Source organism: Natator depressus, chromosome 7 (genome assembly GCF_965152275.1).
Source record: "Natator depressus isolate rNatDep1 chromosome 7, rNatDep2.hap1, whole genome shotgun sequence".
Lineage (NCBI taxonomy): Eukaryota > Metazoa > Chordata > Testudines > Cheloniidae > Natator > Natator depressus.
In genome coordinates, this window is record NC_134240.1 from 29,593,299 (window position 1) to 29,702,872 (window position 109,574).

Below are 109,574 nucleotides of genomic sequence, written 5' to 3' on the forward strand. Positions count from 1 at the left end.
AGCCCCACTGCTGTTGACAACAATTAACACCTTCCGGCACAACACCGCTGTCATTTCTGCTCTGCCCAGCCTCCAGGTGGAGTTTGAGACATTGAAACCCTGTGTGACTGAGCTCCTGGACAGAAAGAGAAGAAATGAAAATGGTGGGAGTGAGACAGACAGTGCCCTGGCATGGGTGGAAATAGGGGGGCTCTGGTGTGAGGGGAAGGGGGAGCTGACAGACCACTTGGCGGGGGGGAGAAGAATGGGGGCCCCTGGTATGGGGGAAGGGGGACAGACAGACCCCTTGGCAGGAGCGGGAGAATGGGGGCCCCTGGTATGGGGGAAGGAGGTGCTGTCAGAGCCCATGCTGGGGGGGGAAGAATGGGGGTCCCTGGTTTGGGGGAAGGAGGAGCTGACAGAGCCCATGCGGGGGCGGGAAAGAATGGGGGGCCCTGGTATGGAGGAAGGGGGAGCTGACAGAGCCCACGCGGGGGTGGGGAAGAATGGGGGCCCCTGGTATGGGGGAAGGGGGAGCTGTCAGAGCCCATGCCGGGGGGAAGGGGGGCCCCTGGTATGGAGGAAGGGGGAGCAGACAGCCCCTGGCAAGGAGGAGCTTGGGGGAAGGGCAGGGAGCCCCTGAACGAGAGGGGGATGGAGGATGGCACCCAGGCAGCTGGGGATGGGGGAAGGAGGGATGCCAGGAGCCCTGGTGGGGGCGATGAGCTCGGCCAACACCCGCTGTGAAGGGGGTGCCCTGGCGGTTTTCACTGTGGTTTTCCCCCAAGGCGCTGCGACTGGCTCTGCCTGTGACTGGACACTGAGGCTCTGCGCCCAGCTCCCCGGTCTGTGGCGGCCTGCACAATGCCACAGCCTCAGGGAGGGGCCTGGCACCTGAGGGCAGAACCCAGTGGGAGGGAAATCAGGCCCATCCGGCGGGGCAGGCAGAGGCCGGACACTGGTGCCCCCTGCTGCTGCTGCTTAGCACCTCACAGGAGGCAGCTCCCTGCACTGAGTGGGGCACTGGCCTGGAGTCCAGCAGAACGCAAGGCTTTTGGGGGGAAGTAGGGCTCCGGGGGGGCAGGGGGGTGAGGAGGAGCATGGGGATGGGGGAGGCAGCCAGGACTGGAGAGATGGGTCCCACTGACTGCAGGGAGTTGGCACAGGCTGTGGGGCCAGGTCCCCCTTGCCTGAGCGCTGCCCCCCCTTTGGAGACAGACAAGTCATGAATCATTGGCTGACTCCTAGCCGAAGGGCCCTGAGTCATCACTCCGCTGTCCTAGAGCCCAGCCCCAGACATGAGTTCAGAGTGGTCCTCTTGGGTATCCCAGTGCTCCCAGGACAGGGACTCTCATGCTCCCCATGTGCCCCATTACCCCGTCCCTGGGGCCCTTCTAATCCACACCGTGCCCTACAGTGGCCCTGTTGGGAACCCTGGGGCCCATCTGGGGGACACCTCCTTAGGTGCTGAGCTCTCTGAGGGCTAGGCCAGGCCCCCAGCCTCCTTCTCGGGATAAGGAACTATTTGGAGTCAGATCCTTTCCCTCTGGGGTGTATCTGAACACTTCTAGCACCGGGCTGAGGAGTCTCTTGTGAGTACTGCGGGGCTTGGCACAAGATGGGGTTACTGCCAGAAGGCTGGCTGAAGGCCTCAGCCCCTGCCAAGCCATGCCAGATGGATTCTAGGGTTGCCAGTGTGGACTTGGCTCACGACCAATCGATCCATCCTCTTCGCTCCACAGATGACGGTAAGGTCCTGCTGGGCCACGCGGCCTCTTGCACTTTTGTGACGCCGCCTGCCAAACTGCATCTGCACTGCAGGCTAGCGCAGCTGGGGACAGCCCGCAGCCCAGACTGATGGGAGCACTCCCACCAAGGGCTCCTTCCTCTCCCAACTGGGGACGCACCCGGCTGCAGTGTGGGTAGGAGTGCCCTTCGTCCCAGCCCTTCTGACAGGAACTATATTGCTGGAGGCATCTGTGCTGGGTGGAGGAGCCCACCTGGACCATCAGGTAGTGCAAGGCAAGAAGAAAAGGATGACTTGTGGCACCTTAGAGACTAACCAATTTATTTGAGCATAAGCTTTCGTGAGCTGAAGAGTTGCTCTGCTGGAACCCAGAGCAGGGCACAATGACCTCCAGACCAGTCATTCCAACCAGTCCGTTCCCATCACCACAGACAATATGACCACACTATAAACGAGCAGGGGGAGAGAGCTCCTCTCTTTCCCGTCCCTTTGGTCACAACAGATGTCGATCCACCCACCCCGTGGCTTCCCAGAGTACTAGGACACAGCAAACAGGACAGTGCACTAATTCTCCTATTGGCACCCAGGTGGCCGAGGCAATAGTGGTTCCTAGATCCTCTTGGTTTGTCCACTTGTCATCCCATCCCATTCCCTCTGCTGCCAGGACTCCTATCACAGAACAAGAGAAGGGCTCATTCCCCTGAGCTGTCCTCCCTCCACCCGACCACTTGGTTCTTGGCCGGGTGTTGGAGCTAGAAAGAATAGGCAGTGTACAAACAGGGACACAAACTCTCTTGCTCAGCAGTAGAAAGGACTGCATAAGAATGGGCCACACTGGGTCAGACCAATGGTCCATCTAGCCCTGTTTCCTGTCCCTGATAAGGGCCAGAGCCAGATGTGTCGGTGGGAATGAAAAGAACAGGGCAATTATCAAGTGATCCATCCCCAGTCACCTAGTCCCAGCTTCTGGCAAACAGAGGGTTAGAGATGCCCAGGTGATGGGGCTGTGTCCCTGACCTTCTTGGCTAATAGCCACTGATGGACCTATCCTCCATGAACTTACCTATTTCTTTTTTTATCCTTTTGGCCTTCACAATATCCCCTGGCAATGAGTTTCACAGGCTGATTCCACGGGGAAAGTGGGCAGCTCTGAGTGGAAAGGCTCTGTGGCTTGGTGGGATCAGCTCGAGCTTGTACTGGGGCAGTCTCAGATAGCTGACAGGCTGGACTCTGTATGACTGCTGAAGAACTCGGGTCTCGGACGCTGCTCTCTCAGGGTGCCCTGGGCAGCGATCAGTGCCCCCCAGCCCCATGTAGACATTTTGTTGGTATTCTCCCACCATACCAACTCCCCATTTCCCTAAGAGCATTTCCACCTGGAGTAGAACCTGCCCCAGTCTGGGACCTCAGTGCAGTGTGACCAGGTCTGATGAGATCATTCTTTGAACCATGCACTTACCCAGGAAAGCCCCCTGTCCTGCAGCGATAACATCAGCAGGAACAGTGGGGGAACTAGGGGCTCTTACAACTGACCCTCCTTATACAGTTTTGTTCCCAGACAAGGACTCGCTCAGGCTGCACCCTAAGCTCATACCCAGAATTGTGTCTGAATGCCATCTAACTCACGCCATCCATTCAACCAGGTGTCACACGAGGGCCTACCCCTTTAAGGCCCAGGAGGCCTTGGGCTAGTCAGCCCTGTTCAGTTAGCTGCAGCCTGCTGGGTGTGAGACTTAAAAGGAAGGAAGCCCACCAGAGCAGAGTGGAACACAAGGCAGGTACCGGATGCGGCGGGGAAGGTGTCTGGGTGTGGCTGCTTGGGGAGGACCCCAGGAGGGGCTGTGGGGGTGGATGGGAAGCATGGCTGGCCTGGAAACTGAGCACAGTAGGTGGGCAGAAGTGTATATGAGTTCGAAGAAAGAGAACAGATCCCTTGGAAAGGAAGGACTGGGTCCAGTTGGGAACTGGGGTAAAGGTGCATGGGATGGGGGGGTGTTTTGGATGTTGATTCCCAGGACAGGGTGGATGTCTGTTAATGAGTTAGCTGGAGGGCCACATCACTGCAGCATGTCATCCCTATGGCTGGAGTAGGCTGAAGATTGTTGTGGGGAAACTGAGGCAGAGTGTGCTGCCATGCAGGCCCTTGCTGTGAGGGGCTGTTCTGCGGTGGTGAGTCATGTAATGCTGTGTGGTATCTGAAATGTCATGCTAACGGGTGAGGCCAACTTACACAAGTCATGAGTTTGGAGACCTTTAGCCTTTTCCCTCCAGACACAAAACCAGGTGGCCCTCCCTGAGCCGGTCTGTCTCGTTGGCTGGGGGAATGGCAGGTGCTGTGGTCTGAGCTGTATCTGACATGTTTTGAGGCTGCCACACAAAATGCCCCAAGCACGCTTACAGCTCATTTGACAAGGGCTCAAGGTGTCCTTTGTGGGCCACCTGAGGAGCATTTCTGGAGCTGAGCCACCACAAGGGGCAATATCCATACCCTTCCCGGGTACTGCAGACTGGGCAGGTGATTCTCCAGTGGGTGGCAGGCAGGGCTCGGAGCTCCTGCCAGAACCAGAAGCCTGCTTGGGAGGCCCCTGGAATGTAGCATGCATCGGGACTAGCACTGGAGGAAGACAAGGCAGTTTTCTGCAATGGCAGGGATTCTTTGCAGTGTGTTGGCCTTGTGTCTGTTCCACATCCTGCCCCCCTTCCCCTCTGCTGTGGAGCCCGCTGTCTGCTCTGGGAGCCCTGGCGGTGAAGGCACTGGTCCACTCCACCTCCTGTGGCCTTGAAACGGGGCATAGGGTAGTTGGGGTGCAGGCATGGACCAGAGGGGCACTCTTGGGGGGCCTGTGGCACAGGGGCACCTCTAGTGGAATACGCCCAGGGCAGCACGTCTCAAAAGCCCACAGCTGCTGTCCAAGGAAGGAACCTTTCTATGGCTTTCCTAAGGTCCTGGGGTAGGTACACCAGTGTAAGAGCCAGTCAGCGCACACACACGTGGTCCGGCTGGAGCATTCCTGGTCTCGTTTCAGCACTAGGATACTTCCTGCCCCAGGTGAGGATGCAGCTGTACCAGGATACAGGCTAGCTGTACACAAGGGGAATAAGATAAGTGGGGTTAAAGCACCTTTATCCTGGGATAACAGGATCCACCTGAGGGGCTGTCCTGGGATAACTGTATCAATACAAAATCAACCTCTGTGTGTGCCCCCACCCCCAACATTGTTCGACTGAGGAAATCCACCTAAAGGAGTCCTGGCGTGGTTTGGTTTCAGAAAGACATGGTCATAGTCTGTGCCCCTGAGCCAGCCAGCCAGTCCCCTGCCCTGGGGCTGGATTGGAGCTGGTGTCCCCATGAAGGAAAAGGCCCGTATCTCATTCCCTGCCCTCCTGAGCCAGCCGGTGGGACCCGGCACCCAAAAGACAGTAATTGAAATGTATGTTCAGTTGATTCAATGATGAAGTTGAGTCGAGGTGCAGTGCTGCGATCACGCCTGCAGGGGGCAACACCACTCCATCCCTATCCTTAAACTGGGATTGTAACCCAGTTATGAATTTGGAGTGTTGTGGGGACAGCTCGGGTCTAGGACATCAAGGGCTGTGGGCTGGGATTGAGGGGCTCTGGCGGAGCTGAGGGGGGGAGCCCAGGGCTGGGATTGAGGGGCTCTGGCGGAGCTGAGGGGGGGAGCCCAGGGCTGGGATTGAGGGGCTCTGGCGGAGCTGAAGGGGGGAGCCCAGGGCTGGGATTGAGGGGCTCTAGCAGAACTGAGGGGGGAGCCCAGGGCCGGTACAGCAAGAGGCAGTGGGTCAGGATGAGAGCGGGGGAGCCCAGGGCTGGGATACAGAGGGGCTACAAGCTGGGATGGAAGCGCATCAGCAGAGCTGTGTGCATTGGGCCAGGCTGCAGGATCTTTGGCAGGACCGGCTACAGCAGCTGACGCCCCGTGACTGGCCCAGTTCTATCCCTGGGCACTGACCCTTGTCCCCGTCCCACCCACCCTCGTGCTCCGGCCCCAATTCCCTGCCCTTGCGTCAGTCTGTCCATGGGCCAGCAGGGCTGGGAGCAGCTGGGGCTGCTGTGAGCTCATGTGGGGTGTGAGAGAGTGTGGAGCTCTTCCCCACCCCTGATTGCTGCACTCACCCTGCACCGCGGGGCCTTTCCCCTCTGGCACCAGCTTCCAGCTGGCCCAAGCTGGGTGTGAGGAGGGGAGGGCTGGCTGGCTCAGGGGGGTGAAAAATGGCACAAGGGGCCTTTCCCATCTAGTTCATTTGCCCCATAATAGCTAAATTTGCCAGGTCACAGCCTCGTCCCTAGCAAGGCAGGATCTACCCTCCACAGGGGCAGTAGCCACCCTCGTGCCTCCTGGAGGGGGTCCTGCATGGCTAGGGAGTGGGGAGAGTGTGACTGAGGATTGGGGAGGGCTGTCGGGGGGGTTTCTCTGAGCACGTGAGACTAGGGCACGTTAGGTGGAGGGAAGGCTGCTTTTGGGGGTTCCTGCAGAGCAGGGAGGGGGCACATTAGATTGGGGGAGGGACTATGAGTGTTAGGGGGTCTTCTGTGTGGTTAGGGATGTGGGGTTCCTGCAGGTGTGCTGGGGGTTGGGAGATGAGAGCGGCATGGGGGGGGGCAGGTTTCCTGCCAGTGGGGTATGTGGGCTGTGGGGGAAGATGCTCTGTGTATGTTTCTCCCCCACCAGGCTATGGGGAGGGGTGGGTGTTCTGGTGAGTGGGAGCTGTGTGGGAGAGAAGCTCTGTGTGTGTGTGTCCCCCACCCCACCGTTGGGCTGTGTGGGGGACGTGCTCTGTGTCCCCCCACCTCACCCCACCCCCCAGCTGTTGGGCTCTGGGTCTGCTCCAGGCTAAGCCAGCACCGCCCAGGCCCAGGAGACGCTGCGTGAACCCCGAGGCCCTGCCCTGCATGGCAGCCCGAGGGGGGGGGGAATGAGCTCATCCAAGGGGGGCTTGGAACAGCACATGCTCTTTGTTCTATCCTGTCCTGGAGCAGGGGGGCAGCACACAAACGGACCCTGCCGGAGGGGAGGGGGGACTATGGCCCTGAGACACCCCCACTCCACGGAGGGAAATTAATGTCCCTGCTCCCGGCCAGGCTCTCACTCAAAGCAGAGACAGGCCCAGGTGTCATCTGAGTGGACGAGCTCAAAGTTAAATTGTGGGAGTGGGGTGGGGACTCAGTATGGGGGGCTCCCCCCTAGTAATCAGCACTGATTCTCGTGCCTCAGTACAGTGCTGGGGGCTGATGCGCTGCAGGGACTGTGGATTGTGCAGGTATCCCTCTTCTGGCTCTGAGATGCAGCTGCCTCTGGGGTGGGGCATAGGGGTTTTTATAGAAGGATCCCTCGCCCAGCCCTGAGACATAGCCGCCTCTCGGGTGGGGCATGGGGGCTGTTTATAGAGGGAGCCAGGGGGGACCGGAGTGAGGTCTGACAGGGAGTTGGGGAGGCTGGGGGGGTCAGAATTGCCCCCCAGTTCATCCTGCTCTCAGTGCCCCCCATTGGGCTCTGAGTTGCTCCCCACACACACCCTCATTCTTCCTTTAGAGGGAATAGCTGGTATCTTCCCCTGTAAGCCCCATCAAAGGACCCCAGCCCCCTCTGGGCCACAGGAGGAAGATTTTGGCCCCCCCCCCATCTCTGTCAGTGGCAGCATCCATCTGGGAGTTGCAGGAATGTGCCACGCGGCCAGGTTTTATTCTCACGCTCCCCACTTTGGTGTTAATTCCTATAGGCAGGATGCTTCTCCCAACCCTCGGTCCCACCACAATTTTGACCCCACCCAGGATTCAGCCCCCTACATCTGTGGGGAACGGGACACAGGGCCTTTCCCTCTACGGGGGCGGGGCGAGCTGTTGGGGGCAGGATGGAAGGACTGTCTGGCTTGGGCCTGTAGGATTTATTGGGGGAGGGGGTCTCCATTCCTGTCTCTGCTGGATCCCCCCTCTGTTTCAGCAAGCTCCTGGCAGCCCAGATGCTGGGTCCCACCCTGCCCGTGTGGGAGGAGGAATCTTGGGGTTGTGTCAGTGTCGCTGTGGGTCACTCAAGGACGGAGAGGAACGGCCGGAAGCCGCCACGCTGTCCCTTCCTGTCTGTGACCCCCTGCCCACCCCTGAGCTATATTTATTCACCCTGGGAAGAGGTTGCTTGCTTTCCTTTCCTGGTGGGGCCACATTCCCCAGGAACTCAGGCCCTAGGGGGCTGGGAATCCAGCCTGGACCACGCTCTCCCAGCCGCTAAGCAGGGTCTGTCCCACACTGCACAGGGATGAGGGGCCAAACCATTGGATTGCAGGAAGGAAGCAACGGGGCCTAGTACTTCATGGGAACCACGACTCCTGGGTTCTGTGTCCTGGCTTCGGGAGGGGAGTGGGTCCAGTGGTTAGAGCTGGGGGCTGCAAGTCAGGACTCCGGGGTTCCATTCCCTGCTCTATGATATTAGACCCTATTCCTCTCCCAGACAGCTCTGAAGGGGTCCATATGGAGGGGAGTGCCAGCTAGTGGCACCCAGTGTGTTCTGGGGGGCACTGACCCAGCTTGGGTTAGAGGAGGGGAGCTCCAGGTCCAACAAAGCCTGGCACACGATCCCATTCTCGCTCTCACTGCCCCCCCCAATGGGCGCTCCAGCTGCTGAGCAGATCCAGATGTTGTTGTGGGTCCAGCCGGCCTGTGTCGGGTGGGGTGGGTGTGAGCAGGGAACGCGTGAGCCCATCACATTCCTGCTGTGATGACTCACTTTCCCTGGGGTGCTGGGGTGTCCTGAACCACCTCTCCCCTTAACACTCCACCCCTCCTAGAGCTGGGTTAGAACCCAGGAGTCCGGGCCGGGTCTGGTTCTGTGCAGGAGAGGTGCTGGTTCTGTGCAGGAGAGGCAAGGCTGCGAGTGCCCCTCAGCCCGTCAGCATGGTGAGCGTGGCAGCGTGTGTGAGTGTGACGAGCTACAGGCATGGAGGTGATGTTTAATGCACTGTTTGCTTGCTCGTACACACCCGTGCACACACGCACACCAACATGTACACAGAGCCGCTCACCTATACGCACTCTCACCTGCACTAGCCTGTCCAGTGCACTAGGTGTGGGGCACACACCATGTCTCTCGCACACCTACCCCTTGAGGGCTGGGAGCAGGTCTCTGGGCTACAATCCCCCAGGCCTGGAGGTGCTGGGACAGCTGAGCAGAACCAGGTCTGGGTCATACAAGAAAAGGCCATTTTCAACACACACACCTATCCTCCAGGTCTACCTGGCTCCCAGGGGGACCTGATGAGATGAGTTTCCCACAGGTCTCACCAGGGGTGCTGGAACAATGAGTCTAGTGGGGGTGCTGAGAGCCATTGAACACAACTGTAAACCCTGGATAGGATGGAAACCGCTTCAAGCCAGGGGGGTGCAGCAACCCTAGTTCCAGCACCTATGGGTCTCACCTGTAGCCACTCATAGGCCCCCCTGCCCCACCACACTGCCCGGCCCCAGGGGGGGAAATTGGAGTCAGCACCCCAAGTGGGAAAAGCCCCCGATCCCATTCCCCGTCCTCTGGGAGCCAGCCAGTCTCCCCACACACACACACACCCTGGGGTCAGATGGGAGCTGGCACCCCCTGGAGGGGAAAGGCCCCAATGTCCCATGCAAAGCTTGGCCCTGCTCTCCCATCCCATCCTTTGGCTCTTTGCTCAGATACTTTCCTGGTGACGTGCGGGTCCTGGCCTGGCTCCTCCCAGACTGTCAAGCCTCAAATATTCCCCACTCCACCCCCCCCACCCGGAGATAGACAAGGGGGGGCTTCCCCAGGGCCTCCTTCTTCCTTTGACCACCACAGCTGCATCCCTCCCCCAGAGAAGGGACAGAGACAGGACAGAGGCAGGGCTGGGCTGCTGGGCTGGAGTGAGGGGCAATGCCAGGGAGCTGGGAGTCAGGGCTCCTGGGTTCTATTCCAGCTCGGTTGGGCGACCCCCTGTGAGTAGTATGTGGACAGTGCGGCGGTGGGGCGAGCCGTTGGGGGACAGGATGGATGCGCAGCTGCTGGGCTCTGGGGCAGCAGTGGGGGCACAGTGCCACATGGCATTCCTGTCCCCCTCTGGCTGCTGATGGTTCCACCAGGCACTGGAGCGGGTCCCTTAGGGCTGAGACGGGAAATGGGTTTAGCAGGGAATGGGCCTGGCTCCTTGCAGAGTCAGGGCTTGGGCTCGACCCCCAGCTCTGCTGGTGCCCGGCAGTCCCAACCGCCAGCCCCCTGTTATCCCAGCCTGGGGCTCCCCCACAGTTCTGCTGCCCCTCAGATATCCCACCATGACACGTGGGCTGATCTCTGCCCACGCTCTTGAGAGACCCTACAAAAACAAAGCCTGATGGAGGGCTAGTGAAAGCGTCCTTGGCTTTGAGCTGAGGGGGTTAAACGCAGTTGAACGGGACGGTACAAAGTGGGAGCTGGCAGCGTGCCCGGCCCTTCCCAGCCTCACTTTGTGCTTCTCTTCCCCCCCCCACAGTCAGCCCCCATCTCCCCTCCACACATACTGTCACCACCACCACCCCCCAGGACCCACTGCCCCATCCCTCCCCCATAACTGGTAATTTGCAGTCCCTATGATGGGAGGGGGCTGGACACGCATTAATTCCCCTCACCCTAATGAGGCAGCGCCTGCTCCTGCCCCACCAGCGATCCTGTCACTGAGCCATGGCTGAGACACAGGATAGCCCCTCCCTGAGCCAGAGGGAACCCAGGAGTCCTGGCTCTCAGACCTCCCCCTTCTAACGCACTAGACCCCACTCCCCTCCCGGAGCTGGGGATAAGGGAGGGGAGGGTAGAGCTGGGGTCGCTCAGCTTCCCTTCTGTTGTGTCCAGGGTCCGTTTTCACACTCACCCCCACATACCCTCACAGGCATGAACCAGCCCCTGATTCTCTCCCTCCCACATCCCTCCTCCTGTCACAGCCGCCCGCTGGCTAGCCAAACTCTGACCAGCATGCGTGTCCCTCGCACACTCAGCTGGGTGCATAGGCACTAACCCCCTGCACACTCAAAAGGCACTGAAACACACACACACAGACATTCCCTTGCACCTGGGTATGCACACTCACACTGCACTGGCACACACACATACTCCCCCTGCATCTGCCTGTGCACACTGACACACAACACTGGCACACACAGGCACACTCCCCCACACTCACACTGCACTGGCACACACTCCCCCACACCTGGCTGTGCACACTCACACCAAACCAGCCTGCTTTTCCCTTCAGGCTCACACACAGAACCAGCACACATGCACACACCCACCCTCTGAACTCACAAACACACACTCACCCTGCATGCTACCCTGGCAGTGGGGCTGAGCTGGGTCAAGAGTAATGGGCACACAAAGGCTCCTGTACCCCCATACTCAGACAGACCCGGGGACTCAGACTCCCCCAGCTGTGCTGATGACGCTCAATCGCAACCCACCACCCCCTGCTATCCCCACTCTGGGATCCTGTAAGATGAGCCTGTGCCTCCCCCATATCTCCGCTCTGTGGGGGAGGTGGCAGGAAGCTTGTGGGGAGGTGGGGCTGTAGCTCCAGCCAAGACAAACAGACTGTCTGGGCTGCTCCTCTGCAGAAGCCTGAGGCCTGGGCCTGGCTGATTTCCAGGGACCGTCCATCCTGTGGCACAGGGATGGGCCAGGCTGCCCTACCTGGGTCTCTGCCTCAGGTGGGCAGCCCAGGGCTGGGGTGGCAGGGGGCTGTGGGTCAGGAGTGAGGGGCACCAGCAGAGCTGGGGGAGGTAGGACTGCGAGAGCAGGGGCCTGTGGGTCGGGATTGAGGGGCACTTGCCAAGCTGGGGGAGAGATCAGGGCTGGGATAGCCGGGGGCTGCAGGTCAGGAGTGAGGGGCATTGGCAGAGCTGGGGGTGGGGAGTGTTCCCCAGTTCCTCTGTGCCTCATTCTGGCTCCTGCTGCTGAGCCATGGCTGGGACTCACTGGGTGGTCCCGGCACTTCCTTTCCCAGCCCCACTTCAGCTCTGCCCCCTGCCCGACCTGGATCACTGCTCCCCCCCGCACACTGCTGGGACAGACCTCCCTGGTGGGTCCATGCAGTGGGGGAGAGGTATGGGGGGGCTGCAGGCTGGCTTATTGCACCCCACGGCCAGGGGTCACGAGTGACTTGGGGGGAGCCAGGACACATGTTCAGAACGAGTCCTTGGGGGCCACATGGGTCCTCAGGCTTCTGCACTTGTGTGAGATCCCTGCATGGGCACAGTCGTGGCCCTGCTCTTCCTGATATGCCCACCCGCCCGCACGGCATCCGCCCGGCCCCTCGTGCTCACGACGCACCCGCCCGCACGGCGTCCGCCTGGCCCCTCGTGCTCACGACGCACCCGCCCGCACAGCGTCCGCCTGGCTCCTCGTGCTCACAATGAGGCCATCCGCCCACATGGGTGTCTGCCTGGCTGCCGAGCAAGCGCCTCCCCACCACAGTGAACAGGGACAGAACCCCTTTAAACCCCCCACTGGTAAAGGACACCCCATCCCCCAAGAGCAGAGCACCGGTATGGTTCACTCTCTGCAAGTGCTTGGGGGGGAATCATTGGGGGTCTCTGTGGGGGAAAGATTTGGGGTCACCACAGAGGGGATGGCAAGGATTAGGGGCAATGGGCTGTGGGGAACTGTGGGGTGTATGGGGGGCTGGGCTGGGGGATTATAAGGAGCCATAGGAGGGAGTATCAAGGAATGGGGGCCTGTACTGGAGAAGGGCAGTGCCGTGGGGGTGGCCTTGCCACGGGGGGCCATGGTGTTGGAGGGTGGGGGGCCCTGGGGGCAGGTATTGGGGCTGTGCTGGGGGAATGGCGGGGGTGGGGTGGGGGTGTCATGGTCGATGGGGGAGGCAGGGGACTGTAGGAGTAGATAGTGGGGCTGTGCCAGGCCAGTGGGGGGGCTGTGCTGTGGGGGAGGCTGGGGGGGGCTTTGGGACAATGGGGGGCCATGCTACAGGGGGTGAGGGGAGCCAGGCCGAGGAGGGGTCCCTGTCCCAAGCACACAGCCCCATCTGCTCTTCATTAGGCCCCACAGAGCTGAGATTCTTCTGGCTTCTCCGCCCGTCTGGCTCTAATTAACCCTTCTCAACACTCCCCCCTCTCCCCGGCACATTCCTGTCCATCTCGGGGGGGACGGGGACGGGGACACAGGGAACTGGGGGAAAAGGGGCAGACACAGTATGTTGGGGTTCAACCTGCCTGCCCCCAAATACACCCCCCCCCCATAAACATGCAGAGTCAGCCCTGCCCCCACCCCACAACTCTGCTTCTGCCAGTGCCCCCTAGTCCTGACCCACAGCCCCCCTGCTATCCCAGGCCTGGGTCTGTCCAACACGCAGGCTGTGTCAGGAGGGGGTAGGTGTGTGTGGGGGTGTCTTCCAGGTGCTGTGTTGTCAGCACCTGAAGGCTGCAAACCCCCTTAGCTGACCATAGCTGGGGGATGCCGGCTCCCCCCAGCAGGGCCCAGGGCCTGCGCAGCTCCCTGATCCAGCCAGCAGGGGGCAGGGTGAGCACACACTTGCACTAACAGTTGCACAGACACACATCGTGTGCACACCGCCTAGCTTGCTCACTGTCACATTGATAGCGTTTGCTCAGCCCCGACCCAGGGAAATCTATGGGGAGAACATCAGCGGGGGATGGGGGGGGAAAGGGTGCATGAGCGCATGCACATCTCAGGGGTGAGGGTGTTCACATTGGTGTGTGTACGTGTGTCAGTGTGCAAGTGTGCTTGCACCAATGTGTGTGTGCATGTGCATGTCTTGAGGGGGTAATGCATGTGTCTCTGTGTGTGTGTGTGCTCACACTGGTGTGTGCTTGTCATTCTGTGTGTGTGTGCGCTCGCACCAGCATGTGCGCACATGTGTCTTCAGGGTGGTGTGCACGTGTCTCTGGGTGTGTGCAGGCGCCTGTCTCTGGGTGGGGGTGTGCATGTTGGTATATGTGCATGTGAGTGTGTCTGGGGGGGTCAGTGCGCATAAATGTCTCTGGGTCTCTGGGCACGTGGGGGGGGCTAGAGTTCAATTGGGCACAGACATTGGGAAACTCAATCAGTTGAAGGAGCCAAAATATCCTTCCCTTCCCTCTGCCCCCTTCCTCTCCCGGCCCCCCATGCCTCCCAGCCCCCCCTCCCATTCTCCCTCCCCAAGGTGCCTGGGGGCCATTGTTTGCCAAGTGTTTGCGTCAGGCCAGAGTCTGTTTCCAGTTTGTGCTAACAGGCCGGGCGGCTCTGGGGCAGAGAGCCCAGGAAACCTTCCCCCAACCGGCTGGGGTGGGGGGCTCCCTGGGCCCCCGCAGTATTAACCCTTCACTGCATGGTGGGCTGGGGGCAAGGAAGCCCAGGCCTGGGATAGCAAAAGGCTGTCGGTCAGGACATACAGGCAGGCACTGGCAGAGTGGGAGGGGGGAGCCCAGGGCTGGGATAACAGGGCATATTTCCCTGCGTAAGAAGCTGTAGAACATGTCATCCATAGCCAGACTCAGTTTAAAATATTTACTAATGGTTTGTACACATTGTATACAGAGAAATCACTTCCCTGTCTCTGAGATGCAGCCACCTTTGGGGTGGCGCACGGGGGGCTGTTTACACAGGGACTCCTCACCTGGCACTGAGATGAAGCCACTGCTGGGGCTGAGCATGGGGTAGGGATCTCTCACCCAGCGCAGAGATGCAGCCACCTCTGGAGTGGGGCGCAACAACTGGGATTGCAGGATAGTTTAGGGCAGGAAGTGAGCCTCTACTTCTTCTCACAGCCTCCTGGAGGTCTCCCATCCACAGACCTGCCCCAGCTTAGTGTAAGAGCTGAAGACAGCCCAGCTTACAATGGAACAGGGGGATGGGCTGCTCCTGGCTTTAGTGAAGGGTTAAGGCGGGGAGCCATGTCCCACCCCGCCCCAGTGGGACACAGACTCTGGGGGGCCATTGCTCGCTTGGTGGGAAAGTCCCCAGAGGTGGGGGGAGTTGGTACAGGGAGCTTCCTGCCACCAGGAGCTTTAATTACACTCTAATTACAGAGGCAACAGCAGACACAAACATCCTTGCCTGCTCCCAGGGAGACCCAGGAGTACTGCCCCTCCCCCCCACACACACTCTAGCCTACCAGCCCCCACTTCCCTCCCAGGGCTGGGATAGACCCAGGAGTCCTGGACGGCCAGAGGGCCAAGTGTGGGGCTCAGTAGCCTAATACCCCACAGATTTCTCACATGATGCCCATTCCAAAGTTTCCATCATGGAGTCAGGGGTTGACTCAGTAAAACTGTCTGGGAATAGAACCCAGGAGTCCTGACTCCCAGCCCCCCCACCCCAGTAAAGCTGTCCAGCTGCAGGCAGTGTGGGCTCCACCCCTTTATTGTGAGAGCAACACACGTTAAGAATGGAACAGCATCTGGGGAGTCCCTGAACCTCCACGCCCCCAGAGGGCCCCCACATTCTCTCCCCGAGACCTCCCCAACCCCCATTCTGAGCCCCCCATGACTCCCCTTCCTTCCCCTAGCTCCAGGCCCCCACTTCCCACCCTTCTTGGCTCCATGACCCCTAGTTCCAGAGGTCTCTCAAGTCCTGCGGGCACTTCTCCATCCCTGTCAGTTTCTCCTAGCTTTTCTGGGGTGGGGGTAGCCGTGGGTCTCATCAGGGGTTCCCCACAATCAGCTGGGGCCCCCAGAGCAGTGGGGGTGGCTCCTGTGTCCGTTTGGCAGAAGTCCATGGAGCAAGATAAGGAGGAACCCAGCCCTGGAGATGAGTGGGGGCCCATGTCCCAGCCAGGGTGCAGGGGATCCATGTCTCTGCCCTGGATCGTGGGGCCCAGTCCTAGTTCTAGTGCCAGCCCTGGGGTGGGGGTGATTCCATCTCCGGGATGGCCACTGCGCAATTCCAGGGGACCAGCTGATGGAGGCAGGACAGTTTTGGGGGGACCATGCTCCAGCTGGAGAGTTGGGAAATAAATGGGGGGTCCATGTCCCAGCTGGGGGCTAAGGGGTGGCTCCAGGGTCCCAGCTGGGGGAGGGTGATGGGGTGGCTCTGGACTCCGTGCTCCAGTTGGGGTGTCCATGTCCCAGCCAGGGGGCAGGGTGGCTGCAGGGCCCTTGCTCCAGCCAGGGCATCGGCCTCCATGTCCCAGCCCGGGGCTATGGGGTGGCTCCAGGGTCTCAGCTGGGGAAGGGTGCAGGCCAGTCCTGGCATCCCAGCCAGGGGGTCTCGTCTCCCAGCTGGGAGTGGGGGGAGGCATCCTGGTCCCTTTGTATTCTGGGCCCCCCCCAGTCTCAGACGCTGGTCCGGCAGGTGGCCGGGTGGGCCCCTGCAGGGGGGTGCGGGGGCTCCTTGCCCCCCGCACTGGTGACCCAGCGGTAGCACTGCGTGACGCTGCGGCTCTTGGCCCTGGCACCGCAGCGGGTGCAGTACACGATGCCCAATGCCACCATGATCACCAGGAAGACGCAGAGGGGCACCAACAGTGCCACCAACAGCCACCGGTCATCCCGCTTCCTTCGTGCCCGCTCCCCGCCTGGAGAGGTGCCGGGGTCCTCTGAAGGAGGCAGCGGAGCCCTGGCCCTGTCTGCCGCAGGGTCCCCCTCCCCCATGCTGTAGGGTGAGGCAGGAGCACCAGGGGACCTTGGAGATCTGGGGCTTGGGGGGCTGGTGCTGGGGGTTGGGGGGCCAATTGTGGGAGTGATAGCGGGGCTCGTGTGAGGAGCTGGGGGGCCATCGGTGGGCTCTGGGCGGGCAGTGGATGTGGGAGGGATCAGGGTGGTGGTGCTGGGGATTGGGGGGCCAGTGGTGAGGTCTGAGGGAGTAGTGGTTGTGGAAGGGATTGGGGGGCTGGTGGTGGTTGCTGGGGGGGCAGTGAAGGGGCGAGGGGCTGAGTGGCCGGTGCTGGGGTGCGGGGCTGCAGGAGAGAGACCGGGGTGGGAAGCAGTGGGGTCGGAGAACTCCTGGGTCAGGCTGAACGGCTCGTCCGTCCCCAAAACCTGCAGCACCTCCGCCCCCCACTCCTGCTGGTCCCTGAAGCGCGGGTAGAAGCTCTGCTGCCTGGTGGCCAGCGCGGGGGGCTCTGCCAGGGGGGCACAGCTGATGCCGTCAGCCTCCAGCTCGTAGCCCTCGGTGCAGTAGCACTCGAAGCCGCCCACGTAGTTGACGCACATCTGCTGGCAGACGCCGGGGATCTGGCACTCGTCGTTGTCGACGCAGTGCTGGGGCGCCTCCTCGGCCGGGCTGAAGCCCAGGTGGCACAAGCACAGGTAGGAGCCCTCGGTGTTCTCGCACTGGTGCTCGCACGGGGCAGTGCCGCATTCATCCCGGTCGGCGCAGCCCCCGGCCCCATCCTCCTCGTAGCCCAGCTGGCAGCGGCACTGGAAGCCGCCGGGGAAGTTGTCACACAGCTGCTCACACGGGCCCGTGGCACACTCGTCCGTGTCCTCGCACGCACGCCCGTCGCTGGCCAGCGTGTAGCCCACGGGGCACAAGCACCGGTACCCTCCGGCCTCTCCTGGCACACACTCAAACTGGCAGGGGTGGTTCTGGCAGCCATCGGCTGGGGCGCAGGAGTGCCCGTCGGGCAGCAAGGTGTGGCCGGCGTGGCACTCGCAGGAGTAGCTGGGACCCTCGTCCACGCACAGCTGCTGGCAGCCCCCATTGTCACCCTCGCACCAGTCCCCCTGCTCCTCCCCGCACAGGGGCTCCTCCTTGGACCAGCCCACGGCGCCGTCATCCTGCTGCATGCACAGCACCGAGACAGGGGCTGCGTTGCCACAGGCCACGGACGCCACCGTGCCGAAGGGGATGTGGCTCAGGGCGCTGCTGACCCGGCCGAAGGGCGTCGTGTAGCTCACGGGCCCCGTCTCCTCCGTGGCCAGCCCGTGGCACATGCCGGCGAAGCCGAAGTGGCACAGGAAGCCGTCCACGGGCAGGGTGCACGAACCCTCCAGCCACTGGAAATTCTCCTGCACGGCCGGGCCATAGCTCAGCACCACACAGCGCGAGGCTGAGCAAGCAGCACCCCCGGCCGGCTCGGCCCGCGCCCAGTTGGTGTAGAGCGTGTCTTGGTCGCCGGTGGTCCAGGTGAAACCACGCAGTGGGCGCTGCGGGAAGCACTGGCGCGGCTGGCGCTGCAGCCCGATCCAGAAGAGCCGCTGCTGCCCTGTACCCGGGCCCGTGGCCTGCAGCAGCTCCGCCACCTGGGCGGCCTCCTCGTGGCGCTTGAGTGTGGCCAGGTTCCCGCCGCGCTCCCGGCAGCTCCGCCAGGACTCCAGGAAGCTGCGGCGTTGGAAGAAGACAACGTAGCAGCCCTCGGGGCCGCAGGCAGCCTCGAGCCCCGGCCAGGCAGCCTCGGGCCCCGGCCAGGCACCCCGCACTGGCCCCACCAGCCCAGTCAAGAGCAGCCAGAGACACAGCATCGTCCTGGCGCCCACGGCTGCCTGCTCGGCTCTGTGCCTCGGCACGGAGCCCCTGCCCTTCTCTTCCCCTCGGCGGGGAGGGGCAGGATGGGACAGTGCACGCCCCTGCCCTTGTAAGGCAGAGAATTGGTCCCAGGCCCAGGGAGAGGGGGAGACAAACTGGGAGGGGCAGCTGTGGGGATCCTGGACAGCCTGACCCAGAGGATGGAGGCAGGGTATGTGTGTGTGTGAGACCTTCTCTTGCTTGCGGCTGGATGAGAAATGCAGACCCCACTCCTTTCCGAGAGCTGGGATAGATCCCCGGAGTCCTGGCTCCTAGCCCTCCTGCTCTGACCACTAGATACTGCTCCTCTCCTAGAGCTGGGATAGATCCCCAGAGTCCTGTCTCCCAGCCCTCCTGCTCTAACCACTAGACATACCACTCCCCTCCTAGGGCTGGGGCTAGAACCCAGGAGTCCAGACTCCCTGTCACACCACCCTACTTTCCTCTAGTAATTGCTGAAAGAGACAGACAGTGAATCTGCAGAGAATGGGTGTGTACAGTGACCATATGCTGCGGCTCACACTGACACACACATACAAAGACACATGCATATGCACACACAACACACTCACACACACTCTGCATACACTGCTACATCCCCCTCGCCCACCCCAGTCCCAGACCTAGTTCAGCCCTTTGTTCCGGAAACCTGGAGGCTGGAACACTGGGTTGGAATTTGGCTCCTCACTCCCCCCCCCCCCCGCCCCCATGCCCTGCTGGGAGCGGGAAGAGGCTCACCGTGCGTTCCTCCCGCCATCCCCTCCAGGACCTCATGATGCTCAGGACGATTCCCACGGGGAGCTGAGACCCACAACAGGGCGCTGGGCCCAGATTGGGGGAAGTCAGTGTGCACGTGGGTGTGCATGCACAGGAGAGTGAGTGCACACAAAGGTGCGCATTGCATGGGAGGGCAGGAGAGCGTGGGGGGGACGACATAGAGGGACCAGAATTGTTCCTCGCCCTCACTTTCCCACACATGTGTGAGTACCCCCATGTGCAGCTTAGTTTGACGTGCATGCACATGTGCACACTTGTGTGTGCAGGTTGCACACACACAAGCTCTCCTGTGCAAGCTCAGTTTCTTCTGCATTCTAACTGTCCCCTGAAAGCATACCCGCGTGTGCACACACATTCCTGGGCATGCACATCCATCTGTACACACACCCTCCCATGCATACATTTTCCTGGGCATGCACACCCCTGTGCATACATACACTCCTGTTCATGCACGTGTTCCTTACTTCGTCATTCACACACTGGTGTGATCATCATCCCATTGCACACCTGCGCAGACTCACTCACGCATCCTCCCATGCTGCCACACACCCATGCCACCACATTGTCTTAGAGGCTCCCACCCTCACCAATGTGTATGCATAGTTGCACTGCCATGCATGTGCCTGCACACCTGAGGATTTGCACATGTGCATTCACTTGTGGGCACACCCCTGGGCATATTTGCACAGGTGCTTCCCATGCACTCCTACCTGCTCACCCTGTCTACTAAGCCAACTGGCAGTCCCTAGGGGACCCCATTCCTGGGGAGGCCGAGGCCAGCAGTACAGGTTCGCAAGGCTCTGGAGCGCCCCCCCATGGCCAGGCGAGGGGAGACAGGGAAGGGTCCGAGCTCTGCGATCCAGGAATCTCGGGCTGCAGCCCCGACTAGGGGGGGCAGGGATCCCAGCTGTCTCTGCTGTGAACTAGGGGTGTGTGTGTGTGTGTGTGTGCGCGCGTGTTAGGCGGGCTTTGTGGCGGGTGTGTGTTGTACATCTCCGGGGGGGGTTGTGTGTTTCGGTGTGTGTGGTGTGAGCCGAGGGGGAGGGCACAATGGGCCCAGCCGCAGGGGCTGGCGGGGGGAGGGGAGCCGGGGGCGGGGGCTGCAGGTCGGATGGAGGCGCAGCGCGGAAATGCATGGAATTCCTTGCGTGTGGGAACCAGGAGGGGAGAGGGGGGCGGCCGGCCGTGCGGCCTTTCCCCGCTAGGGGGCGCCAGCTCTGCTCTCCTCCAGCCCCCGCTGGGGGCAATGGCTGGCTCAGGGAAGTGGGGAGTGGGACACAGGGCTCCCCCCGCAGGCACACGGGCTCCGATCCAGCGCCCGTTCAGGGCCCCTCCGAGAGGTGAGTTTTCTGTCTCAGCCTGCTCCCTGTTGGGGCAGGAGCCCCCGCCCCATAGGTAGTAAGTAACCACACCCCGTGCCAGCGGCCCCACAGGGATCCCCACGGCGGGGGTGAGGGTACCCCAGGCATACGCTATGGGAGCTCTTCCGCCCCCTTTCCCCTCGTTCTACTCAACGCCCCCCCGGTTTCTGCTTGGTTGTTTTAAGAGACTGCAAGAAACACTGGCTTGTGGCTGATGGAGCTGGGCCCCCCTGGATCTGCTTGGGGCTGGGGGAGACACTGACCCCTAGACCCCGCCAGGTATTCACCCCCCACCCTCCGATCAGACCGATGAACCCATCCCGCCCCGCACCCCCCCCCCCCTTCCGGCTGCAATGGGCCCATTCAGCCGGGTATCCCTGTGGGAAGGGAGGGATGGGGGTCAGGGAGCCAGCCCCTCCCTCGTTTTCATCCCCTTTCTGGAGTCTCTCAGGCGGGGGGGAAGGCTCTGTACTGGGGGGGGGGGGGCTGATTCTGCCCTGGGTCCTGGTTGCAGGCTCGGGTGGGCGGGGAGAGGAGCTCCCCAGTTAAGGGGCCTCTAGGCTGGGATATAGGGATCCTAGCGCAGTGATGTGGGTTGAGCACCACCTGGTGGCAATGGGAGGAACTGAGAGCCAGGGCTCCTGGCTTAGCTCTGAGAGGAGAGTGGTGTCTAACGGTCAGAGCATAGGCGATGCTGGCAAACTTTGCACGCAGTGAGTGACTCGATTTACCCCAGGCCAGGCAGGGAAATGCACGTGTGAATCACTCCCATGTAGTTAGTCTTGAAGACCTGTGCTGCCTCCTGGCAGCCTGGGGCTGACACTGCCCAAGCCCTATGGTCTGTAAGGGCAGGCAGAATTCCTAGTTAGCAACAAGGATTATTCTTGGCATTTGTCCCGATGGCCTTGCCCCCCCAGGACCTCACAGCCCCTGATAGACCCCAGGGACCTGAGCCACAGCGCCAGCTGTGGGGGACAGGACAGGTAATGTTGATATTGGCCCTTTACACAAAGGGCCACAGTGGGGGTTGGGTGAGTATTCCCCACTCCCTTCCCCTAGCTGGGGATAGACCCCAGGAGTCCTTGCTCCCAGCTCCTGTGCTCTAACCAACAGACCCCACCCAGAGCTGGGGATAGACTCCAGGAGTCTATTTACACACATGCCATTCCCACCTTCATCACAGCGGCCCTGTGTGTAGTGCAGGGCTGGGGAGAGCTGAGGTCCCCTGGGCCGGGAAACAATCATGGCGGGCTCAGAGTTCCAGACCTGGACATGGTCTCGTGCCCCACGCCTGGCAGCCCTAGGGACTGTGTCATCACAGCTCCCCCCAGCCCAGAGCATCTCCCGTTACGTGTATGGAGGGAACAGGGGAGCCACCCCAAGGCCTGACTCCTGCCCTTAAGGATGGGAGCAGATCCCCCAGGGAGGCCAGATTCAGCGCTCACGGTTACATGGCTGCTTGGCCCCACTAGGAGCTGGGCTGGGACCCCCCTCCAAGTCAATCCACTCACAGGACACAGAACAGGGACCAGCACCCTTTCCATAGAGGGGAAAGGCCCCATATCTCACTCCCCTGAGCCAGCCTGTGGTTGAACCAGAGCTGGGACATACACTTCTTCTCAGCCCTCCCTCCCCAGCAGAGACAGGAGACAGAGAGACACTAAGAAGCAAAAACAATTTAAAAATCAGGGTAAAAAACCCATTTACAGGTTTCTGTGTGTGCGGGGGTGATTTTCCTCCACCATGTTCAATACAGAGAATGCGTCGCTTGGGAATCCTGCCCCAGGCCCAGCAAACATTCCCCCATGTCTGCACCCCAGCATTGCAGTGTGGAGAGAGGGGGGCATGGAAAGAAGTTCTCCCACCCCACCAATGCAATCAGGCTCCTGCAAAGCTTGTGAATAACCCTTTAAGGCCAGCCATGTGCTTGGGAAAGGGTGGGGCTAGTTGGGGCCCCACCCCAATCCAGTTTGTTGTGTCATTGATCCCTTTATTCCTCCCCTCAAATTTCCTCCCCAACGCCCCCCTTATTTGCTTCCCAAGGGCCAATCCCACAGGGATGGGGGGCCCCAGCTAGCCCCTCCCTCTGGTCCCTACAGCACATTCCCCACGGTGTTAGCCAGACTTGGGGGTGGGGGACTCCCCAGCCTCATTGACCCCTCCCCAGCAGGGGCATCTCCCTGAGATCCAGCCCGAAACAGCCTTGTCTGAACCCCACCCGCTCCTGCCTCTAGCAGGCTGCTGCAGGGGCCCACTTGGCCCCTAGGGGGAAGGGAGACATCACTGATGTGGCCAGGGCAGAGCCCAGGGATTGGGATGGAGAGTGCCCTGGGCCTATGAGAGAGGCACACCCTCCCTCTCCCCACCCCACCCAGACGCAACCCCCTGGCACTATGATTATTCTCCCCCACCCCCAGAAAAAAGGTTCCCAAAAGAAGCCCTGTGATTGGTCAGCCTGCGAGAAAGGCAGAATCAAGGTGATACTGACAGGGAGGAAAGGGTTAATGAAGAGATGGGGCAGCTGAGCTAGTGGGGAGGGGGTGAGACAGGGTGTCCCTATCTCACAGTGACCCCCAGCTTCTCCAGGATGCGGGTCCCCTTTTCCAGGTACTCGGCTCGCTGCAGCCAGAAGGTATCCTTGTCCTTCATGATGTCGGCCAACACGGCACCCCCCAGGAACACCATGTGCTTCCGCCGAGGTGGGTCCTCGATCCGGATCTTGAATTTCTGCAGGGGGAGAGAAGACCATTTATTAAAAACGGGATCCCCAGGATTCAAACCCAGAGCCAGGAGAAGAGGCTCCGCCCCCTCGGCTATGGGACGAGTGGGACTGGTCTCAGTCACAGGGTCAATGGGATCAGGATTTCACCCCTGGATTTTAAGGCCAGAAGGCCTGTTCTGAACCCCTGCATCACCCCTGGGCAAATCCCCCTCACATGGCAGGGGCCTCCTTGGCCCCACACGCAGGTCAGCTGCAATGGATTGTGGGTGGCACTGGGGAGCTGAGCTGGCCTGTCCCACCCAGGGAGGGGACTGTAGGCCCCAGGCCCATTGCAACGGAGCTAGGGTCCAGTGGGGCAGTGCCCATGCACCCCACATGGTGCCCACTCACCGACAGCTTCTCCACGTCGCCCTTGAGCACCCGCTCCAGGTAGAGCTGTTTGATCTCACGCTCCAGCCGAGAGGGCAGGCCCGGGTACATGGTGGAGCCACCTGACAGCACAATGTGCTTGTAGAACTCTGCCCTGGGGAGAGGGATGGAGTGAGACAGACAACACCCCATGGGAGGGGTCCTCGGGGCTCAGCCCCACTGCACCCCTAGGATCCCCACTCGCTCTCCCAACCCCCCAGCTCCCCACTCAACCCCCAAACAACTTCCGCCAGGATCCCCCCAAACAGGCTTACCCCAGTGATTGCCTCCACTCACCTCCCAACACCCTAGGATCTCCCCAGCAACCCCCCTCCAATCGGCCCCCTGGAATCCACCAACAACCTCCCAATCCCCAATAATTCCATCACCTCCCCTACTAGTTCTCACACACACAAAAAATCCCCACCAATGGTCTTGCCTCCTAGGCCTGCAGGCCCCCCCTGCCTGCAGCCCAGTGTCGGGAGAGGGGGCTCCAGGCTCCACCTCCCACCCCCTTGCTCACCTGGTGTCGATATCAGCTGCCTGGATGGTGTTGAAGAGCAGCTCAGCCACACCCACACCCTCCACATTGATGAGGTGGGGCTGGAATAGGGCCTCGGGCGCCTCAAACCGCTCACCCCCCACCTTGATCACACGCCCGTCAGGCAGCTGTGGGGAGCAGAGGGAGAGGCTGTCAGCAACACTGCCTGAGTCTGCAGAGAGCCTGAGCTGATTGCTCCAAGGGGGAGAATCACCCCAGGCATCCTAATGGGGTGTTAACTCCCAGCCCCACTGTGCTAAGGTCCCCACCATCCCAGCAAGGGTCTCTCAATGGGGCAGGAGTGACCCACCCATCCACCAAGCAGAGACACACCCCCAGCCGCTCCCTCACCATGTAGGACTCCACCAGCACTGTGGTCTCCTGAGCCAGCTTCTGCTCCTGCTCAATGTTGTACCCCACATAGCAGAGCTTCTCCTTCATCATCCGCACCGTCTCGAAATCCGCAGAGTGGTTAAAGGCGTAACCCCGCAGCAACAGGAGCTGCCAGGAGGGGGAGACAGAGTCATGGGGGGAACCTGCAGTACCTGCAGCTGCCAGGAGGGGGAGACTATAGTAACAGGAGCTGCTGGGGCCCCTCCCATAGAGGTCCCGCCCCTCCCTCTGGCCTCCTGTGAGGATCTGGGGAAGGAATGGGTATGATCTAGGCACTCCGAGTGGGAGCAGGAACTGGCTGCCTGGCTCCTTCCCACGCGGGATGCTCCCTTCGAGGTGCAGCCTTTCGCCTGCCTGACGCCCTGTTCGCCCCCCCGGTGGGCGGAGAGTCCGAAGGCTGGTGGCAAAGGAGGAGGCTGGACGGTTATAAAGGGGAAGATCTGAGCTCTTGGGAGGTTTGGGCCATTTTCGACAGAGTAGCCTTGAGGCAGGGGCCCTGCCTGAGCCCAGCTGGGTGGAGGCCTCCCCAGGGAAGGGGAGCTAGCGGCAGGCGCTGCAGGCAGGAGGTCGGGGCTGCAGGATCTGAGCTTGCTCTGCTGCGTGGGATGAGGTCAAAGGGCAGCAAGTGAGTCTCGGGGCGGGGTCCAGGTGCGATATCTGCTTCACAGCTGCCGTGGGGCTCCAGGGGGAGCCGAGCTGGACCCAGAAAGCTCACACCTTGGGACAGGGGCTGGATCCATTTAGGTTCCGGGAGGCTTAAGACATCCAGGGACCCTGGGGCGTGAATTCCCCTCACAGCAGTCCGACGGGCGGCTAGCAAATCTATGACGCACCCTCACCCGGCTCTCACCTTGATGAGGTAGCGGGTGATGTCCCGTCCCGCGATGTCCAACCGCCGGGTGAGGTGGGGCAGGGAGAAGCCCTCGTAGACAGGGCAGATGTGGGTCACACCGTCCCCAGAATCCACCACCACCCCAGTCAGCAGGCCTGAAATGGGAGGGGGAGGTTACTGTGCTGAGAGGCAATACGCCCATCTACCCTGGTATCCCACCTCCAAAGGCACCAGGACTGGCCACGTCAGGAAAGGTGACAATGGCCCCTTTGTGGCGAAACAGGAAATAACATGCCCAGAGGGGACGTCTCCCCTGCCCGTCCTCCCAAAGCAGGGCTCCCCTGGTCATTCCCTGCACTTCCCTCCCCAAACCCTGCTCCCCTCTCAGCCTCCAGGACATCCAGTGGCAGTGAGTTCCCCAGGCCAGCGCCCTGGGTGACCGGTTCACTCACCTGCCATACAGCAGGATAGACTTCACCACGGTAACACGTTCCCCTGCATTCCCTCTCCTGCCCCTGACTCTGCCCTCGCCTCTCCTCCCTCCAGACCTCTCGCACCCTCCCCCTCTGGCCCTCCCATACCTCACCTGCTCCGCCCCTTCCATCCCCCTTCAGGCCCCCACCCCCACTCCGGCCCCAGCGCCCCCTCACCCTGGGCGTAGAGAGTCAGCACGGCCTGGATGGCGATATACACGCCTTCGAACTGGTACGTCTCGAACATCACCTGCGGGGAGAGAAAAAACCATGGGCACAGCCCTGCCGCTGCCCTTCAGCCCCAACCTCCTGTCCCTGCTATCCCAGCCCTGGGCTCCCCCCCGGCCCGATGTCCCTCAAGCTCTGCCAGTGCCCCTCAATCCTGTCTCACAGCCGCACCCCCCCCCAGCCCTCCTGGGCTGTGCTGATGCCCCTCAATCCCGCCCCGCAGCCCCCTCCCCGCCGGGCTGTGCTGATGCCCCTCAATCCCGCCCCGCAGCCCCCTCCCCGCCGGGCTGTGCTGATGCCCCTCAATCCCGCCCCGCAGCCCCCTCCCCGCCAGGCTGTGCTGATGCCCCTCAATCCCGCCCCGCAGCCCCCTCCCCGCCGGGCTGTGCTGATGCCCCTCAATCCCGCCCCGCAGCCCCCTCCCCGCCAGGCTGTGCTGATGCCCCTCAGTCCTGCCCCGCAGCCCCCTCCCCGCCGGGCTGTGCTGATGCCCCTCAATCCCGCCCCGCAGCCCCCTCCCCGCCGGGCTGTGCTGATGCCCCTCAATCCCACCCCGCAGCCCCCTCCCCCGCCGGGCTGTGCTGATGCCCCTCAGTCCTGCCCCGCAGCCCCCTCCCCCGCCTGGGCTGTGCTGATGCCCCTCAATCCCGCCCCGCACCCCCTCCCCCGCCGGGCTGTGCTGATGCCCCTCAATCCCGCCCCGCAGCCCCCTCCCCGCCGGGCTGTGCTGATGCCCCTCAGTCCTGCCCCGCAGCCCCCTCCCCGCCGGGCTGTGCTGATGCCCCTCAGTCCTGCCCCGCAGCCCCCTCCCCGCCGGGCTGTGCTGATGCCCCTCAATCCCGCCCCGCACCCCCTCCCCCTCCCGTGCTGATGCCCCTCAGTCCCACAGCCCAGCCTGACCTCGATGATCTTCTCGCGGTTCTTGGTGGGGTTCATGGGGGGCTCGGTGAGCAGGATCTTACAGCTGCGGGGGTCGACGTTGAGTTTCTCGGGCCCGAAGGTGTAGTCCCACAGGTACTTCATGTCGTCCCAGTTGCGCACGATGCCGTTCTCCATGGGGTAGTTCACCTCCAGCATGGAGCGCAGCTCGCTGGCCTCATCCCCTACCATCAGGTCCTGGGGCGGCGGTGGGGAGGGAGGAGATTTGAGACACCAGCACTTTGGCTAAGCCACCACGGGAGGCCAGGGCCCCTCTGCCCCAGATCCCTAAGGAGCCCCTCCCCCCAAGGGAAGGCTCCCCTTCAAAGCCCCCCTCCCCTTACCTGACCCCTGTGGGACATGCCCCCCCTGCCAGAGCCTGACCTTGATCTCGATGTTGCCCACGCGAGCGGTGGAGCGGATGATGGGGCGCCCGACCAGTGCGGGGAAGATGTGCTCAGGGAAGTTGGAGCCGGCAAAGCCGCACTTAACGAACTGGGGAGACAGAGAGAGGGAAATGAACCAGATGACAACCCCTCCGAGTCTCCACCCACCCAGCCACACAGGATCTCCCCAAGCTGGGGGGAGATCTGCCCCATTCCTCCCTCCAGCTGGCTTAGGGGCACCGGGGAGACATGCTGGGGCCACTTGGCTACTCCTGTTACCCTCACAACACCTAGAGGGACCCAGTTACCTTTGTTCTGAGGTGGGGGGGATCCCAGGCTAGCTGGGCCCACCAGGATGATTGGGGGTGAGGAGCAGAAGGATACCAGGCTGGGTGGTCACTGGAAGTATCACCCTTTAAATCCCTACAGAATTTCTCCCCTCAGCCCCAAATCCTCTTGGCCCAGCCCTGAGCCACAGACACCCCTGCCCCGGGGAGGGGAAGGAGCCAAATTGCTGCAAAGAACTGTGTCCAATGCCCCCTGGGCTGGCCTGACCCTCCCTATCTGCACACCAAGCGCTAGCAGGAGGTGCTACATGTATACAGGGTCACAAGCCCCACCTCCCTCCCCAGCCATGGAGGGAAGTAGCCCTGGGCGCAGAGTCTAGAGGAAGTGACACTTCTGCTTTTGTAGACACTCACCACTCCCTCGCTCCCCGCCTCTCCTCTCCACTCCCCCGCCATGGAAAGGGAGAGGCTCCATCGGTACCCTCATGCAGGGAGATGTGGACACCCTGCTATTAGGAATATTAGGGTAGTGCCTAGAGGCCCTGTAAAGCAGCGGTTCTCAACCAGGGGTCCAGGGCCCCCTGGGGGGCCGTGAGCAGGTTTCAGGGGGTCTGCCAAGCAGAGCCAGCATTAGACTCGCTAGGGCCCAGGGCAAAAAGCCGAAGCCCTGCTGCATGGGACTGCAGCCTGGGGCCCCGAGCCCCACCACCTGGGGCGGAAGCCAAAATCTGAGCAACTTAGTTTCATGGTGCCCCCTGTGGAGTGGAGCCCCAGGCAATTGCCCTGCTTGCTACCCCTTAATGCCAGCCCTGCAGAAAGCCAGTTGTTGTGGTCCAGGAGCGCCGTGGAGCTTTTATAGCATGTCGGGGGGCCTCCGAAAGAAACATGTTGAGAACCCCTGCTGTAACGGACTAAGATAATATCCCTTTAAATAGTGTGTGAGTCCTTTAGGGGTGCTCACCGTGTTCTATGCTTTAGAAGTCAGAGCAGCAGTATGAGAGCAGGGCCCCCATTATGCCAGGCACTACCCAGACATACAGTGAGAGACAGTCCCTGCCCCGAAGAGCTCCATCTGAACAGACAAGGGGTGGGAGGGGAAACTGAGGCCCAATGACAGGAAAGGTCCCACCCAAGGTCACACAGGAAGATGGTGGCATAGCTACAAGTCCCAGTCCCACCCCCACTCAACCATGCTGCTTAATTTTGTTCCTATCTGTGGATGACCTCATTACCCATCGCAGTGCCCTGCCACCTCTCCAAGCCTGGCCTCCTGAACACCCAATGACAGCGAGCTCTGCAAGTTAATTAAGAGTTTGTGTAAAAGTACTGGGCCTGATCCTCTCACCTGCTCCCAGGGGATTGGGCCCATTACTCCCCCTGAGCAGTGTAAGTTTCACCCAAGGCTCCTTGGCTCCCAGATTAGGCAAGAGTGTCCCCCTAGGCCTTCCTCACTCCCATTAACCTGTGGAACCCTCTGCCACTGGACACAGCTTGCAGGTTAATTCTGTCTCGCGTTGAACAGCAGGCCCGGGCAATCATAGCAAAAGCACTGGCAGACTGGCCCTGCCTGCTGTGGGAGAGTGAACCCTGCAGCGAGCAAGCGGATGTGGAGAAAGAGGAAATGCAAGAGCTGAGCCTGCTTCTGCTAGCACAACACATGCACTCACCCCAGCAGAGAGGCACCCGCAGACCCAGCCTGCTGGAGACAGGCACATCCCCTCTGGCTCTATCGCTCCTAGCAGCACCCTGCATTTCTGGGCAATCTCCCCTTCTTCTGCCTACAGACTCCACGAGGCCAAAGCCTCTAGAGCAACAGCCCTTAAAGAGAAATCTCATTTCTGATTCCTTTTACAGGAACTTTCCTGGCGTCCCCCCTGCAAAGCGGGTTTTGCTTCATGTTTCATTTACAAATTACCTTCCGCTTTGGCATAATGCAGGCCTGTGTCCCCTTTAACCCCCAACTCAGCAAGTGTGGGCGGGGCTGCCATCGTGCCAGGCACTGCACAGACCCTGACCAAGATCAGGGCCCTATTGTGCCAGGCGCTGCACAGAGCCCCCTCCCCCCTGGCTGAATTGGGACCCCTTGCGTTGGGTGCTGCACGGAGCTGAGATCGGGGCCCTGGTGAGAACAGCCAGGTTGTAGACACTTCCGACTGACGCTTGGATAGATCCAGCGAGCAGTGCCAGAGTTCCCTGCCAAACACACAGCATAGCTGCTAACCTGCAGAACTCACATGGCAATTGCCAGACTGGCTCAGAGCCAAGGCCCCTTTCGCCCAGAATACTGTCTCTGACAGTGACCACTGCCTGTGGAATTGGTCAGTGGAAGGTGTAAGACTCCTGCAGTAGGCAATGGGGAATAATCCTCCACACATTAGTCTCCCCCTGCTCTCTCACTAACGGGTAGAGATTGGCTCAACCCCTGGAGCTTGAGGTTTCATCCCCCTGCCAGGATTTGTGTCAGCGTCAACAATTCCAACTCTGCAGATTCTGCTTCTCCACAAAAATGAGCAATCCCTTCTTGGACTTTGCTGAGTTTTCAGCCTCAACAATGACAGGTTTCAGAGTAGCAGCCGTGTTAGTCTGTATTCGCAAAAAGAAAAGGAGTACTTGTGGCACCTTAGAGACTAACCAATTTATTTGAGCATAAGCTTTCGTGAGCTACAGCTCACTTCATCGGTTGCATCCGATGAAGTGAGCTGTAGCTCACGAAAGCTTATGGTGCCACAAGTACTCCTTTTCTTTTAGCCTCAACAATGTCCTGTGGCAGTAAGTCCCACAGGCTAAATGCATCTTGCGTGAACCAGCATTGCCTTCTCTCAGCCTTGACCTCATGGCAAAGCTCACCAATGAAGCAGGTTAAAAAGAGTTTGTCGCTTGGAAATATTGAAGAAAAGACTCTTACAATGTTCGCTTTAATGTATATCACACACTGAGGCTTCTTTACAGATAGAGGAGTGCCTGTGGAAGTGGGGGTCTGCCCCAGAGAGGTGATGAAAGGGTTAATGTGGGCCTGAGAGCCCAATTAACACAGCTGGCTGCACCTGGAAGGTGGGCCAGGCCTCAGTGAAGATGAAGCTCAGCTGGGGAGGAGCTGGATGGAGCTATAAAAAGAGAAAGGGGGGGTGGACTAAAAGAAGGGGGAAAAAGCATCCTGGTGAGGGGAAGGGGAGAGAAGAGCAAGCCCTAAGTAGCATGGTAAGGCTCTGATTGCAGGTAGGGGTGCCTGGAAGGCACCAGATTGAAGCAAGCTCCTTTGCCTGACCTGACCCGACCCAAGGGTAGGGCCCAGATCTCTGGGAGAAACCCTGGGAGCTTGTTACACAACCCAGAGGGAAGCTGGGGATGAGGCCTGAAGAAAGGACAGAGACCAGGGAGACACTGACAAAACATCTGATGGCACAGAGCTTGGCTGCGTGTGCTAGGGGCCCTAGACTGAACCCAGCATAGAGGGTAGGCTGGACCCTCCCCCAACCAGCCCCTGGGAGAGGTAGTGTGAGGCCTCTGAGAAGGGTGACTGAAAGAGAGGCTGGTGTGAAGGGCTGTAGGGATCACAGGGCCTGGAGTTGAGTACCAAAGATCCAGTGTAAGGGGGGGGACTACTGTTAGTTTAGCTTCTGGTAGCCAAAAGGGTAGAAGCGAGGTGTGAGCCAGCTGAGTGGTGAGAAGAGGAACTCCACCACGGTTGGTGTGACCAAGGGCAGGGGAAGTAGTGAGGAAACAGCTGTTACCCCTCCATTCTCCACAAGGGAGAGCATGAGGGTGAGCCCACTCTTCTACAGGACTGGAAGGGAGCTCCTTGGCTAGCAAGTTATCACTGCCCCCCCCCCGAGCATCCATCTCGGGGGGGGGGGGTTTGCCCCCCACTGCTGGGGGAGGCTGTTCCAGATCCTCCTGCCTCTGAGGGGCACAACCCTCCTTCTCACTTCTAGCCTCAGCTGATCCCTGGCCAGTTTAACCCCATTTGTTCTTGTGTCCACTTAAACTTCAATAGCTCTTCTCCCTCAGGGGTTCTCCCCCATGTATTTAGAGGGAGCAACCAGATCCCTTCTCTGGCTAGGCTGAAGAAACTCCGCTCTTCCAGGCTCCTCCCCTAAGATTGGCTCTCCATTCCTTTGATCAGCCTAGGAGCCAGCTTCTCTGTTGAAGGGGGTGACCAGAACTGCACCCAGCATTCCTGATGTGCTCTTACCACTGCCTTGTCTAATAGTCTTCATGCTCCCCCGCTCTCTAATGGAGGTGCCTTACTTATACTGGATATATAAAGTTCCCCCTACACAACACAATTCAGCAGAGGGGATGAGTCAGGGTGGGGTGACAGCTGAGATTCCTGGGTTCTATTCTTGGCTCTGCCACTGAGCTGCTGTGTGACCTCCAGCAAGTCCCTTCTCCAGCCTCAGTTTCTCTTCCCACCCTTTGTCTATTTAGATGGCGAGCTCTGCAAGGCAAGGACTGTCTCTCACTGGGTGGCTGGGCAGCACTGGGCACAAGGGGGCTCTAAGCTCGCTCAATGGGTCTGGCACGACAAGGGCCCTTGACTTGAGGCTGGGAGTAGAGCTTCCACCGTAATGCAAAGCAGAAACAGAAATGGACTTTTCTCAGAATGGAAAAATGGCTCCGGTGCCAGCGGCCGAGGCTGCCCCTGGGCCTCCCCGGGCTGCCCCGCTCTCTGCAGGGAGCTGGGCCCCGTGTATGAGCCAGGGCAAGCAGGAAGCGCCGACGCTGGAGGAGTCGCTGGGCCCCTTCCCCACCCAGGCCAGCGGAACTGCCGGCCAAGCCGGAACAGCGGCAGCCACCGCCCGCACAGTTACCCCGCCTGCTCCTCCACCTGCCTCACTGGCGAGCGGGAACCCAGCACCGCACCCCGGGGAGCGGGGCGAGGCTCTTCCGGCGGCTGCAGAACCCTTTAAGCCGACTGCTTCTTGCCGGGGCCAGTGGGAAGGCCCGATCCGCCCTGCTCCTCCCGGGGCCCGATCCCCCCGGACCCCGCTGAAACCACCGCGCTGGCGGCGAGGCTGGGCCGGGTCTCGGTCCCGAGCCCCGGCTCGCCGCCGCCCCTGCGCAGGGGTGGGGCCGGCCGGGGCTGCACACTCACCCCCGTGCCATTGTCGCACACCACCACCCTGCGGCCCTGGCTGTCCATGGGGGCTCCGCCTCTCGCTGCCCTGCGCCGTCTGAGCCACGGAACCCCGGCCCCAGCCCAGTGACCCGGCTCCCAGCGCAGGAAACCAGCCCCGCTGATGTAACGTCCTGGGCTGGGACCGCGTCGGGGGCGTGGTGCGCCTGTGGGCCACGTGCTGCTGCCCCCTGCTGGGCAGAATCCGGAAAGGGGGTGGGGCGGGGGGTCCCCGCTGCCTCTGCCCCCGCGGGAAAAGCTGCCTTCGGTCATCGCCTTGCTGGTCGGGCAGGGGCGGGCAAACTTTTTGGCCTGAGGGCCGCATCGGGTTTCTGAATTGTATGGAGGGCCGGTTAGGGGAGACTGCCTCCCCAAACAGCCAGGCGTGGCCCGGTCCCCGCCCCCTATCCGACCCCCCCCCCCCGCTTCTCGCCCCCTGACGGCCCCATAAGGACCCCTGCCCCATCCACACACCCCCTGCTCTTGGGCCCCTGACCGCCCCCGGAGCCCCATCCAACCCTCCCTCTCCTTCCTGACTGCCCCCCCTGCCCCATCCAACCACCCCTTCTCCTTGACAGTCCCCGGACCCCCTAACTGCCCGCCACCACCCCATCCAACCCTCCCTCTCCTTCCTGACTGCCTCCCTGGGACCCCCGCCCCCATTCAACCCCCCTGTTCCCCGCCCTCTGACCGCCCCAACCCCTATCCACACCCCGACCACCCCCCAAGCCGCCCTGCCCTCTATCCAGCCCCCGCTCCCTGCCCCCTTACCGCACAGCACAGAGCACCAGGTCAGGCCGGGCCGCCCAGAGCATTGCAAGGTGAGGTGAGGCTGTGGGGGAGGGGGGACAGCAGGTGAGGGGCCAGGGACTAGCCTCCCGGGCCAGGAACTCAGGGGCCGGGCAGAACGGTCCCGTGGGCCAGATGTGGCCCACGGGCGTAGTTCGCCAACCTCTGTGTTAGAGCCACACACACAGCAAGAGTCTGGGGACAGCTGGCAGGTCATGACAGGGGTCTGTGTCTTGGGGCACAGTGGGCATCACTGGGTCAAGGGGGGAGAGGTCATACTGTCTGGATTGCCCCCATTACTGCAGGGGCTCAGCACCTCTCTAGTCCCCCTTCCCCACAGGAGGCAGGGCAGCGCTGTGATCCCTACTGTAGAGGCCTGGCCCATGTCAGCTGGCTTGGATTAATGGGGCTCTGGTTGCAGGGCTGTAGAATTGCTGTGTAAACATTCAGGTTTGGGCTGGAGCCCAAGCTCTGGGACCCCAGGAGGGGGGAGGCTCCCCTGGCTCCAGCTGGAGCCAGAATGTCTGCACGGCAAGTTTAGGGCCCTGCAGCCTGTGGGAGTCTACTTGCTGTGTAGACATCCCCTCGGTGCTCTGGATTCCTAGCGGTTAAGGCCAGAAGGGACCATAGATCATCCAGCCTGATCTCCTCTCTAGCACAGGCCTGACTGTCTCACCCCATTCCCCCTCAATTGAGCCCCAAGACTTTAGTTAAACCAAAGCATTTCAGTCTCCAGAGACTGACTTGTTGTGAGCCCCAGGCAGAGAACGGGGGAGGGGCCCCCAATGCCCGCGGGTCCTGCAGTGGCAAGGAATTGCTGAGGTGAGCTGTGCCCAGGGGATCCCAGTAGGCGACCCACGCCCCATGCTGCAGGGTGTGTGTGTGTGTGAAAACCCCCTAAGGTCCCTGCCAATCTGACCTGGGGGAAATTCCTTCCCAGCCCGGTGATCAGCTGGACCCTGAGCATCTGGGCAGCAGGCACTAGCCTGGCAGCTAGAGGAAAGATTCTGTGAACAGGCTCAGAGCCCAGCACCCACCTTTCCTCACCCTCCTTCTGGTGTCCAGTCTCCAGCTGTGGCCGAGCCCTGATGCTTCAGAGGAAGATGGGGGGAGGAGGGGAACCAACCATTCAACCAACCCAGAATAGATCTGGCCCATTGTGCATCAGCCAGAAAAGTGACTTGGCCAAGGGAACACCAGGGGAAGCTGGTGGGGAAGGGAAGTGAACCCAGGCTTGTCCCCTGGCCCCTGAACCAGCCTTCACCGTCCTCCTCCTAATGGACAAAGAAGGATACAGGAGGCCAAGGAAATTTGGAGGCACAATCAAGAGTTTGCAGAGGCCACTGGCCCCTCAATGTGTCCCCAAGCCCCAGAGTGGAGATAGGGCAGAAACCCAGCTCGAAGTTGGAGGGGAGTTCCTAGTGTGTGGGGGAGGGTCCATCTCCCCCTCTCCCCCCATGAGCATCACTGCTCATCAGGTAGGGGGGACCAACGCACAGACTCTCCTGCCCCCCAACCCAGTGGAAGCGCCCTGCCCCCACTCCAGCTCTGCTTCCCCCCATCCAGCTCCGATCAGCTCAGTCCCCTAATTCAGCTTCAGTCCCCTCAATACAGCTCCACCCCCCCCAGCTTCCCTCCTCCCAATCAGCTCAGCCCCCCAATCCAACTCTAATCCAGCTTCAGTGCCCCCATCCAGCTCTGCTTCCCCCCGATCAGCTCAGCCCCCCGCTCCGGCTCCGATCCCCCCCGCCCCCCCCCCAGTTCTAGCCTTTTCCATCCCTTCTCGCACCTGCATAGTCATAAAAGCGCCTCGCCCCATCCCCCCCACGAGTGACGCAGCGGCTGCGGGCAGGGGGTGCACGCGTGGCTGGGGGGATCCCTGCCTGCGATGGGGTGGGGGGGAGGCGCGGGCAGGGCAGGGAGGGGCGGGGGTGGCCGTGGTGGTCTCGGGGCCGCCCCCGCTCACACCCCGCCCCGGGGGGAGGGCAGTTCCGCTCCAGCACTGCCGGCGGAGACAGCAGCAATGCGGGGCTATTCATCCTGGCCGCGCGACGCAGGCGGCTGCTGAGCCAGGCTGCGGGGGAGCTGGGGCCGCGCCGAGGGGTAAGCGGCGGGTCGGGGCTGCTGGGGATTACGTGGGGGGAGACAGAAGCAGAGGGGCGGCTGGAGATGGGAACCTCAGTGTCAGCCAGGGGCATCTCCTCTGTCCTTCCCTCCGCAGCTTTGCAACCATCCCTCCCTCCCCAGTCCTGTAACCATCCCTCCTTCCACAGCCTGTAACCATCCCTCTCTCCCTCCCCAGCCGGTAACAATCCCTCCCTCCACAGCCTTGTAACCATCCCTCCCTCCCCAGTCCTGTAACCATCCCTCTATCCCTCCTTCCCGAGCCCTGTAACCATCCCTCCCTCCACAGCCCTGTAACCATCCCTACATCCCTCCCTCCCCAGCCCTGTAACCATCCCTACATCCCTCCCTCCCCAGCCTGTAACCATCCCTCCGTCCACAGCCCTGTAACCATCCCTCCGTCCACAGTCCTGTAACCCTCCCTCTAACCCTCCCTCCACAGCCTGTAACCATCCATCTATCCCTCCCTCCCCAGTCCTGTAACCATCCCTCCCTCCACAGCCTGTAACAATCCCTCCCTCCACAGCCCTGTAACCATCCCTCCATCCACAGCCCTATAAGCATCCCTACATCCTGCCCTCCCCAGCCCTGTAACCATCCCTCCCTCCCCAGCCATCCATCTATCTATCTATCTATCTATCTATCCCCATACACTCCATCTGTTTTTCTTTCTCCTTGAGATCTGATTGCACCATCAGTTCCCCTCCTTGTCTCACTCACACACGGGTTTGTTGTCTGCTCTGGAGGAAAGGGGGTTGTTTCTTTTGCACAATGTTGTGTTAGATCCAAACTAAAGGGTCAGATAGGGACACCTCCACAGCTTACACCCCTTCCCGCCTCCCAGCAGTCCCCAGTCACTGAATCCCCAGCCCCTGATCCCCGCCCACCCCATCTCACCCCTGACACACACACCCATCTGTGACTTGGGGACCAAAATCCTCTCTGCGCACCCACACCGGGGCTGCTGTCTGTGTCTGGCTGGAGGAGGTGCGGGGATCACCTGGCTCCCAGGCAATTGCTGCCAGCCCCTGCAGCAGCCACCGCCCCCTCGCTGTCTGTGTGTGTTTGGGGAGCTGGCTGTGTTGCTGCGGGGTGGTGCCTGGGAGGGGAGCCCCTTGCTCTCTTCCATGTGGGTTGTGTTGGTGGGAAGGGAAGTGCCTGTTCACTCCACTCCTGTGTGTGCTGGGAGGGAGTTGTGGTGGCATTGTGTTGGAAGGGGATTCCCTGCCATTTGTATCTGTTTGGGAGTTGTGTTGGGTGGGAGGGCAGCCCTTGCCCCCTTTGTGTGTGTGTGTGTGTTGGGAGGGGGTGGTGTGGGGGGTGGGTGGGAAGGAGAGCCCCTGCCCTGCCAGTTTGTGTTTGGGGAAAGAGGGTTGTGTTGTCCTTGTGCATGTGTGGGAAGCCCCTTGCAGCCCGGTGTGTGTGTTGGGATAGGGTTGTGTTGTTGTTGAGTTAGAATGTCTCTTGATGTGATGACACCAGGAATTGTTGTGTTATGTTGTTTTGGTGAGGGTTGTTTGGCTTCTTGCTTTTCAAAGGGGTGGGGCGAAGGATGTTTATCCTGCGTGTGTGTGTGTGTGTGTGTGTGTGTGTAAGGGATGGGTATGTGTGGTGTTGGGGTGGTGTTGCGAAGTGTGTCTATGTCTGCTGTTTCAGGTGTATGGTGTCAGGGGTATGCGTCTGCGTCATTTCAGGTGTGTCTGTGTGTGGTGATGGGGTGTCTGTGCATGGTGATGGAGTGTCTGTGTGTGATGCTGAGAGTGTCTGTGGGGTGACGGGGGTGTCTGTGTGTCATGTCAGGTGTGTGTGTGGATGGTTGATGTTACAGTTGGGATATCAGCAAACAGACGTTTCCTTCCCCCATACAGATATGTACAGACTGAAGAAACCAGCCTGTAAATTCTCGCCTTCCCTCCCAGCCAGTGGGCCTCTCCTGTCCCTGGGCTGGGTGGGATGATGGTTGGGAGGCACTGCATTGTGGTACCCGATGAGTCCCCCAGCTACCCACATCTCAGGGAACCCCACAGACCAGCGATCCCTCCTGCGTCCTATGCTGCTCTGGGAGGATGGGAAAACTGGCTATCCTTGTCCCTTCCCCAGGTTCCCCTGCCTGGCTTATGCTTCACTGCCTGGCACAGCTGGCCTTGTGTGGCATGGATCCCATTGCAGGGGAAGGCCGGAGGGCCAGCATCTGGGGGCTGCACGGGCCTCTGCAGATGGGCAACCCATGGCAATCCATAGGGCCAACTCAGAGCAGGGCGGGTTTTGCCTTCAGGATCAGCTGGTGAGGGGGAATAGGCTGTGGGGTCTTTCCCTTCTAGGGGGCTGGCTCTGACCCTGCCTGAGTGAGGGGGGACCGACTGAAGGAAAAGTGTTTTCCTGGTAACAAGAGGGGCATTAAAGATCTAAAATGTCACTGTGGTGACAGGGATTCCAGTTCAGGAATGTTGCCATGGAAACAATAGGGTTGTTATGGTCTGGAGCGTCACCATGGTGACAAGTGGATGTCAGAAATCAGGGGTGTTCCCATGGTAACATTGGGTTGGGAGAGCTCAGGAGTGTTGCCATGGTGACAAGAGGTTAAGTGTTAGGGGCATTGTCATGGCAATGTCAGGGTGGTGAGCTGGGCCCAGTGATGGAGAAGGGCAGAGTCCTGGGCTGCCCAGCTTTCTGTGTTCCTGTTGGACATAGGGGAGGTGGGAGGAGAAAGGGGTGGGAAGGTTAACACTTTACCTGCCATGTGGCTGGGACCCACTTCCTCCTCCTCCCCCCCAACCCCCCAGACACACACCATCCACCCATCCAAATACAGTGGATAATCAGCTGAACATGAGCTCCCAGTGCAACGCTGTGTTCAAAAGAGCTAAGGTGATCCTGGGGTGTGTAAACAGGGCAGTGTGAAATAGGAGAAGGGAGGTTCTGTTACCTCCGGGTGTGGTGCTGGTGCGGCTGCTGCTGGAATCCTGCGTCCAGTTCTGGTGCCCACAATGCAAGAGGGATGCTGATAAATTGGAGAGGGCTCAGAGAAGAGCCACCAGAAGGAATAAAGGGCTGGAAAACATGCCTCGTAGTGAGCGGCTCCAGAAGCTGAATCTGTTTCGCTTAACAAAGAGAAGGTTAAGGAGTGACTTGACCCCAGTCTAGAAGTACCTAGGTGGGGAACAGCAATGTGATAATAGAGAGCTCTTCAGCCTAGCAGCCAAAAATCTAACAAGAACCAAGGGCTGGAAGTTGAAGCTAGACAAATTCAGAAATAAAGTGCAGATTTTTAACAGGTTTCAGAGTAACAGCCGTCTTAGTCTGTATTCCCAAAAAGAAAAGGAGTACTTGTGGCACCTTAGAGACTAACCAATTTATTTGAGCATAAGCTTTCGTGAGCTACAGCTCACTTCATCGGATGCATCCGATGGTGCCACAAGTACTCCTTTTCTTTTTGCAGATTTTTAACAGTGAAGGTAATTAACAATTGGAACAGCAATTAGATGGGGGTAGAGGGGGATGGATGAACAGAAGGATAGATAGAGAGGTAGGATCTAAGCCCCGGTTTGCATTAATTTCCCCTTCACCCTCTCTTCTCTTTTTGTAGGATGGTGCTGGAGGGCAGCCCCGAGGCCGTCAGCTCCCAGTCTCTGGACCTGCGGCGATCCTGCCCCAAGGGCTCCCGGATCTTCCCCTCTGCTGGAGAGGGCTCCCTGCTGAACAAAGAGGCTGTGAAGTATGGAGAGCTCATTGTGCTGGGGTGAGTGGGGACTAGGGACGAGGTCTGAGGGGGGGAGCCCTGGGGATATGCAGGTTGGTTTGTTAGTCTAGAGTCTCTAGGAGCATTGGGGCTGTGAAGGCCAGCTTGTTGAAGCATGTCCAGGGTGCTCGGTGTGCACACTGGTTTGTTATTGTAGGGTCTCTTGGGGATGCTGGGGCTGGTTTATTAGGGAGGGATGAGGCGAACAAGAGCCCTCCCTGGTAACACAGATCCAGCTGCAGTGGGCACCTTGCCTGGACAGGACTCAGGATACCTGAGTTCTATTCCCAGGTCTGCCACTGACCTTCGGCAAGTCCCATCCCCTTTTGGAGCCTCAGTTTCCCTCCCACTCCTTGGCTATTCAGACTGTGAGCTCTTTGGGGCAGAGACTCTCCCTCACCGTGTCTGTGCAACACCCAGCTCCATGTGTGCTTGGTGATGCTGGGACTGCTGCCTTCCTTAGAAGCACTGTTTAACCCTTTGTATGCTGCTAAGGTGCCAGCCGGGGAGTAGGCAGGGCTGGGCTCCCAGACCCATTCCCGACTATCCCAGAATTCTTTGCTCATTGGTGTTGCTGTGCTGGCCCCAGGGGAGGGATTCGGCACTGCCATGACACCTGGTTTTTCTTGCTTGTGTTGCCATCCTGAGCCCAGAGTCGAGTGTCTGGCAGGGTTGGGGCTGGGCCTTGTGCTGGCTCAGGAGGGGAGGGTGGTGCTGGGGGGGAACAGTGTCTGTATGGGACTAACCTCCCCCCACCCCACAGATACAATGGCTCCCTGGCCAGTGGGGACAAGGGCCGACGCCGCAGCCGCATCGCACTCTTCAAGAGGCCAAAGGCCAATGGGGTGAAGCCGGACGTGATACATCACATCTCCACCCCCCTTGTGTCCAAGGTGAGCCATGCCCCTGCAACCACTGCCCCATGGCCATGGCTTCCAGCAGGCTCCCAGGCAGTGCTGCTGCCTGCTTTGACCACCAAGGGGAGATACGGCATAAAGACACAGCACTGGGGGGCACCAGCTCTGATCCGGCCCCAGGGCGGGGAGTACTGGCTGCCTCGGGGGTGGGAGGGAGGGAGAGAAGGAATGCGATACGGGCCCTTTCCCCTCTAGGGGGCGCCAGATCTGATCTGGCTTGTGGGGACAGGGAGTGGGGTATGGGGGTGGTGCTGGGGCCATCTGGCTCAGGTCATGCTCTCTGCTCTCCCAGGCACTCAGTAACAAGGGCCAGCACAGCATCTCCTACACGCTGTCCCGCAGCCACTCGGTGATTGTGGAATATACGCATGACTGTGATACCGACATGTTCCAGGTACCGCACCGCAGCTACCCACAATGCACTGTGGATTCCACCCCCCCCCCCCGACACACAATGGCCAGTTGCCCATGACATCTTAGCTCAGCCACTGCCCCTTCCACCACTGCTTGACCCAGGCTAGGGTCAGGGTGCCCCCTTGTGGCAACAGCAGGCAGTACAGGCTGGGGGTCAAGGCTTGGCTAGAGCCTCCCCTTTGTGCCCATCAGAGCCCTTGTCTGGCCCTTTTGAGCCAGACACTGACTCTATGGATCCCATTTTGCCTCCATGAAGCCTCCATCTGCAGTTCTCACTCACATCCTGTCCTAGACTGTTGGCCATTATTGCTGTGCAGCCCCCATGCCCCACCCCAGAGGTGGCTGCATCTCAGTGTGGGTGAGGGATCTCTGTATAAACAGCCCCCACACCCTACTCCAGAGGTGTCTGCATGTCAGTATTGCCTGAGGGATCCCTGTATAAACAGCCCCCACATCCCACCCCAGAAGGAAGCTGCCTCTCAGCTTGGAGGGGGCAGGAGGAAGCTGGTCACTCAGAACTAGTGTCTGTACAGATTGGCCGCTCCACGGAGAACATGATTGACTTTGTGGTGACGGACACGGCGCCTGGGGGCAGCTGCGCCAGTGAGGGGCAGTCGGCCCAAAGCACCATCTCCCGCTATGCCTGCCGCATCATTTGTGAGCGCAGCCCTCCCTACACCGCCCGGATCTACGCCGCAGGCTTCGACTCCTCGCGCAACATCTTCCTTGGAGTGAGTGAGTCCTGACAGTGCCGAGAGGGGACCTCCCCTCTCAGGGGCGCTGGCTGCAATCCGGTCCCAGGCCAGGGGCACTGCCTGGCTCAAGGGTCAGGGAATGGGACACAGGGCCTTTCCCTCTAGGTCGTGCTTCAATCCAACCCCAGGGCAGCTGGTCCTTGGGACACTTGTTCAGGGAAGCAGGTGCCTGAGGTCCCTGCCCTCAGTGGTTGTGAACCCAAAGGGAATCCTGGAGGGGGAGCAGGAGCCATGGGTCATCACTGGGCAGGGTTCTGGTACAGGCTGGTGCCCTGTGGCTGAGGGATCTGGGGATCTTCTCCTGGGTGTGATGGGAGTCCAAGCATGGGGGACAGCAAGGTTCAAGCCCTGGGGAATGAACTGTAAGGGGCACCTTTGCCCTGGATCACTGGGAATAATGCAGGGGGTTGGGACCCATGGTTACAGGGTGACTGGGCCCTGGTGAAGGTACTGGGAGCCTCTGGGTCCTGGAGGGTGCTGGGTGCATGTGTTGGGCATGGAGGAGGATGGGGCAGATGTCCCCCTTGGGGAGGGAACAAGGAGCTGGGTCCAGATGCAGGGATTCAGGGGAGGAGCTGTAAGGAGCCCTCCCCCACCCCCCGCCCATGCATTGCCATGACCCCTGACTGCTCTCATTGGCAGGAGAGGGCAGCCAAGTGGAGGACGCCGGACGGGCTGATGGATGGGTTGACGACCAATGGGGTGCTGGTGATGCACCCCACAGGGGGCTTCAGTGAGGACTCGGCACCTGGCGTGTGGCGTGAAATCTCTGTGTGTGGGAATGTGTATGCCCTGCGCGACAGTCGTTCCGCGCAGCAGCGGGGCAAACTGGTACGTGGGGCCCACGTCATCCCTCCTGAGTTCCCCCATTCCCTGCACTGCCCCAGGGAGCGCCAACCTGTACCGTGGCAAGCTGGTACGTGGGGCCCCAATACCCTCCTGGGGGGCCCTGTTCACTGCCATAGGAGGGCTCCTGCTCCACCCCTCCAGGGGGTTCCTCCTGCCCAGGGGGTGCCCCCACACCCAGCTAGGGGGTTACAGGGACATGACTATAGATCTGGCAGCGGGGAGGCCTAGCCCCCATGGTGGTCATAGGGGGAACCTCCCCCCCTGCCAATCCAGAAAGGACTCAGTGCCCAGAGGGGTGCCCCGGTTTGGAACAAACCCCCAACCCTTTGGCCTGGTGCTCTTGCCCTCTCAGGAGCAACCCTCCCAGCCCCATGTGTCATGCCCCCTGGTCCCTAGCCTGAGCCCTCTCCCCCACACACTCCCAGTCTGGTGATCCTTCCCCCAACGCCCCTCCAACTTAACCCCCCCACACCTGTCTGGAGCACATATCTCCCTCCCTTAGTCCGTCCTCTCCAGCCTGACTTCCCCCTTTCCCCTCCCCAGCCCCAACCCCCCTCCCTTGGAACTGATGCTCTGACATGCCCGGCTCCCCGCCTCCGACTCCCATGTCCTGCAGGTGCAGACCGAGTCCAACGTGCTGCAGGACGGCTCGCTCATCGACCTGTGCGGGGCCACGCTGCTGTGGCGGACCACAGCGGGGCTGCTGCTGACACCCACCCTCAAGCAGCTGGAGGCGCTGCGCCAGGAGACGAATGCCGCCCGCCCCCAGTGCCCTGTGGGCTTCAACACGCTGGCCTTCCCCAGCCTGGCCCAGCGCGGCGTGGTGGACAAACAGCAGCCCTGGGTCTACGTCAACTGCGGCCACGTCCACGGCTACCACAACTGGGGCTTCCGCAAGGAGAAGGGGGGGCTGGAGCGGGAGTGCCCCATGTGCCGCCGAGCCGGACCCTACGTGCCGCTCTGGCTGGGCTGCGAGGCTGGGTTGTACCTGGACACAGGCCGGCCCACCCACGCCTTCTGCCCCTGCGGCCACGTCTGTTCCCAGAAGACTGTGCAGTACTGGGCCCAGATCCCGCTGCCCCACGGCACCCATGCCTTCCATGCCGCCTGCCCCTTCTGTGGCACCTGGCTCACAGGCGAGCGGGGATTTGTGCGCCTTATCTTCCAGGGCCCCATGGACTGAGCCCGGGGACTCAGCAGGGGGACATGGACTGAGCAGATGGGGTGGGGCAGGGCCCGGGGACTCAGCAGGGGCGGGGCCCATGGACTGAGCCTGGGGTACCTGGCAGGGGCCGTGGACTGAATGGGGGGCCAGGCAGGAGTGTAAATGGAGGAGGAGCCTGTGGCCGAAGCGTGCGTTTGCGTGTGGTGGGGTGAAGCCTGTGGCCTGAGCGGGGGGATATGGCATGGCTCTGTGGACAGAGTGGTAGGTGGGGCAGGAGCGCGGGGGTGCCCATGGACTGAGTGTGAGTGACCAATAAAACAGCAAAAAACCTGGGGGGGAAGCTATCTACAAAGACTAAACTGGGGCGTGTCCGTGTGTCTGTTACTGCCTGCCCCCAGATGGACATATGGACCCAACTGCCCTTTCTTGCTGTGCAGGTTCCCGTCTCCCCCCCATCCAGCCCAGTATCCATCCCAGCCCCAGCATGGGCCAGGGTGTGCCCCCTGCAGGCTGTTATCCCAGCCAATGCCCCCTGCTGCAGGAAGTCCCACAGGTGAGGAGAAATGGGGGCAGTGACTGGCGCCAGGAACAGGTGCCCCAGCTCCTCAGGGTCCCTAAGTCTAGTGCCCAAGGGTCCTGAGACACAGGCTGGGGCAGCAGTGTCAGCCCAGCTCCTGCTAGCGAACGTGGCTCACGTGGGCAGCCCACTAGATGCAGCTGTCCTAGCAAGGACCCAGGAGTCCTGGAGGAAACCAGCTGGCCGGGTGCTCCCTGCAGGACATGGGCTGAGGACTAAGGCAGCCCTGGGTGTATAACCAGTGGGGAGAGGGAGGTCCCCTCTGCATACTGCAGTGAGGAGACTGCACCCAGTTGTGGGTCATGGCGGGTCAGAGAGGAGCCATGAGAACAAGGCCAGTCTGGACACCCCAAGACTCGGGAGTCCCTTGGAAGAGCTCCTCTGAAGGAGGATCCCAAAGGGGCTCAATCCCAGTCACTCTGCCCCTCCCCTTCTGGGAGCAGCGGGTTCCTCCATCCTGCAGACAAAGGCTGAGCCAGACTCCAGGGCCGGGAGCTGACGCTGGTCACATTTGGCCTGGAACGGAGGGGCGGAGGGGGAAGAGCTGACTCTCCATCACTTGGGGGCTGGGGGGCATTGCCAGGCTGGGTGATGCAGGGGTCAGAGCAGTTGCTTCTGGCCTTGAAATCTATAGAGCGGGAGATATGGAATAAGAGGTTCTTGGAGACAACTGACTCCTGCTGTCACTGGTGTGACCCACGTGAACCCTGTGTGTGGCTCTCCGGCTCCTCCTAGTGGTCAGAGCCATCAAGAAGTGAGCTAAAAAGAAAAGGAGTACTTGTGGCACCTTAGAGACTAACCAGTTTATTTGAGCATGAGCTTTCGTGAGCTACAGCTCACTTCATCGGATGCATAGCATATTGTGGAGACTGCAGAAGACATTATATACACACAGAGACCATGAAACAAAACTTCCTCCCACCCCACTGTCCTGCTCGTAACAGCTTATCTAAAGTGATCATCAAGGAGGGCCATTTCCAGCACAAATCCAGGTTTTCTCACCCTTCCCCCCCCCCCCCCCACAGACACACATACAAACTCACTCTCCTGCTGGTAATAGCCCATCCCTCTTTGAAACCTCTCTTTATAATGCGCATGATAATCAAGGTGGGTCATTTCCAGCACTAATCCAGGTTTTCTCACCACCACCCCCACACACACACACAAACACACCCCCCTCCAAAAACCACACACACAAACTCACTCTCCTGCTGGCAATAGCTCATCTTACAATGTGCACAGCAATAATCCAAGTTTAACCAGAACGTCTTGGGGGGGGGTTTGTAGGAAAAAAACAAGGGGAGATAGGCTACCTTGCATAATGACTTAGCCACTCCCAGTCTCTATTCAAGCCCAAATTAATAGTATCCAATTTGCAAATGAATTCCAATTCAGCAGTTTCTCGCTGGAGTCTGGATTTGAAGTTTTTTTGCTTTAAGATAGCGACCCTCATGTCTGTGATTGCGTGACCAGAGAGATTGAAGTGTTCTCCGACTGGTTTATGAATGTTATAATTCTTAACATCTGATTTGTGTCCATTTATTCTTTTACGTAGAGACTGTCCAGTTTGACCAATGTACATGACAGAGGGGCATTGCTGGCACATGATGGCATATATCACATTGGTGGATGTGCAGGTGAACGAGCCTCTGATAGTGTGGCTGATGTTGTTAGGCCCTGTGATGGTGTTCCCTGAATAGATATGTGGGCACAGTTGGCAACGGGCTTTGTTGCAAGGATAGGTTCCTGGGTTAGTGGTTCTGTTGTGTGGTATGTGGTTGTTGGTGAGTATTCGCTTCAGGTTGGGGGGCTGTCTGTAGGCAAGGACTGGCCTTTCTCCCAAGATTTGTGAGAGTGTTGGGTCATCCTTCAGGATAGGTTGTAGATCCTTAATAATGCGTTGGAGGGGTTTTAGTTGGGGGCTGAAGGTGACGGCTAGTGGCGTTCTGTTATTTTCTTTGTTAGGCCTGTCCTGTAGTAGGTGACTTCTGGGAACTCTTCTGGCTCTATCAATCTGTTTCTTCACTTCCGCAGGTGGGTATTGTAGTTGTAAGAATGCTTGATAGAGATCTTGTAGGTGTTTGTCTCTGTCTGAGGGGTTGGAGCAAATGCAGTTGTATCGCAGAGCTTGGCTGTAGACCATGGATCGTGTGGTGTGGTCAGGGTGAAAGCTGGAGGCATGTAGGTAGGAATAGCGGTCAGTAGGTTTCCGGTATAGGGTGGTGTTGATGTGACCATCGTTTATTAGCACTGTAGTGTCTAGGAAGTGAATCTCTTGTGTGGACTGGACCAGGCTGAGGTTGATGGTGGGATGGAAATTGTTGAAATCATGGTGGAATTCCTCAAGGGCTTCTTTTCCATGGGTCCAGATGATGAAGATGTCATCAATATAGCCAAGTAGAGTAGGGGCATTAGGGGACGAGAGCTGAGGAAGCGTTGTTCTAAATCAGCCATAAAAATGTTGGCATACTGTGGGGCCATGCGGGTACCCATAGCAGTGCCGCTGATCTGAAGGTATACATTGTCCCCAAATGTAAAATAGTTATGGGTAAGGACAAAGTCACAAAGTTCAGCCACCAGGTTAGCCGTGACATTATCGGGGATAGTGTTCTTGATGGCTTGTAGTCCATCTTTGTGTGGAATGTTGGTGTAGAGGGCTTCTACATCCATAGTGGCCAGGATGGTGTTATCAGGAAGATCACCAATGGATTGTAGTTTCCTCAGGAAGTCAGTGGTGTCTCGAAGGTAGCTGGGAGTGCTGGTAGCGTAGGGCCTGAGGAGTGAGTCTACATAGCCGGACAATCCTGCTGTCAGGGTGCCAATGCCTGAGATGATGGGGCGCCCAGGATTTCCAGGTTTATGGATCTTGGGTAGTAGATAGAATATCCCAGGTCGGGGTTCCAGGGGTGTGTTTGTGCGGATTTGATCTTGTGCTTTTTCAGGAAGTTTCTTGAGCAAATGCTGTAGATGCTTTTGGTAACTCTCAGTGGGATCAGAGGGTAATGGCTTGTAGAAAGTGGTGTTGGAGAGCTGCCGAGCAGCCTCTTGTTCATATTCCGACCTATTCATGATGACAACAGCACCTCCTTTGTCAGTCTTTTTGATTATGATGTCAGAGTTGTTTCTGAGGCTGTGGATGGCATTGTGTTCTGCACCGCTGAGGTTATAGGCAAGTGATGCTACTTTTCCACAATTTCAGCCCGTGCACGTCGGCGGAAGCACTCTATGTAGAAGTCCAGTCTGCTGTTTCGACCTTCAGGAGGAGTCCACCCAGAATCCTTCTTTTTGTAATGTTGGTAGGCAGGCCTCTGTGGATCATTATGTTGTTCAGAGGTATTTTGGAAATATTCCTTGAGTCGGAGATGTCGAAAATAGGATTCTAGGTCACCACAGAACTGTATCATGTTCGAGGGGGTGGAGGGGCAGAAGGAGAGACCCCGAGATAGGACAGCTGCTTCTGCTGGGCTGAGAGTATAGTTGGATAGGTTAACAATATTGCTGGGTGGGTTGAGGGAACCATTGCTGTGGCCCCTTGTAGCCTGTAGTAGTTTAGAAAGTTTAGTGTCCTTTTTTTTTTTTTTTGTAGAGAAGTAAAGTGTGTGTTGTAAATGGCTTGTCTAGTTTTAGTAAAATCCAGCCACGAGGAAGTTTGTGTGGAAGGTTGGTTTTTTATGAGAGTATCCACGAAAGCTCATGCTCAAATAAACTGGTTAGTCTCTAAGGTGCCACAAGTACTCCTTTTCTTTTTGCAAATACAGACTAACACGGCTGTTACTCTGAAACCTATCAAGAGGTTTGTGAGTGGCCTGTAGCCTTGGAGCGGCCACAGCTGCTCCTTTAGCTCAGACACAGGAAGCTGCTTTTACCTGCAGGGATCCTGGGCTCAGTCCCTGAGATGCTTCGGGGGAGGGAGGGAGGGGTGCGTTATCCATTTATTAGGGAGCACTTCCCATTTATTCTCTGACAGCTAGAGGCTCAAACCAGCCCCGTCATGCTGGGTGCTGTGCAGACCCCGACCGAGATTGGGGCCCTGTCGGGCCGGGTGCTGCGCAGACCCCGACCGAGATCAGGGCCCTGTCGGGCCGGGTGCTGCACAGACCCCGACCAAGATTAGGGCCCTGTCGTGCCGGGTGCTGCGCAGACCCAGACTGAGATCAGGGACCCCACCATACTGCACAGACCCCAGCAGAGATAAGGGCATCCTCATGCTGGCAGCTGCCCAGACACGGTGAGAGACAGTCCCAGCCCCAAAGAGCAGTGTCTGGGATTCTGATTATTGGGCATGCAAAGCAAGGCCACACCCTCACCCCCACTATGGTCAGCCCCTCACCCCATTCCACCCAGATCCCCCAGCGAGGCCTCTATTTACATTTTAAAAGCTGGATAACACAGCGCTCAGCCTCCCTGAGCAATGAGCTGTGTGACCCTTTAGCGAAGTAAACTGGAGCACTGGATTTGTCCGGGAATGGGACACGGGAGCTTGGCCCTCAAGGGGGTACCGGCTTCAGTCTTGCCCCAGGGTGGGGAACTGGCTGGTTCAGGTGGGCAGGACCCTCTCCTTTGTGGGCAGCCCAATAGAGAAGCTGAGGACTGAATGGCCACCTGCCCCTGGGCCCAAAGCCCACCCCAGGGCTGTCCCTTGAGATGGGGGCAGTGCATCCCCAGGAGTAATGGGAGGGGGAAGCTGACCCGTGTCCACAAGTAAATTTTTAAGCTGTGGTGGAAGTTGGGGGCTGTGGACTGCGAGGAGAGACCTCAGTTTGAATCCTGGCTGGGGAGCAGCAGCAGCACCTCTGAGGGGTCTTTGCAACATTGCGGTGGCCATGCAGGATCCTTACCTTCCCAGGGACATGGCACAGCCCCCTCCTCTTGGGATTTGTGGCAGAGGCCCGAGGTGGGGAGGGGACAGCTGGAGTCCCCGTCCCTCTCCCACTGGAGTGGTGGTGGACTCATGCACAGATTCCATATCCCAGGGTGCAGCTCCCTCCCCCGCACTGCCCTAGTGCAGACCCCCTGGCCCATTCAGGTTGTGCCTGGGTGGATTCTTGGTTCTCCAGCCCATCAGTCTCTGTGTGGGGGCCCCTATCTGGTCCCCGGGGGGTGGTACTATGATGGTGCAACATTGCCAAGTAGGGAGCACTTCCCATCTGCTTTGCCTTTGCTATCAGTCTCTTGGCTGTCTTACCAGCTGGCTGCCTTCCCGTTGCTTTGTGGCTACCCAGGGGAAGATGGCTTGTGCTCCCATTCCCATTTGGGGCTGGATCCTTTGAATTCTGCAGCAGTGTGCTGTGGCCATTGGCTGCACTCAGCAGGCCAGAACCCCCACAATACCTTTACAAAATGTGCCTTCAGGTTCCTGATCACAGATCTTACCCCAGTACCTCAGAGAGTCTGCCTGCCAGACCCGAGTGTTACAATCCACTGTGAGCAGACGGCTCCTGTCATCATGAGTGAATGGGTCTGGCCTTTTCCCAGGGAGGGGGTTTCATGAGGCCCGTAGAGGCTCGGATGCTCTTTGCACATTCACACTGGTCCATGCATGGTCTCAGCTGGGCATTCTCTCCTTGGATCAGCTCAGGCGTGCCTCTAGCCCCATATGGGGAGCATGTGGCCATCCCAGGAGAAGAGCCATGAGAATGGTTAAAGGGCTGGAAAACAAGCCTTCTAGTGAGAGACTCCCGGAGCGGAGCTCGGTGTGTTTGGCTTAACCAAGAGAAGGTTAAGAGGTCACTTGACCCCAGGCTATAGGTACCTACATTGGGAACAGAGTCTGATGATGGGCTCTACCATCTAGCAGACCAAGGTCTAACAAAAGCCATTGGCTGGAAATTCAGCCAAATTCAGCATGACCTAAAGTGCACATTTGTACCAGTGAGGGGAATTAACCCCTGGAACAACTTCCCAGGGGCTGGAGTGGATTCTCCATCACTGGCAATTCTTAAACCAAGGTTGGATGTTTTTCTAACCGCTCTGCTCTAGTGTAAATGGTAATTAATTCAGGGCAGCCCTAGGGCCTGTGTTACATGAGGGGTCAAACTACATGATCACAGTGAAGGAGTACTTGTGGCACCTTAGAGACTAACCAATTTATTTGAGCATAAGCTTTCGTGAGCTACAGCTCACTTCATCGGATGTGATGAATGAAGTGAGCTGTAGCTCACGAAAGCTTATGCTCAAATAAATTGGTTAGTCTCTAAGGTGCCACAAGTACTCCTTTTCTTTTTTGCGAATACAGACTAACACGGCTGCGACTCTGAAACCCATGATCAAAGTGGGCCCTTCTGGCCTTAGATTCTTTTATGTCAGCTCTTAACTCGGCTGGAATTACTGCTTAGTCCTGTTAAACAAAATCCTGCCTTGCACACCCAGCTCGCCCTCACTGGCTGGTGAGGTATAACCTCCTGGAGCGTTGCTTCTTGTCATCTGGCCCCTGGGCGTCTGAATCATTTTCCTGCCCCATCCTGTTCAAAGCTTTCTTGGACTGCCTGGAGCCTCCCATTGGAGATGTGGAGGTATTGAAGCCTGTGGATAGACTCCGTCTCCTGTCCCACAGAGCTATCGGGGGCAGGGACGCTGGAAAGTCTGCCCTGCTCAGTGTATCTGCCACCAGCAGTGATCTTCCTCAGCCGGGCAGTACCTTATCCTCACCTCATCGCATTGGAGTCTCAATAGCATGCATTGTAGTTGCTTGGGTGTGCTCAGCGGTGGCTTCTTCCCGACACTTTCTAATGGCCTGTGATCAGACGGCACCTCCGCCTTGTGCCCAAAGACAGGGCTGGTTCTAGGAGCTGGCAAGCAGGGCAGTCGCCCTGGGCACCAACTTCCAGGGGGTGCTGTACCACTGGGCCACTGGGCTTGGGGATTTTTCCCCTCCACTCTGATCTCGGACTGGCCAGCCGTTGGGCTTTTTTTATTCTCAGCCACGCTTGCGTGTGGCGGGCGGGGGGAGCAAAAACGTTTTCCACCCTGGCTGGCAAAATGGCTAGAGCCGCCCTTGTCCCAGGGTGAACTAATGGAAGCGTTTCTTTCCAACGAGCACTGCCAGTAGCTTCCTTTCTGTCTAGCGCATCTGTCAGGGGTCTGCTAGCTAATGCTCTGGGCTGCTGGCTGTGCAGCAGTACTGCTCCTAGTCTCCTTCTGAGGCAATGCCCTGCAACTCTTGCTGCTATGCAGAGTTTTAGGACTTTGTTTTTGGTACCTTACTTAGGATTTTCTTTACTCTTTCAAAGCCTGTTCTTGTGTCTCCAACCTTCCCTGTGCTGCATCAGTGTGGGAGTGCATCACATCCTCACTGGCTTCTGAGAGGTGTGCACAGAATCTGGAAAGACAGCAGGCCCATCCCTATAAATTGCTGGATTCCCTTCACATCCTTCGCTCTGGGCTGTCCTTAATGGCTCTCAGCTTCTTAGGGTCCAGCTGGAGTTCCTCAGAAGGCAACAGATGTCTGATGTAGTAGGGGACTTCAATGCTCTTCAGCTTGTTGGCATCCAGCCTAATTTTCTGCTCCCAACACCTGCGTGAGGGTTGTTGCAGCTTTGTATCACGGTCTGGATTGTCTCCTCTTTGACATCTCCTTCTCCTCCAAGAAGAATGCCAACAGTACCAGTCTTGATGCTCGAGAGCCCCTCTAATGCTTGGTTCATAGAGACATAGATTCTTACCAGAAGGGCCCATTAGATCACTTAGTCTGACATCCTGGATAGCACAGGCCAGACAATGTCACCACATTCTGAGCCCAGTCACTTGGGTTTGTCTCAAGCATCTTCCCGCTAGCAGCCAGTCTGGATTTGAAGACATCAAGGAAAGGAGAAGCCACCACTTGCATTGAGGGTTTGTTCCAATGGTGAATCATCCTCATGGTTAAAAATGGGCGTCTTATTTCTCAGTGGAATGTAGCCGGCTTCAGCTTCCAGCTCTTGGTTCTTGTTCTGCCTTTCTCCGCTAGCCTAAAGAGCCCTTTAGTAACAAGTATTGTCTCCCTGTGACACTGTCATCAAGCCACCTCTCTACTTTCTCTTTGAGAAGCTCAGCGGATGGAGTTCTTTAAGTCACATTCTAAGACTCTTTCTCCAGCCCCTGGATCATTTTTGTGGCTCTTCTCTGCACCTTCTCCAATTGTTCAACACCCTTTTTAAATTGTGGCCCCTCCTCTTGAGCTGAACGCACCATTCCAGCACTGGTCTCCCTAGTGCGGTATGCAAAGGTAAAATCCCCTCCCTGCTCCTACTCACTATGCCCCAGTCTGCACAGTTAAGGGTTGCACTGGCCCTTTTTGCCACAGCATGGCACTGGGAGCTCATGTTGAATTGCTTGTACACTGAGACCCCTAAATCCTTCCAGAGTCACTGCTCTCCAGAATAGAGTCCCCATTCTGTAGGCATGGCCTGTAGCCCTTGTTCCTGGACTTGATCAAGTTTGTGGATGACACACAAATTGGGGGAGAGGTAAGTAACGAAGAAGACAAGTCACTGATTCCGAGTGATCTGGATTGCTGGGTAAACTGGGCGTAAGCAAACAAATTGTGTTTTAGTACAGCTAAATGTCAATGTATATCGGGTTACCATATTTGAGCATTCAAAAAAGAGGACACTCCATGGCGGGTGGTATTTGCTCACACCCCCTAGCCCCGCTCCAACTCCACCCCTTCCCTGCCCCCATTCCAACCCCTTCCCCAAAGTCCCCGCCCCACCTCCGCCCCCTCCCTGCCCCTTTGGACCCCTTCCCCAAATCCCTGCTCCGGCCCCGCCTCCTCCCCTGAGCGCGCTGCTTTCCCCCTCCTCCCCCCTCCCTCCCAGCTACGTGAAACAGCTGTTTCACGATGCAAGTGCTGGGAGCTAGGGGGGAAAAGTGGGCACTATCTTGAGTGATCAACATTCACTCTCTTTCTTGAATGATCAACTCTTCTTTGGGGAAAAATAATAATGGCAAAATCCCGGATGTTTTTAGATTTTTAAAAATTCCTCCCAGATGGCAATTTAAGAACAAAAAGGCTGGACATGTCCGGGAAAATACGGACGTATGGTAACCCTATGTATACATCTGGGAACAAAAAACGTGGGCCAAGCTTACAGGATGGGGTTCTCTAACCTGGCAAGCAGTGACTCTGCAAAAGATGTGGGGGTCATGGTGGGTAATCAACCTCACATGAGCTACCAGTGTGAAGCTGTGGTCAAAATAGCTAATCCGATCTTGGGATGCATAAACAGGGGAATTTTGAGTAGGAGTAAAGAGGTGGTTTTATTTCTGTATTGGACACTGGTGAGATCGCTGCTGGAATCCTGTATCCAGTTCTGGTGCCCACAATTCAAGAAGGATGTTGATAAATAGGAGAGGGTTCAGAGAAGAATCACAAGAATGGTTTAAGGATTAGAAAACGTGCCTTAGAGTGAGAGACTCCAGGAGCTGAACCTGTTTAGCTTAACAAAGCGAAGGTCAAAGGGTGACTTGATCTCAGTCACCTACATGTAGAATAAATATTTAATAATGGGCTCTTCAATCTAGCAGGGAAAGGTATAACATGAGCCAATGGCTGGAAGTTGAAGCTAGACTAATTCAGACTGGAAATCAGCCATACATATTTAATGGTGAGAGTAATTAGCCATTAGGATAATTTATTAAGGGCTGTGGTGGATTCTCTGTCACTGACAATTTTAAAATCAAGACGGGATGTTTTTCTAAAAGATCTGCTCTTCTTAAAGAGTTTCCAGTTTTTGTTCACATTTTTTCCATTTACATTTTTCCTCCCAATCAATTTCACATATAATTTTCCTCAACTTTGGGAAATTAGCCCTTCTGAAGAATCAAGTCTATGTTACTGACTGGGACTGTTTTCTGTTTGCCCATTTTGAATGTAATCGGGTCATGATCTCTGGTCCCTAAGCAACCAGCAACTTCCAGGCCAGTGACTCATTCATCTTTATCTGTGTAAGGTGGAACACCTCCGGGGCTGATGCCAGTGGCATTCAGATCCTGCAGTGCCTGCCAAAAGGTGGCAGGATGGCTCATTTAGCTCAACACAGCAGAACCCATTTGTGACATCCCACGCAGTATTGTTTGCAGTGTTGGTGTAGCTGTGTTGGGCCCAGGATATTAGAGAGACAAGGTGGGTGAGGTCATATCTTTTATTGGAACCACTTCTGTTGGTGAGAGAGACAAGTGTTGAGATACACAAATGTAGCTTGAAAGCTTGTCTTTTTTACCTACAGAAGGTGGTCTCTGCATTTTGGTTGTCTCACAAGCTGCACATGAGGGTCTGTTTCTATTTTCAGCTTGTCCTCTTGGTGTCCGTCTCGATGAGATATGTCTTTCCTAATTGCCGAAAGCCCATGCTGTCACATAGGTGTGGCAGGTGGGCCAAGTAATTCACCACCTGTGCTGTCTCCCTCATATGACCAATGAAACTGTTGCATGCAAGTTAGCTGTACAGCAAGGGTGGTGATTGGTTGAGTTACCTCTGATCTCACAATGGTCTAGAACTCTTGGCCTGGCGTGGATAAATGCCTTACTGTAGCTGTACACAACACAGGTGTAATTTGTAAAGTCAAAATGGCTGAGAAAGTAAAGAATGGACAGTAACAAACGGCGAAACCCAGTGATGATCGAACCTGGTGATATTCTGAACCAAAAGAGCTCACAGCCATGCTTGTAGCTGCTTCCATCACTTCACACTGACTCCACAGACAGTCTAGGCCTCTGAGTGACACTCTGACAGGTGACAATTGTGGGATCTTATTATATAGATATTCTGATATAGTGCTGGATAGGGCTCACAGTGACTGTTCTCCCTCCTCTCTCACGTTGAAGGTGTTCTCGTGTTGTGTTATTATCAGATCCATGGCTTGTCCTGCCCAGCTGCTCAGCAGCGGGTGGTGCTTCTGTATATCAACTACTTTGAGCTCCAAGCAATGTCTCTTGTCTCGTGGGTTTCTTATCATCTGCATTTGCCCACTAGCCTCAGAATGAATATCACCAGCACTTAGTCACATTCCTCCAGTCTAATATTGGTGCTCATCATTGTTGCTGGGATTACATTGCAGCTGGCTCTGCAGTCCATCTGGAGTCCAATCAGTTGTCGATCCAATAGCATAGTTGCAAATATGGCAGTTTAATGGTGGGCAGCTTTCTCCTGCAGTGCATGGACATTGAGTGAGTGTCTCTGGATCTGCTAAAGAGATCTCCTCTTTCCCATTGGAAGTTGCTACATCCTCAGTCACTCCATGTACTGGCATTAAGACATGAAGTGGTTCTATATTCCACAACCCTTGCACCATTGTCCATAGGCTGGGCATTTTCCTTTCTGCCTTTCATGCCACTCACTGGACCATGATGCCTGCATTCTTGGCTGGTATGTCTCTGTCCTGCTTCCTGGGTTCCTTTATCTTGAGCCTGTGTACTTGGTCTGCACTAGTGACTGTCACTGTTTTGCTCCTTCCCCAGACAGTTTAGTTGCCCTTGCTGTTTGGAGGCATTTCTCTAGGGTTAGATCTGTTTCTTTCCACAATCTTTCCAGTAAGCTGGAATCATGTGTCCCACAAATGATCCTGTCTCTAATTAGGGAATCTTTAATGTCTCCAGCGTTACATATGGATGCCTGTCTTCTCAGCTCTATAACATAATTATATTTTTCCCCTTCTGCTTCTTGGTTCCAGGTTAAAAAAGGTATCTCTCTATAATCACTTTCTCTTCCAGGGTTGCTGTATTCAGTCCTGGCTCCCAGCCCTTCCTCCTCTAACCACTAGATTCCACTCCCTTCACCTGAGTTCTGTCCCTGGCTCTGGGAGGAGAATGGGGTATAGTTAAGGCTACGTTTTAGTCATGGGTATTTTTAGTAAAAGTCATGGACAGATCACGGGCAGTAAACAAGAATTCATGGCCCATGACCTGTCCATGACTTGTACTATATACCCCTGAGTAAATGTTGGGTGCTCTGATGGGGGGAGGGGGAGCTGTTCAGGAGTGTGCAGGTGTTCTGCAGGGGGACAGCGGCGTGCAGCCCAGGACCCCCGCTGCTACCGGTGGGGGTGGGTGCACAGTGTCCCGAGACTGCCCTAGCAGCGGCTGGTGTGGCTGGCCCGGGGGCTGCCCAAGCTGCTTGGGTGACCCCCAGGCCAGCCACACCAGCCGCTGCAGAAGTCACAGAGGTCCCAGAAAGTCACAGAATCCATGACCTCTGTGACAGACTCACAGCCCTAGATATAGTGTGTTGGGGGTGGGCAGGGGCTGGTACTTAGGACTCCTGGGTTCTATTCCTGGATCTGGAAGAGGAGTGGTGGGAGGAGTTAAAGGGGATGTTAATTAGATTAATTATGATATTTGCATAGAGGTTCCCTGCAGCCCTGAAAGTCAGGGTGGAACACTGGCTAGAACACTAGACTGCAACTTAAGAAACTTGAGTTCTGGTCCTTGCTCTGTCATAGACCCATCCTCTTCACATCTTTGGTCCGTGCCTCAGTTTCTCCATCTGTAATATGGGGATAATGATACTGACCACCTTTGTACAGTGCTTTGAGATCCACGGATTGAAAGTGCTTTATAAGAGTTACGGATTATTTTATAACTCAAACTTATATTATATATAAAGGGGATATGATATAGTGGATGATACCCCAAGGAGTAGAAGCTAAGCTATATCTTGGTATTGGTAGCAGCATTATGCTGAAAACGGATTTGTGGGAAGGAAAAGGCCTGGTTGATACTGCTCTTGGTATGGGCACTGATGGAGCACGTGAACAAAACAGTGGCAGACGTGCCTGCAGGAGTTTGTGTTGCATTTGATGAGTACACTAGACCAACTTCATATAGTCTCCAGAGCACCAATTCCTCGGAGCTGCATCACTGGGGCTGGAAGACCAGAAAAGGAGCTAAGAGCCACTTTCCTTTGCTTTGGGCTTGGGCTGGGCCAGTTCAGGAGTCGCAGGGGCTCCTGTTATCCAAAGTTGTCACTGACATTGGCCAATGTGACCCTGCAGCCAGATGCACAATCCATATGGAGCCCTTTCCAGGACCCAAAGATGTGATGGGATTACACTGGACCCTGGATTCGGATATCAAGCAATACAAACTAGAAAGAAGATGAAACTAAGGAACCAGTGAAGACACCAAGAGGCGTGGCTTGGATGACTCCCCAAACAGAGGTACTTTTGGTGGCGGTGGCATCTCTCCTTTGCCGTGACACCTAGAAACAACTTGACAGCGGTGAGCCTGCAGGTGTGCTGAGCCCAGACAGCCTCTCATGCTGACCACAACTGTCTCACTGGTTCCTTGTGCTCCCTCATCTCTCTACCCCTGTTGTCTCCCGGCTTGTACTTTGATTGTAGGTGCTCTGGAGCAGGGTCTGTGCATTCTGCATTTGTACAATGCCTCGCACAATGGGGTCCTCTCTGGGAATCGTGCTCCTAGGCCCTGTGGTAATACACATAATAAATAATCACAATCCTGCAAAATTGCCAGCGGACACAGGCCGGCTAGAGAATCTCTCTGCATGGTTTGGTTGCGAGTTTTCTGGAAAATCGCAAAAAAACCAAACAAACAAACAAAAAAAACCCCCCAGGTTTCCCCCCCGGGCCCCGCCCCGGCCTCCAGGAGCAGGGCAGCCTGTGACCCTCTGGGAAAGTAAAGCCGGATCCAATCCGGTTTGTCAGGGAACGGGAGCCGGGGCCTTGCCCCGCTCGGGGCACCAGCCCCGATGCAGCCCCAGGGCAGGTGGACTGGCAGGCTCGGGGGTGGGCCACGGGATTTGGGACCTTCCTCTCCCGTTAGTGACATGACAACAACCCCTGAGGCGCCAGAGCACGGGCCGGCCCTTTGGGGTAACGCGTGTGGCAGCGGAGGAGCTCGGAAGGCGAAGGCCTGCCCATGCCGAAGCACGATTGGCTGCAAAGAGCGTCCGTCTCCCTGGCAGAGGGCACGGATTGGTGGGTGGGCGAGGGCCGAGGTTATGAATGGAAAGGCGCTGGGGGAGGGGCCGCAAGCAGGAAGTGGGCAGTGGCGGCAGGTGGGGGCTCTGGGCGCGTGCTGTAGCTCGAGTTGGGTGCAGGGCCGGTCTCGTGCAGCCTGCCGTGGGGAGGGGGAATCGTCAGAGCAGTGAGGGTTCTGGGGGTGGTGAAGACCCCCCCCCCGCGGTGCAGGGGGTAGAGGTCTTGCACGGACTGGGGAGGCACCAGGTGTGAGTTGGGGGGCTGGGCACAGGGAGAGTGGGAGCGGATGCACTGGGGGGGTGCAGGCACTTGTGGGTGCAGATGTTGCTGCAATACAAGGGTGCAATGAGGGCAGTGTCGCGGGGGGGAGTGATGCTGAGATGCAGCCGCCTCTAGGGTGAGGCGTGGGGGCAGTTTATACAGGATCCCTTACCTAGCCTCCTCTGGGGTGCTGCATCCTGGAGTGGATGTGTCTTTGTACAGTCGTGCTAGGGAGGGCAATTGTGTGGTTGTGTAGGTCAGTCAGATAGGCCATTGCATGAGTGGGTGGTTGTGTCCCTGGTTGTGCTTATGCCACTTTGGTTCAGCTGTGGGGCAGTAGCCCTGCCTGTCCTCGCGGACATTCTACTGTAGCTGTTGTGGGGGGGGGGGGTGGATAATAACCAGCCTAGGGATGAATATGGAAGTGGGAGGGGAGTGGGGTCTCGTGGTTAGAACATGGGCTGTGGGTTGGGACTGAGGGGCACCCATGCTCTCCCCACAGGCTGGCCAGCAAGATGGTTGACTCACAGTATGTGCTGCCCAACGATGTGGGGCTGGCGCTCCTGGACTGCAGCGAGGCCTTCCGGCTGCTGCTGCGGAGCGAGCGGCTCTACGCCCACTATCTGTCACGTGCCTGCTGGTACGGGGGGCTGGTTGTGCTGCTCCAGACCTCACCTGAGGCACCAGCCATCTATGTGCTGCTCTCTCGGCTCTTCCGTGCCCAGGACCCTGACCAGCTGGGGGAATTGGCGCGCTCCGCTGGCCTCACTGACCTGGAGTACCAGGTACCACCATACCCAGATACCTGGGCTCTGTCTCCAGCTCTAGAAGGGGAGTGGGGTCTAGTGGGTTAGAGCACTGGGGAGGGGCTGGGAGGCTGGTCTCCTGGGTTTCTTTGGCTCTGGGAGAGGATTGGGTGTTAGTAGGTTAGAGTGGGGGGAAGGGAGGGTGGGAGCCAGGACTCCTGGGTTCTCCCTGGCACTGGAGTGCCTGACTGGACCCTGATCATTCCTCTCTCCCCGTAGGCGTTCCTGGTTTATGCCGCTGGCATCTTTTCCAACATGGGGAACTACAAATCTTTTGGGGACACCAAGTTTGTGCCCAACTTGCCCAAGGTGAGTCTGTGGTCGCAGGGGGCGGAGGGAGGGGCCACATGTCAGGGTCACGGGGATGGAATGTGTTTTGGAGTCTCCATGGGGAGGCACTGCTCCCTAGACACAGCATCATCCTCTTGCCAAGAGCTCTGTGCCAGCCGTCTTCCCCAGCCAATCATCACTTTCCTTCCCTCTCATTGGCTATGGGGCAGGTCCCTGACTAAGTTAAATGTTCCATGGAGGGGAGGCTGTTTGGCCCTCCCTCACCCCATGGCTCCAGCCCGCTTATCCCCCTCTCCGTCACAGCTCAGTCCCTTTCTCCCCTAGGACAAGCTCCGGCAGCTGATCTGGCAGAGCCAGGCATTCCAGGAGCGGCCAGAGGAGATGGAGTCGCTGTGGGACAGGTGTGGGGAGCTGATGTTCTCGCTGGACCCGCAGCAGAGACAGCTGGGGCTCAGAGAGAAGGTAATGCCCCACACATACACACATGATGATTCCGGCCTGGGGAGGGGTGGGGGTTGGGAGCAACCAGAATGGATTGATTTAAATTAGTGATTAAACCACTGATTTGAATTATGATTTAAATCAGTCAGCAGGAAACCTTGATTTAAATCATCTATTGTCATCTTGTTTTGCCTTTGTACTTTTTAGTTTTTTCCCTAAAGAAAGGTTTATTCTCATTGGTTGGTATAAACCAGTCAAACAGGTTGATTTATAGATTCATGAATTCTAAGGCTTCGAGGAACCACTGCAGTCATCTAGTCTGATCTCCTGTATAACACAGCCATACGACTGCCCTGAATTAATTCCTGGTTGAACTAGAACATTGGTTTTCAAACTTTTTTTCTGAGGACCCAGTTGAAGAAAACTGTTGATGCCCGTGACCCAGTGGAGCTGGGGATGCGGGGTTTGGGGTGCAGCAGTGGGTCAGGGCTCTAGGCTGGGGGTGCAGGCTCTGGGGTGGGGCTGGGGATGAGGGATGTAGGGTGCAGGAAGGGGTTCCAGGTTTGGGGTCGGGCTCAGGGCTGGGGGAGGGGATTGGGGCATGGACTTACCTCCGGCGGCTCCTGGTCAGCGGCACAGCCAGGGTGCAGAGGCAGGCTTCCCGCCTGTCCTGGCCCCGTGGACGGTGCTCTGCCTGAAGAGGCCAACAACAGGTCCAGCTCCTAGGCGGAGGCCCGCAAGCAGCTCTGCGCAGCTCTTGCCTCCAGGCACCGCCCCACCCCTCCTCCCCAGCTCCCATTGGCTAGGAACCGGCCAGTGGGAGTGCGGAGCTGGTGCTTGGGGTGGGGGCAGCACGTGGAGCCCCATGGCCCCCCTGCCTAGAAGCTGGACCCGCTGCTGGCCGCTTCCGGGGCACAGAGTGGTGTTGGAACAGGTAGGCACTAGCCTGCCTTAGCTGGGCAGCACTGCCGACGGGACTTCTAATGTCCTGGTCAGTGGTGCTGACCAGAGCGACCCAGTGCCTTCTATGCTGCGACCTGACCTGAACTTTGAAAAACGCTGAACTAGAGCACTAAATTAAAGCAGAAGCTTTTGTGCAGAACAGAAACTGAAAGAACTGTGGTTTGAGATCACGCAGATAGCAAGGTTTGCTCAATGTCAAACTAATGGAGGGCCCAGGTCTCACTCTGCTCCACCCTCAGGACACGCAGGCCATTGTGACATGTATAAAGCTTGATTCGTCCTCAGCCGTTAAAGATGGTTTAGCCCTGATTGCTCATGTAATTACACAAGCCATGCACTTCCCCCCCTTCAAGATTTGAGGGCTCATCCATGCAGCATATTATATTATTGTGTATTTCTTTCAGTGTTTCTAATGGTTTGCAGGAAGGTTTGGCCTTGCCAGAGCCTGTCAGGAGTTCAAACTGAATTTAAAACACATTGAAGAACAGTTAGCCAAAGAATCAAAAAGTTAATAGCACTTTTTTTTAAAAGTACATGGTTTGAACATTGGCCTGCTAAACCCAGGGTTGTGAGTTCAATCCTTGAGGGGGCCATTTAGGGATTGGGGCAAAAATTGGGGATTGGTCCTGCTTTGAGCAGGGGGTTGGACTAGATGACCTCCTGAGGTCCCTTCCAACCCTGATATTTTATGATTCTATGAACCAGTGGGGCCACCGGACAATCGGGTGTGTGTGTATGTCTCAGTGGGCGTGGCTGGCGGCGGGAGGGGTGAGTCTCAGTGGGCGTGGCTGGCGGCGGGAGGGGTGAGTCTCAGTGGGCGTGGCTGGCGGCGGGGTGTGTGTGTGTGTCTCGGGCGTGGCTGGTTGCGGGTGTGTGTGTGTCTTGGGCGTGGCTGGCGGCGGGGGTGTGTGTGTCTCAGTGGGCGTGGCTGGCGGCGGGGGTGTGTGTGTCTCTCAGTGGGCGTGGCTGGCGGCGGGGGGTGTGTGTGTGTGTGTCTCAGTGGGTGTGGCAGGGAGGTGGGGGGGTCAGTGGGTGTGGCTGGAGGCGGGGAGGGGCTGTGTGAGCAGTCTCGGTTGGTGACGGGAAGAGGGGGTTAGCGGTCTCTCTGTAACACCCTGCTCTCCCCCTCAGGGCACCACGACCTATTTCTCTGGGAACTGCTGTTTGGAGGATGCCCAGCTAGCCCAGAAATTCCTCGACTCGCAGGTACCTGCTGGCGTGCTGACATAGGACATCTCCCCGGGTCCCCCCAGATAGCCCCGCACAGGGTAGCCCCAAGCCTGACCACCTCCGTGGGGTGTGTCTGCTGCATCTGCATTGCTACGGCCCTTGTGCCCATAGGGCAGGGCCAGCATCAGGCCTCCTGTGGTCTGCGCCCTCCAGGTTTCCCATCCCCCTCTGATCCCAGTGTCTCTGCATAGGATTGTAGGGGGCCCACTGAAGGGGGGGTCAGATGGGGTAAATCTCCCACCCCCTCCAGCACCATCTCCTCATCTCTTTCAGAACATCAGTGCCTACAACACGCGGCTCTTCAAGGAGAAGGACAAGGCAGGGCAGACATGCTATGAGGTGCGGCTGGCATCAGTGCTGGGCACTGGTAAGACTCCCCCTTCTCTGCCCCCTCACTGCTTGGATCCCCCTGGTCTGTGCTCCCCACACTGCCCACCTCCCTGAGCTCCTTTGACCTGTGCTCCCCATGCTACCTGGATCTCTCCCCAATCCCCCAACCCGTACTCCCCCATGCCACCCCCCTCACCTGCTGCCTGGATCCCACCCCCATGCTTAGCTCCCTGCCTACACTCCCCACTCTCTTCCCCCACATTGAATTATCTCTCTCTCTCCCCAGATGCACCTGTCGACCATGAGCTGGCCCCCAAACTGCGTTGCTTTGAGTTTGAGGGCTGCACGTTCCGCGTGACCCGCGGGGACTACGCACCCCTGCTGGAGAGAGTGGTGGAGAACCTACAGCGCACCAAGGCATGTGTGTCCGTGCTGCCCCTGCTCTGCATGTGCACTGAGTTGTGTGTGTGTGGGGGGGTCTCTCCCAGTGGCTTTTGTAGGTTTTAAACCCTAACTCTGCCACCAAAGGGAAACCTTATTTTTATATCCAGAGAGAGAAGATAGTCTTAGGGCCAAAAGACTGAGAGCCTAGACTCCTGGGTTCTGTTCCCAGTTCTGGGAGGAGGGGCTGGGAGCCAGGACCCCTGGGTTCTCACTTCCTGGAGTTGAGATGGTGATGGGGGAGGAGGAATTTATTGCGGGGTGGGGAGAGGAATGGCTGAAGCCAGATGAATAGTCGTTGATGAGCTAGGTGTCTGCCCCTCTTCTCTCCCAGGCTCATGCTGCCAACACCAACCAGGAGCGCATGCTGGAGCATTACATCCATAGCTTCACGCAGGGCTCCATTGCGGCCCACAAGGAAGGTTCCCGCAGCTGGATCCGTGACAAGGGGCCTATTGTCGAAAGGTGGGAGCTGGGAACCGGGACTTCTGGGTTCTGTCCCCAGCTGTGGGAGGGAAGTGGGGTTCAGTGGGTTTGAGCAGAGAGGGCTGGCACCCAGGGGTTTTGAGAGAAGTCAGGTGCTAGCTGGGGGAGGTGGGGGAGCGGTTGGGAGAGGAAAGGAGAGGGGTTTGTTGATAGGGACATTCGCCTCCTGGGATCAGCGAACCAGGGGCTTGTCTCTTGTCCAGGGCAGGCCAGGCCATTTAATGTGCTCTCTCCCTCCACAGTTACATCGGCTTTATTGAAAGCTACCGAGACCCCTATGGCTCCCGGGGGGAGTTTGAAGGTAAAACACGCTGGTTCCCTCAAAGGAACCTTGGGGAACCGGGAGGGGTTGGAGTAGTGGGAGGGAGGGGATGGGTTGGCTGTGGACGGGTGTGTGTGTGTTTTTTTCTGGGTGTGCTTTTGTACTGTAATGTGTTCTGGTGTGGCTGACTGCTGAGGGGAGTTGGTTGTGTAGTCGTGTAGTGTCATTGGGGGTGTGTGGTTGTGTGTCCCTTGCAACTGTGTACTGTAGGTGTGTTTTGGAGATGGTGGTCATATATTGTAATTGCTTTGGGGGAGTTGTAGGGGAGGAGTGTAGTTTTGTGGGGGGTTGCGTTCTGCAGTGGGGGGGGGGTCATGGTGGTGTTGGACAGAGGGTGGCTGGCTAGCTGGGGCAGGGCAGTACTAGCCAGCCCCGTCCACAGCACCCGCTCTCTCCCCCCAGGATTTGTGGCCGTCGTGAACAAGGCCATGAGTGCCAAGTTTGCGCGGCTGGTGGAGTCAGCTGAGCAGCTGCTGCTGGAGCTGCCCTGGCCCCGTGCCTTCGAGAAGGACACCTTCCTCACGCCGGACTTCACCTCGCTGGACGTGCTGACATTCGCAGGCAGTGGGATCCCGGCTGGCATCAACATCCCCAACTGTGAGCACTACCCCCAATCCTTTGTGCCTGCACCCCTGTCCACAGTGCTCTGCACCGCCCCGGGGGCTACCCAGAATCCTCTCTGTCTGCATCCCTTCTCAGAATCCTGTGTGCCTCCCAGGAGCTATCCACAATCCTCTTCCACCCTGGCACTATCCAGAATCCCCTGCATCTGCATCCCAGCCATTGGCACGGGAGACCAGACCCCATGTAAGGCCCACTGGTCTGTCCCCTTGACCTGCTCTCCCCTCATGATGAGTGCTGGCCTCAATGCCCTAGCAAGGCCCTATGGGGTGCTGTGCTGCAGGGAGGATTCAGTAGGGGGTGCTTTCCCCTTGCAATCAGTGCTGATCCCAATGCCGCACTAGCAAGCACTGTGCTGCAGCGAGCAGAGTGGAGGGTACCATAGGCACTCTTGTTACACTCCCAGTCCGGAAGCAGTTTTAAAACTGGAGTTTTATTAAGCTTTGTATCAAAACCCGAACACACCCACACACGTTGCACAAGCCCCATTTCTGCTCGGTGCTTTCAGAGCACAGATGACGCTACTGCTACAACCAGAGATTCCCCTTTGGACTCCCTCGGCAGCCCTTCAATCCTTAAAGGGACACACACAGGCAAATCTAACCTTCATGTTCCCTTTGGAGTACTACGCTCCCCTCAGTTCATGTAATGTCTTCCCGAGCAAAATCTAATCCAGTCCATCTGTTTGAGTTATTAGCAATAGTCCCAGCACATCACTGTCGTTGTCATTTGAGCCTCTCATCTGTCACGAGTTCTGGGACTGACGGTGGGACCTTCTGCAGCTCTCTCCCATTTATTTCAAATTCAGCAGAAAATTTCTGTGGCAATTTTAGTTCCACTGTCCAACAGAATAGTCAGTTCTGAACACCTTCAATTAGGGTGACCAGATGTCCCGATTTCAGGGACAGTCCTGGTATTTGGGGCTTTGTTTTATATATATGACTGTTACTCCCCACCCCCTGTCCCAATTTTTCACACTTGCTGGCTGGTCATCCTACCTTCAGTCCCCAAAGATGTTCATATCTTATGGAATAACAGTTCCTATGTGATCAGTGGCATCACAAGTAACTCCCAAGTCACTGGGTATATGGCAAGCTACTTAGAAAAACGTACTAAATGAACAGAATTACAAACTATCCAGAGCCATAAACCGCTGTAGATCAACATCCACAGTGTAATTCAGTATCCCTTACATCAGCCTTGGATAGAATGCCAGATACGGTGCAGGAATAGACACTGGGTATGGCATGTGACAAATGTGAGGACACCCTCCTGGTGCATTCACCGGTCCAATAGTTGGATTTAGACATTGATAAGTAGGTGCCCTAACTGTTCCTATGTCAGCATCTGCAGGGCTCTTCTCTTCCTTGTCAGCCGACCTTGTGTGTCAGTGATTTGTCTTCTGGGGCACTGCTGGTTTCAGGTTCCGTGGTCACATTTTGATAATCCCGTCTTTCAACGGCTGTTGCAAATGTCCCGTCAATGTGATCAGCAGTTTCCAAACGTACAAAGTCAACAGCATCCTCATTTCCCAGCTGGGGAAGAAATATCTGTGGATTCAGAGTCTCTGTGCCATGGGCAGCATCGGATACCATCAGCAATGTAGTTCATCTTCACTCTCGCTTTCAGAGTCCCTGGAGTCCAAATTCCTGTCCTCATTTTGATTTCCTTTGGTGCTAGTTTGCCTTGTCCTGTGTGTCTTCTGTAGTGGTGTTACATCCAAGGGGAAGTCATAGGGAAGTAGAAGATAGGGTTCTTCACTGCAAACATCTCCTTTCCTGTCTTCTGCTTGTGCTTCATAGACTAGACCAGGGGTAGTCAATAGGTGGATCACGGGCCCAATCCAGATCGCCAGATGCTTTTGAACAGACCCCAACATCTTTTTATTTACTTGTTGTTATCATCGTCGTTGGGTTTTATTATTTTCCCTGGAGTCTGGACCTTGACTATACCTTGACCAAGAAATTTGGACCTTGACCAAAATATAATTGATTACTCCTGGACTAGACTGTCCCCTTCCCTGTGAAGTACTATATGATTTTTTATCTTCCCACTACAATCTTAATTTGTCCGGTCCCCCTCTCTGTGGGAGACTCTGGACAAGTACTGGTGCAGCTGGCAGGAGGGCAGCACCATGCACTTTCTAATCACAGTGATTCCCTTTGTGAGTAGCAGATTTTTGAGAACATGTTGATGCTGGTTTCTAAGCTTCTTTCATCTGCTGGTTCCATTTCTCAACATAATCTTTACGGTTCCCAGGTGCAGACTGAGAGTTTATAGGTCAACCAAATGCAATGTCAGTGGGCAAATGTGCTGAACTTCCATATAATAAACAGAAGGGTGAGAACCGTGTTGCTCATTTCATGTACAGTTATAGGCAAAAATCACTGTTATTAAGGGAAGCCTTCCAATTTGACTTTTGTTCTTCCAGCAAGGTTTTCAACCTACCCAGCAGAGCCTGATTCAGGCTTTCCATGTGCCCCAGCCCCATGGATGGTTTGTAGTTGTGCAAGGTGTTTCAGTTTTACTGTAGTCCAGTGACCTTTGGAATAAATGATTTTCAAACTCTGCCTCTTGGATCCTTTTGGGGAAAGGAAAAAGATTTTAAAACAAAGTCACCGAAGATCTCGTCTGCCACGGTGTTTCCTGACTCGGTGGTGGAAGAGTAGGCTTGGACATGCCTAGTGAAGTGATTCCTTACGACTAAGATGTATTCATACCCTCCTTTGCTTCTGTCTAGATGCAAGACTTCTCTTGATACAAGCCCAAATGGTTCTGTTGTAACTGTGAGTTAATGGCGCTCTGGTAGGCTGGTGAGGGTTCTTTTGCTTGTCGAGTGGACAGACTCTAGTTACAATGTCTGATGTCTCTCTTCGTCTGTGGCCAATAAAACTGATCTCTTGCAAGACTGGTTACTTGCTCTGCTCTTCAAAGTCCCATCTCTGTGTGTGATTCTTGATGTACCTGCTTTTGGATTTTTCAGGTAATACCAGGTAGCTTGGTTTCCAGTAAAGCCTTCTCTGTAGCACCGCATCATATCTTCAGTTAGAATCAGCTTCTTGTGAGGCAGACGGTACTTTCTGTCTCAGATCAAGGGCTGGGACTAGCAAATCCTGAAACGTCCTCTTGTGCTGCTCTTGAGAGCTGCAGGGGAAGTTCAGTTGCATCTTTTTCCTGGTAATAAGATCTTAATATACCCTCAGTTTTGGCAGGCTCTGATTAGTTTTCCCCTCCAAGTAACTCCTGAAGCTCAGTCCCGGGCAAACTGCCTTGATCACAGCTTCCATTGTCTCTGCCTCAGCGTACCCCTTTGGAATTCCACGTTCAGTTTGAGAAGCCAGACTGTTTAGGGTTAGCCTGTCGTCTTGGTTGGCATTCCCAGTCTGTCCTGTTGTTTTAAAATCTTTCCTTAGAACTGGTTCTGTTTTCTGGGCTGGCAGTGGCAGATTTTCCACAGCGGTTTGGCATGTTAATTTCTTTCATGCTTTCCTGAAACTATATTTCAAGCCATTTAAATTTTTCAGCACTCTGGGTCTGAACTGTCTCCTCTTCAGTTGTTTCCGTTTGCTCCCCGTTTGCTGCAGCAATGAATGCTCTTATCTTGTAATGCCAACAACGTAGACAGTCCCTGATCATCCAACTCTTCCTGCAATGGCTTACGCATTTGATTAAAGCAAGTCGACATTTTGCTGCAGTTTCACTGCGACTTGTCCCAGAAATGCCCAGAGAGTCGCAGACCATCCTTTGGCTAGTATAAAAGTCCTCCCATCTCCATGTGACGGTCCTCTAATGCTCTCCCAGCCAAAGAGTTTGTAAATAAGGCAATCTTCCCTGGCAGCTTTCCCTGGAACAGTTTAAAGCAGCTTCTAGGGAGGTTCATCTCCTGGAGAGGTCAGATCACTGCAGTTCAGCCTCTCTGGGCTGGGAGTGTAACTCTCCCCTCTCCTAGTCACTGCTGACCCCAGTGCCCTAGTGCAGTGCTAGGGGGCGCTGAGCTGCAGGGAGAAGGTTTGGGGCCACAGTGTGGGGCAGGTGGGGCTGAGCCAAGTGTCTGCTTCCCCCATCTCTCCAGATGACGACATCCGCCAGACTGAAGGTTTCAAGAATGTATCCCTGGGCAACGTGCTGTCAGTGGCCTATGCCACCCAGAAGGACAAACTGACCTTCCTCGCTGAGGAGGACAAGGTGTGTGGGAGCCCAGAGCTGTAGGTCAGGGTTGAGGGGCATCGGCAGAGCTGTAGGGATTGGGGGAAGGCCAGGGCTGGGATAGCAGCAGTTGTGGGTTGGGACTGAGGGGCACTGGGAGAGTTGGTCGGGAGCCCGTGGCTGGGATAGCAGGGGGCCAGTGGGTCAGGATTGAGGGGCACTGGCAGAGCTGTGGGGGATCAGGGGACCCCAGGGCTGGGATAGCAGTGGGTCAGGATTGAGGGGCACTGGCAGAGCTGTGGGAGTTTGGGAGAAGGCCAAGGCTGGGATAGCATGGACTCTGTGTCGGGAGGAAGGGGCACCGCACACCATGGCTGGCTGAGGCTGTGGGTCTCTTGCAGGACCTGTACATTAAGTGGAAGGGGCCATCATTTGAGGTGCAGGTCGGGCTGCACGAGCTGCTGGGGCATGGCAGTGGGAAGCTCTTTGTGCAGGTAAGCACCCGCCTTGGCAGGGGATGGGGGGAGTGGGAAAGGATCCCTATATAAACAGCCCCTGCACTCCACCCCAGAGGAGGCTGCCTCTCCGCTCCAGGCGAGGGATCCCTGTACACAGTGTTGGGGATGATGCTTCTCCCCACGGGCTAGCACAGCTGGTGCAGCGCGGCAGTGCTGGCTGAGGGTGGATGCTAACGTCTCCCCCATTCCACAGGAGGAGAAGGGCACCTGTAACTTCGACAGGGAGGCTGTGATCAACCCGGAGACGGGGGAACTGGTAAGGGGGCTGAGGGGGGAAGTGGTGGCGATGGGGGAGGGTGGGGAGAGAAATGATCTTAATGGGGGAAGGGAAGTGGCAGGGCCAGCTTACACTGAACATCTGTGATCACCTTGGGGTGTCCCCCACCTGCCAGCCCTGCACCCCAACCCCTATAATGTCCCCATGCGTGTCTTCCCCAGACCCCTCCTCCCCACATTACCTATCGGATCCCATTGGGTATCAGTCCCAGCCCCCTAGCCCTGACCCCCACGTTGCCTTTGGGGTTCCCTCAGGTGCCAGCCTTGCCCCCTAACTTTGTCTTCTCCCCCCTCCCCCCCCCCAGATCCAGAGCTGGTACCGGGGTGGTGAGACATGGGACAGCAAGTTCTCCACCATCGCGTCGAGCTACGAGGAGTGTCGGGCTGAGTGTGTGGGGCTCTACCTCTGCCTCAACAAGGACGTGCTCCGGTGAGGGGCCTGGGTGGGGGGACAAGGCCTATCGCCAGGGGCTGGGGACAGCAGGTGGATGGGGAGGGTCACCTGAGTGGTGGGGGTGGCTGTCATAGGGGGGATTCATATTACCTGGGTAGGGAGGGGGTGGTGAGTAGGGAGGTGGGGGCTGTCACTGGGGACTGAGAGAGTGGGGGTAGGCTGGGGGATGGCAGGGTCTGGGGCTCAGGATAATGCTGCAGTCCTGCAGATACCATGGGGGGCGTGTCCTTGCACTTGTTGCTGCCCCCCACTGTCAGCAAGTCCCCCTCTGAGCTGTAGCTCACGAAAGCTTATGCTCAAATAAATTTGTTAGTCTCTAAGGTGCCACAAGTACTCCTTTTCTTTCTCCAACGGTTGCAGCTGTCTGGAGATGCTTGCCTTCACGCCTTACTCATTCACACCTCATTCATTCAACAGGGCAAAAAGAGACCAGGGGGAAATCTTATTCTACTCCTAGCAAAAAGACATTTTTCTTCTACTTTAACTATCCTTAGGGGCTATAACATTAGACCAAGACTTAATACAAAGTTTTCTATATAGGGATCTGCTACAAAGTTCCAGTATCAAAGGACTTGATACAAAGTTGTATGAAAATAGCTTAATACAAGGTTATATGGAGAGGCATAATACAAAGGCATATGAGAATTATGTGAAGATACTTAATACAGAGATTTATCTAGAAGTGTGGGGGGGGGAGTTTAGGGGTTCCCCAGTGGGCCTCCCTCACTCCCTCCTCCTGCCCCCCACAGGATTTTTGAGCTGGAAGGCGAGGATGCGGAAGATGTGATCTACATCAACTGGCTGAACATGGTGCGGGCTGGGCTGCTAGGGCTGGAGTTCTACACCCCTGAGACTGGCACCTGGCGCCAGGTGAGTTGGGGGTGGGGGGGCACTGGCCCTTTAAAAGGAGGCAGGACAGCCTTTGACTCTTCCTCTGGGGGGTGTGTGGCAGGGCTCGGGGGAGCCAGGGTTCTATCTGAGCCCTGGGCGGGAGTGGGATCTAGTGGATTAGAGTGGAGGGGGGCTGGGAGCCAGGACTCCTGGGCTCATCACGGCACCTTGCTGCTCTCCCCCAGGCTCACATGCAGGCGCGCTTTGTGATCTTGCGGGTGCTGCTGGAGGCGGGCGAGGGGCTGGTGTCGCTGCAACACACCACGGGCGCTGACGGCAAACCCGATGCACTCATCACTCTCAACCGCAACAAGATCCTGCCTGTGGGGAAGCCAGCCATCGAGCGGTTCCTGCGCAGGCTGCAGGTGAGGGGCAGGGCAGGGCTGCAGGGCGCAAGCTGGGGGCTCAGTAGGGGGCTCTCTCCTCTCACGGTCAGTGCTGGCCCCAATAGGGATGCTGTGCTACTCGACAGTGGGGCTCAATGAGGCAGTGCTATTGCTGTGAGGGGGATCATGGTAAGGGTGGTGGGACCGTGGCTGTGTTGTGGGTGTACGGGGGGGTGCCGCTGGGGGGGGGAGGGCTGGCTGGGTCTCAGCCCCCTTTGTGTTGCAGGTGCTGAAGTCGACGGCGGATGTGGCGGGGGGCCGGGCGCTCTATGAGGGTTTCTCAGCCGTGACAGACGAGGGGCCTGAGAGATTCCTGAGCCTGCGGGACACCGTGCTGCTACGCAAGGAGGCACGCAAGATGTTTGTGCAGGCCAACACCCGCCTGGAAGGTATGGAATCCCCCGGCACTGCCCAGGCTTCTATCCACCTCCCTATGGGGTAACACTGCCTGGAGGGTATGGAGTCCCCCCAGTGCCCCGTGCACCCTGCTCTGGGGTAACACTCATGTGGTGGGTACAGTTCTGCCCCACAACTCCCACCCCAGCTGCCCCCCTCGGGTAACTAGACCCCTAGGCTGCAGGCCAGGCTGAGCCCTGGTTTACCCCAGTCCTGTGCCAGCTGGGAGTTCAGACCCGTGGGGCCTTGGTGCCAGGTGCAGGTGGAGAGGGCGCCAAGAAGGCGTGGTGGGCTAAGATTGGAGCCAGTGGGGGGTGACCGACGTGGAGTGACAAGGTAGGGGCAGGTGGAAGGGTACAGGAGCTGGAGTGGGTGCAATACAGAGGGCTGTGATGGAGCAGGGTGTGGGGGAAACACCGGGACCTCGTCTTACCGCCCTTTCCCTCAGGAGGCAAGGACATGAGACATGACCTGTGAGTGTGAGAGAGAGAGAGAGAGAGAGTGAAGGTTAGGTGGGGGGCTGTGATGAGGGCAATGCCATGACCCTGTCTCCCCCCCTTCTTCCCAGGCGAGGATGTGACCCTGGTGCAGTATGAGGGTACCGCGGCCGGATTGATCCGCTCCTTCTCTGAGCGATTCCCTGAGGATGCTGAGCTCTTGGAGCGCCATCTGCTGGAGCTGTCGGACGGCAACGCCCACTTCTGGGCAAGCCAGGGCTGAGAACAGGGAGACCCAACCCCTCCGCACACTGCACCGGAAACTCAATACACTCAGCTTTTGTACCTGCCTCTCATCTCTTTCTGCTGCGTCTGATGTGTCAAACAAGAGTTGGGGAGCTTGTCCCAAATGAGCATTAATGGGGCTCCTCACCACAGCCTCAGCAAAATGGCACATGGCTTAATGGGCCTTAGTGTCTGACTCCCTCCCCACAACTTTTCTACCAGGAGTCCTGGCTCCCATTCCCCTCCACCCACACAAGCCACCAAAACAACTTCCTTCCCAGAGTTGGGCATAGAACCCAAGAGTCCTGGCTCCCAGTTCCCCCCTGCCCTAACCACTAGACCCCTCCCCTCCCAGAGAACCCTGAGAAGTTTCAGTACATCCAAATTCAAGGTAGTATGTCTGGGAGCCAACAATGCAGGTTCAGGAAGGGACTTAGAGAAGGACGTAGCTGGCATCACAGGTAATTGCCTCAATATGAGCTCTCAATGCAGCCCTGCGCCCAAAAGGGCTTACGTGATTGCGAGTAGCAGGGAATGGTCTTGCCTGTGCCCCCAGTGTCAGTGTAACTGCTGCTCGAATGCTGTGTCCAGCTCCGATATACACACTTCCAGTAGGGTGTGGAAGGTTCAAAGGAGGGCCACAAAAATGAGCCAGGGTTGCACAACAAGCCTCATGAGGGGATGCATGATGAGCTCAGTCTATTCAGCTGATCAAAGCGAAGGGCGAGAGCTGACTTGATCGCTCTGTGTAGGTACTTACACTTGGAAAAGAGAGCAAGTAGTGGAAGCTTTTCACCACTGCTGCAAAGATCTAGCAAGACCCAATGGCTGGAAGTTGAATTTAGACAGATTTAACTTTGATCTCAGAAGCAATTTCCACAGCCATTTGAAGGGCTTCCCTGGGGAAGTGGAGGGATTCACCATCGCTTGGAGGCTTTAACGGGACATCTTACTTAATCCAGCACCTGGGAGAAATGATACAGCCATTGTGTGCTGGAGGGGTTGGGCTGGAAGGGTGTGGTAGTCAGTTTTGACCATGGAATCTCTAAATCCCCCTGTTCATTCCTTTTCTTCAGGGACTACGGGGAGAGCAGCCTTGCCTGCAACACACCCCTAATGTTTGCAGGTCTGCAGTTAAATGACTGTAATCAGGGATTCAGCCAGTCACCCGCAGTAGATCAAGATGGAATTTTTTCTTCCATGCACAAGTGGACACATTTATCTGGGTTTTTTCCCCCTGCTTTCCTCTGATGTGTCAGGGAGTAGCCACAGCTGGAGATGGGACAGCAGATGGGTGGCCTGGGCTCTGAGAATCTTGTTCAGATGCTTGACTGAGGGTCTTACCCAGATGTTTGGGGTGCAGCTGATCACCAGTTTTGGGATCAGGAAGGGATTTCTACCAGTCAGATTGGCAGGAACCTTGGGGCTTTTCCACCTTCGGCTGCAGCATGGGGCACGGGTCGCCTCCTGGGATCAGCTGGGCATGGCTCATCTCAGCAATTCCCTGTCATCACAGGGAATTTGGGTATTGGGGGGGGCCTCACTGGTTCTCTGGGGCTCACAACAGGTTAGTCTCCTGATGGCTGAGATGCTTTAGTCTCTCTCAAATCTTGGGGCCTCATATAGGAGAAACTGGGTGAGATTTAACAGCCTGTGATAGACAGGAAGTCAGACTACATGATCTGCTAGTCCAGGGATGGGCAAACTTTTTGGCCCAAGGGCCACATCGGGGTTGTGAAACTGTATGGAGGGCCGGGTAGGGAAGGCTGTGCCTGCCCAAACAGCTTGGCCCCCACTCCTTATCAGCCCCCTCCCACTTACTGCCCCACTCAGGTCCTGCCCCATCCAACACCCCCCCCGCTCCTTGTCCCCTGACTGCCCCCTCCTGGGACCCCCCGCCCCCCTGGGACCCCACCCCCATCCAACCCCCCCTGCTCCCTGTCTCCTGATTATTCCCTCCACCCCCCGACCCCTATCCACACTGCCGCCCCTAACCCCTCCACCCCGGCTCCTGACTGCTCCAACCCCTATCCACACTCTTGCCCCCTGACAGGCCCCGCTGGACTCCCATGCCTGTCCAACCCTCTCTGTTCCCCGTCCCATGACTGCCCCCCGCCCCAACCTCTGCCCCATCCAACCACTCCCCGTCCCCTGCCTGCCCCCGGGGTCCCCTGCCCCCTTATCGTGCTGCTCAGAGCAGCAGGAGCTCGCTGCCCGGCCGGAGCCAGCCATGCCGCCAAGCTGCCCGGCAGGAGTGGCAGGCCAGAGCGATGGCGGCATGGCAAGCTGAGGCTGCGGGGGAGGGAGAACAGCAGGGGAGAGGCCGGGCTCTAGCCTCTCCGGCCCGGAGCTCAAGGGCCGGGCAAGACGGTCCTGCGGGCTGGATGTGGCCCACGGGCCGTAGTTTGCCCACCTCTGTGCTAATCCCTTCTGGCCCTAAATTTTATTAAATTGACTCTGGATCCCAGCATGCCCTCCCCCTGCTCTAACCCATCAGACCCCACTCCCCTCCCAAAGGATGGTTAATATCTCCTGCATGTCCCTTTCCTATCATGTCACAGGGCGTGATCCTCTTCCTGCAGAAGCATCTGGGCCCAGGACTCAGCTCAGCTGGGATCTCCAGGGGCGAGACCATTGCATTTCAGCCTCTCGGTTTCAGAGAGTGGCCCGGCTGGCTTAGGGGGGAAGGGGAAGGGGAAGGGGCTGCTGGCTCTGACCTGGGCCCAGGGCTGTGGGAGGGACTGGCTGGTGCAGGGATATGGGATACAGGGCCTTTCCCCTCCTGGGGACGCTGGCCCTGGAGCCTGTACTGTGGGGCAGTCAAGTTGGGGGTCCCAGCACAGCTCCTAGGGGGACCATCTCCCTTGGAGGCTGGATCCAGGTGGAAGTCAGGCTCTTGGGGTGACTCCTCCCTTGCAGGAGCTGCTCTGCTGTCTTCCCGCCCCCCGTCGCCGCGCGCCCCAGATTCATTGGGGGTAGATGTGGGGTGGGAGGCGGGGCGGAGACAGTCCCCACACATCCGGAACCCTGAGTTGCTAGGGTTGGTCTCCCCCGGAAGGGCCCTTTTGAGTGAGACACCGTATCTGGCTAGGGGACTGTTTTCCAGTAACTCCCATCCACAGCCGTTGGTTGCCGTAGCAACAGATCCTGCCCGTCCTGGAGCGGGACATGGCGGCCACCTCCTCCTCCTCCAGCAGCGAGAGGTGAGGGGGGTGTTGGTGACCCCTGAACCCCTCTTTCCTGGGCCTGGTTAGCTGGGGGTGGCAATGACTGTGATCCTCTTCCCAGCGGGGACGGGCTGGGGCTGGGTGCCAGGACTCCTGGGTTCTCCTCCCAGCTCTGAGAGGGGAGTGGGGTCCAGTGGTTAGCATAGGGGAGGGGCTGGGAGCCAGGACTCCTGGGATCTCCTCCCAGCTCTGAGAGGAGAGTGGGGTCTAGTGTTTAGCGTAGGGGAGGGGCTGGGAGCCAGGACTCCTCGGTTCTATCCCAGCTCTGGGAGGAGAGTGGGGACTAGTGGTTAGCATAGGGGAGGGGCTGGGAGCCAGGACTCCAGGAGGAGAGTGGGGTCCCGTGGTGAGAGCAGATGGGGAGGGATTGGGGCTGCTGGAATTTCTGTTCCTTTTTTTGATTGAAATCTATCCCAGTTTCTCACTGTCATTCTGTGTCTACCTGTCTCTTTGTGTCCCCACCCTGTCCACATCCCCCTCCAGTAATGAAGCCAACTCCAAATGGCTGGATGCCCATTACGACCCCATGGCCAATCTCTACACGTTCTCCTCCTGCATCGGTAAGTCCAGGATCCTCCCATAAAGTGCCCTTAGCTGAGAGAGCTGGGGAATGGTCCAGTGGGATTCTCCTGGGTGGAGGCCCATGGAGTGGTTAGAGGTGGGGAGGGAGGGGGAAAAGGGCCCGGAGTTCTGGCTCTGTGAGATGAGTGAGGGCTAGTGGTTAGATTGGAGGGGGACTGGGAATCAGGACTTTTAGTTTCTATTCCAGTGGTTATAATGTGTGCGTGGTGGGGTGCTGAGAATCCAAACAGCTGGGTTCTGTTCCTGCCATATTGTCTCTGTAAGTGCTTATATAAGTCCCTTCCCTTATCTGGCCCCCACATTCTCCATCAATAACTTAGTGATCCATCCATCAACATCAATAACTTATTCTCCATCAATAACCTTGCAAAGGAAGCTCTTCTCAAGGTCACTTAAGCACATGTGGTGCTGGCAGATGGCAAAGCATAGTTATGTACAGATACATGGGATCTCAACGCTGGGAATACGAAGTAAACTCTCCCCTCCCTCCCACCCAGGTTTGTTAACACTCATGGGGATGGGAGCTCTTGTTCTCTCCATAGTCGCCTCTCTCTCACAGTGACTGTGTGAAACACCCAGCCACAGCAAACAGGATGTGGAACTTACAAACGGAGGGAAAGGCAATGAAGGGGATGGTCTGATGCTTATTTAAGTCTGAGGCCTGATGCCCGGTTGGCAGGAAAGTGTTCTCCGTTAAAGATTTAACCCCCTCCCACTCTTCAGTGACAGAACCCCAGCTCCACATCTCTAGGTCCTCCAAGGAGAACTCACTGGAAAGCAGCTGTTGCCTTCCTGATAGTGCTGGGAAGAAAACCTTATAACTGTCTACATTATCCCTTCCCAGAACTGGGGATAAACCCACGTGTTCTAGCCCCGAGCTCTAACCTCCTGGACTCCACTCACCTCCCAAAGCTGAGGTTAGAAGCTTGATTCCCAGCCTGCCTCGGATTACCATTAAATAACTAACTGTAGCGCGTAGCAAGCAGCCCCGGCTGCCAGGGCCCTGTGTAATCCTTCTAATTGTTGTTTGCAGTGTAGATGTAGCTGTGTCAGTCCCAGGATATTAGCGAGACAAGGTAGGGGAGGGAATATTTTTTATTGGACCAACTTCTGCTGGTGAGAGAGAGAGACACACTTTCAGAGTACCTTTCCCACACCGGAGGAAGAGCTCTGTGTAGCTTGAAAACTTGTCTCTCACACCAACAGAAGTTGGTCCAATACCTTGTCTCTCTAATCAATTCTATGGCACCTTGCCTTCCTCCTGTCCACCACTAACATCCCTGGGAGGGGGAGATAGATGGGAGCTGTGCTGCTAGGGATAATGACTAATACTGCTGGGCTCACGCTAGCTAGGGCCAGTGGAGGGCCACCCATTACAGGGGTCTCAGACACTCTCCCCTAGGGCATATCCCCCAACCTTCCATGCCACTATGGACATTTGTGGGACCCTGCTGAGAGCATTCCAGAGGGGAACCGGACACACAGCAGTGATAGACACAGCCCTGTGGTTACAGAGCACTGAGCATAGTGGTTAGATAGTCTGCCTTCTTGAGCTGAGGATAGAACCCAGGAGTCCTGGCTCGCAGTGATGCTTTTACACTCCATGGTTCCAGAGCCCCTTTTACCTCAAAGTCCTTCAAATTATTACATGGCTCTGGAGCACAAGCCTCCACAGTTGGTATGGAATGAGCCAGCACATCTGCGAGGAGAGAACACCTCCTACTACTCCCACCCCCACACACTCCCTGCAGCACAGTGCCCCCTGGCATCATGCTGGGGCACTGTGGTTAGCATTCACTGGGAGGGGAGAGCATCCCCTTGGTCTCCCATGCAGATACTGGGCATGGCTGGACCTGCTTAGCGGGGGGGAGGTTGTCAGGGATGCTGACTCCACATCTCTCTTTTGTTCCAGCCCTGGCTGACCTGCATGGCGATGGAGAGTACAAGGTGAGGAAGGATGGCCTGCCTGCCCACCCCAGGCAATGGGCCTACCCAACCTGGTATCCCCTCCCTCCACCACCTCCCAGATCAGCCCCCTGGGCCTGGTATCCCCCACACTCCACCCTGGCTTTGGCTAACCCCCCAGGGGCAAACAGCATCTGGATGGGGAGTGTGTCTCTTGGGGCAGGGTGGGGGAAAGCGTTCAGGGTGGGGGTGAGCATTCTGGGCCGGTTGCCTCTCTGGGCAAGAGGCAGTGAGGGTGTCCGTGCCCAGCCCAGCAGGTGGGAGCTGCCCTGTGGTGGGGGATGAGGACCCCCCAGCACTACCCTTTGTCTCTGTCTACCCCCCAGCTGGTGGTGGGTGACCTGGGCATGGCTGGACACACCATGAGGCTGAAGGTGTACCGGGGCACGGGGCTGGCCAGCGAGAGCACCTTGTTGGACCTCCCGGCTGCCGTGACCACCTTCCTAATGGACCAGAATGAGCCACGCACGCCTGCCGTGGCCGTGGCCTCCGGCCCATTCATCTATGTCTACAAGAACCTGCGGCCCTACTTCAAATTCACCCTGCCCCCCCTGGATGCCAACCCCCTGGAGCAGGACGTCTGGGAGCAGGCCAAAGAGGTGAGCAGGTTGGGGGTGGCATGGCCAGCCCAAGGTACCTGTCCACACCCCTGCCCCACATCAAACCAATGGGCCCACCCCTCCCTGGCACTCCACATCAGACCCAGCTCTGGGAGTGGGGTCTAGTGGTTAGAATACAGAGGCTGGGAGCCAGGATGCCTGGGTTCTATTCCCAGCTTGTAGTCATGTGCCTTCCCATCTCTCTCTGTCTGCATCTCTTTCCAGGACATGATCGACCCCCTGACTCTGAAGGAAATGCTGGAGGGGATCCGGTGAGTGGCTCTTCCTTCCCCCCATGGACTGTCACATCACCACGCCCCCCAGAAACTCCATCCTGGTCCCTGGCTTAGCAAGTGCTGGGAGCTAATGCCAGAGGCATTTAACATTCGATCCCTGGGTGTGGACACTGAGGAGATCCTTGAGGTTAGAGCTGGGCATGCTGAAAGCCAGGACTCCCAGGTTCTATCCCCAGCTCTGGGAGTGGAGTGGGATCTAGTGGTTACGGTAAAGTGGGTGAGAAATCGGGACTCCTGTGTTCTGTTCCGGGTTGTGGATGGTAGGGTCTGTGATGGTGAATGTATCATACTGAGTTTCTGTCCAATGTCTTCCTCTCTGTTCAACATCTTCGTGTGTCAGGGACAAGGCGGAGATCCCCCTGTCGGTACGATCACTGAGGTAAGACCATATGGTACCACTGAGGGCAGGGAGTGGCATGAGCACCTCACCCTCCAGCGATTTCCTGGCTAGCACCAAAACCCTGGGCTGGGAGCTCTAGGAACCCAGCTTTTTCAGGGATTGGAGCAGGAAGATTGAGGCTGGTGGCCAAGGGAGAGGGTGTGCAGGGGTCAGGGATGGATCCTGGCAGCAGAGAAGCCCGGTGCTGTAGGGAGCACAGGCTGGAGGGGTGGGAATCAGGGAGGGATCTTGGCAGTGGGGAGGCAGGGCGAGTGGGGAGCACAAGCCAAGGGTGGGTGGGGATCTGGGAGGGACCTCTGGTGTGGGGAGCACAAGCCGCGGGGTAGGGATTGGGGAGGGATCTTGGCAGTGAGGGGGACGGGTTGTGTGGGGAGCACAAGCCACGGCGCGGGGATCGGGGAGGGATCTCGGCAGTAAGGGAGGCAGGTGGTGTGGGGAGCACAAGCCAGGTTGGGGGGGATCTGGGAGGGACCTCGACTGTGGGGGAGGCAGGTGGTGTAGGGACCACAAGCCAGGAGGGTGGGTGATCTGGGAGGGATTTCAGCAGTGGGGGAGGCAGGTGGTGTGGGGAGCATAGGCCGGGTGGGGGGACATTGTCCCAAAGCTTGGAAGGCTCTCAGCAGCAGAGCTCCTGTTCTAAGTGGTACGGGGGACACTGTGGACGAGAGCAAGCTGTGTCACTATCCCACAATCCCCTTCTCTGTCTCCCCAACCCCCAGGTTCCTGGCCCAAGATGTACCAGAGATGGAGAATTTTGTAAACCTACATAAGGGGCAACCGATCAAGCGCCAGGTGGGTCCTGCCCTGCCCTGGGTCTCGGGGAAACTCCCCAGTGGATCCTCCCAGAGTAAGGGACTCAAGGGGATGGGGGTTGGAGAAAGGGAGTATTCTAGCATTGCCAGTTCCCCACTGATGACCTGTGGGTCCCAGCAGGGCCTTCCGGGTACCCTTCCTTCCCAGCATACCCTCTGGGGAGACTGGCACTGCCCTCCGTGGGTAGAGAGGGAGACTGGGGAAGGGGGAGAGGTCCATGCCCCTCTCATGCCCATCTCCCTATCCAGACTGTCATCACGTGCATGAGCACACTGAAGAAGAACATGGCAGATGAGGATGCGGTCAGCTGCCTGGTGATCGGGACAGAGAGCGCCGATGTCCTTATCCTGGACCCTGAGGCCTTCACTATCCTAGCCAAGGTGAGTGGGGTGCCAGGTGAGGGGGTCCCTATATAAACAGTCCCCGCATCCCACCCCAGAGGTGGCTGCATCTCAGCACCAGGCAAGGGACCCCTGCTCATATATAGCTCGTTCCCACGGGTGTGGGGCTGCCCCAGCTTTCCATTTGCTGTTGCAGATGACGTTGCCGAGCGTGCCAGCCTTCCTGGACGTGATGGGGCAGTTCGATGTGGAGTACCGGGTCACGGTGGCCTGCCGGGATGGGAGCATCTACATCCTCCGCAGGTGACAGCCAGCCGTAAGGGGTGCTTGGGGCTGGAATGGGACAAAGGGGAAGGCAGGGGAGTGCTGAGGAACATCAGATAAGGAACCTGCTATGTCTCCCCCTCCCGCCAGATCAGATCTATGGTCCTTTCCAGCTTGGTATTCCCTTCCCTCTCCAATCAGATCCATGGGCCCATCCCAATACTCTGCCTCCCTGCTGCCCCACTGCCCAACAGCCACCAGTGCCAGGCCCCAGTACCTGAAGGTTTAGTTTTGCTGTAACATTCCTGTTGGTGAGGCCTGTCTGTGCCCATTCCCTCGGCCCAGGGGGTGGGGAGGGTGACTGGAGCCCACAAGGCAGGAGTGGGAGGAGGGGATTGGGTGGGGCAGCAAGCACTGTGGGGGGCTGGCACTGACCTGTCTGCCCTCCCTTCCCACTCCAGGGAGTCCAAGCGGCCCAAGTACTGCATCGAACTGAGTGCCCAGCCCATGGGGCTGGTGCGGGTACACAAGAATATCGTGGCCGGCTGCTCCGACGAAACCCTGCAGGGTTATACACAGAAGGTGGGTGAGGGCACCCCCTACGGGGCACTAGGGGTGGGGCAGCTGGGCAGGTCTTGGAACCTGTGTGCCCCCAGATCTACTCCCTACACCACCTGTTACCAAGGCGCCTCTCCCTGGGGGCCAGTGGGAGATCTCCATGGCTCCATTCTAAGTCTAGTCTGCTTAGGGGGCCAGTGTCACAGGGGTGCCACACAAGGGATCCTTGTATAAATAGCCCCTCTGCCCCACCCCAGAGTCAGATAAACAGCCTTGCACCTCACCCCAGAGATGGCTACATTTGAGTGCCAGATCTCTTTCTCTTACAGGGGAAGAAGCTGTGGACAGTCTATCTGCCAGCCCCACTGATGACCATGAGCCTCCTAGATCATAAATCACGCGGCTTCCAGGCCGTGATGGTAGGTCTGGCCAACCAGGAGGTGCACATGTACCGGGATAAAAACCTTGTGGACGTCATCCGCACCCAGGTAATTTCCCCACCCGGCAAAGCCAGTGCCGGGGTAATGCAGGACTCTTAATGCAGGACTCTATCCCAACTTTGGGAGGAGAGTAGGGTCTCATGGGTTAGAGCAGGGGGCTGGGAGCCAGGCCTCTTGGGTTCTATCCCTAATTCTGAGAAGGGAATGGGATCTAGTGGGTTAGAGTGAGGAGGCTAGGAGCCAGAATTGTGGGTCTGGTGGTTATGGACACTGGCCGAGCTGCCTTATACCCCATTACGCCCTCCCTTGCTCCCCCACAGGACGTGGTCACCAGTATTTGCTTTGGCCGCTATGGGCGTGAGGACAACACCCTGATCATGACGACTAAAGGTGGGCAAGGGGCGTGCTGGGTGGGCACCATTCAGTTCCATGTGCTGCTGTGCAATACTGAATGCACCCTGCAGGGGATGCTGTTGGCTGTAGGCATCAGCTGGGCTCCAGCTGGTGGGTCAGGAAGGAATTCAACTCCTGTGGGACAGTGCAGTGCAGCGAGGGGCATTAACGGGACCAGCCACTACTGGAGACAGTACACCACGGGAGATGGGCCCATGGGTCTGATCCAGGAAGACGGGATTCAGGAGCTTTGTGCCCATTTGTACTCTATCCTGGTTATCCCACTGCCTAGGCGGGGGGCTGATCATCAAGATCCTGAAGCGCACAGCCGTGTTTGAGGAGAAGGACATGTCACTGGGCCCTCCTGTGGCCCAGAGCATCCGACTCAGTGTGCCCAAGAAGACCAGGCTTTACGTGGACCAGACGCTGCGGGAGCGCGAGAATGCTGTGGGTGAGTGGGGCAGGAATGGTGGGTTGAGGAGGGGGACTGCTTGTGGGCAGATTGGGGAGGGAGCAGCTGGGAGTGTAGGGGAATGAGTGGGGGAAGTGGAGATTGGGGGTGGGAGGCGAGGTGGGGCATCTCCCACTACATTTTCCATGCCCCCCCGAACATGGGTCTCCTCCCATGCGCCCAGCCATAGAGCCACCAGTCCCACTCTGAGCATCCACTATAGGAAAGATAGAAGCCACTGGCCTGGGATTTACTTACCAACTCAGCATGTTAGTGCAAATGCACGAGCCAGCCACTGGGGGGTGCTGTGCTGCAGGGAGCAGGATGGGGACTCAGTGGCAGGCACTCTTCCCGCAGTCAGTGCTGCCCCGATGCCCCAGGGGGCACTGCGCTGCAGGGAGCAGGGGTGGGGGCTCAATCGGGGTGCTGACCCTGGTGCCGCAGTGCCACACTAAGGGGCACTGTGCTGTAGATAAGGCATAAAACCAAGATCCGTTGTGATTGGTAGAGATCCCCCTTGTTGATTGGCTGCTGGCCCCAGGCTGACTTTCTGTCCTCGCTGTCCCTTCATCCCTCACCAGCCATGCACCACGTGTTCCAGATGGACCTGTACCGGCTGCGGCTCATGGCAGCCCGGGCCTATGTCAAGGCGCTGGAGTCCAGCCTGGCGCCCATCACATCCACACTGCAGGAGCCCCTTAAGATGAATGCAGTGGTGAGTGGGTCATGGGGACACCAGACCCTTGGAATGAGAAGGGTATGGGGCATTTGGAGGGAGCCAGGAGACGGGGTGAGAAAATTCAGGATTGTGCAAGCGGAGGCTGGGAGCCAGGAATCCTGGGTTCTCCACAGCTCTGGGGGCGGGGGCCTAGCGGGCGCGGGGCTGGGCTGTTTTCCCTGCTGTGGGTTGTCCCTGTGTGGACTGTTTTTTAAATCCTGCTCCCATCCTGCCCTGCAATACTCGCTCCCGCCTTGTTTCTTGAATTTTTATCCTGCTCCTGCTATTATGGCAGTGGGACCCATGGGATCCCAGTCCCGCTGCAGGGCTCTAAAATTGCCCCAGTAATGGCTGAACGTGCTGCTTTCAGCAAATGTCTCCCCACCAGCACCCTTCTACTCCCTGTACCCCGTGCAATGGGATGGGAACCCCCTGACCCTCTCAACTCCCCCATTTAGAGGGATCGGAATCCTCATCCCTACAAGGGGATGAACAGCCTCTGCATCTCCCCTTCCCCACGCACAGGGATTAGAAACCTCTAACCCTCCATGCAAATGGCTGGAGAGCCCCTGCATCATCATGCAAAGGGGACAGGAAGCCATCCCCAGGCACAGGCAGGGAGAGTTCCCACTGCCACCCTTAGCTCTGCGCTGCTGCTGTCGGCGGCGCTGCCTTCAGAGCTGGGCGGCCAGAGAGCGGTGCCTGCTGGCCAGGGCATTCATGTTGTTTGCAGTGTGGAAGGACTATGTTTTTAATCCTGCCCCCATATTGTTTCTTGAATTTTTCTCCCGCTCCCGCTGTTATGGCAGCGGGACCCTCGGGATCCCAGTCCCGCTGCAGGGCTCTTGGTAGAAGCTCATGGTCTAATCACTAGACTAAGCTGCCTGCTTTGGCAGGTCACTGGTGGGAGAGAAGCATCTGATTTCTCTGCTGCCCAAGGCGGAGGTTTTGGGAGCGCAGCAGACAGCGCCTGCGAGGCCACTACAGGATGCTGCATGCACTTGGGGGGCTGCTCTTCCACGAGGTTACTGACCCACTGGGGAGGGGTCAGCGAGGAGCCATGCGAACAATGCCAGACTGGAAACCCTGGGCCTCAGGGAGCCCTGGTGGAAGAGTTCCTCTGAGAGAAGGTCCTGGGGGGGGCTTGATTCCGGTCTCTCTGCATGGTGGGGGGATTTGTGGGAGCAGGGGGTTCATGAAGGTCGCAGACAAAGTCTGAGCAAGAGCCAGGAGCCACCATCAGCCACAGCCAGTGTTTAACAGGGAGAGGGATTTGCCCTTCGAACAACGGGAGCAGGGAACTCTCCATCGCTTGGGGGCTTCCAATCCAGAGGCGATGTGCCTCTAGCTCACTGAGCAGATCTGGGCTGAACTCGGGAACGGAGGGGATGAGATTTGGGATTCAATCGTCTCTTTAGATTTCCAGGGGGTCCTTTCTTGTGGCTCCTGTGATGGAGAACCCCCCAACCCCAGGCTACCTGGATTGGCTGTGGGATCAAGGACTCCTCTCCCCCTTGCACTGAACCTGTGCTCAGGATCTACCCCCTCCCCACCCCCACCCCCAGGTCCAGGGCATCGGCCCCACCTTCAAACTGACCCTCCACATTCAGAACACGTCAGCTGGGCGGCCTTCCATCAACCTGCTGGTGAGCTTCCTGTACGACCAGAGCCTCTATGCCATGAAGAGAGCCTTCTTCAAGGTACCCCCACTCCACAACACCTCTGACCGCTCCTATGGGCTCCTGCACTCTGACTAACTCAGCTTTGTCTCCCTACAGGCCCCTATGCTGGTCCCGGGACTGAACTACCCCATTGAAACCTTTGTGGAGTGTCTGAGTGACAAGGGGATCTCGGACGTCATCAAGGTTTGTACAGGGACACCCCATCCCAGAGAGATGCCTGACCCTTTAAAATGCTCCCACCTCCCTCCTGCTGTGGGTGGGTGTGTGTGTGTGTGTGGGGGCGGTAGGACCCAGAGGTGGCTGCATCTCAGTGCCAAGGGAAGGATCTGTGTATAAAGAGTCCCTGCACCCCACCCCAGAGGTGGCTGCATCTCAGCGTGGGGCTCTCTGTCTCCTCTCTTGCAGGTGTTTGTGTTGCGGGAGGGCCAGAGCATGCCCTTGCTGACTGCCCATATCAACATGCCAGTGAGTGAGGGCCTGGCTGCTGCCTGAACCGCCTCTGAGGGGCGATGGAGACCAGAGGTGCAGTAGATCCCATAGGAACCCTCACTGGATCAGAGCCAGGACTGGGAGCCGAGGCCCCCTGCTGTGCAGTGACCCACGAGCTGCCCCCACACTGCTGATGTGGGACCATGTAGAGGGGGTGTCGGGGCTGCCGTCCCCACCCCAGCCTGGGGTGCAGACCCAGCTGCTTTGTCTGGGATCAGGCCAGCTCCTTACAGCAGAGGGGGCTGGGGGAGGACTTATGCCTGGTTTGATATCAAGAGCTGCTGGAGGATGGTGTGTTTCTCTCCCATCCACGGCCCTGGGGGTAGCACCTAGAAACCCCCTTAGCTGTGATCGTAGCATCCCAATAAAGCCAGGACAGTTGCTGTACCGAGGGTGCTGGTGTGTGGAGTGTGCAGCGTGGGGGGAGTCAGGGGTGGTACAGTCAGGTTAACAATTCAGCAACCTCCCCCAATCAAAGGGGCCACACACATAGCACATAAAATCAGTTTAATGGCAGTTTCGTAGGCCCCTTTTGCTGCTGCAGCAAAGGGAAGGAGCATTCACTTGGAGGCAGTGTTGCTGGAAGGGCTGAGCCCAGCTCTGGGTACCTGTGGGTATGGAGCTATAGCAGTCTGAGTATCGAATGTATTCCCCCATCGCACAGCGAAGGCCCATGGCCCCAGTTATTTCTGTCTTGGTGGTGGCAGGGGAGTCAGCAGGCTCTCTGCAGCAGCAGCACCCCCTTCAGGGGGGGCAGTGGACTTTATGTCCCGGGACCCCAACGCGGTTGACGGTGGCTGTTACAGGGAACATGGTGATGCCACAGGCGTTCCTGCCGCGATAGAGACGGTAATAGCCCTGCCGAGGGGACACGCAGTTAGGGACAGATGGTGTTGGACAGCCTTTCCTCACCCAGGGCTGCTCTACACTGGGAACTTACATTGGCATAGCTCTATCTCTTGGGGGTGTAAAAATCCACACACCCTGAGAGACGTAGCAGTGCCGACCTACCCCTGCAGTAGCCTGTGCTAGGTGGATGGAAGAATTCTTCCGTCAGCCTAGCTCTTGCCTCTCAGGAGGTGGATGAACTTCAGTGACAGGAGAACCCCTGCCATTGGTGGAGGTGGCCGTGCAACTGTGTCGTGGTAGCGGTTTAAGTGTAGACATACCCTCACTCAGCCTTTGCATCAAACTGGAACGGGGTCTGAACCTGGACAGGGAGTGTATAATAAAAGCCCACATCTCACCCCAGTGGTGGCTGTGTCTTAGTGTTAGGCAGGGGATCCCTGTTTAAATGGTCCCTGCACCCCACCCAGAGGCCATCTCTGTAGGATCCCACAGCACAGCCTCCTTCAGACAAAACCAGCCCATGCACCCACAGATAGCACCGCCCTGTGGGCAGCCCCATACACTCCCCACTCACCTTCTCTCCCCAGTCTTCCCCCCAGGAGTTCTTGATGACCCAGTACTGCCTTCCCTTTACTGCAATGAATTGATGAAGAGAAAGGCACAGTGGTCTTAGAGTGCTTTTGACAGCTGAGCCCCCTGCCAAGCCCCCAGTTCATTTAACCCCATCTCACCCAAATCCAAACCCTTGTACCGCCCATCTCCACTCACCATCCCCGTAGCCAACCAGCAGGGCAACATGATCCACCTGGTCTGCATTGCAGTTCTTCACCAAGGGCTGTGAGATGCCCTTTTTATAATGCTGCAGAGGCACAAAAATGAGCAGAAAGTGAGTCAGGGGGAGAGGGGCTTAGTGGGCAGGTCACCATGGGATGGGCTGAGTAGCCAGAAGGCTTCTCCCGCATTGCTACAACTGGGAGGCACGTACCTTCATGGCAGCTGAGTTCAGGGTAACTGTGATTGGGCCCTCAGTTGCGACGTGTGCAGCTATTTCTACAAGAGGAAACCCAAATGTACTGGGTGGGGAGGAGGACCCAGGAACAAACACCCCTGACCTAGGCATGGCCCTACCAGGCTGCTGCTGTCCCACACACTGGCTACATTGGCCCTTGCCCCTCCCTGTGTCCTCTGGGCCCTCTGCATCCCTCACATTCCCCCTCTGCTGCTCAGAGCTCTCCCAGGGTAGGTTTCACACACATCAGCCCAGGCACAGCTGCCTGGAAACTGGCCAGGTCTTGATCCGTTCTGCCCCCACCCAGGCCCTGCTTCTCCCCCTCCCCCCCAGCCCTCTTTGTTACCCCCTAATCCTGTTCCACTCCCCTCACTTGCTCCCTTTGCCCCCACCACTCCATCCTGGATGGCCCACTCCCCCCTGTCCCCAGTGCTGGCCCCACCCCAACCCCTCTCCCCACAGGCCTCACCCTCCTCATCTCCAGGTAGTGTCTGGAAGCCCTGGATATAGGCAGCCGGTTCATACTTATTGAGGTTGTGGCATTTCTCCTGTCTCCCTGTGTAGGGGTAGGCAGTCTCGTTGGTCAGTCCACCTGGGAGGGAGTGTATGTGAAAGGTCTGGGATGGGCCCAGAGCGCCTCATTCCCTGCTCCATCCTTCCCCTGTTCTGGATTCAAGGATCAGAGTAAACCCCCTCCCCCCAAATTCAACCTGTCACAAAGAGTGGGGCCACAGCAGGGTCTTGGAATGAGGAGGGGTCTCCCTTCCATATACAGTATTGGGAAGATTGCTCCTGGTCTGGGTCAGGGTCCATGCAGCACCTGTCATGATGTGGGCCCCCAATCTCGGTCAGGGTCTGCGCAGTGTCTGGTGATGGGGACTGCAGACTGGGCTGGGGTCTGCACAATGCTGGGGGCCCCAATCTCAGTCAAGGGGTCTGTGCAGCACCTGTGGTGACGGGCCCGAATCTGGGTCAGGGTCTGTGCAGTGCCTGGCACGATGGGGGGCCCCAGTCTGAGTCAGAGTGAGTCTCCATGCACTAAAATATCCTCACAGTAAACAGTTGTGAGGGGTGAATAGGGGACAGTCCAGGGGGATGTGGGGGGTTTATTGCCTGCAGAGCAAAGGACCACACGTCCCTCCAGTGCCTACATACGCTTGTTTAGCACCGTAGTGAAGGCGTCCCACACGTAGCCCCCGTTGCACCCCACTCCGCACCAGCTGCAGTCCAACACCTCTGCAAGGGAAGTAGTGGGTGAGCACCAAGCCATCTCCCCCTCACCCCAGTCAGACCCTGGGATCCTGCTCCTGCTGGGTGGCGCACACAGGCTCATTCCACAGCGGCTCCCAGCGGGGTGATCAACCCACCCCTGGATGGAGAGACTCAGCACTTGCCACCCCCTGCTTTAACATCTGGTGGGGGAGAGTTCCACAGGCAGGGCTCAGCTGACAGTAGACTGGGGGTTGGGGAGGGGATCCGAGCCTACAGGGAGGCAAGTCTGTGGTGGGGCTGTCCCCAGGCCCCCACCCCAGTGATTGCAGATGGGGTGCAAATATACGAAACCCAGTGCATGGGGTCATGGTCCCTGTAAACCCCACACACCCAGCCTGCTCCCAGGTCCCTCAAGGGTTACAAGCTCCCAGTTTGGGACAGGAAACGAAGGAGGTACTTTACACACACACAGAGGGATTCTGGGCTGGGAAGGGGGAGGCGCTTAGAACATCCCCAGGCGCCCCCTCCTCTGTGCCCCATTCACCTGCACACAGCAGGGCAGTGCTGGGGTGCCCTGCCCTGTTCCAGTCAAGGGGGCGGGGCTCCCCCCAGTCCCTACCTTGCACCGAGAGGTTCCGGGGCTGGTGGAAGTGGATGTTCCAGAGGGACTCGATGTTGGCGACGGCAGCAAAGGCCCAGCAGGAGTGGCACTCCTGGCCCTGCAGAGAGAGGGGTGAGGCCCAGCAGGAGTGGCACTCCTGGCCCTGCAGAGAGAGGGGTGAGGCCCTGCGTGGCGCTAGGAGGTGCTGTGCTGTGGGGCAGGAGGGGGCGCTCTCCCCAGCCTCTGCGCTGTCCCCAATGCCCCAGCTGAGGGAGGGGACGACAACTGGGGTGAGCAATGGGGAAGGGGGCGTGGAATGATTTTGTCATTACTAAGCCCCCCATAGCACCCCCTATCCTGCCCCATCTAACTGTCTGGGGGATTCCCAACCCACCCGTCCCACAACTACCTGGTTCTTCACGGCGGTCACAGCCCCTGCCTTCCTCCAATCACAGGACTTAGGGAATTTCTTCCTTGGGCGCCGGGGGTCCTGGTGCATGGTACGGGGCGGGGGGCTCCAGAACATCCCCCGGAACTCCTCATCTGGGGAGACAGAGGGAGATGGTGCTGAGGGGGTGCTGGAAGGGGGAGTGAGGAGTGCAGAGTAGGGGGGCAGGGGAAGGGAGGGGTGCAGAGTGGTGGGGGGCAGGGGAAGGGAGGGGTACACAGCTGCAGGGGAGAGGGGTGCGGCGCTTGGTTAGGTGCTGGGCGTTGGGGGTCACTCCCCACCTGTCCAGTCGCTGAAGCGGGTCACCCCGTACTGCCCTGTGCCCTGCTCCGTCTCCTGCAGCCGCCGTGCCGCAAGCAGGCTCTGCGTGAAGATCCCGAAGCGTCTGCGCTGCTCTGGAGGGAGATGGGGGGGTCACGAGTACTGGGGGGCATGACAACCCCAGCCAGTGGCATCGGACATCCTGCCCCTCCCACCCCCCAGCACAAATCGGGGGCGTGAATTTTCCACCCGTCCAGCGCCTCTTTCCGCTGCTAGCTGCAGAGCCGAGCCACAGGGAGCTGGGTGTGAAACCAGAGGGACGGAAAGAGCGACACAGCAGCAACCCCCGCCCTCCCCCTGCCCTCACGCGGCCCTGGGACTTGGAGGGAGGGGAGCATGCAGCCACAGGGTAGGCAGCTCACACCAGCCGTGGGCAGGCCAGACTCAGAGGTGGCTGCTCACAGAGGCGTGGAGAAGGGGATCGGGCTGGTCTGTGCACTCCCGCCTCAGCCCCATCCATCCCTCTGCTGCCCCCCGCCTTCTCCCCATGGTAACAGCCTCCAGGAAGAGTCGCCTGCCCCCCACACCGACAGCCCCCCCTACCCTCCCTGTCCGTCACCTGCGGGGCTCCTGTAGGTTCTGTTGAACTGAATCATAAAATCCTTGAACATTCCAGTCACCTCAGCCTGAAATGGACAAACCAGCAGGATGGTGGGCAGCAAAGGGGCATCCCAGCAGCCAGTGCCCCTGCCTCAACCCCCACTCCCAGCCCCGGCTACCCACAGCCCTTCTGGTGCCCCCCAGTCCGCACCCACAACCCCCTGCTATCCTACCACTGGGCTCCCTCCACCCACAGCCCTGCTAGTGCCCCCCCAATCCTCTCCCCCAGCCCCCTGTTGGCCTAACCCTGGGCTCTGCGCCTGCTCCAAGCTTTGCCCATGGCCCTCAATCCCCAGCCCCTGGCTATTTCTGCTTTGGGGTGTAGAGTGGAGCCCACTGATGTCTGGGGGGACATACCCATCAGGGTGAGTGTGTGTTGGGGTGTGGGGGGGGGGAGCACGTGGAGCATGGGGGAGAGTGCAGAGGATGGCATGTGAGTGTGCAAGGAGCATGAGGCACAGACTGGCCTATAGTGGTGGGGAATGGCTAAAGGACCTTCCCCTCGCGAGGGTGCTGGCTCCAATTCCCGTCCCTGGATTCGCCATGCATGCACCAAGGTGCTGGGTCTCAGCACAGTAGCCAATGGCTCTTGGCACAGACACGCGGTGTCTTCTCTGTCCTTCTCTGGCTTTCAGGCCCACTCCGCCCCAAAACTACTCCCTCCAGGTGTGTCCTCCATCCCTTACCTTGCTGAGTTCAGGGGGCAGGACAGAGCCAGCTGGGAGGGCACAGACCCCCAGCAGCAGGAGGCAGGGACTCAGGACTCCAGGCCCCATGGCAGTAGCTGCTCTGTGCCTGCCCAGGCATCCTGTGAGGGGGTTATATAGGCAAGGGCAGGCAGAAGAGTGACGGAAACCACAGAGCAGAGGAGCTGCAGGTGTGAGATCCGGGGACGGGGTGGGGGGAGATGGCGGGTGGGGAATCCAAGGTGTGGGGGTTGGGTTTCAGACCCCCAAGCAGCATCAAACCTGCTCCTGTGCCCTCAGGGTCTGCACCACGGAGGGGGACAGATTTGGGGACAATGGGGTATTGTTCCATCCATTCCTATCACTCATCTGCTCTGCTACATTTAGCCCAAGGCCCCATCTCCCGGTGACCCCCCACCCCCATGGGAGGTACCAGTCCTCCAGAATCCAGGGACCTCAGGAACAAAGATGCTTATGGCAGCCACAGCACAGAACCTCTGTCTGGGGCTGGCCTGGCCACGCTGGAATCCAGCCCGGATGCCTGGGTCTGCACCCTGAGTCCAGGGAAAAGGATCAGCCATGACCCCCAGGTAACACTGCACTGGAGAGATGAGGCATATAGCACCCCCTACTAAGCCCCCCTGCAGCTCAGCGACCCGTCAGGTCTACTGGGGTCAGCACTGATTGTGAGGGGAGAGTGCCCCCTACTGAACCCCCCCCAGCTAGCCTGGCAGGACCTGATCAGAGACTTGACTGAGTCCACCCCCACCCCGCTGCAGCCTTGAACAGGTGCAGGCACTGAGCTTCCAAACAGCTAATCACCTGACAGATGTCAGCCCCGCAGGGCCCCGCCCCGAGCTCATTGTACCCAGCACCACAGGGCTCTGTGCTTCATCCTGACACAAGCAGCCCCTGCTAGCCCAGCCCTGGGCTCCCCCTGACTCTGCCACTGCTCCCCCCCCCGTGACAACGCCTCAGCTTTAGACCCCATTTATCCCCAGGACCCCAGGCTCCCAATCCATCCTCCTGCTCCCCACTTGAGCTCATTTAGTTGAGCAGCTGCTGTGTTTTAAGGGTCCCAGACCCAGGGCCTGTGCGGGAAGGTAGAGGGATCATTAGTGTGAAAGGTCTGAAATCTCGGTCACTTCAGGAAACATGGTGCCTGATTCACCAGTGAATGGGGAGCCCAGGGCTGGGAGAGCAGGGGGCTGTGGGTCAGGATTGGGCCCGGGGCTGGGAGAATAGAGGCCTGTGGGTCAGGATTGGGCCCGGGGCTGGGAGAGCAGGGGACTGTGGGTCAGGATGGAGGTGGGTGTGTTCAGCAGTGCTGGGACAGATGTTCCCTTCATGGCCCTATTGGAGTGGGGGAGTCCTGTGTGAAATATGCCAAGGTCATGTCTGCCTGTGCTGGAAGTGGCTTATAAAAGGGTTTCATCCAGCCCAGTTGCCCCACCCCCAGATTCCCCTACACCCTGTCCCTGGCTGCTCTCCATCCCCCAGGACATGTACCCACTGCTCCCCATGATGCCCCTGCTCACTCTTCTGCTGTGCAGGGCCATCTGGTCTAGCTACTGCGCCCCTCCCCACATGGACCAGGACCAGGGGGCCCCATCAGGTATCAGTATCCTGACCCTCAACTGCAGGTGAAGGGGGATGGGAATGGCTTGGCGCTCCCAGGAGCTTGGGTTCAATTCTGGGAGCCAGGACTCATGGGTTCTAGCCCAGCTCTGGGAGGGAAGTGTTGTTAGAGCCAAGGGACTCCACTTTCAGCTGATTGTGATGAGTCTGTTTCCTGCTGCTGCAGCCCAACATGGGTCACAATCCCTGTGGGGCAGAGCAACCTCTTCAGGGTCCCAATCCCCATCTCTGCAGGGCCCAGATTACTCAGTGCCACACTCCCTCCTCCCTTCCTGCCCCCAGAGACAGCAGTGCTCTGGTACTCCCTTCTCCCAGATCCCAGTGCCAGGGCACCTCCTGATCAGGGAGCAGGGAGTGGTGCTGAGCTTATAGCTTTAGGGGCATTTTGGACTCAGAAAGAGCCTCTAACACTGAAGCAGGGTGGGCTGCGGGTCGGGATTGAGGGGCACCAGCAGAGCTAGTGGGGGGATCCCAAGGCTGGGATCGGGGGTGGGATTGAGGGACATCTGTTCTTGTGTTGTCTGCCCAGCTGCAGGGAGCAGGCCCAAGTGTGTGTGTGGGGGGGAATGTTGTGTTGTGTAGTTCTGGTGTGTTTGTGTTGTCACAGTTTTCTCTCCCCAGCTGGTGGGGGTATTGTGTTTTTATGTAGCAGAGATGTGCTGGGCAGGGGGTGCTGAGTAGTTGGTTTTTTATGTAGCTGTGCTGTATTGTGTTGTGTAGGGGCATTATGGTGTGTAGTTGTGTAGCAGTGTTATGTTGTCATTCTCCAGCTGCAGGGAGCAGGCCCTCACCCCATGAGGATGATGTTGTATAGCAGTACCGTGATGTTGTGTAGGGGGTTATGGTGCAGAGCTGTTGTGTTGTGTATTGTGGTATGTTGTATAATAGTGTTGTGGTGTGTAGTCATGTAGCAAGGCTGTGTGGTGGTTGTGGTGTGTAGTTATGTTGCACTGTTTGTAGTCATGGTGTGTTGCAGTACTGTGGTAGGTTCTCGTGTTGTGGTGGTTTTGTTGTTTAGGGGTTGTGTAGCTGTGGTATGTCGTGTAGCAGTGTTGTGTTGTTGTGGTGTGCAGTTGTGTAGCAGTGTTGTAGCACAGGAGATCGTGTTACATTGCTTTGTAGTACTGTTGTGTTGTCTCAGGGGCTACACTTCTCTGGCTGCTGTGACTGGACTGAGCCCCCAAGATCCCAGGGCCTGAGGGGGGGGGGGGCAGCTGCAGGTGGCCTGGGCTAAGGCCAGCACATGGCTCCCAGCATCCCCTGTGGGTAGCATCTGAGTGACACCCTCTGCTCCCCTCTCACCTGGAACACACCCTACAGCCCCACCCTCTAGTCCCTTCCCCCTGGGGGCAGTACTGGAGTGATACCCTCCCTCCTTGCTCCCCACAAAGCCCCCCCAACCACCTACTCTCACATTAATTCCCCCCTCCCCTATACGCCTCCCAGTGACCCACTGCTTCCCCCTTTGTACCCCCATCCTTCCTTTGCCTTCCTTTTGCCCCCCTCAGGCCTGCCCCCTTCTCAGGGGTGGGAGGTCAGCACTGGAATGAGTGACACTCCCCTCTCATTGGCTGCTGCTCGCCCACTCCATGGTAACCGATCAGGTGATCCCGTTTGTGTGTTTGCAGAGCTATCTTCCAATCAGATGCTGCTGATCCACTAGCAGGGCTGCTCCCTGATCTCACTACCTGGTAAAACCACTGGATCCTTCCCCCAACAGCCAATGAGGGCCAGGTATTCCTGGGTTCTATCCTGGCTCTGGGAGGGGAGCAGAGTGTAGCTGTTAGAGCAGGGGGCTGGGAGTCAGGACTCCTGGGTTCTATCCTGGCTCTGGGAGTGGTATCTAGTGGTTTGAGCGGGAGGACACCAGAATTCCTAGCTTTGCCCCTTGCCTTCCTGAAGGTCTTGAGGGTGCACTTGTCTATAACCTCCCCTTACAATCTCTCTGCAGACCCCAGACATCTGGTCCCCCCCATTCCTATCACACACACACACACACACACACACACCCCCCCCCCCCCCGAGTTCCACAGGCCCCAAAGGACCCCCATGTAGAGACCATCCCTCCAGTCCCTACTCCTCTCCCTCCTAGTCCTGCTGACCCCCATAGGCCCCCTGATTCCTGAAGACCCCTCTGCAGAGACCAAAAGCCCCAGTCCGTTTCCCTGTGGCTGAGAACCCCCCTCACATCCTCCCCTCTTTGCCCCCAGATCTCATCTGGCACAGCTGGGTGCTACACCCCAAGTCTTTCGCCTTCACTGAGTTCCTGGGCCCGAAGCCTATAGCCTGGGCCCCCCAACCTGCCAGACAGAGATAGTCACAGAGCAGGTGGGGAAGTACCACCTTTCCTTATGCTTCCCAGCTGCCACCCTGTCACATGGCGGGTGGGGAGAAATACCTTGATCACTGCAGGGTGTGGGGCCATACTATCTGATCCCTGGGGGATACCTGGTACCAGCCTGATCGCAAGAGGAGGTGAGGGCCCCATCATAGCCCGAGCCCTCAGAAGAGTGGGAGGGTGACCAGTACTGGCCCGAGCCCTGTGTGGGGTGCCCTGACTCGCTACAAGTCGTAGTGGTGAATTACTTAGGGAGAACCCCCCATGCTGCTAGCCCTCAGTTCTCCACCCTGCAGGGCCCTGGCTGCCTTCCTGCACAGCACAGGGCTGGAACTGTGTCTGGTCCAGCCAGATGGCACCTGCTCCTACAGCCCCCCCGAGAGCCTCAGTTTGGACCTCACCATCATCACTGTGGGGATCTTCCTGGGGGGGGGCAGCTGCCGCACTGACTTAAGTCACTCTCTCTCCTTTACCAGCAGGGTGCATCCCCACACTGCTCCTCCCAACTGTCCTCCAAGCTGTGGCAACACCATCCCTTGAGGGTGCAGTAGAGCAAGATGACTCTGTGAAACCTAAAATGTCCATCCCCTCCCTGCCCCACAGAGCCCCATAATCCAGCAGGCACCCCACAAATCCCCCCTACTGCAAGAGGCTGCAGTACAGAGTTCCCTGCATGGCTTTGGGAGGGGTTGCATTTGAACAGTATCAGGGGATGAAAAATAATGGAACCCTCATAAAATTACCCCTCTTTTAATATAGGTCAGTGTTGTGGCTCTGTGACAAGTGGGGACACAGCTTAGCTATCATCAAAGTCCCCACTACTCTCCCATGCTGCCAGTCACTGCTCATGACTCCAAGACCCTGATCCTGCCCTTGGGGCTGGATGCCAGTGGGGGAAGGATTCCTCCCCAGAGCTGATGGCTGGAATTAGACCTGCTGTTCTGCTTTGAGCAAGAGACCAGCTCAAGGTCAATTTCACAGCTGGGTCCGTTTCTGAAGAGTTCAGAAGGGTCCATCAGATCATCTAGTCAGCTTGGGTTTGAGAAAGAGGAGGAAGTAACCAGGAGGAAAGCCATTGTACAGTTGAGTCTCACCAACAGGGAGGAAGTGGTAGCAAACCTAGAAGTGGAAGGCAGTTTCGGTTAAAGTGATCAGGAAATGCGTTCATACCTCTAAGGAAAGGAAGAGCAGAGAGCAGCAAAATAAGGAACATGGACTTCACCAAAGCAGACTTTAACAAACTCGGAGAACTGGTAGATAAGGTCCTGTGGGAAGAAAATCTATGGGATAAGAGTTCAGGAGATTTGGCAGTTTCTCAAGGACACAATATTAAAGGCACAACAGCAAACTATCCCAGTGTAAAGGAAAGATGAGAACAAAAGGAAAAGGCCACTATGGCTCCTTCAGGAGCTCTTTACATCACCTGAAAAATCAAAAAGGAATTCTACGAAAAGTAGAAACAGAGGTAAATGGCTACAGGGGAGTACAACAAACAGCACAAATGTGTAAAGACAAATTAAGAAAGTCAAAGGCACAAAATGAGTTACAGCTGGCAAGGGACATAAAAGGCAATAAGAAGTTCCTTAAATAAATTACAAGCATGAGAAACATGAAGGAAGGTGTAGGCCCACTACTTAGCATCAGTTACTGACTCTCCTTACCTGCTATCAGGAAGGCTGATGCGTTTAATGCCTATTTTGCTTTAGTCTTCACTAAAAAGCTTAATGGTGACCAAATACTCAACACAATTAATATTAACAAAAAGGGGGAAGGTGTGCAAGCCACAATAAGGAAAGAACAGTTGGCAGGGCCTGATGAAATTCACCCTAGGGTACTTAAGGAACTAGCTGAAACAACCTCAGAACCATTACCAATTATCTTTGAGAACTCATGGAGGAAAGGGGAGGTCCCAGAAGACTGGAGATGGAAAAACATTGTTCTCCTTTTTAAAGACAGGTACTATCTCATTTCCTTCTTTGACAGGGTTACTGGCCTAGTGGAATTGGAGGGAATTAGTAGAGGTCATATCTTGATTTTAGTTTCAGAGTAGCAGCCATGTTAGTCTGTATTTGCAAAAAGAAAAGTACTTGTGGCACCTTAGAGACTAACAAATTTATTTGAGCATAAGCTTTCGTGAGCTGCAGCTCACTTCATCGGTTGCATGATTTTAGTAATCCTTTTGACACAGTCCCATATGACATTCTCATAAGCAAACTAGGGAAATGTGCGGCCACTTTATAGTAATTTATTCTAGACCACAGCTGGTTGAAAGACCATACTCAAGTAGTTACCAGTGGTTCACTGTCAAACTGGGAGGTTGTATATAGGGGGATCCCACAGGGGTCAGTCCTGGGTCCAGCACTATTCAATATTTTCATCAGTTACTTAGATTGCAGACCATGTTTATAAAAATTTGCAGATGTCACCAAGGTGGGGTGGTTGCAAGTACTTTGGAGGGCAAGATGAGAATTCCAACTTACGTTGACAAATTAACTGATCTGAAATTAACAAGATGAAATTCTATAAAGACAAGTGCAAAGTACTGCACTCAGGCAGGAAAAAAATCAAATGTGCAACTATAAAATGGCTAGGCGCTAGTACTGCTGAAAAGGATCTGGGGGCCATAGGGGATCACAAATTGAACGAGACAACAATATGATGCAGTTGCAAAGACAGGCTCACATAATTCTGGGGTGTATTAACTGGAGTGTCATATGTAAGACACAGAAGGCAACTGTCCCGCTTTACTCACCACTGGTGAGGCCTCAGCTGGAGCACTGTAGAAAGATGTGGAGAAATTGGTGGGAGTCCAGAAGAGAACAACAAAAATGCTAAAAGGTTTAGAAATCCCAATTTATAAGGAAAGGTTAATAAAAACGGGGCATGTTTAGGTTTCAGAAAAGATTGAGGGGGTCGTGATAGTCTTCCAATATGGTAAGGGCTGGCACAAAGAGGTTGATGATCAATTGTTCTTCATGTCCACGGAAGGCAGGCCAAGAAGTCATGGGCTTAATCTGCAGCAAGGGAGATTTAGGTCAGATACTAGAGGATAGTTAAGCTCTGGGACAGGCTTCCAAAGGAGGTTGCAGAATTCCTGTCACTGGAGGTTTTTAAGAACAGGCTGGACAAACCTGTCAGGAGTTGTCTAGGTTTACTTGGTCCTTCCTCAGCACGGGGGCTGGACTTGATGACTGCGTGAGGTCCATGCCAACCCTATATTTCTACCCTAAGCCTCCTGTCTATCATAAACCATTAAATCGCACCCAGTTCTCTGTATTGAGCCCCAGGATCTTGGTCAGACCAAATTATTTCAGTCCTCAGGGGATTAACTTGTTGCGTGCCCTAGACAGAGAAGAGAAGAAACTGAGGGGCCCTGTATGCCCAAGACTCCTGCGCTGGCAAGGAATTGCAGAGGTGAGCCATGCCCAGGTGATCGCAGCAGGCGACTCGCGCCTCGTGCTGCAGAGGAAGGAGAAAACCGCCAAGCTCCCTACCAATCTCTGACCAGGGAGATTCCTTCCTGACCCCAAATCTGGCCATCAGCTGGACCCTGAGATGTGAACAAGACCCCCAGCCAGGTAGCTAGAGAGGAATTGCTGAACCACCTCAGAGGCTGGCCCACCCCAGCTGGTGTCCTGTCTCCAGCTGTGGCCAATCCCTGACGCTTCAGAGGAAGGTGGGGAAAAAAAAGCCCACAAATACCTAGAACGGTCCCCAACATTGTTGAGCTGCCCGACCACAGCATTCAGAGCGAGAAATGCTGTTGTGTAAAGAGCAAGGACCTTGCACGCTCGGCCAGCTACAACGGTAATGGGTGCTGCATACGAACCTGAGGTAAATAGATCTGTTCCCGGAGAGCAGCACTCAAACCTGCAGCACACACACAGTGGCCACAGCAGGTCCGCTTGAGCCACATCACTTCCCTCCAGAGCAGATGGAGGGGCAGGAGTTTGGGGGAGGGAGGATTTAAAAAAAAAAAAAAAAAAAAAAAAAAAAAGGAGACACAAAGACAGCAAGAAGTGTTCCAGGCAGTTTACCCCCAACAATGGGTGATTTGGATCCAGCCAAGATCAGGGGAGGTGGGGAGAAGGAACACTTCAAATCAACACTGTTAGACACAGTGGAGACTTTAGGGGGGTGCCAAAAGGAACCTTGGAGGAGCCCAGATCCAGGCACAGCTGGGGGAAGGGAGGGGTTACAGACAAATATACCCTCTGGGAATCCTATATCAGGGTCAGTAGCAGAGCCAGGAGTAGAACCAGCAGACCTGATGCTCAGTGCTGCTGCCCCCCCATGTTCTAATCCGCTAGCCCTCCCCTCCTCTCTAATCACATCTGTCATGCCACATCCCAGCGGGCAGTGCACAGAGGGGATAGTTTTCTCCAGAGCAATCCCAGGGACATGATGGGATGGGGCTCCCAATAGAATCGGGGGTGGGGTGGAAGAAGCCGCCCCCCCTCCCCACTTCCTCACAAAATGACATCACAAGCCACCAGCCCAATTAACTATTTATTTTAAAATAATTACAACCCAATCCCCCTGATCACGGTGCCATCACTACTGGATCCTCTGTTAACTACAAGATCCTTAAAAATGGGGGTAGTTGGATCCCTACTGGGGGGCCAGAACCCCCCTCTTCCCACCAGAATCCATTCCTGATGGGCAGAGATGTCCATTACAGGCGCCACTTCCCACTAGAGCTGAGAGAGGCTGGATGTGGATTCTAGGGCCATCAGGAAGGGAGCCTGGCGCAGGATGGCCTGTGAGAGAGGCAGACACACCCAAGGGGCTGCTCACTCGATGAGCTTCTTGGCCTTGAAGAAGCGGCGCAGGTAACAGACTTGCCAGGTGGCCAGGCCCACCAGACACAGCATGGAAAAGATGCTGAAGTAGAGCACGCGGGTGCTGGTGGACTCTGTCGAGAGAGAGAGAGAGAGACATGGGGTGAACAGGGGACCCCAAAGCATCATCACAAGTGGCTTCCAGCCACTTCACAGGAAAGAACCCAGGCGTCCTGGCTCCCAGTCCCTTCCTCCTGTGTTCTACCCCAGCCCTGGGAGGAGAGTGGGGTCTAGTGGGTACATGGGTGCCTCCTCACCATTTGTGTCCCTCATTTCCTCCTCCCGCTGCTTCATGTAGGCAAAGTCCTTGACGATGGATTCAGAAAGGTCCTCAAGACGTCGCAGATCCACCTCTAGGGGCTTCAGCTTCTCTGCCTTGGCAATCTGGGTGTGGGGACAGTAGGAATGAGATGCAGAATTCCACCCCACACTGAGACACAGCCACCTCTGGGGTAAAGCATAAGGGCTGTCTATACAGGGATCTCTTGCTCAGTGCTGAGACACAGCCATCTCTGGACTGGGCACAGGGTCTGTTCATACAGGGATCCCTCGCCCCACGCTGAGATGTGGATGCCTCTGGGCTGGGGCACGGGGGGCTGTTTATACAGGAAACCCTTGGAATTCTGGCCCTCAGGCTTTAGCAGAGCTGGGGATACATGCCTAGTTGGGTGGATGTTGTCAATTCTGTCCTTGGGCTGAGATTGCTGGTGCCCCACCTTCCCCATCACACACAGGACAGAGGGACAGCTGCAGAGGGTTGGGGACTCAAAGGGGGCGTTACTCACGTCTTCATAGTTCCGGGCCTCCACCCCATGTTTGACATTGAGGCTGATCAGTTGGTCAGGAACTCGAAAACCCACTGGGAAGGGAAGGATGAAAGAAAGAAGTTATAACTGTCACAGGGGAGGGAAGAGCTGGTGCATGACCCCACTTCCCTTCCAGTCAGGGATAGAACCCTAGAATCCTGGTTCTCAGCCAGTCTTACTGTAGCCACTAGATACCACTCCCCTCCCACAGCCAGGAATAGAACCCAGGAATCCTGGCCCCCATCACCCTCCTCAATGCTAACCACTAGACCTCCCTCATGATCACAAGTTTACTGGCCGTGCTGAGTGCAGGAGACCGCAAATGAGGGTGGCAGGGAGTTGTGGGGTGGGAGGAATGCCCCCCAGGACACAGAATCCCTGCACCAGGAGTGAGACCTCATACCCGACTGGCCATGGCTCTCGAAGCAGATCTCGTAGATCTCATAGTCGTCTGTGGTGAAGGCGAATTTGCCCTTCTTGGCATCTTCCTTGGAGTAGAGCAGGTGGCCGGAGGAGTCTGTGACCTGGGGTGGGGGTGGGGACAGATTGTGACCCCACAGAACTACCCATCTCCCCAGACCAGGCTCCCAATGCCCACAATGATCCTGTTCCCCAGGAGGATGGGGTGTAGTGTGTCCCCTCCACCCAGGAGTAGGGGGTGTCCAATGGGGAGACGGGGGTCCCTGATGTCCCTCTTGGGGGAGGACATCACACAACTGCGTGGTAAATCTTGGACCTTGGAGAAGAAAGGGGGTCCCTGGGGTGGTGCACAGCTTATGGCGAGCGTAGGGGGCAAAGCACCCGCGGGGGGAGGGTTCGGGGGTGCGGCGGAGATCCCTAGGGGCTCTCACCCGGAGATCGGTCCTGGCCCCCGGCGCCCCGGCCTCCGACACCTCGTACTCCCCGGTCACCATGACGTCGCGGTGCATCTCCTCTTTCAGGCACTTGCGGGTCTGCGCCGGCAGCTGGAACGAGAGCGCCCCGCACCCGCCGGCCAGCAGCAGCGGCAGCAGCAGGGGACCCAGGAGTCCGGGGCCCGGCCGGGGCACGCGCATGGCGAGCAGCGGCGGGGAACCCCCCTGGCCTCGAGACGCCGCGTCCGGCTCCCCCAGGCAGGTGGAGTCGGTTACGTCCGGCTCCTCTGTCACACTGCCCCTGAGCTGATTCGGTGGCGTCGGACCTGGCGCTCACCCGACGTGGCGCTCGCTCTATGGTCTGGCCCCCACCCCACAGGGGGGACAAGCCCTAGCCGTGCTTCCGCTTCCGGCTCCACCTACTTCATCTCCGGCAGCGTGAAATAGAGTCCGGGCAGCGCGAACTTCGGACTAGGGGAGAGGAAGTGCGCAGGCGCAGTGTGATCTCGGCCTATGCGGTGCTGTGCAGGAAGAAGCCATGGTCGCTTGTAGCTGGGCAGAGTGCTGGGGGGAGGGGTGTCAGTCCAGCCTGGGCTACCCCCGAGCCTGACCTGGCACGGGTTTGGTGGGGCTTCTCTCCTCCCCTTCCTCGGGCTGTGGGGATGGGGGGGGGTAGTGGATAGAAGCAGGAGGCCAGGACTCCTGGGTCCTCTCCCTAGCTGCGGGGGGCGGGGCCTGTGCCCACCAACGGGCAAGATATGTAAAGTGTCAGTGAATCCGCTTTACAAGCGCGGCGGCGCTGGGTGGCGCCAGAGAGCAGGGTCTGGGCGGGGGCCGTACGTGCGAGGAGTCAGGGGGAGCAGCCCGAGCACCTCCGACCCGGGGCAGCAGCCAGGAAGAGAGGCCAAAGGCTCGCTGTACGGGGCAGGGAAACCCGCTATCCCTCCCAGCCCTACCCCCCCCGGGTATCCTTTAGCACCCCAATCCCTTCCCTCACCCCCCTACGCCCTTCCTGCTCCCGAGCCTGCTCCACATCTTCCCCCCCAACCCCGCACACCCATCTCCCATGTCTTCCCTTCCACTCCTGCTCCCCCCATCACCCCAAACATCATCTCTCTAGTCTCCTCATGCCCCTCCCTCGCCTCATTCCAACCCGCCCCCCTTCCCTTCCTCCACTAATCCCGGTCTGCCCACGGGTTGGCCAGGCAGGGAGCCCCAGGACTGCCCCCTGTGGAGCAGGGCAGGGTGTGGGGATCAGCCCCCCCAAGTGCTGACCCTGGTTAAAAGGCTGTGACGGGGTGAGGCTGAGAAGGCACTGGGTGAAAGGATGCCTAGAGTGTGGGAGTGCGTGTCAAGCCTTGGCACCACTCCCCGCCTGCAGCGGGGCTGGCACTGCATAAAGGAGAGAACCTGGCATCCACTAAGCTGCCTTGGCAGCCACGAGGACATTAATGTGGCAGGGTGGGGTGGGGGCAGAGTGATCCTCTACCCCTTCCACAGGGCCCCAAGAGGTAGATAGGCGTGAGTGGGAGAGAGGGGATAGCTGGGGACCCACCCACCGACACACACAGGGTTATGGCCCCCCTTGATATCAGAGCCACCTGTGAATTCAAAGGGGACTGGACTGATAAATGGGTTGGGGGGTTATGGAGAGTGAGGCAGGAAGAGAGGTCTGGGGCAGGGAGGGGCTACGGGGCCCCTAGAGCAGCCAGGGGTGTTGGGGGAGGCACAAAGCAGCTGGGAAGTTAGTGGGGATGGGAACTTCCCAGCTGGACAACATTGGGCCTGGGCTGGAGAAAGCTGGATACAGCCCTAGGCCCAGGTCCCAGCTGGTGCCGGGTACCCCCTGGGAAGAGGAATGGTGAACCCCTGTTGCCCCTGGCGGCAGGTTCCTCCAGGGTTACCCCCGTGTAATGGGCATGGGGCTGGGAATAGCCCTGGCTCCCAGCTGCAGAGCGTTATGGGAGGTGTCAGGGGCCTCCCAGCCATTGCATCCCCGATCGGAGCCCTGGGACGGGTGAGTCTGAGCACAAAGCAGGACTTGAGCTCAGGGGTATTGGCAGCAAAACAAAGGAGAATAGTAGATTGGAAGACTGGCTGGTTTGGTGGGGACTGAGATACGAGGCCTCTAGGGAAGTGCAATGGGTGGGGAAGATCCCTTGATCCTGCCCCATCTGTGGTAGATGACAGTGGGAATGGAGCAATCGCTCTACTTGCGTCAGCCCTCGCAGGTGTTGGCGTCAGAGCCAGGAGGGTGGGGATGTGGCAAGACTGCACCTGCTGGAATCACACAGCCCAGCTGAGAATGGGAACTGCCCCCTGCCTGTCCTGATCCCTACAGCGCCCCCTGCTGGGTCTGGAATAGCCAGGACAGTGGTTCTCAAACTTTTGTATTGGTGACCCCTTTCACACAGCAAGCCTCTGGGTGCGACCCCCCCCCCCCTTTATGGATTAAAAACTCTTTTTTATATTTAACACTATTATAAATGCTGGAGTGAAGTGTGGTTTGGGGTGGAGGCTGACAGCTTGTGACTCCCCATGTAATAACCTTGTGACCCTCTGAGGGGTCACAACCCCCAGTTTGAGAACCCCTGAGCTAGGAGCTCCCTGTACAGCCAGAGTTCCCACCCTGCTCCCTATGGCACCCCCTGCTGCAGGGCTTGAGGGAACAGGCTGCTGTGGGCTCAGAACTTGAGAAAGGGAGCCGGAGGTGTGGCAGAATGTACGTCCACACATAGAGGGTATGTGTTGCAATTGCAGTTGTGTGTGATTATGGGAAATTGTCAATGCATGTGTGCCCCTGTGCAGCTGGCTGAGTGTGAGTGTCTGTGCAATTGTCAAGCTGTGTACATGTGTGCGTGCGCAATTGGCATTGCATATGATTGTGCAAACAGGAGAGAATCCGTGCAGTCATCATTGTGTATAGTTGAGTGATTGTTGTGTGTAAGTGCATTCACACAGCAGGTGTGTACCATTGCATAGGTTGGTGTCTGTGCAGTCCCATAATGAGCGTGCACTATGTGCTGGTTTGTGGCTGGCAGCCTCCCTGTTCAATGGATGCTGTTTGTCTGACATTGGGTGGGGCTATTTGGGGAGCCTCTCCCTCTGAAGTACAGGTCTCCCATCCTAGACTGACCCAGCTGGACTCTGCTTAGCATGGGGACCTGCTGCTTTGGCTGAGGCCCAGTGGCTGATGGTTGCAAGCTGGGAGCACGGGGGCGGGGGGGGGCAGGAAATGTCTCTCGGTGCTGGAGATCCCCCAACTCATGGGATTGGAATGACAGGCGCCTGGTAAAGGAACGTGCCAGAGGCCTGCAGTGATTCAGAGTGGGATGAGACTCTGGGTCCTGGGGGGAAGGAAGAGGTGAGGTCTGGGCTGTGCAGATACAGGGGCACAGTCAGTACCAACTCAGAGCTCCTGGACCTGGCATTCTCCTTGTCCTAAAATGGGACCCCCTTCCGTAAATGGCCTGCTGCAACCCCCTTCCAAAGGGGAGTTGGCTGTCAGTGGACCATTCAGCCCTTGGTCTCTGTTTTGGCTGGTGTGATGCAGATGCTCCCAGGGGTGCCTCATGCTCGGGGCTCACAACTCAATCCACCAGCAGAGCTGGGAAATGGCCCACAGTTATGAATGACCTGGGTCTGGATTGGACCTGGTGCCCCGTAGAGGCTCTGTAGCCTCTTGCCCAATCCCCTGAGCCAGCCTGGGGTCAGATCGGAGCCAGTGCCCCAGGAGGAGAAAGGCCCCTTGTCCACTCCCTCCTTTTCTCTGTGTCTCACCCAGTCTGATTTGTTCTTCAAGAATCTCCCAGCTCTGAGATGACTGAGTTGAATGCTCCCTCCTGCTCCACAAACTTGTGCTGGATCCAGGACAGGGCACTGGCTGGGCATGGTGCCAGCAACCCAGTATGCCAGCCTGGCACCATCTGCCCCAAGCCCAAGGAGGGCCCCACCCTGGTGCTAAGGGGCTGCCATGCAACCTGCCTGAGCTGGGAATAGAACCCAGGAGTCCTGGCTCACAGGGATCTTCTCCCTGCATTCTGTATAGCACTGCCAGTACATGAAGCCTGTAGGAACAGGGGGAAGGGCTTCAGGGGAATGGGGCTGGGGGGAGGCAAGAGTGAGGGGAAGGGGCAAAACTGCTTTTGGTGAAGGGCACAGCCCCAGAACCTCTCTATTAGGCCAATCCAGGCAGATATTTTACTGGGATGCTGGAAGAGCTATGGGAGCAGGGTGGGGGAGTCAGGACTCCCAGTTCTCTCCCAGCTCTGCGAGGAGTTGGGATGTGTGTAGGACACCCCCAGACTTTGGGTCCAAGATTGGGGTGAGCAGAGACCCCCCCAGGCCAATGGCACTTGAACCATCTCATCCTGTGAGGCCCCAGCCTGACAGTATTTGAGACTCAGAGCAGAGGGAGGCCCCTAAGCTGGGTGGGGGTGAGGAAGGAATATACCCTGGGAACCACTGCACAAAGTGGCACTGGCAACTCAGCAGCTAGCGGGAGGGTGGGGCTGAGCACATGACTGGTGATCTTCAGGTAACCCCTCCCCCAGCACTGCAGCACCCAGGGTCCCTCTGCTCTAGCATGCAAGGGGTTAACATGCCCCAGGGATAGCTGGAGCTGTTCTGAGTGTCCCAGGAGATGGTAACACTGGTACCCTGTTGTCCTTGAATTCCACAGGGGGTAGCTCTCACTCTGGACTTGCAGCCCCCCTGCTATCCCAGCCCTGGGTCCGTCCCTCCCCTCCCATCTCTCCTGCTGCCACTCAATCCAGACTCGCAGCCCCAGTTATCCCAGCCCTGGATCTGTGCTGCATTAGGCTGGGATCCAAACCTCAAGTCGACAGAGTGAGTAAAGTCAGGAGGAAAAGGAAGGTGAGTAAGTGGATGAGTATACAGAGTTCTCGGCTGTCTCCTGTTTGGGATTTGGCCCATTCTCCCATTCCCTCCATAGACACAGAGGGGCCCTACCTCATCCCTGGCAGCCACAAGCACTTGTGAGTGCCACGTGCTGATTTGGCGGGAGCCTGTGTGAAATCCCCTCCACACAGCTCCATTGCTCTCCAGGAACCCGCAGGAAACTTTCAAGTGTGGAGTGAGGTGACCGGGCAGTTTGAAAGGCTGGGACACATGCAGCTCTGTTAGTGCCCCTCAATGCCAGCCCCCTGCTGTCCCAGCGCTGGGCTCCCCCCACCCCCACAGCTCTGCCTGTGCCCCTCAGTGCCAGCCTGCAGCCCCCTGCTATCCCAGCCCTGGCCTCCCCCCACCCAGCTCTGCCTGTGCCCCTCAGTGCCAGCCTCCAGCCCCCTGCTATCCCAGCCCTGGCCTCCCCCCACCCAGCTCTGCCTGTGCCCCTCAGTGCCAGCCTCCAGCCCCCTGCTATCCCAGCCCTGGCCTCCCCCCACGCAGCTCTGCCTGTGCCCCTCAGTGCCAGCCTCCAGCCCCCTGCTATCCGAGCCCTTGCCTCCCCCCACCCAGCTCTGCCTGTGCCACTCAGTGCCAGCCTACAGCCCCCTGCTATCCGAGCCCTTGCCTCCCCCCACCCAGCTCTGCCTGTGCCACTCAGTGCCAGCCTACAGCCCCCTGCTATCCCAGCCCTGGCCTCCCCCCACCCAGCTCTGCCTGTGCCCCTCAGTGCCAGCCTGCAGCCCCCTCCTATCCCAGCCCTGGCCTTCCCCTACCAGCTCTGCCTGTGCCCCTCAGTGCCAGCCTCCAGCCCCTGCTATCCCAGCCCTTGCTTTCCCCCCAGCTCTGCCTGTGCCCCTCAGTGCCAGCCTGCAGCCCCCTGCTATCCCAGCCCTTGCCTCCCTCCACCCAGCTCTGCCTGTGCCCCTCAGTGCCAGCCTCCAGCCCCCTGCTATCCCAGCCCTTGCCTTCCTCCACCCAGCTCTGCTAGTGCCCCTCAGTGCCAGCCTCCAGCCCCCTGCTATCCCAGCCCTGGCCTCCCCCCACTCAGCTCTGCCTGTGCCCTTCAGTGCCAGCCTGCAGCCCCCTGCTATCCCAGCCCTTGCCTCCCTCCACCCAGCTCTGCTAGTGCCCCTCAGTGCCAGCCTGCAGCCCCCTGCTATCCCAGTCCTTGCCTCCCCCCACCCAGCTCTGCCTGTGCCCCTCAGTGCCAGCCTCCAGCCCCCTGCTATCCCAGCCCTGGCCTCCCTCCACCCAGCTCTGCTAGTGCCCCTCAGTGCCAGCCTGCAGCCTCCCAGCAACTGTCCCATGCTAGTCCCCAGGGAAATGTGGTGACTCCACTGCTCTGTGCTCAGGGTTTAATACTGGGGAGCAGGGGGGCCAGTACCCAGGGTGGGAGCCAGCCATGTCCCCCGACCTCTCATTGCTCCCCAAGGCTGGTGGCAGGGTGCCAGCTGGCTGCTCTCCCCCCCATTCCTGCCAGGTTAGTCACCGGGAGCATGAGATCATCCACATTCCTGTGTCTCACATCCTGTCCCGCTCCTTGGGGAGAGGGATCGCTCCTTGGGGAGAGGGATCGTTCACCCTCACGGGGCGGGGGGGGGGTCGGGGGGCGAAGAGGAACAGTCACTGGACCCCCCACCCTGTGGCCACCTCCCAGAAGAGCTGTTTGTTTCGAGGCTTGGGGGGAGGAGCCAGGATCACTGGGTTCTCTCCCTGGTACTTGGAGGGGGGTTCTAGCGGTTAAAACACGGGGGTCTGGGAGCCAGGACCCCTGGGTTTTATTCCCAGCTCCCCTAGTGACCTGCTGTGTGACCTTAGGGGAGTCTCTTCCTCTGTGCCTTAGTTTCTCCCCCCACACTTTGTCTATTCAGACAGTGAGCGCTTCAGGGCAGGGCCTGTCTCTCACTGTGTTTTGTGCAGTGCCTGGGGGTCCCAATCTCCCTGGGGTCTCCCTCCAACTAGTAATGAGAGAGAACGAGCGCTGTCAGGCTCCTTGTGGCTGTGGGGAGCCTGAGGGACATGCTTTCACTCTCTGCACGGAGCCCAGCCCTGTCAGTTTCACTTGCCGTCGCTTTCAGTTCCTGATTCTGAAGGTGACCAAAGGCCGCTGTGTCCGGAAATGACACCCCCGCAGCCCACTCAGAGAGAGAGGAACCACTGACCCCACTCTCCTCCCAGAGCTGTGTATGGAACCCAGGAATCCTGACTCCCAGCCCTCTCTGCTTTAACCCACTAGACCCTTCCAGGTGTCTTGGCCCCAGCCCCAGCTCTAACCCAACCCCTCTCCCCCCCAACCCCCCCCCACCAAAGTTGGGGACAGAACACAGGAGTCCTGACTCCCAGCCCACCACCTTAGCTGGACACTTCCATTCTCCATGCTAGGGTATCTTCCAGCGGCTTGTTTCTTTGGGTGAGGGGTGACCTGAGGCTCTCAGCGGGGTAGGGTGGGGGAGCCAGGCTCAGCGTCTCTGTTCAAGGAGCAGGGGGGCAGGGGCTCTCTATGATACAGCAGAGGGGAGGGGGCATCCAGATTGCAGGGATCCCTTCCTGTGTTGGGTTGGGGGGGTTCTTGTTCTGTTGGGGGGCTTGGGAGGATTTATGGGGCATACTATAATCTCATTGGGTCTAGCCCAGCTGCTCAGCCCCAGAAACTGGCAGTGCCAAGCATGTGCGGAGGGGCAGGGAGCTACCTATAAACTGCCCCTGCCTCCCACCTTCCCCTGTCGGGTCACAGGGACCCCTGTCCCCTGAGTCCCCACCTTCCACATGGTCACAGGGACCCTCTGCCCCCATCCCCTGTGCCACTTTTGCCTCTATCCACCCATCCCCATGCATGCCCCCATCTTTCCATTCACACGCACCCTCTCTCTCCCTTCCCCCAACACACTCCTTGGTCTGTCTAGCCACCCATCGAGACACTTTCCTATCTCTGGACCAACCAGAGGCCCCTGTTGCTCACCTGTCTGTCTCTCTCTCTCTGTGTATTCCTTTACTAGCCCGCCTCGCTCCTGGAGTGTCCCGGCCTGGGCCCCCCATTGCCCGTGGGATCCTACCCAGCCCCGAATTCATTTACTGCCTGAGCGCGCGGGGGGGGGGGGGGGGGAGGGTGTCTTTGCAAATTTGACGTGTGAAAACAAACTACGTGGCCTGATGTGAGTGTCTGTCTGTCTGTGTTTAGGGGTGTCCGTTGTTGTGCAGACTGTGTAAGAATGCCGGTGCGTGTAGTTTTGTGTGCAGAGCGACGCGTGCAGTTGTGCAGTGAGTGTGGTTGTGCAGCGGTGGCTGTGTTGTTGCACAGCTGTGTGTTGTACAGAGCTGTGTGCTACGGTGGTGTACAGGGTGTGTGGCGGGGGCTGGGGGGGTTGTGCAGGTATGTGTGGTGTGGCGGTACCGGGGGGTGTTGTAC

The 109,574-nt window shown here is 57.7% G+C and overlaps 7 protein-coding genes across 10 annotated transcripts; 3 read left to right on the forward strand and 4 right to left on the reverse strand.

Moving 5' to 3' along the window:
• Positions 1 to 15,231: 15,231 nt before the first annotated feature.
• On the reverse strand, positions 15,232 to 18,167 carry CD248 (CD248 molecule). The gene has a single exon (XM_074959713.1). It carries the CDS (start codon positions 18,126 to 18,128, stop codon positions 15,999 to 16,001), a length of 2,130 nt encoding a protein of 709 aa, XP_074815814.1. The 5' UTR covers positions 18,129 to 18,167; the 3' UTR covers positions 15,232 to 15,998.
• Positions 18,168 to 22,723: 4,556 nt separating this feature from the next.
• LOC141990526 (actin-related protein 2-B-like) lies at positions 22,724 to 32,787 on the reverse strand. Its single transcript, XM_074957824.1, has 9 exons — positions 32,593 to 32,787; positions 27,209 to 27,319; positions 26,807 to 27,022; positions 25,856 to 25,928; positions 25,224 to 25,360; positions 24,332 to 24,481; positions 23,963 to 24,108; positions 23,422 to 23,554; positions 22,724 to 23,036 (listed from the first exon to the last, which is right to left on the reverse strand). Exons 1-9 carry the CDS (start codon positions 32,638 to 32,640, stop codon positions 22,866 to 22,868), a joined length of 1,185 nt encoding a protein of 394 aa, XP_074813925.1. The 5' UTR covers positions 32,641 to 32,787; the 3' UTR covers positions 22,724 to 22,865.
• Positions 32,788 to 35,350: 2,563 nt separating this feature from the next.
• PELI3 (pellino E3 ubiquitin protein ligase family member 3) lies at positions 35,351 to 43,699 on the forward strand. Of its 2 annotated transcripts, XM_074959714.1 has the most exons (8): positions 35,351 to 35,505; positions 39,113 to 39,265; positions 40,029 to 40,158; positions 40,475 to 40,576; positions 41,130 to 41,327; positions 41,994 to 42,182; positions 42,817 to 43,316; positions 43,581 to 43,699. In XM_074959714.1, exons 2-8 carry the CDS (start codon positions 39,114 to 39,116, stop codon positions 43,672 to 43,674), a joined length of 1,365 nt encoding a protein of 454 aa, XP_074815815.1. In that variant the 5' UTR covers positions 35,351 to 35,505; position 39,113; the 3' UTR covers positions 43,675 to 43,699. The 2 variants fall into 2 exon arrangements, with proteins under 2 accessions (XP_074815815.1, XP_074815816.1); XM_074959715.1 differs by lacking the exon at positions 43,581 to 43,699 and having other exon boundaries at positions 42,817 to 43,537.
• A 14,185-nt stretch (positions 43,700 to 57,884) lies between these two features.
• DPP3 (dipeptidyl peptidase 3) lies at positions 57,885 to 71,928 on the forward strand. 2 transcript variants are annotated; one of them, XM_074959716.1, is made up of 18 exons: positions 57,885 to 57,935; positions 58,622 to 58,904; positions 59,145 to 59,234; positions 59,541 to 59,678; positions 61,752 to 61,826; positions 62,124 to 62,217; positions 62,467 to 62,597; positions 62,956 to 63,086; positions 63,350 to 63,408; positions 63,832 to 64,026; positions 68,123 to 68,235; positions 68,598 to 68,690; positions 68,908 to 68,970; positions 69,296 to 69,420; positions 70,194 to 70,314; positions 70,521 to 70,700; positions 70,948 to 71,110; positions 71,686 to 71,928. In XM_074959716.1, the coding sequence occupies exons 2-18, from the start codon at positions 58,635 to 58,637 to the stop codon at positions 71,835 to 71,837; spliced, it is 2,193 nt and encodes a 730-aa protein (XP_074815817.1). In that variant the 5' UTR covers positions 57,885 to 57,935; positions 58,622 to 58,634; the 3' UTR covers positions 71,838 to 71,928. The 2 variants fall into 2 exon arrangements, with proteins under 2 accessions (XP_074815817.1, XP_074815818.1); XM_074959717.1 differs by lacking the exon at positions 57,885 to 57,935 and adding an exon at positions 58,085 to 58,104.
• A 2,969-nt stretch (positions 71,929 to 74,897) lies between these two features.
• On the forward strand, positions 74,898 to 86,326 carry BBS1 (Bardet-Biedl syndrome 1). Of its 2 annotated transcripts, XM_074957825.1 has the most exons (17): positions 74,898 to 75,042; positions 75,550 to 75,626; positions 77,561 to 77,595; positions 77,940 to 78,212; positions 78,438 to 78,484; positions 78,849 to 78,887; positions 79,628 to 79,700; positions 79,970 to 80,101; positions 80,259 to 80,365; positions 80,788 to 80,908; positions 81,214 to 81,372; positions 81,645 to 81,714; positions 82,010 to 82,168; positions 82,750 to 82,883; positions 84,452 to 84,586; positions 84,665 to 84,751; positions 84,974 to 86,326. In XM_074957825.1, exons 1-17 carry the CDS (start codon positions 75,008 to 75,010, stop codon positions 85,058 to 85,060), a joined length of 1,770 nt encoding a protein of 589 aa, XP_074813926.1. In that variant the 5' UTR covers positions 74,898 to 75,007; the 3' UTR covers positions 85,061 to 86,326. The 2 variants fall into 2 exon arrangements, with proteins under 2 accessions (XP_074813926.1, XP_074813927.1); XM_074957826.1 differs by lacking the exons at positions 84,452 to 84,586; positions 84,665 to 84,751; positions 84,974 to 86,326 and adding an exon at positions 84,305 to 84,443.
• CTSW (cathepsin W) lies at positions 85,576 to 90,888 on the reverse strand. The gene is made up of 11 exons (XM_074957827.1): positions 90,784 to 90,888; positions 90,057 to 90,123; positions 89,458 to 89,571; positions 89,138 to 89,271; positions 88,747 to 88,846; positions 88,071 to 88,151; positions 87,385 to 87,507; positions 86,892 to 86,956; positions 86,675 to 86,765; positions 86,481 to 86,539; positions 85,576 to 85,915 (listed from the first exon to the last, which is right to left on the reverse strand). Exons 1-11 carry the CDS (start codon positions 90,871 to 90,873, stop codon positions 85,802 to 85,804), a joined length of 1,038 nt encoding a protein of 345 aa, XP_074813928.1. The 5' UTR covers positions 90,874 to 90,888; the 3' UTR covers positions 85,576 to 85,801.
• Positions 90,889 to 99,255: 8,367 nt separating this feature from the next.
• Positions 99,256 to 101,669, reverse strand: LOC141991426 (transmembrane emp24 domain-containing protein 10-like). Its single transcript, XM_074959719.1, has 5 exons — positions 101,258 to 101,669; positions 100,810 to 100,930; positions 100,386 to 100,459; positions 99,858 to 99,984; positions 99,256 to 99,674 (listed from the first exon to the last, which is right to left on the reverse strand). The coding sequence occupies exons 1-5, from the start codon at positions 101,459 to 101,461 to the stop codon at positions 99,553 to 99,555; spliced, it is 648 nt and encodes a 215-aa protein (XP_074815820.1). The 5' UTR covers positions 101,462 to 101,669; the 3' UTR covers positions 99,256 to 99,552.
• Between the last annotated feature and the right edge of the window lie 7,905 nt (positions 101,670 to 109,574).

Coding starts and splice junctions, on each gene's coding strand:
- CD248 (XM_074959713.1), bottom strand. CDS start 18,128: ATGCTGTGTCTCTGGCTGCTCTTGACTGGGCTGGTGGGGCCAGTGCGG.
- LOC141990526 (XM_074957824.1), bottom strand. CDS start 32,640: ATGGACAGCCAGGGCCGCAGGGTGGTGGTGTGCGACAATGGCACGGGG. Junction 27,320..32,592: donor TGTGCGACAATGGCACGGGG/GTGAGTGTGCAG, acceptor CTGTCTCCCCAG/TTCGTTAAGTGCGGCTTTGC. Junction 23,555..23,962: donor GCAGCTGATATCGACACCAG/GTGAGCAAGGGG, acceptor CCCTCTCCCCAG/GGCAGAGTTCTACAAGCACA.
- PELI3 (XM_074959714.1), top strand. CDS start 39,114: ATGGTGCTGGAGGGCAGCCCCGAGGCCGTCAGCTCCCAGTCTCTGGAC. Junction 40,159..40,474: donor CCACCCCCCTTGTGTCCAAG/GTGAGCCATGCC, acceptor CTGCTCTCCCAG/GCACTCAGTAACAAGGGCCA. Junction 42,183..42,816: donor CGCAGCAGCGGGGCAAACTG/GTACGTGGGGCC, acceptor CATGTCCTGCAG/GTGCAGACCGAGTCCAACGT.
- DPP3 (XM_074959716.1), top strand. CDS start 58,635: ATGGTTGACTCACAGTATGTGCTGCCCAACGATGTGGGGCTGGCGCTC. Junction 59,679..61,751: donor AGCTGGGGCTCAGAGAGAAG/GTAATGCCCCAC, acceptor TCTCCCCCTCAG/GGCACCACGACCTATTTCTC. Junction 70,315..70,520: donor AGACTGGCACCTGGCGCCAG/GTGAGTTGGGGG, acceptor GCTCTCCCCCAG/GCTCACATGCAGGCGCGCTT.
- BBS1 (XM_074957825.1), top strand. CDS start 75,008: ATGGCGGCCACCTCCTCCTCCTCCAGCAGCGAGAG. Junction 75,043..75,549: donor TCCTCCTCCAGCAGCGAGAG/GTGAGGGGGGTG, acceptor ATCCCCCTCCAG/TAATGAAGCCAACTCCAAAT. Junction 78,888..79,627: donor CTGTCGGTACGATCACTGAG/GTAAGACCATAT, acceptor CCCAACCCCCAG/GTTCCTGGCCCAAGATGTAC.
- CTSW (XM_074957827.1), bottom strand. CDS start 90,873: ATGGGGCCTGGAGTCCTGAGTCCCTGCCTCCTGCTGCTGGGGGTCTGT. Junction 86,957..87,384: donor ACTACCTGGAGATGAGGAGG/GTGAGGCCTGTG, acceptor TTCCTCTTGTAG/AAATAGCTGCACACGTCGCA. Junction 86,766..86,891: donor TGAACTCAGCTGCCATGAAG/GTACGTGCCTCC, acceptor GTGCCTCTGCAG/CATTATAAAAAGGGCATCTC.
- LOC141991426 (XM_074959719.1), bottom strand. CDS start 101,461: ATGCGCGTGCCCCGGCCGGGCCCCGGACTCCTGGGTCCCCTGCTGCTG. Junction 100,931..101,257: donor GGGCCAGGACCGATCTCCGG/GTGAGAGCCCCT, acceptor CCCCCACCCCAG/GTCACAGACTCCTCCGGCCA. Junction 99,675..99,857: donor GGAAATGAGGGACACAAATG/GTGAGGAGGCAC, acceptor CTCTCTCGACAG/AGTCCACCAGCACCCGCGTG.